Source organism: Oncorhynchus mykiss, chromosome 13 (genome assembly GCF_057628025.1).
Source record: "Oncorhynchus mykiss isolate SJ-2025 chromosome 13, ASM5762802v1, whole genome shotgun sequence".
In the NCBI taxonomy this organism is placed as follows: domain Eukaryota; kingdom Metazoa; phylum Chordata; class Actinopteri; order Salmoniformes; family Salmonidae; genus Oncorhynchus; species Oncorhynchus mykiss.
The window spans coordinates 13449125-13593303 of NC_143034.1; the positions used below are offsets into that span (position 1 = coordinate 13449125).

Sequence of the window (144179 nt, forward strand, 5' to 3'; positions counted from 1 at the left end):
TGGTTGTTTTGTTGATGGTTTGGTAGGTGGAGTCTTGGGTTGTTGTGTTGAGGGTTTGGCAGGTGGAGTCTTGGGCTGTTGTATTGAGGGTTTGGCAGGTCGACTCTTGGGTTGTTGTGTTGAGGGTTTGGTAGGTGGAGTCTTGGGTTGTTTTGTTGAGGGATTGGTAGGTGGAGTCTTGGGTTGTTGTGTTGGGGGTTTGGCAGGTGGAGTCTTTGGTTGTTATATTGAGGGTTTGGTAGGTGGAGTCATTGGTTGTTGTGTTGAGGGTTTGGTAGGTGGAGTGTTGGGTTGTTTTGTAGGTGGAGTCTTGGGTTGTTGTATTATGGATTTGGTAGGTGGAGTCTTGGGTTGTTGTGTTGAGGGTTTGGTAGGGGGAGTCTTGGGTTGTTGTATTGAGCGTTTGGTAGGTGGAGTCTTGGGTTGTTTGTTGAGGGTTTTGTAGGTGGAGTCTTGGGTTGCTGTGTTGAGGGTTTGGTAGGTGGAGACTTGGGTTGTTGTGTTGACGGTTTGGTAGGTGGAGTTTTGGGATGCTATGTTGAGGGTTTGGTAGGTGGAGTCTTGGGTTGTTTTCTAGGTGGAGTCTTGGGTTGTTGCATTGAGGGTTTGGTTGGTGGAATCTTGGGTTGTTGTGTTGAGGGTTTGGTAGGTGGAGTATTGAGTTGTTGTATTGAGGGTCTGGTAGGTAGAGTCTTGGGATGTTGTGTTGAGGGTATGGTAGTTTGAGTCTTGGGTTGTTGTGTTGAATGTTTGGTTGGTGGAGTCTTGGGTTGTTGTATTGAGGGTTTGGTAGGTGGAGTCTTTGTTTGTTGTGTTGAGGGTTTGGTAGGTGGAGTCTTGGGTTGTTGTGTTGAGGGTTTGGCAGGTGGAGTCTTGGGTTGTTTTGTAGGTGGAGTCTTGGGTTGTTGTATTGAGGGTTTGGTAGGTGGAGTCTTGGGTTGTTGTGTTGAGGGTTTGGTAGGTGGAGTCTTGGGTTGTTGTGTCGAGGGTTTGGTAGGTGGAGTCTTGGGTTGTTGTATTATGGATTTGGTAGGTGGAGTCTTGGGTTGTTGTGTTGAGGGTTTGGTAGGGGGAGTCTTGGGTTGTTGTGTTGAGGGTTTGGTAGGTGGAGTCTTGGGTTGTTGTGTTGAGGGTTTGGTAGGTGGAGTCTTGGGTTGCTGTGTTGAGGGTTTGGTAGGTGGAGCCTTGGGATGTTGTGTTGCCGGTTTGGTAGGTGGAGTTTTGGGATGCTATGTTGAGGGTTTGGTAGGTGGAGTCTTGGGTTGTTTTATTGAGGGTTTGGTAGGTGGAGTCTTGGGATGTTGTGTTGAGGGTTTGGTAGGTGGAGTCTTTGGTTGATGTGTCGAGGGTTTGGTAGGTGGAGTCTTTGGTTTTTTTTGAGGGTTTGGTAGGTGAAGTCTTGGGTTGTTGTGTTCAGGGTTTGGCAGGTGGAGTCTTGGGTTGTTGTATTGAGGGTTTGGTAGGCGGAGTCTTGGGTTGTTGTGTTGAGGGTTTGGTAGGTGGAGTCTTGGGTTGTTGTGTTGAGGGTTTGGCAGGTGGAGTCTTGGGTTGTTGTATTGAGGGTTTGGTAGGTAGAGTCTTGGGTTGTTGTGTTGAGGGTTTGGTAGTTTGAGTCTTGGGTTGTTGTGTTGAAAATTTGGTTGGTGGAGTCTTGGGTTGTTGTGTCGAGGGTTTGGCAGTTGGAGTCTTTGGTTGTTGTGTTGAGGGTTTGGTAGGTGGAGTCTTGGGTTGTTGTGTTGAGGGTTTGTCAGGTGGAGTCTTGGGTTGTTTTGTAGGTGGAGTCTTGGGTTGTTGTATTGAGGTTTTGGTAGGTGGAGTCCTGGGTTGTTGTGTTGAGGGTTTGGTAGGTGGAGTCTTGTGTTGTTGTGTCGAGGGTTTAGTAGGTGGAGTCTTTGGTTTTTGTGTTGAGGGTTTGGTAGGTGGAGTCTTGGGTTGTTTTGTAGGTGGAGTCTTGGGTTGTTGTATTATGGATTTGGTAGGTGGAGTCTTGGGTTGTTGTGTTGAGGGTTTGGTAGGGGGAGTCTTGGGTTGTTGTATTGAGGGTTTGGTAGGTGGAGTCTTGGGTTGTTGTGTTGAGGGTTTGGTAGGTGGAGTCTTGGGTTTCTGTGTTGAGGGTTTGGTAGGTGGAGACTTCGGTTGTTGTGTTGAGGGTTTGGTAGGTGGAGTCCTGGGATGCTATGTTGAGGGTTTGGTCGGTGGAGTCTTGGGTTGTTTGTAGGTGGAGTCTTGGGTTCTTGTGTTGAGGGTTTGGTAGGTGGAGTCTTGGGTTGTTGTGTTGAGGGTTTGGTAGGTGGAGTCTTGGGTTGTTGTGTCGAGGGTTTGGTAGGTGGAGTCTTTGGTTGTTTTGTTGATGGTTTGGTAGGTGGAGTCTTGGGTTGTTGTGTTGAGGGTTTGGCAGGTGGAGTCTTGGGCTGTTGTATTGAGGGTTTGGCAGGTCGACTCTTGGGTTGTTGTGTTGAGGGTTTGGTAGGTGGAGTCTTTGGTTGTTGTGTTGAGGGTTTGGTAGGTGGAGTCTTGGGTTGTTGTGTTGAGGGTTTGGGAGGTGGAGTCTTGGGTTGTTGTATTGAGTGTTTGGTAGGTGGAGTCTTGGGTTGTTGTATTGAGATTTGGTAAGTGGAGTCTTGGGTTGTTGTGTTGAGGGTTTGGTAGGGGGAGTCTTGGGTTGTTGTGTTGAGGGTTTGGTAGGTGGAGTCTTGGGTTGCTGTGTTGAGGGTTTGGTAGGTGGAGTCTTGGGTTGTTGTGTTGAGGGTTTGGTAGGTGGAGTCTTGGGTTGCTCTGTTGAGGGTTTGGTAGGTGGAGTCTTGGGTTGTTGTGTTGAGGGTTTGGTAGGTGGAGTCTTGGGTTGCTATGTTGAGGGTTTGGTAGGTGGAGTCTTGGGTTGTTGTGTTGAGGGTTTGGTAGGTGGAGTCTTGGGTTGCTATGTTGAGGGTTTGGTAGGAGGAGTCTTGGGTTGTTGTGTCTGGATTGGTGACTGGCCCTGTGGAACACAACATATAAATCATGTGTGTTTGTACGTGCAGTGGTGTCGTAGTGTAGTAGAGGTGTAGCTGTGTAGTAGTGTAGTGGTGTCGTAGTGTAGTAGAGGTGTAGTGGTGTAGTAGTGTAGTAGTTGTGTAGTGGTTTAGTGGTGTAGTAGTGTAGTAGTGTAGTAGCGTAGTGGTGTAGTAGTGTAGTGGTGTAGTAGCGTAGTAGTGTAGTAGTGTAGTAGTGTAGTAGTGTAGTAGTGTAGTGGTGTAGTAGTGTAGTAGTGTAGTAGTGTAGTGGTGTAGTAGTGTAGTGGTGTAGTAGAGTAGTGGTGTAGTAGCGTAGTAGTGTAGTAGTGTAGTGGTGTAGTAGTGTAGTGGTGTAGTAGTGTAGTGGTGTAGTAGCGTAGTGGTGTAGTAGTGTAGTGGTGTAGTAGTGTAGTAGTGTAGTAGTGTAGTGGTGTAGTAGTGTAGTGGTGTAGTAGCGTAGTGGTGTAGTAGTGTAGTGGTGTAGTAGTGGTGTAGTAGTGGTGTAGTAGTGTTGTAGTAGTGGTGTAGTAGTGGTGTAGTGGTGGTGTAGTAGTGTAGTAGTGTAGTGGTGTAGTAGTGGTGTAGTAGTGTTGTAGTAGTGGTGTGTAGTAGTGGTGTAGTGGTGGTGTAGTAGTGTAGTGGTGTAGTAGTGGTGTAGTAGTGTTGTAGTAGTGGTGTAGTAGTGGTGTAGTGGTGGTGTAGTAGTGTAGTGGTGTAGTAGTGGTGTAATAGTGGTGTAGTAGTGTAGTGGTGTAGTAGTGGTGTAGTAGTGTAGTGGTGTAGTACTTCTACACCTGCATTGCTTGCTGTTTGGGGTTTTAGGCTGGGTTTCTGTACAGCACTTTGAGATATCAGCTGATGTACGAAGGGCTATATAAATAACTGTTATTTTATTTGATTTTTTTTTAGTAGTGGTGTAGTAGTGTAGTAGTGTAGTTGTGCCTGGAGCAGTGGCTATACCCAAAATGTCCCACCTGAATGACCTAAAATTATACATCTTCCACAGTCAGGTAAACCCAAGCTGTACTGTGCTGGCCTGAATATTTTCTTCATGCTAACAGTTCTAGCAGGAGTATCCAGGCCAATCTGGGCTTGGCTTGGCATGGCTGAGTGTCAGCTTAGTTCTGCAGTGTGTAAACCACCATTGTGTTCTTGTGTTCTGAGTTCCTACAGTACCTCTCTTCCCACTACAGAGCCAAGCTGGACTGGGCTGGCCTGGTTAGTCTATCAACTGAAGCCTGGAACTGAACTGACAGTGAAAATGTGAAAATGATCAATCAGATCCAGCAGGGTGAAAAGGGGTCTAATGACAGTACTGCATAATATACTGTAGTCTAATAAACTGTACTAAGAAGTCAGTATACTCCACTACATTGATAAGTATCAGAAGTCAGTATACTCCACTACATTGATAAGTATCAGAAGTCAGTATACTCCACTACGTTGATACATATCAGTGGGGATTAAGAAGTCAGTATACTCCACTACGTTGATATGTATCAGTGGGGATTAAGAAGTCAGTATACTCCACTACGTTGATACATATCAGTGGGGATTAAGAAGTCAGTATACTCCACTATGTTGATACGTATCAGTGGGGATTAAGAAGTCAGTATACTCCACTACGTTGATACATATCAGTGGGTATTAAGAAGTCAGTATACTCCACTACGTTGATACATATCAGTGGGTATTAAGAAGTCAGTATACTCCACTACGTTGATACATATCAGTGGGTATTAAGAAGTCAGTATACTCCACTACGTTGATACATATCAGTGGGGATTAAGAAGTCAGTATACTCCACTACGTTGATACATATCAGTGGGGATTAAGAAGTCAGTATACTCCACTACGTTGATACATATCAGTGGGGATTCAGAAGTCAGTATACTCCACTACGTTGATACATATCAGTGGGGATTAAGAAGTCAGTATACTCCACTACGTTGATACGTATCAGTGGGTATTAAGAAGTCAGTATACTCCACTACGTTGATACATATCAGTGGGGATTAAGAAGTCAGTATACTCCACTACGTTGATACATATCAGTGGGGATTAAGAAGTCAGTATACTCCACTACGTTGATACGTATCAGTGGGGATTAAGAAGTCAGTATACTCCACCATAATTTGCAAATAAATTCATTAAAAATCCTACAATGTGATTTTCTGGATTTTTTTTCTCATTTTGTCTGTCATAGTTGAAGTGTACCTATGATGAAAAGTACAGGCCTCTCTCATATTTTTTAAGTGGGAGAACTTGCACAATTGGTGGCTGACTAAATACTTTTTTGCCCCACTGTACGTACATACATACATACATACATACATACATACATACAGTACGTGCATTCATACAGTTCATACAGTTCACACACATACATTTATACACTGCTCAAAAAAATAAAGGGAACACTAAAATAACACGTCCTAGATCTGAATGAATGAAATATTCTTATTAAATACTTTTTTCTTTACATAGTTGTATGTGCTGACAACAAAATCACACAAAAATTATCAATGGAAATCAAATGTATCAACCCATGGATTTGGAGTCACACTCAAAATTAAAGTGGAAAACCACACTACAGGCTGATCCAACTTTGATGTAATGTCCTTAAAACAAGTCAAAATGAGGCTCAGTAGTGTGTGTGGCCTCCACGTGCCTGTATGACCTCCCTACAACGCCTGGGCATGCTCCTAATGAGGTGGCGGATGGTCATCTCGGTACCTAATGGCAGTCAGGCTACCTCTGGCGAGCACATGGAGGGCTGTGCGGCCCCCCAAAGAAATGCCACCCCACACCATGACTGACCCACCGCCAAACCGGTCATGCTGGAGGATGTTGCAGGCAGCAGAACATTCTCCACGGCGTCTCCAGACTCTGTCACGTCTGTCACGTGCTCATCTGTGAAGAGCACAGGGCGCCAGTGGCGAATTTGCCAAGCTTGGTGTTCTCTGGCAAATGCCAAACGTCCTGCACGGTGTTGGGCTGTAAGCACAACCCCCACCTGTGGACGTCGGGCCCTCATACCACCCTCATGGAGTCTGATTCTGATCGTTTGAGCAGACACATGCACATTCGTGGCCTGCTGGAGGTCATTTTGCAGGGCTCTGGCAGTGCTCCTCCTACCCATCCTTGCACAAAGGCGGAGGTAGCGGTCTTGCTGCTGGGTTGTTGCCCTCCTACGGCCTCCTCCACGTCTCCTGAGTTACTGGCCTGTCTCCTGGTAGCGCCTCCATGCTCTGGACACTATGCTGACAGACACAGCAAACCTTCTTGCCACAGCTCGCATTGATGTGCCATCCTGGATGAGCTGCACTACCTGAGCCACTTGTGTGGGTTGTAGACTCCGTCTCATACTACCACTAGGGTGAAAGCACCGCCAGCATTCAAAAGTGACCAAAACATCAGCCAGGAAGCATAGGAACTGAGAAGTGGTCTGTGGTCAACACCTGCAGAACCACTCCTTTATTGGGGGTGTCTTGCTAATTGCCTGTAATTTCCACCTGTTGTCTATTCCATTTGCACAACAGCATGTGAAATGTATTGTGAATCAGTGTTGCTTCCTAAGTGGACAGTTTGATTTCACAGAAGTGTGATTGACTTGGAGTTACATTGTGTTGTTTAAGTGTTCCCTTTATTTTTTTGAGCAGTGTATATTCATGTGAGGGTTACTCACTTGATGATGTCCTGTCTCTCCTCCATTTGTAGATCAGTAGCAGGATGAGTCCCACCACCAACACAGTCAGACTCACACACACCATGATGACCACTGGGGTAACTGATAGGAACACAGACAGACAGATAGACAGATAGATTTAAATATAGACAGACAGACATATTGTTAAATAGTGATCAGAGTAACTATATGAACCTCAAGAGTTACATGACTTCCTGTTGGCCTCTATATCATCAGCATGACCATTAGTAGAAAACAAACCTCTCACTCTGTCCAGCACTCTCACTCTGTCCAAGGTAGGAGAATCTAGAGATGGAGGGGAGGGGGGCAGAGAGACAGAGAAAGAGAGAGAGAGAGACAGACAGAGAGAGAGACAGAGAGAGACAGAGAGAGAGAGACAGAGCGAGAGAGAGAGATGTGTCCAATGCATGACCAGATATAGTTGATTCTGTCTATATTATCTGATAGCCTGATAACATATTTGTCTGAAGGTGATAGAATGATGGAAGGGACAGGTGCATCATACCTGTTCTCTGTGAAGGACCAACACTGATGTCTCCAGATGCCATAAATGTAGTAGAGAGGTTTGGGAGGGTTGTGGAGAGGTTAGAGGATGTTTTGGAGAGGTTTGGTAAGGTTGTGGAGACATGGGGTCTGGAGGTGAGTGTTGAGGTTTCAGGAGAAGCTGTATGTGAAAAGGAAGTATGGGTTAAAACAAGTACAGTAACCATGTTGATTTAATGTCTGTTGAAATAACTCAGAAAGCCTCTAACAAACAAACAATGTTCAAGACAACTGTGATGGAGTTTTAACTTACCATCTGTAACTGCGAGATTCACCTCTTGGTATGTGTCTAGGCCATATCTCTCCACTCCACACCAGTAGGTACCAGAGTCTGACTTCATCAGGTTCTTGATGGTCACATATAAGACTTCATCTCCCTTGTCTTCTATACTGTATCTACCTTGAGATACAGTCTTGCTCCTCTTAGTTTCAACCAGAATGTCTCTACCAGAACATGTCCCCTTGCAGAAGTATTTGTTGTTGGTTCCTGCCCAAAAGAACGAGCAGCTGAACACGACATGTCCTCCCACCACTTCCTTAGTGCCAGCTGACACCACAACACACAGAGCTGTCAAACAGAAACACACAGTACAGTCACAACTGATGACCTGTGAGATAAACTTTAACCCTGCTCAAATCTAACTTTAACCCTGCTCAAATCTAACTTTAACCCTGCTCAAATCTAACTTTAACCCTGGATAAATCTAACTTTAACCCTGCTCAAATCTAACAATTAACCCTGCTCAAATCTAACTTTAACCCTGCTCAAATCTAACTTCAACCCTGCTCAAATCTAACTTTAACCCTGCTCAAATCTAACTTGAACCCTGCTCAAATCTAACTTGAACCCTGGATAAATCTAACTTTAACCCTGGATAAATCTAACTTTAACCCTGGATAAATCTAACTTTAACCCTGGATAAATCTTATTTTAACCCTGGATAAATCTTATTTTAACCCTGGATAAATCTTATTTTAACCCTGGATAAATCTTATTTTAACCCTGGATAAATCTAACTTTAACCCTGGATAAATCTTACTTTAACCCTGGATAAATCTTACTTTAACCCTGGATAAATCTAACTTTAACCCTGGATAAATCTAACTTTAACCCTGGATACATCTTATTTTAACCCTGGATAAATCTTACTTTAACCCTGGATAAATCTGACTTTAACCCTGGATAAATCTTATTTGAACCCTGGATAAATCTTATTTTAACCCTGGATAAATCTTATTTTAACCCTGGATAAATCTTATTTTAACCCTGGATAAATCTTATTTTAACCCTGGATAAATCTTATTTTAACCCTGGATAAATCTAACTTTAACCCTGGATCAATCTTATTTTAACCCTGGATAAATCTTATTTTAACCCTGGATAAATCTTATTTTAACCCTGGATAAATCTAACTTTAACCCTGGATAAATCTTACTTTAACCCTGGATAAATCTAACTTTAACCCTGGATAAATCTTACTTTAACCCTGGATAAATCTAACTTTAACCCTGGATAAATCTTACTTTAACCCTGGATAAATCTAACTTTAACCCTGGATAAATCTTACTTTAACCCTGGATAAATCTAACTTTAACCCTGGATAAATCTTATTTTAACCCTGGATAAATCTTATTTTAACCCTGGATAAATCTTATTTGAACCCTGGATAAATCTTACTTTAACCCTGGATAAATCTAACTTTAACCCTGGATAAATCTTACTTTAACCCTGGATAAATCTAACTTTAACCCTGGATACATCTTACTTTAACCCTGGATAAATCTAACTTTAACCCTGGATAAATCTTACTTTAACCCTGGATAAATCTATCTTTAACCCTGGATAAATCTAACTTTAACCCTGGATAAATCTTATTTTAACCCTGGATAAACACAGGTAAAAGACCAACATATCAAATCATAGTCTATATGTCACATGCACCGAATACAACAGGTGTAGAACTTACAGTGAAATGCTGAATACAACAGGTGTAGTAGACCTTACAGTGAAATGCTGAATACAACAGGTGTAGTAGACCTTACAGTGAAATGCTGAATACAGGCTCTAACCAATAGTGAAAAATAACAGTAGGGAGGCTATATACAGTAGGGAGGCTACATACAGTAGGGAGGCTACATACAGTAGGGAGGCTACATACAGTAGGGAGGTTATATACAGTAGAGAGGCTACATACAGTAGGGAGGCTACATACAGTAGGGAGGCTATATACAGTAGGGAGGCTATGTACAGTAGGGAGGCTACATACAGTAGAGAGGCTACATACAGTAGGGAGGCTACATACAGTAGGGAGGCTATGTACAGTAGGGAGGCTACATACAGTAGGGAGGCTACATACAGTAGGGAGGCTATGTACAGTAGGGAGGCTACATACAGTAGGGAGGCTATGTACAGTAGGGAGGCTATATACAGTAGGGAGGCTATGTACAGTAGGGAGGCTATATACAGTAGGGAGGCTATGTACAGTAGGGAGGCTACATACAGTAGGGAGGCTACATACAGTAGGGAGGCTACATACAGTAGGGAGGCTATATACAGTAGGGAGGCTACATACAGTAGGGAGGCTACATACAGTAGGGAGGCTACATACAGTAGAGAGGCTATATACAGTAGAGAGGCTATATACAGTAGGGAGGCTACATACAGTAGAGAGGCTATATACAGTAGGGAGGCTACATACAGTAGAGAGGCTACATACAGTAGGGAGGCTACATACAGTAGGGAGGCTACATACAGTAGAGAGGCTACATACAGTAGGGAGGCTACATACAGTAGGGAGGCTATGTACAGTAGGGAGGCTACATACAGTAGGGAGGCTACATACAGTAGGGAGGCTATGTACAGTAGGGAGGCTACATACAGTAGGGAGGCTATGTACAGTAGGGAGGCTATATACAGTAGGGAGGCTATGTACAGTAGGGAGGCTATATACAGTAGGGAGGCTATGTACAGTAGGGAGGCTACATACAGTAGGGAGGCTACATACAGTAGGGAGGCTATATACAGTAGGGAGGCTACATACAGTAGGGAGGCTACATACAGTAGGGAGGCTACATACAGTAGGGAGGCTACATACAGTAGAGAGGCTATATACAGTAGAGAGGCTATATACAGTAGGGAGGCTACATACAGTAGAGAGGCTATATACAGTAGGGAGGCTACATACAGTAGAGAGGCTACATACAGTAGGGAGGCTACATACAGTAGGGAGGCTACATACAGTAGAGAGGCTACATACAGTAGGGAGGCTACATACAGTAGAGAGGCTACATACAGTAGGGAGGCTATATACAGTAGGGAGGCTACATACAGACACCGGTTAGTCGGGCTGATTGAGGTAGTATGTACATGTAGATATGGTTAAAGTGACTATGCATATATGATGAACAGAGAGTAGCAGTAGTGTCAAACATTCTAAGTTCAGTTCATTATCATGAGGTACATGTGGAAAACCAACTTCCTGGCTCCTTATAGATTTATACATATCTTATTCCTTCTGTACTATATCATACAGACAGACAGACAGACAGACAGACAGACAGACAGACAGACAGACAGACAGACAGACAGACAGACAGACAGACAGACAGAACTCACCTGAGAGGAGACAGCAGGAGACAACATGGAGTATCTTCATTCTGTACAGTTACTCCTCAGTTACTATACTGTTAAAGTTACTTTACTACCACAGTTACTATACTGTTAAAGTTACTTTACTACCACAGTTACTATACTGTTAAAGTTACTTCACGATCACAGTTACTATACTGTTAAAGTTACTTTACTATTACAGTTACTATACTGTTAAAGTTACTTTACTATTACAGTTACTATACTGTTAAAGTTACTTTACTACCACAGTTACTATACTGTTAAAGTTACTTTACTATCACAGTTACTATACTGTTAAAGTTACTTTACTACCACAGTAACTATACTGTTACAGTTATTTTACTATACTACCTGCTAGCCCAGTTCCACAACAGAGTCTCTGTCAGCTACACACTTGACAGCAGGGTGTTTCTGAAACACTCTGTCTTCCTTAATTGAAAGCTCCTCCCTCATCTGACACCCCACCCCTCTCCTCTGTCTCTCTCTTTCTCTTTATCTCTCTCTCTGTCTTTTTGTCTCTCTCTGTCTTTAAATTAAATCATCTTTTTAAGTGAGAGAACTTGCTCAATTGGTGTCTGACTAAATACTTTTTTGCCCATGGTATATACAGTGTTGTAACAATGTACAGATGGTTAAAGTACACAAGGGAAAATAAATAAGCATAAATATGGGTTTTATTTACAATGGTGTTTGTTCTTCACTGGTTGCCCTTTTCCTGTGGCAACAGGTCACAAATATTGCTGCTGTGATGGCACACTGTGGAATTTCACCCAGTAGATATGGGAGTTTATCAAAATTGGATTTGTTTTCGAATTATTTGTGGATCTGTGTAATCTGAGGGAAATATGTATCTCTAATATGGTCATACGTTGGACAGGAGGTTAGGAAGTGCAGCTCAGTTTCCACCTCATTTTGTGGGCAGTGTGCACATATCCTGTCTTCTCTTGAGAGCCAGGTCTGTCTATGGCGGCCTTTCTCAATAGCAAGGCTATGCTCACTAAGTCTGTACATAGTCAAAGCTTTCCTTAAGTTTGGGTCAGTCACAGTGGACAGGTATTCTGCCACTGTGTACTCTCTGTTTAGGGCCAAATAGCATTCTAGTATGCTCTGTTTTTTTGTTAATTCTTTCCAATGTGTCAAGTAATTATCTTTTTGTTTTCTCATGATTTGGTTGGGTTTAATTGTGCTGCTGTCCTGGGGCTCTGTGGGATCTGTTTGTGAACAGAGCCCCAGGACCAGCTTGCTTAGGGGACTCTTCTCCAGGTTCATCTCTCTGTAGGTGATGGCTTTGTTATGGAAGGTTTGGGAATCGCTTCCTTTTAGGTGGTTGTAGAATTTAACCGCTCTTTTCTGGATTTTGATAATTAGTGGGTATCGGCCTAATTCTGCTCTGCATGCATTATTTGGTGTTCCAAGTTGTACACAGAGGATATTTTTGCAGAATTCTGCATGCAGAGTCTCAATTTGGTGTTTGTCCCATTTTGTGAAGTCTTGGTTGGTGAGCGGATCCCAGACCTCACAACCATAAAGGGCAATGGGCTCTATGACTGATTCAAGTATTTTTAGCCAGATCCTAATTGGTATGTTGAAATTTATGTTCCTTTTGATGGCATAGAAAGCCCTTCTTGCCTTGTCTCTCAGATCGTTCACAGCTTTGTGGAAGTTACCTGTGGCGCTGATGTTTAGGCCAAGGTATGTATAGTTTTTTGTGTGCTCTAGGGCAACAGTGTCTAGATGGAATTTGTATTCCTGGCGACTGGACCCTCTCTCTATCTCTCTCTCTCTCACATTCTTTGCTGCAGAATGAAACTGGTTCAAACCGGCCGGAGGTTAGACTTCTAAACCACCAGAGATCTCAGCTATCTGTGGTGACTAAGTGTTGAAACTGTCAACTTCTCTGTTCTGAAGTTACCATGTTTGTTTCAGCAGAGGAGGAACACAATGTTGAGATGATGACAATATAGTTAAAGTATACATCAATATATTTTATAACTTTTTTCTGACATTTAATTGATCCGAATACAGTCTTTGTAAGTTATAAACTCAACAGATGAGTTTCTGAACAGAAGAAACATCCCTCCTCTTCAACCCAACTCCCCCTTAATGAATGACGTCATCACATAACAGACAAGCTACTGAGATCTCAGTAAACCAACAGAACGACCTCCACATCGCCCCCTACAGAATGTTATCAGTACTGATGAATAAATCTACTATAATCTCCACCACCAGTCGTCTCTCCATTGATCCTGGGGGACGAGGTTACAGTCTAATAAACTACATGTTTCAACTCGGTCAATTCAGGAAGTGAAGTGACATTCCATTCATGGATTGAAAAGTCCACATGGAAAATGATGGTCATCAAGGATAAATTGAATTGCAATTCATTGTCTGTATTAAAATGGAATTGAGTTAAATTGTACCCCAGCTCTGGTAACAAGAACACTGTCACAACCAGACGATCAGACGACCTCTTCTCAGACCATAGAATTACATATAGGAGCGGAAGGTAGCCTAGTGGTTAGAGCATTGGACTAGTAATTGAAAGGTTGCAAGTTCAAATCCCAGAGCTGACAAGGAACAAATATGTCATTCTACCCTGTTATGTATTTCACAATGATAAATACTCTAACATGAAGAAATTATTATTTCTAAATATCTGACTACGTTTCCCATTTGAGCCTTATGTACCATTTCCAATCATGTTTTTTGTTTATCATAGCAACAGTGCATGACTTCCTGTTGGCCATCGCTACATCATGGCCATCGTTACATCACTAGACATTAAACTTAACAGCACTCTCACTCTGTGTTAGAGGAATTCTAACAATTCCTATATGTTTTATAGCCAAAATCAAATTCGCACTCTCTCTAGTTCATTAATGAGTTGTAAATTCATGAATTATGCATGAAGTAGATCGAGACCAGTCTTAAAAGCCAGGTAACAGTGTTTATTGCAAGAGAGTACTGAAGCAAAATACAAAGAACCAACATTTTAAAGAGACAACATAAAATGACATCATCAGTTTCCCACACCCTCTCCGATCCACACAATTAGCGCAGTGTTTTCAGGTCTGGAGATGTCTTCTACTCCCCTCATAAACCAAACATTCCAATCTGTCTAAAAGATATCTTCTCCTCCACTAATGGAATATCAAGGACCATTCTTATCTGTCAGAAAATATATATCATCCCTCTCCCTTAAACTTCCCGCAAGGTACAGACAATTAATTCGTTTTACTTACATTTTCAGTAACAACTTAACCAAGAACCCATACATTTCATACCATAACATAATAGTATTAGAATAAATGGTTCTAATTGAAATGTATACATTATTAATCATTTCAACTATAATGATAGGATGGAGAATCTACAGAGGAGGGGGGGAATGGGAGAGAGAGGCAACACTAGACACTATGGAACACAAAGCTTTTACTATCTCATCCTGGAATATACAAGGTGTATATTCCACCACACTACCAGGTGTGAATCAGGGAAGAGACTCAGGGGGTAATTTGGTATAGAGCAGACCTAACCCACTCTATTAAATTACCGTAATTGCTGGACTATAAGCCGCTACTTTTTTCCCAAACTTTGAACCTGGCGGTTTATACAATGACGAGGCTAATTTATGGATTTTTCCCGCTTTCACAAGATTCCTGCCGCCAAAAAACTGAGCACCGTCACATAATGTGACGTAAATCGAGCGCGCTCAAACTTCCCATCATTCTGATTACGGTAGTCATTTTGTCACCCTCATCATGGCAAAGACACGGCGAAATGCATATGATGCAGCTTTCAAGTTGAAGGCGCTCGATCTGGCTGTTGGAAAAGGAAATAGAGCTGCTGCACGGGAGCTTGGCCTTAATGAGTCGATGATAAGACGTTGGAAACAGCAGCGTGAGGAACTGACTCAGTGCAAAAAGACAACAAACCTTTCAAGTTGAAGGCGATCGATCTGGCTGTTGGAAAAGGAAATAGAGCTGCTGCACGGGAGCTTGGCCTTAATGAGTCGATAAGATGTTGGAAACAGCAGCGTGAGGAACTGACTCAGTGCAAAAAGACAACAAACCTTTCAGAGGGAAGAAAAGCAGATGGCCCAAAGTATTTGCAGCCACTCGACATCAGTGTAAATTGTTCAGTGGGAGGCTTGGATGACAAGTGGGGAGAAATCCTTCACTAAAACGGGCCGCATGCGAAGAGCAACTTATGGTCAAGTCTGCCAGTGGGTCCTGACAGCGTGGAGCATTGTCAAAAAATCCACTATCATCAACGTGTTTGGAAAGGCTGGACTGCTGCGTGTTGAAGGGGGCAGCATGAGCTCAGCGGGGTATTTGCCTCCGGATGAAAGTGACGAGAGCGACAATGAAAACGATCCAACATCGGATGAAGCAATTCGGAGGCTATTCAACTCCGACACCGAAGGAGATGACTTCAGTGGTTTCAGTGCACAGGAGGAGGAAGATAGTGACCAAGTTCATTTGTTTCAATGTACCGGTAGGCACCTGTGGCTTATAGACATGTGCGGCTTATTTATGTACAAAATACATATTTTTTAATAATTCAGTGGGTGTGGCTTATATTCCGGTGCGCTTAATAGTCCAGCAATTACGGTAGTCTAATTACGGTAGTCTAATTACGGTAGTCTAATTACGGTAGTCAACACCGGAACATTTTACATCTGGCTAGAAATTAACAAGAAAATGATCTCAACAGAGACACGTCCTCATGTGTGCTACCTAAATCCCCCCACTAGAATCCCCATACTTTAACGATGACAGCTTCTCCATCCTGGAGGGAGAGATCAACCATTTCCAGGGCCAGGGACATGTACTCTACTAGTCTGTGGGGACCTAAATCCCAGAACTGGACAAGAACCTGACACTGTCAGCACACTGGGGTACAAACAGCTACCTGGAGATGACAGTATTCCCTCCCAAATATGCCCCCCTAGACACAACTATGACAAAAATGGGCCACAACTACTGCAGCTCTGTCGCATGCTGGGTATGTACATAGTCAATGGTAGGCTTTGATGGGACTCCTATGGTAGGTACACCTATAGCTCATCTCTTGGCTGTAGTACTGTAGACTACTGTATCACTGACCTCAAGCCAGAGTCTCTCAGAGCGTTCACAGTCAGCCCACTAAACACCCGTATCAGATCACAGCAACATCACAGTCTACCTGAACAGAGCAGTACTCAACCATGAGGCATCAAAGCCAAAGGAACAGCCCACTAAACACCCGTATCAGATCACAGCAACATCACAGTCTACCTGAACAGAGCAGTACTCAACCATGAGGCATCAAAGCCAAAGGAACAGCCCACTAAACACCCCTATCAGATCACAGCAACATCACAGTCTACCTGAACAGAGCGGTACTCAACCATGAGGCATCAAAGCCAAAGGAACAGCCCACTAAACACCCGTATCAGATCACAGCAACATCACAGTCTACCTGAACAGAGCAGTACTCAACCATGAGGCATCAAAGCCAAAGGAACTGAACAGTATGAAGAAGACAGTGGAGGTGTAACTTGGCAGTAGAAAGCCTAAACAGTATGAAGACAGCAAAACCCTAAGAAAGAAACTGAGAAACCTATCCAACCAAAAACATAAAGACCCAGACAGAAGGAATTATATCATTTGTGCAAATGATGCCTATAGAAACGCAATTGGGCAATTTGGGCTTATTCTGGACAGATTTTGGCGAGAGTGAGCCCTCTCTCTTCGACCTCTTCCTCTCTGCTGAAATGATGTCACCAGAGTAAGCCTCCGAGTGAGCGAAACAGCGCCCCTCTATATGTAGCCCATGTATCTGATGCTGTGTGGACAGAAATAGTATGACATGCTCTGTTTGTCCAGACAGCATCAGATACACGGTCTACACATACGGAGACAGAGGGGCGCTGTCCAGACAGCATCAGATACACGGTCTACACATACGGAGACAGAGGGGCGCTGTCCAGACAGCATCAGATACATGGTCTACACATACGGAGACAGAGGGGCGCTGTCCAGACAGCATCAGATACACGGTCTACACATACGGAGACAGAGGGGCGCTGTCCAGACAGCATCAGATACATGGTCTACACATACGGAGACAGAGGGGCGCTGTCCAGACAGCATCAGATACACGGTCTACACATACGGAGACAGAGGGGCGCTGTCCAGACAGCATCAGATACATGGTCTACACATACGGAGACAGAGGGGCGCTGTCCAGACAGCATCAGATACACGGTCTACACATACGGAGACAGAGGGGCGCTGTCCAGACAGCATCAGATACATGGTCTACACATACGGAGACAGAGGGGCGCTGTCCAGACAGCATCAGATACACGGTCTACACATACGGAGACAGAGGGGCGCTGTCCAGACAGCATCAGATACACGGTCTACACATACGGAGACAGAGGGGCGCTGTCCAGACAGCATCAGATACACGGTCTACACATACGGAGACAGAGGGGCGCTGTCCAGACAGCATCAGATACACGGTCTACACATACGGAGACAGAGGGGCGCTGTCCAGACAGCATCAGATACATGGTCTACACATACGGAGACAGAGGGGCGCTGTCCAGACAGCATCAGATACACGGTCTACACATACGGAGACAGAGGGGCGCTGTCCAGACAGCATCAGATACACGGTCTACACATACGGAGACAGAGGGGCGCTGTCCAGACAGCATCAGATACATGGTCTACACATACGGAGACAGAGGGGCGCTGTCCAGACAGCATCAGATACACGGTCTACACATACGGAGACAGAGGGGCGCTGTCCAGACAGCATCAGATACACGGTCTACACATACGGAGACAGAGGGGCGCTGTCCAGACAGCATCAGATACATGGTCTACACATACGGAGACAGAGGGGCGCTGTCCAGACAGCATCAGATACACGGTCTACACATACGGAGACAGAGGGGCGCTGTCCAGACAGCATCAGATACACGGTCTACACATACGGAGACAGAGGGGCGCTGTCCAGACAGCATCAGATACACGGTCTACACATACGGAGACAGAGGGGCGCTGTCCAGACAGCATCAGATACACGGTCTACACATACGGAGACAGAGGGGCGCTGTCCAGACAGCATCAGATACACGGTCTACACATACGGAGACAGAGGGGCGCTGTCCAGACAGCATCAGATACATGGTCTACACATACGGAGACAGAGGGGCGCTGTCCAGACAGCATCAGATACACGGTCTACACATACGGAGACAGAGGGGCGCTGTCCAGACAGCATCAGATACACGGTCTACACATACGGAGACAGAGGGGCGCTGTCCAGACAGCATCAGATACACGGTCTACACATACGGAGACAGAGGGGCGCTGTCCAGACAGCATCAGATACATGGTCTACACATACGGAGACAGAGGGGCGCTGTCCAGACAGCATCAGATACACGGTCTACACATACGGAGACAGAGGGGCGCTGTCCAGACAGCATCAGATACACGGTCTACACATACGGAGACAGAGGGGCGCTGTCCAGACAGCATCAGATACACGGTCTACACATACGGAGACAGAGGGGCGCTGTCCAGACAGCATCAGATACATGGTCTACACATACGGAGACAGAGGGGCGCTGTCCAGACAGCATCAGATACATGGTCTACACATACGGAGACAGAGGGGCGCTGTCCAGACAGCATCAGATACATGGTCTACACATACGGAGACAGAGGGGCGCTGTCCAGACAGCATCAGATACATGGTCTACACATACGGAGACAGAGGGGCGCTGTCCAGACAGCATCAGATACATGGTCTACACATACGGAGACAGAGGGGCGCTGTCCAGACAGCATCAGATACATGGTCTACACATACGGAGACAGAGGGGCGCTGTCCAGACAGCATCAGATACACGGTCTACACATACGGAGACAGAGGGGCGCTGTCCAGACAGCATCAGATACACGGTCTACACATACGGAGACAGAGGGGCGCTGTCCAGACAGCATCAGATACATGGTCTACACATACGGAGACAGAGGGGCGCTGTCCAGACAGCATCAGATACACGGTCTACACATACGGAGACAGAGGGGCGCTGTCCAGACAGCATCAGATACACGGTCTACACATACGGAGACAGAGGGGCGCTGTCCAGACAGCATCAGATACACGGTCTACACATACGGAGACAGAGGGGCGCTGTCCAGACAGCATCAGATACACGGTCTACACATACGGAGACAGAGGGGCGCTGTCCAGACAGCATCAGATACACGGTCTACACATACGGAGACAGAGGGGCGCTGTCCAGACAGCATCAGATACACGGTCTACACATACGGAGACAGAGGGGCGCTGTCCAGACAGCATCAGATACACGGTCTACACATACGGAGACAGAGGGGCGCTGTCCAGACAGCATCAGATACACGGTCTACACATACGGAGACAGAGGGGCGCTGTCCAGACAGCATCAGATACACGGTCTACACATACGGAGACAGAGGGGCGCTGTCCAGACAGCATCAGATACATGGTCTACACATACGGAGACAGAGGGGCGCTGTCCAGACAGCATCAGATACACGGTCTACACATACGGAGACAGAGGGGCGCTGTCCAGACAGCATCAGATACACGGTCTACACATACGGAGACAGAGGGGCGCTGTCCAGACAGCATCAGATACACGGTCTACACATACGGAGACAGAGGGGCGCTGTCCAGACAGCATCAGATACACGGTCTACACATACGGAGACAGAGGGGCGCTGTCCAGACAGCATCAGATACACGGTCTACACATACGGAGACAGAGGGGCGCTGTCCAGACAGCATCAGATACACGGTCTACACATACGGAGACAGAGGGGCGCTGTCCAGACAGCATCAGATACACGGTCTACACATACGGAGACAGAGGGGCGCTGTCCAGACAGCATCAGATACACGGTCTACACATACGGAGACAGAGGGGCGCTGTCCAGACAGCATCAGATACACGGTCTACACATACGGAGACAGAGGGGCGCTGTCCAGACAGCATCAGATACACGGTCTACACATACGGAGACAGAGGGGCGCTGTCCAGACAGCATCAGATACACGGTCTACACATACGGAGACAGAGGGGCGCTGTCCAGACAGCATCAGATACACGGTCTACACATACGGAGACAGAGGGGCGCTGTCCAGACAGCATCAGATACACGGTCTACACATACGGAGACAGAGGGGCGCTGTCCAGACAGCATCAGATACACGGTCTACACATACGGAGACAGAGGGGCGCTGTCCAGACAGCATCAGATACACGGTCTACACATACGGAGACAGAGGGGCGCTGTCCAGACAGCATCACATGGTCTACACATACGGAGACAGAGGGGCGCTGTCCAGACAGCATCAGATACACGGTCTACACATACGGAGACAGAGGGGCGCTGTCCAGACAGCATCACATGGTCTACACATACGGAGACAGAGGGGCGCTGTCCAGACAGCATCAGATACATGGTCTACACATACGGAGACAGAGGGGCGCTGTCCAGACAGCATCACATGGTCTACACATACGGAGACAGAGGGGCGCTGTCCAGACAGCATCACATGGTCTACACATACGGAGACAGAGGGGCGCTGTCCAGACAGCATCACACGGTCTACACATACGGAGACAGAGGGGCGCTGTTTCACAGGGATGCGTTAACCCTCCATAATCTAAACCGGGAGGGGGGGGGGGGGGGGGGGGTCATACCGAGGATCATTTAGTTATTTGATTTGGAATTTTAAAACCCATTGAAGTATAAAAATATATATAAACACATCAATTATTTGAATTTGGCCTTAATTCTGTTAGCCCAGCTTTGCACACTCTTGGCATTCTCTCAACCAGCTTCATGAGGTAGTCACCTGGAATACATTTAAATTAACAGGTGTGCCTTCTTAAAAGGTCATTGGTGGAATTTATTTCCTCCTTAATACGTTTGAGCCTATAAGTTGTGTTGTGAAAAGGTAGGGGAGGGGTATACAGAAGACAGCCCTATTTGGTAAAATAGTAAGTCCATATTATGGCAAGAATAGATCAAATGAGCAAAGAGAAATGACAGTCCATCATTACTTTAAGATATGAAGGTCAGTCAAAACGAAACATTTCAAGAACTTTCTTCAAGCGCAGTTGCAAAAACCATCAAGCACTATGATGACTGGCTCTCATGAGGACCGCCACAGGAATGGAAGACCCAGAGTTACCTCTGCTGCAGAGGATAAGTTCATTAGAGTTACCAGACTCAGAAATTGCAACCCAAATAAATGCTTCAGAGAGTTCAAGTAACAGACAGACCTCAACATCAACTGTTCAGAGGAGACTGCATGAATCAGGCCTTCATGGTCGAATTGCTGCAAATGAACCACTACTAAAGGACACCAATAAGAAGAAGAGACTTGCTTGGACCAAGAAACACGAGCAATGGACATTAGACCGGTGGAAATTTTAGCCTGGAGTCCAAATTGGAGATTTTTGGTTCCAACCGGGTGTTGGGGGAACGGATGTTCTCCGCAAGTGTATTTCCCACTGTGAAGCAGTGTTTTTAAAATATACCCTATTTTAAAAACCTGTTATGAAGTTGTTTTTGTAGCATGAACTGTTCATTTTAAGCTGCTGATGTAATGTTTGTATATTTCATTGAACTTTTTTTTCTGTTGATGTTTTTTTACCTGCTGACTTTATCACTGAGCTCCAGAGCTGGTGTGGGACAGGAACTTCCTGTGTGTGTTTGACAGTGGGACAGGAACTTCCTGTGTGTGTTTGACAGTGGGACAGGAACTTCCTATGTGTGTTTGACAGTGGGACAGGAACTTCCTGTGTGTGTTTGACAATGGGACAGGAACTTCCTATGTGTGTTTGACAGTCGGCATGCTCACCTTGTCTGATAGTAACATTGGCTGTTAGTGACCTCTCCATCTTTTTATCTTTCCCTCTTTCCCTCTTTCCCTCTTTCAACTTTTCTCTCCACTCCCCTTCTGTCCACGTTAAAGGGCAACCTATCACGGCCCCAGAGCTAGTGTGTGGGCGGAGCCTGGTACAGGTGAGTCTCCACAGGGCTAACCTGGAGGCTGCTGGTCTGAACGCTTCCTCTTCCTACCTGGCTGACCGCAAGGAGGCTAACGGCAAGGTGTGGTACCAGGTTGGAACACTCTGGAGGTGAGAACAAATTTCCTCAATTTGTGCCAAAAGATTATGCAACACTGGAGGAGTAACTGACTATGTAAATAAAACATCTACCTTACTGCCTTTCGTCTTTTCTCCAGACCAGCACCACCCAGGCTGTCTACTCCAACAGCCTATTGGTTTAGCACCACCCAGGCTGTCTACTCCAACAGCCTATTGGTTTAGCACCACCCAGGCTGTCTACTCCAACAGCCTATTGGTTTAGCACCACCCAGGTTGTCTACTCCAACAGCCTATTGGTTTAGCACCACCCAGGCTGTCTACTCCAACAGCCTATTGGTTTAGCACCACCCAGGCTGTCTACTCCAACAGCCTATTGGTTTAGCACCACCCAGGCTGTCTACTCCAACAGCCTATTGGTTTAGCACCACCCAGGCTGTCTACTCCAACAGCCTATTGGTTTAGCACCACCCAGGTTGTCTACTCCAACAGCCTATTGGTTTAGCACCACCCAGGTTGTCTACTCCAACAGCCTATTGGTTTAGCACCACCCAGGCTGTCTACTCCAACAGCCTATTGGTTTAGCACCACCCAGGCTGTCTACTCCAACAGCCTATTGGTTTAGCACCACCCAGGCTGTCTACTCCAACAGCCTATTGGTTTAGCACCACCCAGGCTGTCTACTCCAACAGCCTATTGGTTTAGCACCACCCAGGTTGTCTACTCCAACAGCCTATTGGTTTAAGAAGCTGCTAGACTCCCTCACTGGACCAGGGAGCCTTCCTTTCTCCTGTGTCTGTCCCCTGGAGAGCAGCCTGGTTGGAGCCGTCAGACCTACCTGGGAGAAATATGACATGTTTACACACTGTGTCTGTCCCCTGGAGAGCAGCCTGGATGGAGCTGTCAGACCTACCTGGGAGAAATATGACATGTTTACACACTGTGTCTATCCCCTGGAGAGCAGCCTGGTTGGAGCCGTCAGACCTACCTGGGAGAAATATGACATGTTTACACACTGTGTCTGTCCCCTGGAGAGCAGCCTGGTTGGAGCCGTCAGACCTACCTGGGAGAAATATGACATGTTTACACACTGTGTCTATCCCCTGGAGAGCAGCCTGGATGGAGCCGTCAGACCTACCTGGGAGAAATATGACATGTTTACACACTGTGTTTACCCAATTACATTTTTCCTGGTTTTCATTTACATTCAAATTGAACCCTGAACTGAGCCAAATCTGACTTAAATTGATACTTCCATTTATTTTGCTAAACAGCATTAGCAAGCGCTAGTTGGCTGTAGATGCAACAAAAGTCCAATATGTTTCATCCTATATCTTGTTCTCCATCTTGTCTTTAAATAGTGAATCAACATGTTTTCAACACTTTTATTTCCATGACTGATCAAAACTCATTTTCTCTGCAGCTGACATATAGTGAGCCATATGTTTGGAACAGCTGACATATAGTGAGCCATATGTTTGGAACAGCTGACATATAGTGAGCCATATGTTTGGAACAGCTGACATATAGTGAGCCATATGTTTGGAACAGCTGACATATAGTGAGCCGTATGTTTGGAACAGCTGACATATAGTGAGCCATATGTTTGGAACAGCTGACATATAGTGAGCCATATGTTCAGAACATCAGACATATAGTGAGCCATATGTTTGGAACAGCTGACATATAGTGAGCCATATGTTTGGAACTGCTGACATATAGTGAGCCATATGTTCAGAACATCAGACATATAGTGAGCCATATGTTTGGAACAGCTGACATATAGTGAGCCATATGTTCAGACCATCAGACATATAGTGAGCCATATGTTTGGAACAGCTGACATATAGTGAGCCATATGTTCAGAACATCAGAATTATAGTGAGCCATATGTTTGGAACAGCTGACATATAGTGAGCCATATGTTTGGAACAGCTGACATATAGTGAGCCATATGTTCAGAACATCACATCACAATAAAATCGCAGTATCGAGTAACAATATTACCTATACAATCGTGAAAATTGTAAGAAATGCAATACATCGTATCGGCACCTAAGTATCGTGATGATATCATATTGTGAGGTCCCTGGCAGTTCCCAACCGTAACACAAACACCTCACTGGTAACCTTGTATTTTCACTGTTTGTCTTCCATGGAACCAAATGGCCAGATTGAACCAAACAGCCTTGCAATGGGACAACAGAGAGCTTCTGCATCTTAACGACTGAGATAATAAAGTGAACTGTACCTTTTTACTATTACATCAGTCTGTTGTGTCATTATATCAATGTCTTGCTGTTGACTTTAGGTGAAGCAGAGTTATGGCTAAGCTGAGGTTCTGATAGAATTTCATCTTGTTCGTGTCATTTATTTTCCTAATTCTTTTTTCGACTTAATGTTTCACAGTTGACGTAACTAAACAGCAGGGCTTAAATCATCAGGAGGCGTTGCTTCCTTCGTCCTCCATTAAAGGGTTCATATATGTTTTGTTGGTCCTAACATGAGAACGGTGGACCCATTTCTTCCAGTATGTACAGACATGACATGACCATATTTGGTCGTAGGCCCGTTGCTAAGGTGTTGAGTAAGTTATTTACTAAGGTGTTCTAATTGATTGATCAGGCTTAATGTTATTTGACTCCCTTGTAAGGGTGAAACCGTTTTTTTAAAAGTATGTGCTAACTTCATAACTGCCTTACCAAGCGGTGATGCAGCCAGCCACCATCCTCTCAGTGGTGCAGCTGTACAACATTTTGAGGATCTGAGGGCCAATACAGCGTCCTGAGGAGAGAGGAAGCGTTGTCAGGCCCTCTTCACGACTGAAAATATAAGGGGGCAACCATTTTTTTAAGTATGTGCTAATGAGATTCATGGATACATGAGTTTCATGGATTCCCATGGGCTCTAAACATTAAATACCAAGCTCTCAAATTGTTCAGGCATGTAGAAGTGACTTAACACTAAAACAAAATAACAAAACTTGCTGTATCGTCTATAAGCCATAGAGAGAGGGATAATGCCTGTGGAACACTATGGCCCCGTTTCAAATGGCACCCTATTCCCTACTTATGGCACCCTATTCCCTACTTATGGTACCCTATTCCCTACTCATGGCACCCTATTCCCTACTTATGGCACCCTATTCCCTACTTATGGCACCCTATTCCCTACTTATGGTACCCTATTCCCTACTTATGGCACCCTATTCCCTACTTATGGCACCCTATTCCCTACTTATGGCACCCTATTCCCTACTTATGGCACCCTATTCCCTACTTATGGTACCCTATTCCCTACTTATGGTACCCTATTCCCTAATTATGGCACCCTATTCCCTACTTATGGCACCCTATTCCCTACTTATGGCACTACTTTTGACCATCTTAGTAAACAAAAGTAGTGCACTATATAGGGAATAGGGTGCCATTTGAGTCTGTGTTTAGACGAGTGGGAACAGTTCACCTTTCCCTCAGCGTGAATAGTTGATATAATGTCATCGTGGTGACAACTGGCTATTGTTGGTCATCTAGAGCAAAGAGAAAAGGGTTTGGAATAAGACAAAGGGAACAGGTCAGATCTTTTGTTGTTATTAATCCACTGATTCAGCGTGACTAAATGGAGAAACAGGCATATCTATAGTACAAACAGAAGACTAAATGGAGATGTATTACGTGAGAGCAACACAGTTGAAACAGGCATATCTATAGTACAAACAGAAGACTAAATGGAGATGTATTATGTGAGAACGACACAGTTGAAACAGGCATATCTATAGTACAGACAGAAGACAAAAACTGAACGATTTAAAGGGAACAAAGACAAGAACACTGGACAGTGAGCTCCAGAAGTATTGGGACAGTGAGCTCCAGAAGTATTGGGACAGTGAGCTCCAGAAGTATTGGGACAGTGAGCTCCAGAAGTATTGGGACAGCGAGCTCCAGAAGTATTGGAACAGTGAGCTCCAGAAGTATTGGAACAGTGAGCTCCAGAAGTATTGGGACAGTGAGCTCCAGAAGTATTGGGACAGTGAGCTCCAGAAGTATTGGGACAGTGAGCTCCAGAAGTATTGGAACAGTGAGCTCCAGAAGTATTGGGACAGTGAGCTCCAGAAGTATTGGGACAGCGAGCTCCAGAAGTATTGGGACAGCGAGCTCCAGAAGTATTGGAACAGTGAGCTCCAGAAGTATTGGGACAGTGAGCTCCAGAAGTATTGGGACAGCGAGCTCCAGAAGTATTGGGACAGTGAGCTCCAGAAGTATTGGGACAGTGAGCTCCAGAAGTATTGGGACAGTGAGCTCCAGAAGTATTGGAACAGTGAGCTCCAGAAGTATTGGGACAGTGAGCTCCAGAAGTATTGGGACAGCGAGCTCCAGAAGTATTGGGACAGCGAGCTCCAGAAGTATTGGAACAGTGAGCTCCAGAAGTATTGGGACAGTGAGCTCCAGAAGTATTGGGACAGTGAGCTCCAGAAGTATTGGGACAGTGAGCTCCAGAAGTATTGGGACAGTGAGCTCCAGAAGTATTGGGACAGCGAGCTCCAGAAGTATTGGAACAGTGAGCTCCAGAAGTATTGGAACAGTGAGCTCCAGAAGTATTGGGACAGTGAGCTCCAGAAGTATTGGGACAGTGAGCTCCAGAAGTATTGGGACAGTGAGCTCCAGAAGTATTGGAACAGTGAGCTCCAGAAGTATTGGGACAGTGAGCTCCAGAAGTATTGGGACAGCGAGCTCCAGAAGTATTGGGACAGCGAGCTCCAGAAGTATTGGAACAGTGAGCTCCAGAAGTATTGGGACAGTGAGCTCCAGAAGTATTGGGACAGTGAGCTCCAGAAGTATTGGGACAGTGAGCTCCAGAAGTATTGGGACAGTGAGCTCCAGAAGTATTGGGACAGTGAGCTCCAGAAGTATCGGGACAGTGAGCTCCGGAAGTATTGGGACAGTGAGCTCCAGAAGTATCGGGACAGTGAGCTCCAGAAGTATTGGGACAGTGAGCTCCAGAAGTATTGGGACAGTGAGCTCCAGAAGTATTGGGACAGTGAGCTCCAGAAGTATTGGGACAGTGAGCTCCAGAAGTATTGGGACAGTGAGCTCCAGAAGTATCGGGACAGTGAGCTCCAGAAGTATTGGGACAGTGAGCTCCAGAAGTATTGGGACAGTGAGCTCCAGAAGTATTGGGACAGGGACACAGATTTAGTGGTTTTGTACTCTGGGACTTTGTATTGGAAACGATTTGCTGACGTTGAGGTTAAAGGGCATCCTGTGTCGTGGAGGATCGTTACAAAATATAACACTTACAAGAACTTGTGAATTCAATATAGGCTTTTAATACAATATATATCTAGAAGCCTAGATGGTCCGCGGAACACACACTTTTCCAGAGCACTTCCTGGCTCTGTTTTTATACACATACAACATATGAGTCCATCCCACATGCAAATGAAGTTATTTCCCTCAGTCTTGAAATGATTTGCTGACGTTGAGGTTAAAGTGCAGCCTGTCAGCTTTAATTTGAGGGTATTTTCATCCATATCGGGTGAAACTGTTTAGAAATTACAGAACCTTTAGTATACAGTCCACCGATTTTAGGAGACCGAAAGTATTGGGACAAATTCACTTATATGGGTATTAAAGTAGTCAAAAGTGGAGTATTTAGTCCCATATTCACAGCACACAATGACTACATACATTAGTTGGATGTGTTTGCTATTTGTTCTTGTTGTGTTTCAGATTATTTTGTGCCCAATAGAAATGTACAGTAAATAATGTGTTGTGTTATTTTGGAGTCACTTTTAACGTAAATAAGAATAGAATATGTTTCTAAACACTTCTACATTAATGTGGATGCTACCATGGTTACAGATAATCCTGAATTAATTGTTAATAATGAGTAAGAAAGTTAAAGGCATAAATTTCACACTCCCCCCAAAAAATGCTAACCTCCCCTGTTATTGGTCATGGTGAGAGGTTAGCATGTCTTGGGGGTATGATATATAATGCTAACCTCCCCTGATATTGTAATGGTGAGAGGTTAGCATGTCTTGGGGGTATGATATATAATGCTAACCTCCCCTGTTATTGTAATGGTGAGAGGTTAGCATGTCTTGGGGGTATGATATATAATGCTAACCTCCCCTGTTATTGTAATGGTGAGAGGTTAGCATGTCTTGGGGGTATGATATATAATGCTAACCTCCCCTGTTATTGTAATGGTGAGAGGTTAGCATGTCTTGGGGGTATGATATATAATGCTAACCTCCCCTGTTATTGTAATGGTGAGAGGTTAGCATGTCTTGGGGGTATGATATATAATGCTAACCTCCCCTGTTATTGCAATGGTGAGAGGTTAGCATGTCTTGGGTGTAAGAAGTCAGCCAAATGTTAAATTGTTCTCTGGGTTATTGTGAGACATGAATCACCTCATATATCACATGGTGTTGACCTAATGCCACCCATCAGCCACCACACCTGTCCTGTTGATTTAAGGTTTTGGAGATTTCTTTTAAGTTTGTTTAATTCGTTTGAAAACATCCAATTTAATCGACATGCCACCCAACAGAGCATATAGACTTTAGCTTAATCACAGCCCAGGTTTCCATGGTGATCAGGCGATTGTTGCATTCCTTGCGTATGAACAGTGATAGTTGTCATTGAACCTCTTCCACACCTATTGTTAGTCTGAAATCCAGTCAGTTTCGACTGACATTTCACTCCATGTCCTCTGTGTCATTGCCAAACAGTTTATCATGACAAGGAGTGGCAAGGAGTGGAATGAGAGCTGAACAGACTGGGACCCAGACTAAGGTATTGTCCCTGGGAATATTGCACAATGTGACCTGCTTCCCCCACTCCCAGATAACCAGTGTATAAATGCCTAGTTTACAGGTGGTTCCAGCAGTCAGCATCAACATTTGGTAAGTCGGTACTTCTCTCAGATCACTATTCATCCTGTCTGGTTAAACAAAGTTATTTTTGGTTTGGTGAAATTAATATATCTGCACTGAGTTTGAAATGTTATAATACCCTTCAGAGAATGTGTGTCCATGCTTAATATCTATTAATGTATTAGATGTGTTGTTATAATATCCTCCAGAGAATGTGTGTCCGTGCTTAATATCTATTATTGTATTAGATGTGTTGTTATAATACCCTCCAGAGAATGTGTGTCCATGTTTAATATCTATTAATGTATTAGATGTTTTCTAATGTGGTTTATTGCAGAATGTGGTTTATTGTGACAGAAAATAAAATGTGTTTTATCACCATAGGATGACCTGTATAGATACAGTCAAATTAAATCAAGTCAAACTTGCATTTAAACGTGCCTGACTTTCGAGTGGATGTAAATTGTGGATAAAGTGTGGATTAATATAATAAGTGTATTTTCCTTCAGGTTGTGTTCCCCGTTTCTGCCCCTGTAGAAGTAACTAGTGTTGATGAGGATGATCCTGGTGGCTCTGCTGGTGCCTCTACTGGTTCTGTTCAGTGCTGGACATACCTCAGGTACACACATATATACTATATATTTAATACATCAACAGCTGGACATACCTCAGGTACACACATATATACTATATATTTAATACATCAACAGCTGGACATACCTCAGGTACACACATATATACTATATATTTAATACATCAACAGCCGGACATACCTCAGGTACACACATATATACTATATATTTAATATATCAACAGCTGGACATACCTCAGGTACACACAAATATACTATACATTTAATACATCAACAGCTGGACATACCTCAGGTACACACAAATATACTATATATTTAATACATCAACAGCTGGACATACCTCAGGTACACACATATATACTATATATTTAATACATCAACAGCTGGACATACCTCAGGTACACACAAATATACTATATATTTAATACATCAACAGCTGGACATACCTCAGGTACACACAAATATACTATATATTTAATACATCAACAGCTGGACATACCTCAGGTACACACATATATACTATATATTTAATACATCAACAGCTGGACATACCTCAGGTACACACAAATATACTATATATTTAATACATCAACAGCTGGACATACCTCAGGTACACACACATATATACTATATATTTAATACATCAACAGCTGGACATACCTCAGGTACACACATATATACTATATATTTAATACATCAACAGCTGGACATACCTCAGGTACACACATATATACTATATATTTAATACATCAACAGCTGGACATACCTCAGGTACACACAAATATACTATATATTTAATACATCAACAGCTGGACATACCTCAGGTACACACATATATACTATATATTTAATACATCAACAGCTGGACATACCTCAGGTACACACATATATACTATATATTTAATACATCAACAGCTGGACATACCTCAGGTACACACATATATACTATATATTTAATACATCAACAGCTGGACATACCTCAGGTACACACATATATACTATATATTTAATACATCAACAGCTGGACATACCTCAGGTACACACATATATACTATATATTTAATACATCAACAGCTGGACATACCTCAGGTACACACAAATATACTATATATTTAATACATCAACAGCTGGACATACCTCAGGTACACACATATATACTATATATTTAATACATCAACAGCTGGACATACCTCAGGTACACACATATATACTATATATTTAATACATCAACAGCTGGACATACCTCAGGTACACACATATATACTATATATTTAATACATCAACAGCTGGACATACCTCAGGTACACACATATATACTATATATTTAATACATCAAAATATTTACAGTACCAGTCCAAAGTTTGAACTCATTCAAGGGTTTTTCTTTATTTTTGCTATTTTCTACATTGTATGATAATAGTGAAGACATCAAAACTATAAAATAACACATATGCAATCATGCATCAACCAAAAAAAAGTGTAACATTTTATACATTTGATTCTTCAAAGTAGCAAGCCTTTGCCTTGATGAGAATTTTGCACACTCTTGGCATTCTCTCAACCAGCTTCATGAGGTAGTCACCTGGAATGCATTTCAATTTCTTTCCTTCTCAATGCGTTTCAGCTGTAATCAGTTGTATTGTGACAAGGTAGGGGCGGTATACAGAAGATAGACCCTTGAATGAGTAGGTGTGTCCATAATATATATTACATAATGAATACTATATATGACAGACAATATATCATTTGTAAAATATATTTTCTCACTGAGTGTCTGCCATATTACGAGATCAAATATATTTGGTTAGACAGTATATGTATTATGTATTAAGGATTGTATTTACGAAGTATTTTAATAGAGTTTAATAGTATTTATAAACTGGGTGGTTCGAGCCCTGAATGCTGATTGGATGAAAGCCGTGGTATATCAGACCATATATTTTTACTCCTCTAATTTAATTGGTAACCAGTTTATAATAGCAATAAGGCAACTGGGGTTTGTGGTATGCATCATGCCTAAGAACAGCCCTTAGCTGTGGTATATTGGCCATGTACATATATTCATGCCTTATTGCTTAAATAACCCACCACACAACTGACTTCTGTATCTTCTCTGCTCTTTAGTCTCAGAACCTTAAAATGGAGGCATCAAAACAATTCAGGTGTATCATGATACCTCAACCTAAAAAGACGATGAACCCATATATTCCCAAATCCCCACAGGTATGATTGTCACCAGCTGCGAGGCGTGTCACGAACAAGCCGTCTGCCGCACCTCCGCCATGGCAGGTGACATCACATGCACCTGTAAGAAGGGCTTCTCCGGAGACGGCCTCATCTGTTTACCTGGCCACACCGCCGCCGCCGACCACCACGCCCCTCGCCGTGTCCGCCGCTCCTACCCCACCTCCAACACCAACCTTGCCCATGTCCGGTTCAGCTGCGGCTTCAACGAGTGCGCCGACGGGGAGGACTGCATCACGGTCGCCGGCATCCAGCAGTGCTCCAACCCCTGTAAGATCTACACGGTCCTGAACGACGCCTGGCGTTCCACCAACAACCACGTGGGCAACAAGCACTGCGACCGCAACGTCCACTGGGACGGCTATTACCGCATGTTCATCGGCAACCAGAGCGTGTCCATGCCGGACAAGTGCGTGGATTCCTTCAAGTGCGGCACCCAGGCTCCCTTGTGGCTGGCGTTTCCTCCCCCCCAGCAGGTGGATGAAATTGTCCAGAGTGCAGTCTGCGCCAGCTTCAATGGGGACTGCTGCTGGGTGCAGTCTCAGCCCATCCACGTCAAGGCATGCCCTGGGAACTACTTTGTGTACAAGTTCGTCATGCCTCCCGGGTGCTACGTCGCCTATTGTGCATGTAAGGTTTTGCCCCCTGCTTTGCCAAGTTCTGAGTGGGGCTTGTTGACGTTGTTCACCAGTTCACCAGTCATTCACCAGCTGGTTATATACACCATGATGTTCTTCTTCTTGATGTTCTTCTTATGGCCCTAGATATCAACAGTACTCAGCATATTCATCCATTCATTCATATTGATTCTGGAAATACCAGCATACTAGTTCTTTCAAAACATGAGTGATGAATGTTCCCTCATAACTGTGTTTCCTGTTTAACTCCTTGTTCCAGATGTGACAGCTCCCACCACAACACCAAAACCAGTCACAACAACAACCACAACAACAACCACCACAACAACAACAACCACAACAACAACAAAAGCCCCTGTAAAGGTCACGAAGACAACAAATGCACCTGTAAAAGACACCACAACAACACAAACACCTGTTAAGATCACCATGACAACACAAACACCTATTAAGATCACCATGACAACACAAACACCTATTAAGATCACCACGACAACACAAACATCCATAAATATCACCACTACGACAAAATCACCAGTAGATGTTGTCACCTCGACAAAAACACCAGTAGACAACAATCGCACCACAACAACAACACAGTCACAGGTTGCCACGACTACGCCAAAAGCAATGTGTGGTACCTGCAGAGAGGGGGAGACCTGCGTGAGCACCGATGGGGTCACTTGGCGGTGTGAGAGGCCAGGTGAGTTCTCAGAAAACACCTGCTTGAGCACCTATGGGGTCACTTGGCGGTGTGAGAGGCCAGGTGAGTCTCAGAAAACACCTGCTTGAGGACCTATGGGGTCACTTGGCGGTGTGAGAGGCCAGGTGAGTTCTCAGAAAACACCTGCTTGAGGACCTATGTACTCTCTTAGAAAAACAGGTGCTCTCTAGAACCTAAAAGGGTTCTTCGGCTGTCCCCATAAGAGAACCCTTTGAAGAACCCTTTTTTGGTTCCAGGTAGAACCCTATTGGGTTCCAAGTTGAACCCCTTCCCTAGAGGGTTCGACCTGGAAACAAAAAGGGTTATCCTATGGAAACAGCCGAAGAACCATTTTGAAATAACTTTTTCTAAGAGTGCATGTGAGAATTTGTAATTCCTTCTTTTCAATTGGGGTTCTTGAATAACACTCTTTCTTTCTTTTCTCATTCCTCTGTCTCTCTCTTCCTCTCTTACAGATCAGCCTGTTTCTCATCCCTCTGTCTCTCTCTTCCTCTCTTACAGATCAGCCTGTTTCTCATCCCTATGTCTCTCTCTTCCTCTCTTACAGATCAGCCTGTTTCTCATTCCTCTGTCTCTCTCTTCCTCTCTTACAGATCAGCCTGTTTCTCATCCCTCTGTCTCTCTCTTCCTCTCTTACAGATCAGCCTGTTTCTCATCCCTATGTCTCTCTCTTCCTCTCTTACACATCAGCCTGTTTCTCATCCCTCTGTCTCTCTCTTCCTCTCTTACAGATCAGCCTGTTTCTCATTCCTCTGTCTCTCTCTTCCTCTCTTACAGATCAGCCTGTTTCTCATCCCTCTGTCTCTCTCTTCCTCTCTTACAGATCAGCCTGTTTCTCATCCCTCTGTCTCTCTCTTCCTCTCTTACAGATCAGCCTGTTTCTCATCCCTCTGTCTCTCTCTTCCTCTTTTACAGATCAGCCTGTTTCCCATCCCTCTTGTCTCTCTCTTCCTCTCTTACAGATCAGCCTGTTTCTCATTCCTCTGTCTCTCTCTTCCTCTCTTACAGATCAGCCTGTTTCTCATCCCTCTGTCTCTCTCTTCCTCTCTTACAGATCAGCCTGTTTCTCATCCCTCTGTCTCTCTCTTCCTCTCTTACAGATCAGCCTGTTTCTCATCCCTCTTGTCTCTCTCTTCCTCTCTTACAGATCAGCCTGTTTCTCATCCCTCTGTCTCTCTCTTCCTCTCTTACAGATCAGCCTGTTTTGCTGCACCCAGAGGTAGTGTGTGGGCGGAGCCTGGTACAGGTGGGTCTCAACAGGACTAGCCTGGAGGCCGCTGGTCTGGACGCCACCACCGCTAACCTGGCCGACCCCCGGTGTGCCGCTCACGAAGAGCGTGGCGGCATGGTATGGTACCAGGTGGAGCGCACGGAGGGCGCCTGCGGAAACACTCTGGTGGTGAGAACAGACCCCGACCCGTTCACCCCGTTCCTCACCAAAATGTTCAACAGAGAACACTTGCTGTGAGACATGTTGCCATCAACAGAGAACACTTGCTGTGAGACATGTTGCCATCAACAGAGAACACTTGCTGTGAGACATGTTGCCATCAACAGAGAACACTTGCTGTGAGACATGTTGCCATCAACAGAGAACACTTGCTGTGAGACATGTTGCCATCAACAGAGAACACTTGCTGTGAGACATGTTGCCATCAACAGAGAACACTTGCTGTGAGACATGTTGCCATCAACAGAGAACACTTGCTGTGAGACATGTTGCCATCAACAGAGAACACTTGCTGTGAGACATGTTGCCATCAACAGAGAACACTTGCTGTGAGACATGTTGCCATCAACAGAGAACACTTGCTGTGAGACATGTTGCCATCAACAGAGAACACTTGCTGTGAGACATGTTGCCATCAACAGAGAACACTTGCTGTGAGACATGTTGCCATCAACAGAGAACACTTGCTGTGAGACATGTTGCCATCAACAGAAAATGATGAACAGATGAACTGAAATACAATAGTCCAAGAATTATATTATTGTGAGAACTGGTGAGAGGTCCTCTCCTGGCTTCTAACCTTCTTCCCTTTTCCCCCTTTCACCAGACAAACGGAACTGACGCCATCTTTTCCAACAGTTTATTCATCTACCACGTTCCCGACGTGTCCTTCAGCCGACCCGTGAGCGTGCCTTTCTCCTGTGCCTACCCTCTGGAATCAGAGACCAGCCTGGATGTGGCCATCAAACCCTACCTGTCGTAAGTGGAGACGTGACGTTACAGTAAACACTGTAAAACATGGACAATGTAACACAACATCTTTGACCAGTTTTATCATTGGAATGTGATACAATACGAGGCAGCGGTGTACTTTAGGACCATGCGGACGCCTCCGAGCCGTCGGGGAGGCTGTTTGGAGTCTTTTTACGACTGGATTTAAAAACGATAATAATTATGCCCCTCCCACTTCTAAATCCAAACCCTGTAACACAATGTAATATAATGTAGCACAATGTAAAACAATGCAGGCGAACACATGTCAGACTGTCAGTATTCTGTTAATGCAGGCTAACACATGTCGGACTGTCAGTATCCTGTTAATGCAGGAGAACACATGTCGGACTGTCAGTATTCTGTTAATGCAGGCTAACACATGTCGGACTGTCAGTATCCTGTTAATGCAGGCTAACACATGTCAGACTGTCAGTATTCTGTTAATGCAGGCTAACACATGTCGGACTGTCAGTATCCTGTTAATGCAGGCGAACACATGTCGGACTGTCAGTATCCTGTTAATGCAGGCTAACACATGTCGGACTGTCAGTATCCTGTTAATGCAGGCGAACACATGTCGGACTGTCAGTATTCTGTTAATGCAGGCGAACACATGTCAGACTGTCAGTATCCTGTTAATGCAGGCGAACACATGTCAGACTGTCAGTATTCTGTTAATGCAGGCGAACACATGTCGGACTGTCAGTATCCTGTTAATGCAGGCTAACACATGTCGGACTGTCAGTATCCTGTTAATGCAGGCGAACACATGTCAGACTGTCAGTATCCTGTTAATGCAGGCTAACACATGTCGGACTGTCAGTATCCTGTTAATGCAGGCTAACACATGTCGGACTGTCAGTATCCTGTTAATGCAGGCTAACACATGTCGGACTGTCAGTATCCTGTTAATGCAGGCTAACACATGTCAAGCTGTCAGTATTCTGTTAATGCAGGCTAACACATGTCAAGCTGTCAGTATTCTGTTAATGCAGGCTAACACATGTCGGACTGTCAGTATTCTGTTAATGCAGGCTAACACATGTCAAGCTGTCAGTATTCTGTTAATGCAGGCGAACACATGTCGGACTGTCAGTATTCTGTTAATGCAGGCTAACACATGTCGGACTGTCAGTATCCTGTTAATGCAGGCTAACACATGTCGGACTGTCAGTATCCTGTTAATGCAGGCTAACACATGTCGGACTGTCAGTATTCTGTTAATGCAGGCTAACACATGTCGGACTGTCAGTATCCTGTTAATGCAGGCTAACACATGTCGGACTGTCAGTATTCTGTTAATGCAGGCTAACACATGTCGGACTGTCAGTATTCTGTTAATGCAGGCTAACACATGTCGGACTGTCAGTATCCTGTTAATGCAGGCGAACACATGTCGGACTGTCAGTATCCTGTTAATGCAGGCGAACACATGTCGGACTGTCAGTATCCTGTTAATGCAGGCGAACACATGTCGGACTGTCAGTATTCTGTTAATGCAGGCGAACACATGTCGGACTGTCAGTATCCTGTTAATGCAGGCGAACACATGTCGGACTGTCAGTATCCTGTTAATGCAGGCGAACACATGTCGGACTGTCAGTATTCTGTTAATGCAGGCGAACACATGTCGGACTGTCAGTATCCTGTTAATGCAGGCGAACACATGTCGGACTGTCAGTATCCTGTTAATGCAGGCTAACACATGTCGGACTGTCAGTATCCTGTTAATGCAGGCGAACACATGTCGGACTGTCAGTATCCTGTTAATGCAGGCGAACACATGTCGGACTGTCAGTATTCTGTTAATGCAGGCGAACACATGTCGGACTGTCAGTATCCTGTTAATGCAGGCGAACACATGTCGGACTGTCAGTATCCTGTTAATGCAGGCTAACACATGTCGGACTGTCAGTATCCTGTTAATGCAGGCTAACACATGTCGGACTGTCAGTATCCTGTTAATGCAGGCGAACACATGTCGGACTGTCAGTATTCTGTTAATGCAGGCGAACACATGTCGGACTGTCAGTATCCTGTTAATGCAGGCGAACACATGTCGGACTGTCAGTATTCTGTTAATGCAGGCGAACACATGTCGGACTGTCAGTATCCTGTTAATGCAGGCTAGCACATGTCGGACTGTCAGTATTCTGTTAATGCAGGCGAACACATGTCGGACTGTCAGTATTCTGTTAATGCAGGCGAACACATGTCGGACTGTCAGTATCCTGTTAATGCAGGCGAACACATGTCGGACTGTCAGTATCCTGTTAATGCAGGCTAGCACATGTCGGACTGTCAGTATCCTGTTAATGCAGGCTAACACATGTCGGACTGTCAGTATCCTGTTAATGCAGGCTAACACATGTCGGACTGTCAGTATCCTGTTAATGCAGGCTAGCACATGTCGGACTGTCAGTATCCTGTTAATGCAGGCTAACACATGTCGGACTGTCAGTATCCTGTTAATGCAGGCTAACACATGTCGGACTGTCAGTATTCTGTTAATGCAGGCTAACACATGTCGGACTGTCAGTATCCTGTTAATGCAGGCTAGCACATGTCGGACTGTCAGTATCCTGTTAATGCAGGCGAACACATGTCGGACTGTCAGTATTCTGTTAATGCAGGCGAACACATGTCGGACTGTCAGTATCCTGTTAATGCAGGCGAACACATGTCGGACTGTCAGTATTCTGTTAATGCAGGCGAACACATGTCGGACTGTCAGTATCCTGTTAATGCAGGCGAACACATGTCGGACTGTCAGTATCCTGTTAATGCAGGCGAACACATGTCGGACTGTCAGTATCCTGTTAATGCAGGCTAACACATGTCGGACTGTCAGTATTCTGTTAATGCAGGCGAACACATGTCGGACTGTCAGTATTCTGTTAATGCAGGCGAACACATGTCGGACTGTCAGTATCCTGTTAATGCAGGCGAACACATGTCGGACTGTCAGTATTCTGTTAATGCAGGCTAACACATGTCGGACTGTCAGTATCCTGTTAATGCAGGCTAACACATGTCGGACTGTCAGTATTCTGTTAATGCAGGCGAACACATGTCGGACTGTCAGTATTCTGTTAATGCAGGCGAACACATGTCGGACTGTCAGTATCCTGTTAATGCAGGCGAACACATGTCGGACTGTCAGTATTCTGTTAATGCAGGCGAACACATGTCGGACTGTCAGTATTCTGTTAATGCAGGCGAACACATGTCGGACTGTCAGTATTCTGTTAATGCAGGCGAACACATGTCGGACTGTCAGTATCCTGTTAATGCAGGCGAACACATGTCGGACTGTCAGTATTCTGTTAATGCAGGCGAACACATGTCGGACTGTCAGTATCCTGTTAATGCAGGCTAACACATGTCGGACTGTCAGTATTCTGTTAATGCAGGCGAACACATGTCGGACTGTCAGTATCCTGTTAATGCAGGCGAACACATGTCGGACTGTCAGTATCCTGTTAATGCAGGCGAACACATGTCGGACTGTCAGTATCCTGTTAATGCAGGCTAACACATGTCGGACTGTCAGTATCCTGTTAATGCAGGCTAACACATGTCGGACTGTCAGTATTCTGTTAATGCAGGCTAACACATGTCGGACTGTCAGTATCCTGTTAATGCAGGCTAACACATGTCGGACTGTCAGTATTCTGTTAATGCAGGCGAACACATGTCGGACTGTCAGTATCCTGTTAATGCAGGCGAACACATGTCGGACTGTCAGTATCCTGTTAATGCAGGCTAGCACATGTCGGACTGTCAGTATCCTGTTAATGCAGGCGAACACATGTCGGACTGTCAGTATCCTGTTAATGCAGGCGAACACATGTCGGACTGTCAGTATCCTGTTAATGCAGGCGAACACATGTCGGACTGTCAGTATCCTGTTAATGCAGGCGAACACATGTCGGACTGTCAGTATCCTGTTAATGCAGGCGAACACATGTCGGACTGTCAGTATTCTGTTAATGCAGGCTAACACATGTCGGACTGTCAGTATCCTGTTAATGCAGGCTAACACATGTCGGACTGTCAGTATCCTGTTAATGCAGGCTAACACATGTCGGACTGTCAGTATTCTGTTAATGCAGGCGAACACATGTCGGACTGTCAGTATCCTGTTAATGCAGGCGAACACATGTCGGACTGTCAGTATCCTGTTAATGCAGGCGAACACATGTCGGACTGTCAGTATCCTGTTAATGCAGGCGAACACATGTCGGACTGTCAGTATCCTGTTAATGCAGGCTAACACATGTCGGACTGTCAGTATTCTGTTAATGCAGGCGAACACATGTCGGACTGTCAGTATCCTGTTAATGCAGGCGAACACATGTCGGACTGTCAGTATTCTGTTAATGCAGGCGAACACATGTCGGACTGTCAGTATCCTGTTAATGCAGGCGAACACATGTCGGACTGTCAGTATCCTGTTAATGCAGGCGAACACATGTCGGACTGTCAGTATCCTGTTAATGCAGGCGAACACATGTCGGACTGTCAGTATTCTGTTAATGCAGGCGAACACATGTCGGACTGTCAGTATCCTGTTAATGCAGGCTAACACATGTCGGACTGTCAGTATTCTGTTAATGCAGGCGAACACATGTCGGACTGTCAGTATTCTGTTAATGCAGGCGAACACATGTCGGACTGTCAGTATCCTGTTAATGCAGGCGAACACATGTCGGACTGTCAGTATCCTGTTAATGCAGGCGAACACATGTCGGACTGTCAGTATTCTGTTAATGCAGGCGAACACATGTCGGACTGTCAGTATCCTGTTAATGCAGGCTAACACATGTCGGACTGTCAGTATTCTGTTAATGCAGGCGAACACATGTCGGACTGTCAGTATTCTGTTAATGCAGGCGAACACATGTCGGACTGTCAGTATCCTGTTAATGCAGGCGAACACATGTCGGACTGTCAGTATTCTGTTAATGCAGGCGAACACATGTCGGACTGTCAGTATTCTGTTAATGCAGGCGAACACATGTCGGACTGTCAGTATCCTGTTAATGCAGGCGAACACATGTCGGACTGTCAGTATTCTGTTAATGCAGGCGAACACATGTCGGACTGTCAGTATCCTGTTAATGCAGGCTAACACATGTCGGACTGTCAGTATTCTGTTAATGCAGGCTAACACATGTCGGACTGTCAGTATTCTGTTAATGCAGGCGAACACATGTCGGACTGTCAGTATCCTGTTAATGCAGGCTAACACATGTCGGACTGTCAGTATCCTGTTAATGCAGGCTAACACATGTCGGACTGTCAGTATCCTGTTAATGCAGGCTAACACATGTCGGACTGTCAGTATTCTGTTAATGCAGGCGAACACATGTCGGACTGTCAGTATCCTGTTAATGCAGGCGAACACATGTCGGACTGTCAGTATCCTGTTAATGCAGGCGAACACATGTCGGACTGTCAGTATCCTGTTAATGCAGGCGAACACATGTCGGACTGTCAGTATCCTGTTAATGCAGGCGAACACATGTCGGACTGTCAGTATCCTGTTAATGCAGGCGAACACATGTCGGACTGTCAGTATCCTGTTAATGCAGGCGAACACATGTCGGACTGTCAGTATCCTGTTAATGCAGGCGAACACATGTCGGACTGTCAGTATCCTGTTAATGCAGGCGAACACATGTCGGACTGTCAGTATCCTGTTAATGCAGGCGAACACATGTCGGACTGTCAGTATCCTGTTAATGCAGGCGAACACATGTCGGACTGTCAGTATCCTGTTAATGCAGGCGAACACATGTCGGACTGTCAGTATCCTGTTAATGCAGGCGAACACATGTCGGACTGTCAGTATCCTGTTAATGCAGGCGAACACATGTCGGACTGTCAGTATCCTGTTAATGCAGGCGAACACATGTCGGACTGTCAGTATCCTGTTAATGCAGGCGAACACATGTCGGACTGTCAGTATCCTGTTAATGCAGGCTAGCACATGTCGGACTGTCAGTATCCTGTTAATGCAGGCGAACACATGTCGGACTGTCAGTATCCTGTTAATGCAGGCGAACACATGTCGGACTGTCAGTATTCTGTTAATGCAGGCGAACACATGTCGGACTGTCAGTATCCTGTTAATGCAGGCGAACACATGTCGGACTGTCAGTATTCTGTTAATGCAGGCGAACACATGTCGGACTGTCAGTATCCTGTTAATGCAGGCTAACACATGTCGGACTGTCAGTATCCTGTTAATGCAGGCGAACACATGTCGGACTGTCAGTATCCTGTTAATGCAGGCGAACACATGTCGGACTGTCAGTATCCTGTTAATGCAGGCGAACACATGTCGGACTGTCAGTATCCTGTTAATGCAGGCGAACACATGTCGGACTGTCAGTATTCTGTTAATGCAGGCGAACACATGTCGGACTGTCAGTATTCTGTTAATGCAGGCGAACACATGTCGGACTGTCAGTATCCTGTTAATGCAGGCTAACACATGTCGGACTGTCAGTATTCTGTTAATGCAGGCTAACACATGTCGGACTGTCAGTATTCTGTTAATGCAGGCGAACACATGTCGGACTGTCAGTATTCTGTTAATGCAGGCGAACACATGTCGGACTGTCAGTATCCTGTTAATGCAGGCTAACACATGTCGGACTGTCAGTATCCTGTTAATGCAGGCTAACACATGTCGGACTGTCAGTATCCTGTTAATGCAGGCTAACACATGTCGGACTGTCAGTATCCTGTTAATGCAGGCGAACACATGTCGGACTGTCAGTATCCTGTTAATGCAGGCGAACACATGTCGGACTGTCAGTATCCTGTTAATGCAGGCGAACACATGTCGGACTGTCAGTATCCTGTTAATGCAGGCGAACACATGTCGGACTGTCAGTATTCTGTTAATGCAGGCGAACACATGTCGGACTGTCAGTATTCTGTTAATGCAGGCGAACACATGTCGGACTGTCAGTATTCTGTTAATGCAGGCGAACACATGTCGGACTGTCAGTATTCTGTTAATGCAGGCGAACACATGTCGGACTGTCAGTATTCTGTTAATGCAGGCGAACACGTCGGACTGTCAGTATCCTGTTAATGCAGGCGAACACGTCGGACTGTCAGTATCCTGTTAATGCGTAGACAGTTTATACTCCAAACCTGTGGTTCTTGATGATCCTTTAGGTAACTAGTTAAGAGTTTATCTCCTCCTCTGTCCACTCATCACACTACTGGTTGTTCTGGTTGTTCCACCAAGATATGTAGTTGAAACTGGCTGTGTAATAGTGCTAAAACTATAATAATAATCATTTCTTATCTTGCCTATCTAAAGTGACTTTTGGTGTCTTGAAAAGTGCTTCAACAATAATGTGCATTTATTATTTTTATTAGAACTAATTTAATTATAATTCATTATAAATAATAATAATATTAACTAATAATATTAACGATTCATTTTACTGAGCCTGTAAAGTTAAAAATTGTAAAATTTCTCACCCAAGGCACTTTGTTTGTCCTTCACCATCTCTGACTGCATCTCTTAACTGATGGGCTCTGACTCCTAAACTTGAAATATTGAATACCATAGTCTGGTTTCTACACCAGATGGTAATGGTTATCTGGAGGAGGAATGTTTGTGGTGGAGGCAGTTAAGCTTGGAATGTATTGAGTAAAGGAAAGGCAATCACATGGTTGCAGGAACTGATAAGGATGGAGAGATGTGGGTTAGTGAGGAATGGAGGTCAGGTCATGTTAAGGGAGAAGGAACAGTTTATTGCCTGCATCACTTAACTTCCTGCCCAGCAATAAACATGTCATGTTTAGAGGGAAGGAGGATGCTCCACCCACTTTGGGGTCTATATATATACTACCACTAGTGGAAACATGTCTTTGTCATGCTGCTGTATGACCCAGTGGTGAATAAACTTGGTTTCAGCTTTACTAAACATCCGTGAGTTTTCTACTCTGTTTATTTGGAATCTAACAAAACCAAACCTCCCATTGGCCCATTTGACAGGCTGAAAGGTTCCAGAGTCGGTAAGGGCTCCAGAGTGGGCTCCAACATGACTCTGTACCACAGCGACGACTTCACAAAGGCTTACCCAGCGGGCGGAGTCACCTTGCCGGTGGGTTCCGTGCTGCACGTGGGCGTGTCCGTAGAGGAGTCCGAGACGGAGCGTTTCGTGGTTGTTCTGGAGGACTGCTATGCCACGCAATCCCCCGACCCTAAAGACATCATGCGATACTACATCATTCAGAACAAGTATGTGTGCAGGTGTCTTGGTTTATACTCAGGGAACATATGGAGGAGGTTTTCCCAGACACAGATTTAGTCTGGTTCTGGACTAACAACACTTTACATGTAGCTTCTCCATTGAGAATGCTTTTTACTCCAGGATCAGGATTATTCTGTCTGGGAAACGAACCCTAATGTTTGTGTATTTTTTGTTGCGTTATCTAACCTAAACCCATGATCCTCCCTGTTTCCTAGATGTCCGACTGAATTCCGTCAGGTGAGGGTGGAGGAGAGCGGCTCGTCTCTCAGGGCTCGCTTCTCTGTTCTGCTGTTCCTGTACCAGGGGGACTACCGGGACGTCTTCCTGCACTGCAGACTCAGCCTGTGTGACCAGAGGAGCTCCTCCTGCACTCCAGTGAGTCCTGCATCTTTCCCGCTGACTCATCCACTCTGTCTCTGGTCTCTCTCTGGTCTCAATCAGTCTGTGGTCTCTCACGGGTCTTACTCAGTTTGTGGTCTCTCTCTGGTCTCACTCAGTCTGTGGTCTCTCTCTGGTCTCACTCAGTTTGTGGTCTCTCTCTGGTCTCACACAGTTTGTGTGTGGTGGTTTCTGACTCTCCTGAGTCTCTCTGTCTCAGTATCTGGTCTCTCTGACTCCGTCCCGTCTCTCTGTCTCAGTGTCTGGTCTCTCTGACTCCTCGTCTCTCTGTCTCAGTGTCTGGTCTCTCTGACTCCTTCTCGTCTCTCTGTCTCAGTATCTGGTCTCTCTGACTCCTCGTCTCTCTGTCTCAGTGTCTGATCTCTCTGACTCTCTCTGGCCTCTCGGTCTCAGTGTCTGGTCTCTCTGACTCCTTCCCGTCTCTCTGTCTCAGTGTCTGGTCTCTCTGTCTCAGTGTTTGGTCTCTCTGACTCGCTCTGGTCTCTCTGTCTCAGTATCTGATCTCTATGACTCCTTCTCGTCTCTCTGTCTCAGTATCTGGTCTCTCTGACTCCTCGTCTCTCTGTCTCAGTGTCTGATCTCTCTGACTCTCTCTGGCCTCTCGGTCTCAGTGTCTGGTCTCTCTGACTCCTTCCCGTCTCTCTGTCTCAGTGTCTGGTCTCTCTGTCTCAGTATCTGATCTCTCTGACTCCCTCTCGTCTCTCTCCTCAGATGTGCACCAAAAGGAAATACCGCTCTGTCACCCCCTCTGTCCCCCTCGAACCCCTCACCATCGGACCAATCACCTGTGAGTACGACCTCTTATCAATCAAAACCAATAATAGATGTCAATCAAACAAATGATGTTGATGTCAGTGATGGACACTCAGGTAACTAAGTAACTAAATAACAGTGTATTTGTTTTTGACTTTCAGGGTCCCAAAATGAAGATTGAACTTGTCATGCTTCCTGTATCCTAAACAATGAATCCAGTTATCTAAATGATTCATGTAAAGTTCATAAACCTATCTCACCTATACATCATTTATGTCCTAAACCAAGCCATTTCATATTTAATATCTTACATACATCCAGTTACAAATAATTATATTTTTCTTACGACTAGGATAATTGGGAAAGCATTTCTATTTGAACCAACACAATTTAATTGTTGAACCTTTAACTAAGGCTTGAGGCCAGAAAGTGTATGTGCTGGTCACTAATGTTTGTAACGTTAAAATAAATGGACATCTAGTTGTGATTATATCAACACAAACATCTCCCTTTCTGGTTTAAGCTGCAGCTATAATATCATTTCATCCTATTGCTCTAAAATGCTTTGTATGTGCAGTCATTTAATAGTGTTAATAAAATATAAAGGATAAATATATGTATACATGTATTAATGTATGAATAATGTACTGGGCATGTAGTGTACTATTGCTATGGCTTAGTTCTTTCTCTTTGGGATCAGTCAAGACAATGATGAACCAGTAGGTGTCAGTATTACCCCAGAAACACTGTTAGAAGTCTGCATCATCACGACACAACAACAGCAGACTTACAAATACTTTTTTATTAATTCAATAATTAACGGGCAAGTCCACCAATTTTCGACCTAATTTTCATTATCTCCAGAACAAATAAGTTATTCGGACATCTTGTAATCAAACTCAGCTCCACGTCGTCCCGCTGCGTCATCCATTATTCCGATGGTAATATACAGAACGTCTGCGTTAATCCCTTACATAATTTCCCCCCGCATATAGCATACACATCATTCCCCCCAAATATAGCATACAATATAGCACAGTATTGGAATTATTTATTTTATACAGTCATAATTGATCATCTTTTATCAAGGGTAATAATCTCGTTCCACACTGTACATCGATAATGACATCGTGCTGGAGATAATGAATATGAGGTTGAAAAGTGGAGTAATTGTCCTTTTAATAATCTTTCTTCATGTGTTGAATCTCAAATCTAATGACTTTCTCCCGGATGGCACAGCGGTCTATTTTGTAAATAAGGTATTGTGTTCTCACTTTGTCGTTATGCGATATTCTTTGCAGATTGACGAGGAAAACATTTAATTTTATCAACTTTAGAATAAGGCTGTAACGTATCAAAATGTGGAATAGGGGAAGGGGTCTGAATACTTACCGAATGCACTGTAAGTATTCAACCACCTAAGCCAACACGTGTTAGAATCACCTTTGGCAGCGATTACAGCTGTGAGCCTTTCTGGGTAAATCTCGAAGAGCTTTGCACACTTGGATTGTACAATATTTGCATATTGTTATTTAAAAAGTCTTCAAGCTCTGTCAAGTTGGTTGTTGATCATTTCTAGACAGCCATTTTCAAGTGTTGCCATAGATTTTCAAGCCAATTTAAGTCAAAACTGTAACTGGGCCTCTCAAGAACATTCAATCTCGTCTTGGTATGCAACTTCGGTGTAGATTTGGCCTTGTGTTTTAGGTTATTGTCCTGCTGAAGGTGAATTTGTCACCCAGTGTCTGTTGGAAAGCAGATTGAACCAGGTTTTCCTCTAGGATTCTGCCTGTGCTTATAGCTATATTCCGTTTATTTTTATCCTTAATTCTTGCCGATGACAAGCATACCACCATGCTTTGAAATATGAAGTGATGTGTTGGATTTTTCCAAAAGATAAAGCTTTGTATTCAGGACATAAGGTTAATTTCTTTATTAACATGTTTTGCAGTTTTACTTCAGTGCCTCAGGAATGTATATTTTTATTCTATACAGGCTTCCTTCTTTTCACTCTGTCACTTACACTGAGTGTACTAAACATTAGGAACACCTGCTCTTTCCAAGACTGACTGACCAGGTAAATCCAGGTGAAAGCTACGATCCCTTATTGATGTCTCTTGTTAAATCCACTTCAGATCAGTGTAGATGAAGGGGAGGAGACAGATTAAAGATGAAGGGGAGGAGACAGGTTAAAAATGAAGGGGAGGAGACAGGTTAAAGATGAAGGGGAGGAGACAGGTTAAAGGTGAAGGGGAGGAGACAGGTTAAAGGTGAAGGGGAGGAGACAGGTTAAAGGTGAAGGGGAGGAGACAGGTTAAAGGTGAAGGGGAGGAGACAGGTTAAAGGTGAAGGGGAGGAGACAGGTTAAAGGTGAAGGGGAGGAGACAGGTTAAAGGTGAAGGGGAGGAGACAGGTTAAAGGTGAAGGGGAGGAGACAGGTTCATTCCTAAGAGTCTAAGCCGTTGGGGGGTTCTGAGCTGACATATGGAACGGTTTTAACATGTTCATACCATAGATCATTTAGCTCTTTGATTTGTAATTTTAGGACCCCTTTAGATATCCCGAAAAAAGAATAACAAATATTTAATAAAATATTTAATTTGGCCTTTACTACCATAGAAACGCATTGAATAACACATTAATAAATAGCAAAAAAAAGACAGTATAAAAAAAATCATAATGAAAACAATTTTGAATTGTCTGTCCTTTATCTAGTAGAAATAAGAATGCTCAGCAAATATGTGTTTAACATTTTTTTGGATAGGTACAAAACTACCTCCATACTTCCATTCATTATTTTGGATAGGTACAGAACTACCTCCATTCATTATTTTGGATAGGTACAGAACTACCTCCATTCATTATGTTGGATAGGTACAGAACTACCTCCATACTTCCATTCATTATGTTGGACAGGTACAGAACTACCTCCATTCATTATTTTGGATAGGTACAGAACTACCTCCATTCATTATGTTGGATAGGTACAGAACTACCTCCATACTTCCATTCATTATTTTGGATAGGTACAGAACTACCTCCATTCATTATTTTGGATAGGTACAGAACTACCTCCATTCATTATTTTTACCATTATCGGTGGCCTTCAGACGAGACCCATGACACCTGTGGGGGTCATAGAGCAAAATGGAGCCCACCATCGTGTCGCGAGAGTCTCCCCTTTCAATAGAGTGGTCGGCCAAACGGTTTGGACGCTACAGACGTTTCATGAGAAGACCGAAGTTCCAACGAAACCTGAGTTGATGTGTGTGTATGCTGGGATTTGATGATGTCAATAAATAACTCTGTATGAGGATGGTCATTGTCTAACGATTGTCTATTTGCGCTGCAGTACACAGTTTACGCCAGCAGGGGTTAATGTAGGCTAATAGACAGACCAGCCGTGTCAAATGGACACCATGCGAGTTTCCCGTCACTTCAATAAACAAACACATTTGACTTCAAACAGTAGCCTATTTATTCAGGTATTTATTCATGTCGGCTATGAAGGGGCCATCTGCAGTTGCTACAACAATTTCTTATTTTAAAAAAATTCACATACATTTTTATTCTTTCAATTCATACATGTTCATACACACACACGTTGTATTTATTTTTCTATTTAACTAGGCAAGTCAGTTAAGGACAAATTCCTATTGACAATGACAGCCTACTCCGGCCAAACCCGGACGACCAGGGACAATTGTGCACCGCCCTATGAGACTCCCAACCACGGCCGGTTGTGATACAGCCTGGAATCAAACCAGGGTCTTGTAGGGATGCCTCTAGCACTGAGATGCAGTGCCTTAGACCGCTGCACCGATTGGCATTTAGGGCCATTTAAGTTTAAATACATCTCTAACAAGAAGTAAATGACTTGAAGTGTAAAACGAGGTAGAAGAATGGCTTCTTCCAACAAGTCCTCGCTCCTAGCCCAATAATGGACTAAAGGAGACTAACGTTACCCCCTGTTCTGTTTAAGTTAATCACTTTTTTTTAAAGCAATCACTTTTGCATTGGAACACACAATAGTACTCATCAATCCACGGGCTTAATTAAGTCATCTGTTTTCACCCGACTTCGCCATTGGCCAGGGAGGCAGCCAGGTTCCAAATCGAATGCGATCAACTCTCAGCTGGTGTAAAACGGGCCAGATTAATCGAACCTACTCACTGTTGTGAAGCCTAACCTGCCACGTTAGTTATCCTAACCTATATATATAAACAAATTATTTGTGTCGAGAAACGGCCAGTCTCATTATCATCGGAACTGACCAAAGACAAGCACCAATGGGCGTTTCCTGATGTCAAGAAACGATCACATGAAGAAACAACCCGAATTGCGTTCTGCAATTACACCATATCAGAGACTGCGTAGACTACAAAGTGGTTACATGCACACAATAATATTATGGATAGTCAGATTAATAAAATAGCGATTAATAACGATTTCCCTAATAAGCCAGTTTATATGGCCACATCAGGCTACTGATGGGCCTTTTGATAAATGCAGAAAATCGCCAATCAAAATAAACGTTCTACCACAGTGACCATATTATCTTTGCGAAGACTATTTGATTCTGAGTTAGGACATATAATGACAAAGTTTGTATGTGAAAATTACTTCTAAAATGAATACTTTCAGTTTTTCCGAACTCATCTCATTCGCGTCTAGAGCGAAGCTTGCGCTACCGGGTGCTACGGCGATTATGCTGTTTACGTGTCCTAATATATTTTTTTCAATTGCTCCGAAACCCAGGTGTTTTAATCAACTTATGCTTACTTCGATCATGACCTTACGCCGATTTACGATAAGAAGAGCAAGGTGTTTACATGACTATTGCCATACTCGGCCTTCACCCATAATCAGTTTTAATATCAAATAGTTAGTGTGAATGTAAACGTGGTAGGTGATCGATTGACCGACAACCAATTAGAATGTGGTTGAGGAAACATTGTGTCGAGTGGGCGGGGAGAGAACGACAGACGGACTGCTTTCACAAACTCTTGACACTTTCTCTCACAGTCGCCCTAGTAAGGATTAACCTACTTTCACTCTTCTGACCCTCGACATGTCAAACAACAACGCCAGCAGCAACTTGGTCGTCGCTCAGAGAGTAGTGAAACAGCTGCGGCTGGAGGCCAGTGTCCGTAGGATCAAGGTAAACGGGATCGTAGCAGCAACACTAACACGGAAGAGCTGTTAACGACACTCCTGTCGCTGGGACAGCGTAGCCGCTTGGAGTAGGCTAGTGACGTGAAACAAAGTAGCAAACACAAAGTTACAATGATGCAAATGTGGCTTTATGAAGTTGTCATGTTAGGTATAATACAGTTGTACATGTTGCTACCTTGTATCAATGTTGTCATGTTACAAATGTCTATTGAACAGTAGGCTAGTCTACATCGTCGCCTACTGTCCGTAGGCTAGTAATTGTTGACAGCCAAAATAATAACGTCGATCAAATAGGAAAGTAATTCATAATTCAATCAACTTTTGCCTGCTATCGAGACAGTCCTAGGACCATGGTCCTGCATCGGTGGCCTAGTGAAATAGATTGAAAGTCGGGTCTGAGTGTTGGCCTATCTTGGATGAGTCAGTTCACTGACATTCCCACGGGTTAGTAATATTCCGAAGCCATTTTTTCTTTCTCTAAGTAAACTTGCCATATAACTGCCTCTCTCTACTGTAGCTAGGCTACTTCTAGCTCCCGAAAACCCTTTTCCGCATGTAGGGTTTTCAGCCATTACATTCGCCCACATTTGGCTCTGTGTATGTAAACTACAATTCTGAAGCTGTGTTTTAACGTCAATCATCATCGCATCTATGCTAATATGCCCAATGTCTTTTCTCAAAATATTTTAAATAATAGCATATACAGTTACTGTAGCCATAGACAGTGGGTGGGGAGGGGCTATGTCTACAGTAGGTGTATATTTTTTTATTTGAAAGATTATTTCTATCTGACATTAAAGACTAGGGGCATATCAGCATAGGTTGCGAAAGCCGTTTCAGGAAATCGATGATTGACGTGTGTATCTTATTGTAGCCATAGGGGGCGGCATTTCTCCCCGCTCTGCTGACCAGTATTTCCTCAGCCCATACACGAGTAGCCTAAAAGGCCTAGTGCACTAATTTGATGGGGCGTAACGCACAGTTGTTTGGAGCAGCTAGATAGGCCGCCACCTGTTAGCTAATTAGCTATGTCTTCCTCAAACAAAGCTGTAACATGGACATATGGCCATGTAGGAACACTAACCGTAACTCTATTATGGTGTCTAATCATTTGCATGTTGTTTTGGACATTTATTTCTCGCTGAAATTAGATGTTTTTATTTAACCTTTATTTAACCAGGCGAGTCAGTTTAAGAACAAATTCTTATTTACAATGCCAGCCTACCCCGGCCAAACCCACACGATGCTGGGCAAATTGTACGCCGCACTATGGGACACCCAATGACGGCCAAATGTGATACAGCCTGGAATCGAACCAGGGACTGTAGTGACGCCTCTTGATGCGTTCCTTATGTTTCCAGAACGGTACCACAAGCGATGTGTTTTCGTGTTAATAGCATCAGGGCTCCGAACAAAGATCCCCTGGTCAGAAGACACTTATTGTCAATAAGCACTAAAGTAGTTAGCATCTATGAATGGGGCAGGCTACTTCCTGTACAGGGCATGAAGTACTCTCTTCTTTGCATTGGAAATCCAGCTGTAGCCTAACGGTCGTTTAGTCACTAGAAAATGTATTCAAAACTTCTGTGTTGACATCTGTTACTATGGAAATGAGGCTGTGTAGTAACACCAGTGCAGTACAGGTTTTAATGTCACAAGCACAAAGAACAGTGAAATGCCTTTTTTGTAAACTCAAAACCCGACAATGCAATAATCAATAACAATGTATTACTAGAAAAAAAACATGTGAAATAAGAAATATGAAGTACAGGATAAAGTACAGTATGTAGGTCAGCATTCTATATACAGGAAATATAATAAGTCAGTTCCAATAACATATTTACATGTGCAGGGATACTGGAGTGATGCAGGTAGATACAGTGCCTTGCGAAAGTATTCGGCCCCCTTGAACTTTGCGACCTTCTGCCACATTTCAGGCTTCAAACATAAAGATATAAAACTGTATTTTTTTGTGAAGAATCAACAACAAGTGGAACAACATTTATTGGATATTTCATACTTTTTTAACAAATCAAAAACTGAAAAATTGGGCGTGCAAAATTATTTTTGTGGAAGAAGGTGCTCTGGTCAGATGAAACCAAAATTGAACTTTTTGGCAACAATGCAAAACGTTATGTTTGGCGTAAAAGCAACACAGCTGAACACACCATCCCCACTGTCATGCATCATGGTTTGGGCCAGCTTTTCTTCAGCAGGGACAGGGAAGATGGTTAAAATTGATAGGAAGATGGATGGAGCCAAATACAGGAGCATTCTGGAAGAAAACCTGATGGAGTCTGCAAAAGACCTGAGACTGGGACGGAGATTTGTCTTCCAACAAGACAATGATCCAAAACATAAAGCAAAATCTACAATGGAATGGTTCAAAAATAAACATATCCAGGTGTTTGGCTGGCCAAGTCAAAGTCCAGACCTGAATCCAATTGAGAATCTGTGGAAAGAACTGAAAACTGCTGTTCACAAATGCTCTCCATCCAACCTCACTGAGCTCGAGCTGTTTTGCAAGGAGGAATGGGAAAAAATGTCAGTCTCTCGATGTGCAAAACTGATAGAGACATACCCCAAGCGACTTACAGCTGTAATCGCAGCAAAAGGTGGCGCTACAAAGTATTAACTTAAGGGGGCTGAATAATTTTGCACGCCCAATTTTTCAGTTTTTGATTTGTTAAAAAAGTTTGAAATATCCAATAAATGTCGTTCCACTTCATGATTGTGTCCCACTTGTTGTTGATTCTTCACAAAAAAATACAGTTTTATATCTTTATGTTTGAAGCCTGAAATGTGGCAAAAGGTCGCAAAGTTCAAGGGGGCCGAATACTTTCGCAAGGCACTGTATATAGTATCTAGGGGCCGTTTCCCGGACACAGATTCAGCCTGGTCCTCGACTAATAACAGCTTTTAATAGACATTCTCCATTGAGATCACTGTCTAGTTCAGGACTAGGTTTAATCTGTGTCTGGGAAGCCGCCCCATAATGCATCAGTCCCAGTCATATATCTTTTTGTATTCTGTAATTAATAATTATTATAATGAACCCCCAGGTGTCTCAGGCTGCAGTGGACCTGAAGAACTACTGTCTGCAGAACGCTCACCAGGACCCTCTCCTGATGGGGGTCCCCTCCAGTGACAACCCCTTCAGACCCCCCAAGTCCTGCAGCCTGTTCTGAGGTAGCCTAGAACACCTTTGTCCTCTCTCCTCTTCTTCCTCTTCTTCTCTGCAGGTCGCCTCGAGGTTAGAGCATTGGACCAGTAACCAAAAGGTCACTGGTTCGGACACCGGAGCCGACAAGGTGACAAATCTGCCGCTGTACCCTTGAGCAAGGCACTTAACCCGAATTACTCCAGGGGTGCTGTACAATGGTGACCCTGGTTGTGACCCCACAGGGGGAGTTGGGATATGCAAGAAACACATTTACATCACACACGTGTGTAACAGGACAAATATTAACCCCCCCAAAAAATATATTATTACCTCTTTCTGCCAAGTCCTACAGCCTGGTCTGAGGTAACCTAGTACACAGTCTCCTATCCTCTTCTTCTCCTTCTCTCTGCCAAGTCCTGCAGCCTGGTCTGAGGTAACCTAGTACACAGTCTCCTATCCTCTTCTCCTTCTCTCTGTCAAGTCCTGCAGTCTGGTCTGAGGTAACCTAGTACACAGTCTCCTATCCTCTTCTTCTCCTTCTCTCTGCCAAGTCCTGCAGTCTGGTCTGAGGTAACCTAGTACACAGTATCCTATCCTCTTCCTTTCTCACCCCACTAAGTCCTGCAGCCTGTTCTGAGGTAGTCTAGGACACCTTCATCCACTCTCCTCCTCTTCTCCTTCTCTCTCCAGAGTCCTGCAGCCTGTTCTAAGGATGTACACCTTTGTCTCCTCTTATCCCTCCCTCTCTCTTCTCCACTCTCTCACCTGTTCCAGTCTCCTCATCCTCCTCTCTTCTCCAGTCGCTCACCTGTTGCAGTCTCCTGTCTGGGTTTTGGATGAGATAGATGCTGGTGAATTGGCAATATGTCAGATGCTCCTAATTATAATAATTATGTGTGTATTTACCATCTCTCTCTCTCTCTCTCTCTTTGTCTCTCTCTCTCTCTCTTTGTCTCTCTCTCTCTCTCTTTCTCTCTCTCTCTCATACTCACTCTCTCTCTCTTTGTCTCTCTCTCTCTCTCTTTCTCTCTCTCTCTCTCATACTCTCTCTCTCTCTCTCTCTCTCTCTCTGTGTCTCTCTCTTTCTCTCTCTCTCTCTCTCATACTCTCTTTCTCTCTCTCTCTCTCTCTCATTCTCTCTCTCTCTCTCTCTCTCTCATACTCTCTCTCTCTCTCTCTCTCTCTGTCTGTTTCTCTCTCTCTCCCCACCCCCTCTCTCTGTGTCTCTCTCCCCACCCCCTCTCTCTGTCTCTCTCCCCCCACCCCCTCTGTCTGTCTCTCTCTGCAGCAGCAGGCAGTGTATGGAGGAGGAGTTGTTGCTGTATGTCCTATGAGGGACCCTTCCTCTTCTCTCTCTACTGCTGGTCCATTTGTGTGTTGCAGCTATCCCTCTAGCCTGATCCCAGATCTGGCATGCCAAGGCACGACAATGACCAAAGATGTTGGCAAGACCGCACAAACAGATCTGGGACCAGGCTAGACAGTCTGTGTATTAAGATAAAGCCTAGTAGTGCCATTATACATGTATGTTCAGGATGTTGATGTGATATCCTATTTGTTATGATGATCATGATGATGACATTGTATTAGGGTTGTAACTTCCTGAAAATTCCCCAGTTTTCCAGAAATTCCTGTTGTAAGATTCCTGGAATCGGGAGGGAATAAGCAGAAAACCCAGGAATCTTCTACTGGAATTTCTGGAAAAATCTGTCAAGTTTTGGAAAGTTACTGTAGTTCTCCAACCCTACATTGTATCTATGCACTGTACTTTCCACCAGTATGATATCAGCCTCTGACAGGCAGGCAGCCAGTGAATGTGCCTTTGAGGTTGTCTCCCAAATAGCACCCTATTCCCTATATAGTGCACTACTTTAGACCAGAGCCCTATAGTGCAGTATATAGAGAATAGAGTGTTATTTGGGATGCAACTTATGTGTCCGACGACATGTTCCGCACAATAAGGAAGTGACCAACCGTTGAATGTTTTAACCAGGGTACGTATTGACATTTAGCCTACAGTTCTAGCCTATTGGCCTACATGCTGTCCTGTCACCTTCTATTGCTTGTGTTCCACGTGCAGTATACTTCCTGGTACAAACTACCACATGGTACAGGTTGACATTCTCAACCCAGGGATCCAGAACCATAGAATTAGAATCTAGAATTAATGCGGAACACTAACCACATCTCCCCAGTTGTACTCTATACAAGAGACTGGCAGTTACATGTTTATTTTAAACTTTGGTCAACCTATTTTATTTAAGATTTTATGAAATAATCTGCCTTTTTATCGAAGGGTTCGTTCATTCGGTTGTGATGATACTGATGTGATCTTAAATGTTACATTGTTGTGCCCTCCTGTACCTTTTTTTTAGGAAGACACTCCTGTCCTTGGCCTTTTTCCCTGGAAATACTCATGTCCTTCTCACGTTTTTTCCACTAGCCTACATTCAGTCACAGATAACACTATAGCATGGTTTTACACTAGCCTACATTCAGTCACAGATAACACTATAGCATGGTTTAACACTAGCCTACATTCAGTCACAGATAACACTATAGCATGGTTTAACACTAGCCTACATTCAGTCACAGATAACACTATAGCATGGTTTTCCACTAGCCTACATTCAGTCACAGATAACACTATAGCATGGTTTTACACTAGCCTACATTCAGTCACAGATAACACTATAGCATGGTTTTCCATTAGCCTACATTCAGTCACAGATAACACTATAGCATGGTTTTCCACTAGCCTACATTCAGTCACAGATAACACTATAGCATGGTTTTCCACTAGCCTACATTCAGTCACAGATAACACTATAGCATGGTTTTCCACTAGCCGACATTCAGTCACAGATAACACTATAGCATGGTTTTCCACTAGCCTACATTCAGTCACAGATAACACTATAGCATGGTTTTCCACTAGCCTACATTCAGTCACAGATAACACTATAGCATGGTTTTCCACCAGCCTACATTCAGTCACAGATAACACTATAGCATGGTTTTACACTAGCCTACATTCAGTCACAGATAACACTATAGCATGGTATTCCACTAGCCTACATTCAGTCACAGATAACACTATAGCATGGTTTTACACTAGCCTACATTCAGTCACAGATAACACTATAGCATGGTATTCCACTAGCCTACATTCAGTCACAGATAACACTATAGCATGGTTTTACACTAGCCTACATTCAGTCACAGATAACACTATAGCATGGTTTTACACTAGCCTACATTCAGTCACAGATAACACTATAGCATGGTTTTCCACTAGCCTACATTCAGTCACAGATAACACTATAGCATGGTATTCCACTAGCCTACATTCAGTCACAGATAACACTATAGCATGGTTTTCCACTAGCCTACATTCAGTCACAGATAACACTATAGCATGGTTTTCCACTAGCCTACATTCAGTCACAGATAACACTATAGCATGGTATTCCACTAGCCTACATTCAGTCACAGATAACACTATAGCATGGTATTCCACTAGCCTACATTCAGTCACAGATAACACTATAGCATGGTTTTCCACTAGCCTACATTCAGTCACAGATAACACTATAGCATCTTTTTACACTAGCCTACATTGTCACAGATAACACAATAGCAAATGGGAACGTATTTAACTAAGACAAACACTCATTTCCATATGCCACAGCTGGTGCTTCGGCTTGTTTCAGGTTACTGATTAGCCACATCACCATGACTACCATTTTTATGATTCCATCAGCCTACATCGCAGTTTGTTTTTATCGTTGAACTGTGAGCGTGGAACTGTCTAGCCTCGCTACCGGCCTTGAATGAGGAGTTTTAATTTGATACCTGATATACTGTCCATCCTCTGTGCCTGAACTTTGTAACTGTGTTATACTGTCCATCCTCTGTGCCTGAACTTTGTAACTGTGTTATACTGTCCATCCTCTGTGCCTGAACTTTGTAACTGTGTTATACTGTCCATCCTCTGTGCCTGAACTTTGTAACTGTGTCATACTGTCTATCCTCTGTGCCTTAACTTTGTAACTGTGTTATACTGTCCATCCTCTGTGCCTGAACTTTGTAACTGTGTCATACTGTCGATCCTCTGTGCCTTAACTTTGTAACTGTGTTATACTGTCCATCCTCTGTGCCTGAACTTTGTAACTGTGTTATACTGTCCATCCTCTGTGCCTGAACTTTGTAACTGTGTTATACTGTCCATCCTCTGTGCCTGAACTTTGTAACTGTGTTATACTGTCTATCCTCTGTTTCTGAACTTTGTAACTGTGTTATACTGTCCATCCTCTGTGCCTGAACTTTGTAACTGTGTTATACTGTCCATCCTCTGTGCCTGAACTTTGTAACTGTGTTTCCAACCTAGTAAATCACATTTACCACTATGTGTGTGTGACTACTTTATGTATGTGGGTGGTTCTTTGGATAGATTGTTGATGCCTAAACATTTTTGAAAGGCATACTTCCAATGTGCCAACAGAGCAACAAAACAAATGCTATTGCTCCAGATACTCAACTAGTCTAAAGAAGGCCAGTTGTAATTGCTTCTTTAGTCAGCACAACCGTTTTCAGCTGTTCTAACATAATTGCAAAAGTGTTTTCTAATGATCAACTAGCCTTTTAAAATCATCAACTTGGATTAGCTAACACAACGTGCCATTGGAACACAGGAGTGATGGTTGCTGATAATGGGCCTCTGTACGCCTGTGTAGATATTCCATAAAAAATTAGTAGTTTCTAGCTGCAATGGTCACAACATTAACCATGTCTACACTGTATTTCTGATCAATTCATGTTATTTTAATGGGCAAAAAAAATGCTTCTAAGTGACCGCAAACTTTTTAATGGAGATATATATATATATATATATATATATATATATATATATATATATATATATATATATATATATATATATATATATATATACATACACACACACACACACACACATTATTGGACTACCCTCTGTCCCCCAGGTTTCAGAAACAAAGACAGATAGCCTTGGTATTTCACAAGATGCAGCTTCTGTTATGCCCCGACTGACTGTGGGTGGCAGTAGCGAGCAGCACCGTAGTTTGCGTGATCGTGAAGTCTGAGCCGACGAAGCAAAGTCAAGTAGCAAAGATGGCGGTATCGGTGTTTCCCTGTGTGCGGTTGCGGTCCATCGGGGACGCGAACGGAGAGATCCAGCGACACTCCGAGCAACAGCCCCTGAGGTTGGAGGTTAAAAGCACCCCAGACACGGCTCTCCTAAATCTCTCCAATAGTAAGTAGCTGCTATAACCAGCTCCCGGCGTATTGATTAGATTATCCGCTAGTTAGCTAGCGCTTCCTGCCTTGTGGCAGCCGGACAACCCTTCACGATGCTATGAAGAATCAATCAGTAAAGCGGCGGCTAACTGACTTTAGCATCTTGCTAACCAGGTAGCATTTCACTGTGATGGGCCGGTGCGTTGGGATAGCACAAGTTCAGCCCAAATGTGTTTTTCCAAAATGAACTGATGTTGTAGAAATCGGGTGGTTATTACCAGAATATTGATACAGTACATATACAATAGCATCTTTATTAACGTTATGAGATGGCTAGGTAACTAGCATGCTAAGTTTGAGGCTTGGTGTGCCTTATACATCTTGGTGGCTTTGTCCTGTAGCTTCACATCTTTCATTGTAGAGTAACGTCAGTTAGCCTGGAAACCCGACGTTGAATCTCATTGAATTTGATGTTGGGCGATAATTGAATCGTTGTAATCAGGAAAGTTAACTCTCTCGACCTCTGCAAGTCAGAATGTTGAATAAAAAAAAATATTTGAACTTACTTTACCCGTGCGTGTAGAAATGAGACAATACAAAAAAGTGTAATTAAATCAACTTTTCAAAGTACTATTGTGTTAAAATGTCTCACCTGAAGCAAGATGAAAAGAGAAGCATGCGTGCTTGCCAAGCTCTTGCTCCTGTTTACATGCTTCTGCGGATGCTTCAGGTGAAGCACTGATAGAGACATTTTAACTCCTACCAGTGCTTTGAAAAGTTGGTTTAATTCTACTTTGGAAATATTGTGTGTGTGTGTGTGGCTTTATCTTACCTGTCTCTGGTGGTTTGTCAACAGGCGATGAGACATCAGTCTTCAAGTGTTCGTTGTCCAGGGAAACGGAATGCAGTCGCGTGGGGAAACAGTCATTCATCATCACACTGGGCTGCAACAGTGTCCTGCTACAGTTCTCCACACCTGCAGGTAGGCTGTGTGAATGTTTTACAAAAGTTGTGCAGTGATTGCCTCATCGGTGGTGATGTAAAGTCTGTTTCTAAGTGTGTGTGTGTGTGTGTGTGTGTAGAGTTTACTTCCTTCTATAACATTCTGAAGAGTTGCCGGGGCCACAATGCAGAACACTCCGTCTTCAGTGACAGGACAGAAGAGTCCTCTGCCGTGCAATACTTTCAGGTGGGACACACACACACACACATATGCACATATACACACGCACACATATACACACACACACACAGAGAGACACACACACACACATATACACATATACACACGCACACATATACACACACACACAGAGAGACACACACACACACACAGAGACACACACACACACACAGAGACACGCACACGCACACACAGAGAGACACGCACACACACACAGAGAGACACACACACACACACACACACACACAGAGACACACACACACACACAGAGACACAGAGAGACACACACACAGAGACACACACACACACACACAGACACACACATACAGAGACACACACACACACAGAGACACACACACAGACACACACAGCGTTATCAAGTCTAAAAGACATTGGAGAGAACTGCTGAACTTTGACTGATTGGCCTCTGAATGACCTTTGCCTTCTGCCCTTTGCCCCTCCTCTCCCTCCAGTTCTATGGCTATCTCTCTCAGCAGCAGAACATGATGCAGGACTATGTTCGGACCGGAACCTACCAACGTGCCATCCTTCAGAACCACGCTGACTTTAAGGACAAGGTACCACACACACACACACACGCACAGTGACTGATTTATGTGTGCTGCCAGTCCAATGATCTGTGATCTCTCTTCCTCTTCCTCCCTCCCCTTCTCTCTAGGTGGTGTTAGATGTGGGCTGTGGTTCAGGTATTCTGTCGTTCTTTGCGGCGCAGGCCGGAGCCAGGAAGGTCTACGCTGTGGAGGCTAGCACCATGGCCCAGCACGCAGAGGTAACACACACTGACCACCTACCACACTGACCGCCTACCACACTGACCACCACCACACTGACCACCACCACACTGACCGCCTACCACACTGACCACCACCACACTGACCACCACCACACTGACCACCACCACACTGACCGCCCACCACACTGACCGCCACCACACTGACCACCACCACACTGACAGTATGAGTGTGGGTTAGTTTCTTTTGCTGTGATATATTATTGTGGTGATTCTTAGTGATGTAGTTGTTGTTAATTAGACTACACTGAGAGCGCGTGGTCGAGGAGGCCTCTATATCACATACACACCCTAACCCCGTGTGTGTGTGTGTGTAGGTGCTGGTAAACTCCAACGGAATGGGGGATCGTGTGGTGGTGATAGCAGGGAAGGTGGAGGAGATCTCTCTACCAGAGCAGGTGGACATCATCATCTCTGAACCCATGGGATACATGCTCTTCAACGAGAGAATGCTGGAGAGTTACCTACACGCCAAGAAGTTCCTCAAACCCAACGGTGAGGAGGGATGGAAGGAAGGAGACAGGAAGTTAGAGAGAATGCTGGGGAGCTTCCTACATTCCAAGAAGCTGAGAAAGAGAGGGAGGAGGTGGTGATGGATGAGGGAGGAGGTGGTGATGGATGAGGGAGGAGGTGGTGATGGATGAGGGAGGAGGTGGTGATGGATGAGGGAGGAGGTGGTGATGGATGAGAGAGGAGGGAGTGATGGACGAGAGAGGTTGGGAGGGATAGCGGACGTGATGGATGAGGGAGGGATAGAGGAAGTGATGGATGAGGGAGGGAGGATGAGGGAGGAATGGATGAAGTGGTGGATGACAGAGGGAGGGAGAGAGAGGAAGTGATGGAGGGATACAGGAAGTGATGGAGGGGATGAGAGAGGGAGGGGGTGATGGATGAGAGAGGGAGGGATACAGGAAGTGATGGATGAGAGAAGGAGGGATACAGCCCAACGGTAAGATGGAGAATAGGAGAAATAGCGGGATGAGGAAATGAAATGTAAACAGGTGTATAGAGGTGTTGCCGACAGCCCTAACCCTCTCTCCTCTCGTAGGTAACATGTTCCCCACTCTAGGTGACGTCCACCTGGCTCCCTTCACAGACCAACAGTAAACAGGTGTATAGAGGTGTTGCCGACAGCCCTAACCCTCTCTCCTCTCCTAGGTAACATGTTCCCCACTCTAGGTGACGTCCACCTGGCTCCCTTCACAGACCAACAGTAAACAGGTGTATAGAGGTGTTGCCGACAGCCCTAACCCTCTCTCCTCTCCTAGGTAACATGTTCCCCACTCTAGGTGACGTCCACCTGGCTCCCTTCACAGACCAACAGTAAACAGGTGTATAGAGGTGTTGCCGACAGCCCTAACCCTCTCTCCTCTCCTAGGTAACATGTTCCCCACTCTAGGTGACGTCCACCTGGCTCCCTTCACAGACCAACAGTAAACAGGTGTATAGAGGTGTTGCCGACAGCCCTAACCCTCTCTCCTCTCCTAGGTAACATGTTCCCCACTCTAGGTGACGTCCACCTGGCTCCCTTCACAGACCAACAGTAAACAGGTGTATAGAGGTGTTGCCGACAGCCCTAACCCTCTCTCCTCTCCTAGGTAACATGTTCCCCACTCTAGGTGACGTCCACCTGGCTCCCTTCACAGACCAACAGTAAACAGGTGTATAGAGGTGTTGCCGACAGCCCTAACCCTCTCTCCTCTCCTAGGTAACATGTTCCCCACTCTAGGTGACGTCCACCTGGCTCCCTTCACAGACCAACAGTAAACAGGTGTATAGAGGTGTTGCCGACAGCCCTAACCCTCTCTCCTCTCCTAGGTAACATGTTCCCCACTCTAGGTGACGTCCACCTGGCTCCCTTCACAGACCAACAGTAAACAGGTGTATAGAGGTGTTGCCGACAGCCCTAACCCTCTCTCCTCTCCTAGGTAACATGTTCCCCACTCTAGGTGACGTCCACCTGGCTCCCTTCACAGACGAACAGTTATACATGGAACAGTTCACCAAGGCCAACTTCTGGTGAATCTCCTTTCACTTTACTTACTACCTTCATTTAACAAGCTACAGTCTAACTCTCACTTATGCAACTTCTGGTGAATCTCCTTTCACTTTATTTACTATATTATTAAAGCTTCATTTTCACCTGGAAAGTGTTGGGGGGGTGTGGGGTGGGGGGGGGGGAATTCACCAGACCTTAGTTACAACTATACACAAATGTTTAATTGTCACTACGTCAACTAACTAAAGCCACTTCCCACGGTCTCTCTCTCTCTGTTTGTCAGGTATCAGCCATCGTTCCATGGTGTTGATCTGTCATCACTGAGAGAAGCTGCAGTAGACGAGTATTTCAGACAACCCATTGTGGTGAGACTCTTCCCCCCCAATATGGTTCTCATCCTCAGTTTCTCTATTCTATTAGGTTCTCATCCTCCCCTCCTCTCTCTATTCTATTAGGTTCTCATCCTCCCCTCCTCTCTCTCTCCTCCTCTCTCTCTATTCTATTAGGTTCTCATCCTCCCCTCCTCTCTCTATTCTATTAGGTTTTCATCCTCCCCTCCTCTCTCTCCCCTCCTCTCTCTCTATTCTATTAGGTTCTCTCTCCCTTCCTCTCTCTCTATTCTATTAGGTGCTCATCCTCAGTTCTCTCTCTCTCTCTTCTAGTAGGTTCTCATCCTCCCCTCTCTCTATTCTAGTAGGTTCTCATCCTCCCCTCCTCTCTCTATTCTATTAGGTTCTCATCCTCAGTTCTCTCTCCCCTCCTCTCTCTATTCTGTTAGGTTCTCATCCTCAGTTCTCTCTCTCTAATTCAGTATGCTTTAATGGCATGATTGACAAGGTGAATGTTGCTGAAGCCAAGTCACTCAGAACAACTATCAAAATAAAAAAAAACTATATACATACAGTTGAAGTCGGAAGTTTACATACACCTTAGCCAAATACATGTAATCTCAGTTTTTCACAACACCTGACATTTAATCCTAGTAAAAATACCCTGTCTTAGGTCAGTTAGGATCACCACTTTATTTTAAGAATGTGAAATGTTAGAATAATAGCAGAGAGAATTATTTCAGCTTTTATTTCTTTCATCACAATCCCAGTGGGTCAGAAGTGTACATACACTCAATTAGTACTTGGTAGCATTAGTACTTGGTAGCATTAGTACTTGGTAGCATTAGTACTTGGTAGCATTGGTACGTGGTAGCATTAGTACGTGGTAGCATTAGTACGTGGTAGCATTAGTACTTGGTAGCATTGGTACTTGGTAGCATTGGTACGTGGTAGCATTGGTACGTGGTAGCATTGGTACGTGGTAGCATTGGTACTTGGTAGCATTGGTACTTGGTAGCATTGCCTTTAAATGGTTTAACTTGGGTCAAACGTTTTGGCCCATTCTTCCTGACAGAGCTGGTGTAACTGAGTCAGGTTTGTAGACCTCCTTGCTCGCACACACTTTTTCATCTTTGCCCACAAATGTTCTGTAGTATTGAAATCAGGGCTTTGTGATGGCCACTCCAATACCTTGACTTTGTTGTCCTTCAGCTATTTTGCCACAACCTTGGAAGTATGCTTGGGGTCATTGTCCATTTGGAAGAGCCATTTACGACCAAGTTTTGACTTCCTGACTGATTTCTTGAGATGTTGCTTCAATATATCCACCTAATTGTCCATCCTCATGATGTCATCTATTTTGTGAAGTGCACCAGTCTCTCCTGCAGCAAAGCACCCCCACAACATGATGCTGCCACCCCTGTGCTTCACGGTTGGGATGGTGTTCTTCGGCTTGCAAGCCTCCCCCTTTTAACTCCAAATATAACGATGGTCATTATGGCCAAACAGTTCTATTTTTGTTTCATCAGACCAGAGGACATTTCTCCAAAAAGTACGATCTTTGTCCCCATGTGCAGTTGGCTACCGTAGTCTGGCTTTTTTATGGTGGTTTTGGATCAGTGGCTTCTTCCTTGCTGAGCGGCCTTTCAGGTTATGTTGATATAGGGCTCGTTTTACTGTGGATATAGATACTTTTGTACCTGTTTCCTCCAGCATCTTCACAAGGTCCATTGCTGTTGTTCTGGGATTGATTTGCACTTTTCGCACCAAAGTACGTTCATCTCTAGGAGACAGAACGTACTTGCGTACTATTACTTGCGTACTATTGTTTGTACAGATGAACGTGGTACCTTCAGGTGTTTGGAAATAGCTCCCAAGGATGAACCAGACATGTGCAGGTCTACATATTGTTTTCTGTGGTGTTGGCTGATTTCTTTTGATTTTCCCATGATGTCAAGCGAAGAGGAATTTAGTTTGAAGGTAGGTCTTGAAATACATCCACAGGTGCACCTCCAATTGACTCAAATTATGTCAATTAGCCTATCAGAGGCTTCTAAAGCCATGACATCATTTTCTGGAATTTTCCAAGCTGTTTAAAGGCACAGTCAACTTAGTGTTTGTAAACTTCTGACCCACTGGAATTGTGATACAGTGAATTATAAGGGAAATAATCTGTCTGTAAACAATTGTTGGAAAAATGACTTGTGTCATGCACAAAGTATATGTCCTAATCGACTTGACAAAACTATAGTTTGTTAAACAATACATTTGCGGAGTGGTCGAAAAACTAGTTTTAATGACTCCAACCTAAGTGTATGTAAACTTCCGACTGTATATCTCTATCAATCTAATACATAAATGTAATGATCTCTGTCTCTCTCTGTCTCTCTGTCTGTCTGTCTGTCTCTCTCTCTCTGTCTCTCTCTCTGTCTCTCTCTGTCTCTCTGTCTCTCTCTGTCTCTCTGTCTCTCTCTGTCTCTCTCTGTCTCTCTCTGTCTCTCTCTGTCTCTCTCTGTCTCTCTCTGTCTGTCTGTCTGTCTCTGTCTCTCTGTCTCTCTCTGTCTCTCTCTGTCTGTCTCTGTCTGTCTCTGTCTCTCTGTCTCTCTCTGTCTCTCTGTCTCTCTCTCTCTCTGTCTCTCTCTCTCTGTCTGTCTCTCTGTCTCTCTCTCTCTGTCTGTCTCTCTCTCTCTGTCTCTCTCTCTCTGTCTGTCTCTGTCTCTCTCTCTCTCTCTCTCAGGACACCTTTGATATCCGTATCCTCATGTCCAAGTCTGTCAAATACACCGTCAACTTCCTGGACGCGAAGGAGGGGGATCTGCACAGGTGAGTCCATCGCCTCCTCTCTCCTTCTGGGGCCTGTAGTATTTAGAGAGCTCTCCTTCTGGGGCCTGTAGTATTTAGAGAGCTCTCCTTCTGGGGCCTGTAGTATTTAGAGAGCTCTCCTTCTGGGGCCTGTAGTATTTAGAGAGCTCTCCTTCTGGGGCCTGTAGTATTTAGAGAGCTCTCCTTCTGGGGCCTGTAGTATTTAGAGAGCTCTCCTTCTGGGGCCTGTAGTATTTAGAGAGCTCTCCTTCTGGGGCCTGTAGTATTTAGAGAGCTCTCCTTCTGGGGCCTGTAGTATTTAGAGAGCTCTCTTCTTCAGAAAGAGACTTGGAGTAGGAATGCTGATCCAGGATCAATTTAGCCTATTTTTAGATGATAATGAATGGACAGGGGAGCTGATCCTAGATCAGCACTCTGAGACTGGTTATGAATCCAGGGCCTGATGTTGTGTTTAGTCTGAGGGTTCTGGTGACTGAGGTTACTGCTGAGAGTTTAGTCCACTTAGACCTCTCTCCTCTTTCTCACCCCCCTCTCTCCTCTTTCTCGCTCTCCTCTTTCTCGCCCCCCTCTCTCCTCTTTCTCGCTCCTCTTTCTCGCTCTCCTCTTTCTCGCTCCTCTTTCTCGCTCTCCTCTTTCTCGCCCCCCTCTCTCCTCTTTCTCGCCCCCCTCTCTCCCTCTCCTCTCCCCTCCCCTCTCTCTTCTCTCTCTCTCTCTCAGGATGGAGATTCCCTTTAAGTTCCACATGATGACATCAGGTCTGGTCCACGGTCTGGCCTTCTGGTTTGACGTGGCTTTCATCGGCTCAGCGTGAGTCCCCTGTGTGTGTTGTGTAAACTCTTGTCAGTCTTGATTGACCTGCTTTCCTTAATCTTTTCTGTGTGTGTGTGTGTGTGTGTGGGTCCATCTGACTGTGTGTGGGTCCATCTACAGTGGGGCAAAAAAGTATTTAGTCAGCCACCAATTGTGAAAGTTCTCCCACTTAAAAAGATGAGAGGCCTGTAGTTTTCATCATAGGTACACTTCAACTATGACAGACAAAATGAGGGGGGAAAAAATCCAGAAAATCACATTGTAGGATTTTTAATGAATTTATTTGCAAATTATGGTGGAAAATAAGTATTTGGTCACCTACAAACAAGCAAGATTTCTGGCTCTCACAGACCTGTAACTTCTTATTTAAGAGGCTCCTCTGTCCTCCACTCGTTACCTGTATTAATGGCACCTGTTTGAACTTGTTATCAGTATAAAAGACACCTGTCCACAACCTCAAACAGTCACACTCCAAACTCCACTATGGCCAAGACCAAAGAGTTGTCAAAGGACACCAGAAACAAAATTGTAGGCTGGGAAGACTGAATCTGCAATAGGTAAGCAGCTTGGTTTGAAGAAATCAACTGTGGGAGCAATTATTAGGAAATGGAAGACATACAAGACCACTGATGATCTCCCTCGATCTGGGGCTCCACATGACAATGACAATGATCCCAAACACACTGCCCGGGCAATGAAGGAGTGGCTTCGTAAGAAGCATTTCAAGGTCCTGGAGTGGCCTAGCCAGTCTCCAGATGTCAACCCTATAGAAAATCTTTGAAGGGAGTTGAAAGTCTGTGTTGCCCAGCAACAGCCCCAAAACATCACTGCTCTAGAGGAGATCTGCATGGAGGAATGGGTCAAAATACCAGCAACAGTGTGTGAAAACCTTGTGAAGACTTACAGCAAACGTTTGACCTCTGTCATTGCCAACAAAGGGTATATAACAAAGTATTGAGTTAAACTTTTGTTATTGACCAAATACTTATTTTCCACCATAATTTGCAAATAAATTCATTAAAAATCCTACAATGTGATTTTCTGGATTTTTTTTCTCATTTTGTCTGTCATAGTTGAAGTGTACCTATGATGAAAATTACAGGCCTCATCTTTTTAAGTGGGAGAACTTGCACAATTGGTGGCTGACTAAATACTTTTTTGCCCCACTGTAACTGTGTGTGTGTGTGTGTTTATCTAACTGTGTGTGTGTGGGTCCATCTAACTGTGTGTCCAGGGTAACAGTGTGGCTCTCCACCTCTCCTACGGAGCCTCTGACCCACTGGTACCAGGTCCGCTGTCTGCTCCAGTCCCCTCTCTTCACCAAGGCAGGAGACACCCTGTCTGGCACTGCAACGCTCATCGCTAACAAGAGGTGAGACACACACACACACACACACCCCCGGGTGTGACACACACACACACCCCCAGGTAACTTTACCACTCACACACCTAAACAGGTCACACACACCTGCACACCTAAACAGGTCACTCCCACCCCCGGGTAACTTTACCACTCACACACCTAAACAGGTCACACCCACCTGCACACCTAAACAGGTCACACACACCCCCAGGTAACTTTACCACTCACACACCTAAACAGGTCACACCCACCTGCACACCTAAACAGGTCACACACACCTGCACACCTAAACAGGTCACACACACCTGCACACCTAAACAGGTCACACACACCTGCACACCTAAACAGGTCACACACACCTGCACACCTAAACAGGTCACACACACCTGCACACCTAAACAGGTCACACACACCTGCACACCTAAACAGGTCACACACACCTGCACACCTAAACAGGTCACACACACCTGCACACCTAAACAGGTCACACACACCTGCACACCTAAACAGGTCACACACACCTGCACACCTAAACAGGTCACACACACCTGCACACCTAAACAGGTCACTCCCACCTGCACACCTAAACAGGTCACGCACACCTAAACAGGTCACGCACACCTAAACAGGTCACGCACACCTAAACAGGTCACACACACCTACACACCTAAACAGGTCACACACACCTGCACACCTAAACAGGTCACACACCTAAACAGGTGACTACCACACTGCACACCTAAACAGGTGACTACCACACTGCACACCTAAACAGGTCACTACCACACTGAACACCTAAACAGGTGACTACCACACTGCACACCTAAACAGGTGACTACCACACTGCACACCTAAACAGGTGACTACCACACTGAACACCTAAACAGGTGACTACCACACTGCACACCTAAACAGGTGACTACCACACTGAACACCTAAACAGGTGACTACCACACTGCACACCTAAACAGGTCACACACACCTGCACACCTAAACAGGTCACTACCACACTGAACACACACACCTGCCAAGGTACCCCCTTAAAGGATTCATCTGACCTGTGCTCCCAGACAGAGCTATGACATCAGTATGGTGGCCCAGGTGGACCAGACAGGAAGCAAGTCTAGCAACCTGCTGGATCTCAAGAACCCCTTCTTCAGGTCAGAGGCACTCTATACCCCTCTTCTCTACCCCTCTTCTCTACCCCTCTTCTCTACCCCTCTTCTCTACCTTCTCTCTCTCTCCAAGTCAACAACACTATACCGTCTCTCTCTCTCTCTCTCTCTCTCCAAGTCAACAACACTATACCGTCTCTCTCTCTCTCTCCAAGTCAACAACACTATACCGTCTCTCTCTCTCTCTCCAAGTCGTCAACACTATACCGTCTCTCTCTCTCTCTCCAAGTCGTCAACACTATACCGTCTCTCTCTCTCTCTCTCCAAGTCAACAACACTATACCGTCTCTCTCTCTCTCTCTCCAAGTCAACAACACTATACCGTCTCTCTCTCTCTCTCCAAGTCAACAACACTATACCGTCTCTCTCTCTCTCTCCAAGTCAACAACACTATACCGTCTCTCTCTCTCTCTCCAAGTCAACAACACTATACCGTCTCTCTCTCTCTCTCTCTCTCTCTCTCTCTCTCCAAGTCAACAACACTATACCGTCTCTCTCTCTCTCTCTCCAAGTCAACAACACTATACCGTCTCTCTCTCTCTCTCCAAGTCAACAACACTATACCGTCTCTCTCTCTCTCTCCAAGTCAACAACACTATACCGTCTCTCTCTCTCTCTCTCTCTCTCTCTCCAAGTCAACAACACTATACCGTCTCTCTCTCTCTCTCCAAGTCAACAACACTATACCGTCTCTCTCTCTCTCTCTCTCTCTCTCTCTCCAAGTCAACAACACTATACCGTCTCTCTCTCTCTCTCCAAGTCGTCAACACTATACCGTCTCTCTCTCTCCAAGTCAACAACACTATACCGTCTCTCTCTCTCTCTCTCTCTCTCTCTCTCCAAGTCAACAACACTATACCGTCTCTCTCTCTCTCTCTCTCTCTCTCTCCAAGTCAACAACACTATACCGTCTCTCTCTCTCTCTCTCTCTCTCTCTCTCCAAGTCAACAACACTATACCGTCTCTCTCTCTCTCTCCAAGTCGTCAACACTATACCGTCTCTCTCTCTCCAAGTCAACAACACTATACCGTCTCTCTCTCTCTCTCTCTCTCTCTCTCTCTCTCCAAGTCAACAACACTATACCGTCTCTCTCTCTCTCTCTCTCTCTCTCTCCAAGTCAACAACACTATACCGTCTCTCTCTCTCTCTCTCTCCAAGTCAACAACACTATACCGTCTCTCTCTCTCTCTCTCTCTCTCCAAGTCGTCAACACTATACCGTCTCTCTCTCTCTCTCTCTCCAAGTCAACAACACTATACCGTCTCTCTCTCTCTCTCTCCAAGTCAACAACACTATACCCTCTCTCTCTCTCTCTCCAAGTCGTCAACACTATACCGTCTCTCTCTCTCTCTCCAAGTCAACAACACTATACCGTCTCTCTCTCTCTCTCCAAGTCGTCAACACTATACCGTCTCTCTCTCTCTCTCCAAGTCGTCAACACTATACCGTCTCTCTCTCTCTCTCTCTCTCTCCAAGTCAACAACACTATACCGTCTCTCTCTCTCTCTCTCTCTCTCCAAGTCGTCAACACTATACCGTCTCTCTCTCTCTCTCCAAGTCGTCAACACTATACCGTCTCTCTCTCTCTCTCTCTCCAAGTCAACAACACTATACCGTCTCTCTCTCTCTCTCCAAGTCAACAACACTATACCGTCTCTCTCTCTCTCTCTCTCTCCAAGTCAACAACACTATACCGTCTCTCTCTCTCTCTCCAAGTCAACAACACTATACCGTCTCTCTCTCTCTCTCCAAGTCAACAACACTATACCGTCTCTCTCTCTCTCTCTCTCTCTCCAAGTCAACAACACTATACCGTCTCTCTCTCTCTCTCCAAGTCGTCAACACTATACCGTCTCTCTCTCTCTCTCTCTCTCTCTCCAAGTCAACAACACTATACCGTCTCTCTCTCTCCAAGTCAACAACACTATACCGTCTCTCTCTCTCTCTCTCCAAGTCAACAACACTATACCGTCTCTCTCTCTCTCTCTCTCTCTCTCTCCAAGTCAACAACACTATACCGTCTCTCTCTCTCCAAGTCAACAACACTATACCGTCTCTCTCTCTCTCTCTCTCTCCAAGTCAACAACACTATACCGTCTCTCTCTCTCTCTCTCTCTCTCTCCAAGTCGTCAACACTATACCGTCTCTCTCTCTCTCTCCAAGTCAACAACACTATACCGTCTCTCTCTCTCTCTCCAAGTCAACAACACTATACCGTCTCTCTCTCTCTCTCTCCAAGTCAACAACACTATACCGTCTCTCTCTCTCTCTCCAAGTCAACAACACTATACCGTCTCTCTCTCTCTCTCTCCAAGTCAACAACACTATACCGTCTCTCTCTCTCCAAGTCAACAACACTATACCGTCTCTCTCTCTCTCTCTCCAAGTCAACAACACTATACCGTCTCTCTCTCTCTCTCTCCAAGTCAACAACACTATACCGTCTCTCTCTCTCTCTCTCTCTCCAAGTCAACAACACTATACCGTCTCTCTCTCTCTCTCTCTCTCTCTCTCTCTCTCTCCAAGTCAACAACACTATACCGTCTCTCTCTCTCTCTCTCTCTCTCTCTCCAAGTCAACAACACTATACCGTCTCTCTCTCTCTCTCTCCAAGTCAACAACACTATACCGTCTCTCTCTCTCTCTCTCTCTCTCCAAGTCGTCAACACTATACCGTCTCTCTCTCTCTCTCTCTCCAAGTCAACAACACTATACCGTCTCTCTCTCTCTCTCTCCAAGTCAACAACACTATACCCTCTCTCTCTCTCTCTCCAAGTCGTCAACACTATACCGTCTCTCTCTCTCTCTCCAAGTCAACAACACTATACCGTCTCTCTCTCTCTCTCCAAGTCGTCAACACTATACCGTCTCTCTCTCTCTCTCCAAGTCGTCAACACTATACCGTCTCTCTCTCTCTCTCTCTCTCTCCAAGTCAACAACACTATACCGTCTCTCTCTCTCTCTCTCTCTCTCCAAGTCGTCAACACTATACCGTCTCTCTCTCTCTCTCCAAGTCGTCAACACTATACCGTCTCTCTCTCTCTCTCTCTCCAAGTCAACAACACTATACCGTCTCTCTCTCTCTCTCCAAGTCAACAACACTATACCGTCTCTCTCTCTCTCTCTCTCTCTCCAAGTCAACAACACTATACCGTCTCTCTCTCTCTCTCCAAGTCAACAACACTATACCGTCTCTCTCTCTCTCTCCAAGTCAACAACACTATACCGTCTCTCTCTCTCTCTCTCTCTCTCCAAGTCAACAACACTATACCGTCTCTCTCTCTCTCTCCAAGTCGTCAACACTATACCGTCTCTCTCTCTCTCTCTCTCCAAGTCAACAACACTATACCGTCTCTCTCTCTCCAAGTCAACAACACTATACCGTCTCTCTCTCTCTCTCTCCAAGTCAACAACACTATACCGTCTCTCTCTCTCTCTCTCTCCAAGTCAACAACACTATACCGTCTCTCTCTCTCCAAGTCAACAACACTATACCGTCTCTCTCTCTCTCTCTCTCTCCAAGTCAACAACACTATACCGTCTCTCTCTCTCTCTCTCTCTCTCCAAGTCGTCAACACTATACCGTCTCTCTCTCTCTCTCCAAGTCAACAACACTATACCGTCTCTCTCTCTCTCTCCAAGTCAACAACACTATACCGTCTCTCTCTCTCTCTCTCCAAGTCAACAACACTATACCGTCTCTCTCTCTCTCTCCAAGTCAACAACACTATACCGTCTCTCTCTCTCTCTCTCCAAGTCAACAACACTATACCGTCTCTCTCTCTCCAAGTCAACAACACTATACCGTCTCTCTCTCTCTCTCTCCAAGTCAACAACACTATACCGTCTCTCTCTCTCTCTCCAAGTCAACAACACTATACCGTCTCTCTCTCTCTCTCTCTCTCCAAGTCAACAACACTATACCGTCTCTCTCTCTCTCTCTCTCTCTCCAAGTCAACAACACTATACCGTCTCTCTCTCTCTCTCCAAGTCGTCAACACTATACCTTCTCTCTCTCTCTCTCTCTCTCCAAGTCAACAACACTATACCGTCTCTCTCTCTCTCTCCAAGTCGTCAACACTATACCGTCTCTCTCTCTCTCTCCAAGTCAACAACACTAATACCGTCTCTCTCTCTCTCTCCCCTCTCCCCCTCCAAGTCGTCAACACTATACCGTCTCTCTCTCTCTCTCTCTCTCTCTCCAAGTCAACAACACTATACCGTCTCTCTCTCTCTCTCTCCCTCTCCCTCTCTCCAAGTCGTCAAACACTATACCGTCTCTCTCTCTCTCCTCCAAGTCAACAACACTATACCGTCTCTCTCTCTCTCTCTCTCTCCCCCTCTCCCTCTCTCCAAGTCGTGAACACTAGACCCCGTCTCTCTCTCTCTCCAAGTCGTCAACACTATACGCTCTCTCTCTCTCTCTCTCTCTCCAAGTCGTGAACACTATACGCTCTCTCTCTCTCTCTCTCCAAGTCACAGACACTACAACCGCTCTCTCTCTCTCTCTCTCCAAGTCAACAACACTATACCGTCTCTCTCTCTCTCTCTCTCTCTCCAAGTCAACAACACTATACCGTCTCTCTCCAAGTCAACAACACTATACCGTCTCTCTCTCTCTCCAAGTCAACAACACTATACCGTCTCTCTCTCTCTCTCTCTCTCCAAGTCAACAACACTATACCGTCTCTCTCTCTCTCCAAGTCAACAACACTATACCGTCTCTCTCTCTCCAAGTCAACAACACTATACCGTCTCTCTCTCTCTCTCTCTCTCTCTCTCTCTCTCTCTCCAGTCAACAACACTATACCGTCTCTCTCTCTCTCCAAGTCAACAACACTATACCCTCTCTCTCTCTCTCTCTCTCTCTCTCTCTCTCCAAGTCAACAACACGTACAACCGTCTCTCTCTCTCTCTCTCTCCAAGTCAACAACACTATACCGTCTCTCTCAAGTCAACAACACTATACCGTCTCTCTCTCTCTCTCTCTCTCTCTCTCTCTCTCTCTCTCTCTCTCTCTCTCTCTCTCTCTCTCTCTCTCTCTCTCTCTCTCTCTCTCTCTCTCTCTCTCTCTCTCTCCAAGTCAACAACACTATACCGCTCTCTCTCTCTCTCTCTCTCTCTCTCTCTCTCTCTCTCTCTCTCTCTCTCTCTCTCTCTCTCTCCAAGTCCAACAACACTATACCGTCTCTCTCCAAGTCAACAACACTATACCGTCTCTCTCTCTCTCTCTCTCTCTCCAAGTCAACAACACTATACGCTCTCTCTCTCTCTCTCTCTCTCTCTCTCCAAGTCAACAACACTATACGCTCTCTCTCTCTCCAAAGTCAACAACACTATACCGCTCTCTCTCTCTCTCTCTCTCTCTCTCTCTCTCTCTCTCTCTCCAAGTCAACAACACTATACCGTCTCTCTCTCTCTCTCTCTCCAAGTCAACAACACTATACCCTCTCTCTCTCTCTCTCTCTCTCTCTCCAAGTCAACAACACTATACCGTCTCTCTCTCTCTCCAAGTCAACAACACTATACCGCTCTCTCTCTCTCTCTCTCTCTCTCTCTCTCTCTCTCTCTCTCTCTCTCTCTCCAAGTCAACAACACTATACCGTCTCTCTCTCTCTCTCCAAGTCAACAACACTATACCGCTCTCTCTCTCTCTCTCTCTCTCTCTCTCTCTCTCTCTCCAAGTCACACACGATACGCTCTCTCTCTCTCTCTCTCTCTCCAAGTCAACAACACTATACCGTCTCTCTCTCTCTCTCTCTCTCTCTCTCTCCAAGTCAACAACACTATACCGTCTCTCTCTCTCCAGTCAACAACACTATACCGTCTCTCTCTCTCTCTCTCTCTCTCTCTCTCTCTCTCTCTCTCTCTCCAGTCAACAACACTATACCGTCTCTCTCTCTCTCTCCAAGTCAACAACACTATACCGTCTCTCTCTCTCTCTCTCTCTTCCAAGTCAGATACACTATACGCTCTCTCTCTCTCCAAGTCAACAACACTATACCGTCTTCCAGTCAACAACACTACAACGCTCTCTCTCTCTCCAGTCAACAACACTATACCGCTCTCTCTCTCTCTCTCTCCAATGAATAACACTATACCGCTCTCTCTCTCTCCAAGTCAGACACTATACGCTCTCTCTCTCTCTCTCCAAGTCAGGAACACTATACGCTCTCTCTCCAAGTCACAGACACTATACCGTCTCTCTCTCCAAGTCAACAACACTATACCGTCTCTCTCTCTCTCTCTCTCTCTCTCTCTCTAAGTCAACAACACTATACCGTCTCTCTCTCTCTCTCTCTCTCTCTCTCTCTCTCTCTCCAAGTCAACAACACTATACCGTCTCTCTCTCTCTCTCTCTCTCTCTCTCTCTCTCTCTCTCCAAGTCAACAACACTATACCGTCTCTCTCTCTCTCTCTCTCTCTCTCTCTCTCTCTCTCCAAGTCAACAACACTATACCGTCTCTCTCTCTCTCTCTCCTCTCTCTCTCTCTCTCCAAGTCAACAACACTATACCGTCTCTCTCTCTCTCTCTCTCTCTCTCTAAGTCAACAACACTATACCGTCTCTCTCTCTCTCTCTCTCTCTCTCTCTCTCCAAGTCAACAACACTATACCGTCTCTCTCTCTCTCTCTCTCTCCAAGTCAACAACACTATACCGTCTCTCTCTCTCTCTCTCTCTCTCTCTCTCTCCAAGTCAACAACACTATACCGTCTCTCTCTCTCTCTCTCTCTCCAAGTCAACAACACTATACCGTCTCTCTCTCTCTCTCTCTCTAAGTCAACAACACTATACCGTCTCTCTCTCTCTCTCTCTCTCTCTCTCTCTCCAAGTCAACAACACTATACCGTCTCTCTCTCTCTCTCCAAGTCAACAACACTATACCGTCTCTCTCTCTCTCTCTCTCTCCAAGTCAACAACACTATACCGTCTCTCTCTCTCTCTCTCTCTCTCCAAGTCAACAACACTATACCGTCTCTCTCTCTCTCTCTCTCTCCAAGTCAACAACACTATACCCGTCTCTCTCTCTCTCTCTCTCTCCAAGTCAACAACACTATACCGTCTCTCTCTCTCTCTCCAAGTCGTCAACACTATACCGTCTCTCTCTCTCTCTCTCTCTCTCCAAGTCGTCAACACTATACCGTCTCTCTCTCTCTCTCTCTCTCTCTCTCTCTCTCTCCAAGTCAACAACACTATACCGTCTCTCTCTCTCTCTCTCTCCAAGTCGTCAACACTATACCGTCTCTCTCTCTCTCTCTCCAAGTCGTCAACACTATACCGTCTCTCTCTCTCTCTCCAAGTCGTCAACACTATACCGTCTCTCTCTCTCTCTCCAAGTCGTCAACACTATACCGTCTCTCTCTCTCTCTCTCTCTCTCTCTCTCTCTCTCCAAGTCGTCAACACTACCGTCTCTCTCCTTCCTTCTCTTTCACTTTCTGTCCCTTCTGTTGTTCCTAAAGCTGTTATTTATCTGCTATCTATCCTCCTCTTTATCGTGGTCTCAAACCTCTTTCCCTGCTAGACACGTTAAAGTCCTCTGTATATGACCCTACTGTCCCTGAGCTTGCCTCCCTCTGATTGGTTGATTGTGTGTTCCGCAGGTACACAGGCAGCACGTCAGCCCCGCCCCCAGGCTCTCACTACTCCTCCCCCTCAGAGAACATGTGGAGCAATGGAGGAGTCTACAACATGAACCAGGGTACGCACACACACACACACACACACGGCATTAATCAGGTACTACACACACCATACACATATAGATCTATACACACACACACGGCATTAATCAGGTACTACACACACCACACACACACGGCATTAATCAGGTACTACACACACCACACACACATAGATCAAACACACACACACGGCATTAATCAGGTACTACACACACCATACACATATAGATCTATACACACACACACACACGGCATTAATCAGGTACTACACACACCACACACACATAGATCTATACACACACATACCATACACATATAGATCTATACGCACACACACACACGGCAGTAATCAGGTACTACACACATATAGATCTATACACACACACACGGCATTAATAAGGTACTACACACACATATAAATCTATACGCACACACACGGCATTAATCAGGTACTACACACATATAGATCTATACACACACACACGGCATTAATAAGGTACTACACACACATATAAATCTATACGCACACACACGGCATTAATCAGGTACTACACACATATAGATCTATACACACACACACGGCATTAATCAGGTACCACACACATATAGATCTATACACACACACACGGCATTAATAAGGTACTACACACACATATAGATCTATACACACGGCATTAATCAGGTACTACACACATATAGATCTATACACACGGCATTAATCAGGTACTACACACATATAGATCTATACACACGGCATTAATCAGGTACCACACACATATAGATCTATACACACGGCATTAATCAGATACCACACACATATAGATCTATACACACACAGACAGGTGAATACTGAAGTGTCTCTCTGTTGTTAATGTGTCTCTCTGTCTATCAGGAGGGATGCCTGCTGTGTATGACCTCAGTACGGTCATTGGTGGCGGGGGCTCCACCGTGTCTCACAACAATCTCATCCCTCTTGGTACGCTGTGTGTGTGTGACTGACCAACCCCTAACCCTCCTTACTGTTCTGTATAGCCCTCAAATTCAAATCTGAATCTCCTAAGCCAGTTTCACTGTTTTTTAAAAATGAATCCCTTCTAATCAGGGACTGATTTCCACCTGGGAGACCAGGTGGGTGTGTAATGAATAATCAGGTAGAAAACCAGCAGTAGTCTAGACGTTCCAGGGACTGATTTCTACCTGGGAGACCAGGTGGGTGTGTAATGAATAATCAGGTAGAAAACCAGCAGTAGTCTAGATGTTCCAGGGACTGATTTCCACCTGGGAGACCAGGTGGGTGTGTAATGAATAATCAGGTAGAAAACCAGCAGTAGTCTAGACGTTCCAGTGGAATAACTCTGCTGTATCGGGTTACAACATACTGGAAATGTTCCCCAAGTTTTCCAGAAATTCCAGTTAGAATATTCCTGGAAATCCGTTATTCGTCCTACCAGGATTTGTGGAGAGGTTGTGAAAGTTACTGGGATGTTGTAACCCTGACTGTGTGTAATGTCAGTTGTGTATCTGTGTGTTGGACTCCGGCTGTATCTGTAACTGACCTTTTGTATACTAGTTTTGCTGTGTTTTCTTGTTCCAAATAAAATTTGCCAATTTGTAAATTATCTCCTCTCTGTGTGTGTGTGTGTGTGTGTGTGTGTGTGTGTGTGCGCGCTTGCACGTGTGTGTGTGTGTGGGCAGTGAACACAGGGGTAGTGAACCATACATCTTCTAGAGTTGGGTCTATCATGAGTACAGGCGTGGGCCAGGGTGAGTGAGTGTGTCGCCATGGTTACAGAGCTACAGCTGTTTACTGTTGCTAATGTTGTAGTCTTGTCCACAGTTCAGTTAGTGTGTGGTCTGACATTTTAGTTGTTTTAATGTTTGATTTATTTTAGATATAGCGTGCTTCCTAGTCCAGCACTAGGTTTTATCTGGGTCTGGGAAACTGTCCCGAGCTGCTCTTTGAAGACCGCAATTCACTTCCTGTTTTCTCTCTTCCTCAGGAGTGACAACTGGACAATCGGGGCCCGGCAACAGTCCTCAATACCCAATCAACAACAGCCAGTTCACCATGGGCGGGCCTTCCATCTCCATGTCGTCTCCCATGGCGATGCCTAGCAACACTATGCACTATGGGAGCTAAGACCTACCAACCGTCCGTAGCTCCCCCTCTTCCCTCCCATCCCCCTCTTCTCTCTCTCCCTCCCACCCCCCCTCCTGGAAGGAAACCAAACTGGACTGATAATATGGGCGTGCCTCTCCTCCCTTCACCCCTCCGTTCTCTGGTTCCTGATGTCTCCGGCCCAGTCCAGAAACATCTGACAGGGCTGTCAAATGTCCAGGTTCTCCATTCTGGTTGGAGGATTTCTGATGTCCTACTTGTTCTGTCTGGGTTGCAACCCGTTGATGGTTTTAGTAGTTGCCTAAACACATCCCCTTGATCTCAACACATTCTGAGGCAGAGTGAAAGGTGTGTGCTCGTAACCATTCTGTTTTATGTATTCACAACCCACATAGAAACATTTAGAAGGATCTTATGTACTTACTGTGGCTATGGGGGTTTAGAAACGTACACACACAGTTGTATTATACACACACACACACAGTTGTATTATACACACACACACACACACACACACACAGTTGTATTATACACACACACACACACAGTTGTATTATATACACACACACACAGTTGTATTATACACACACACACACACACACACAGTTGTATTATACACACACACACACAGTTGTATTATATACACACACACACACACACACACAGTTGTATTATACACACACACACACAGTTGTATTATATACACACACACACAGTTGTATTATACACACACACACACACACACACAGTTGTATTATACACACACACACACAGTTGTATTATATACACACACACACACACACACGTACGTTGTATTATACACACAGAGCCTCCTGCAGGACAGAAATGACTTTGAGCTTCTGTGAAGTTTTATCAGTCACTCCCATCTTCCCCAGCCCGTCGCTTGTGACCCAACGTCCCGATCAATAAATTCCTGAATCCTAACCTTTCACCCAAGGTTACCTTATTCAACCGACCAATCAAAGCAAACCGTCTGAGTGTCTGACCAAACCGGCAGCTACGAGGAAGAGAGGGTGATCCAGGTTATAGCCAATCGGGACAGGACTCTGTCTCTGTAGGGCGGGGTTTGTAGCCGCTGTAGACTAGCCAGGGGTTCAGTTCTGTAGGGTGGAGTCTGTAGACTAGCCAGGGGTTCAGTTCTGTAGGGTGGAGTCTGTAGACTAGCCAGGGGTTCAGTTCTGTAGGGTGGAGTCTGTAGACTAGCCAGGGGTTCTGTTCTGTTCTGTAGGGTGGAGTCTGTAGACTAGCCAGGGGTTCTGTTCTGTAGGGTGGAGTCTGTAGACTAGCCAGGGGTTCGGTTCTGTAGGGTGGGGTCTGTCGACTAGCCAGGGGTTCTGTTCTGTAGGGTGGGGTCTGTAGACTAGCCAGGGATTCTGTAGGGTGGGGTCTGTAGACTAGCCAGGGGTTCTGTTGTGTGGGGTCTGTAGACTAGCCAGGGGTTCTGTAGGGTGGAGTCTATAGACTAGCCAGGGGGTCTGTAGGGTGGGGTCTGTAGACTAGCCAGGGGTTCTGTAGGGTGGAGTCTGTAGACTAGCCAGGGGTTCTGTAGGGTGGGGTCTGTAGACTAGCCAGGGGTTCTGTAGGGTGGGGTCTGTAGACTAGCCAGGGGTTCTGTAGGGTGGGGTCTGTAGACTAGCCAGGGGTTCTGTAGGGTGGGGTCTGTAGACTAGCCAGGGGTTCTGTTGGGTGGGGTCTGTAGACTAGCCAGGGGTTCTGTAGGGTGGAGTCTGTAGACTAGCCAGGGGTTTTGTAGGTTGGGGTCTGTAGACTAGCCAGGGGTTCTGTAGGGTGGAGTCTATAGACTAGCCAGGGGGTCTGTAGCGTGGGGTCTGTAGACTAGCCAGGGGTTCTGTAGGGTGGGGTCTATAGACTAGCCAGGGGTTCAGTTCTGTAGGGTGGGGTCTGTAGACTAGCCAGGGGTTCTGTAGGGTGGGGTCTGTAGACTAGCTTGGGGTTCTGTTCTGTAGGGTGGGTTCTGTAGACTAGCCAGGGGTTCTGTAGGGTGGAGTCTGTAGACTAGCCAGGGGTTCTGTAGGGTGGAGTCTGTAGACTAGCCAGGGGTTCTGTAGGGTGGGGTCTGTAGACTAGCCAGGGGTTCTGTAGGGTGGGGTCTGTAGACTAGCCAGGGGTTCTGTAGGGTGGGGTCTGTAGACTAGCCAGGGGGTCTGTAGGGTGGGGTCTGTAGACTAGCCAGGGGGTCTGTAGGGTGGAGTCTGTAGACTAGCCAGGGGAGTCCTGGCACCTTACTGAATATGGCCCCTGTTGTTTAGGGTGTAATGTTTTCGCTGTTTAACAAGTGTTTATTGGGAACTGTGAGACACGTCATGCAACCTCCTAGGAAATCCCAAATGGCTCCATATTCCCCAGTGGACTCCTTTGATGAAGGTCCCTTGGGGCTCTGGTCTACAGATGTATGCTATATAGGGCGCCGTTTGGGACACTGACAGACACATCATGTAGAGTGTTGGTCCCATGTTTCATCAGCTGAAATAAAAGATCCCAGACATTTTCCATACGCACAAACATTATTTCAAATTTTGTGCACAAATTTGTTTACATCCCTGTTAGTGAGCATTTCTCATTTGCTAATCTACCTGACAAGTTAAGGAATATCGAGAAGCTGATTTAAACAGCATGATTGTTACACAGGTGCACCTTGTGCTGGGGACAATTTTAAAAGGCAGCTCAAAAATATGCTGTTTTTTTTTTTTCACACAACACAACGCCACAGATGTCTCAAGTTGATGGAGCGTGCAATTGACATGCTGACTGCAGGAATGTCCACCAGAGCTGTTGCCAGATAATGTAATGTTAATTTCTCTACCGTAATCCAACATAATTTTATAGAATTTGGCAGTACGTCTAACCGGCCTCGCAACCACAGACCACGTGTAACCACGCCAGCCCAGGACATCCACATCTGACTTCACTACCACAGACCACGTGTAACCATGCCAACCCAGGTCCTCCACATCTGGCATCTTCACCTGCAGGATCGTCTGTGGAGGAGGGGTGGTGCTGAGGAGTATTTCTGTCTGTAATAAAGCCATTTTGTGGGGCGAAACTCATTCTGATTTGCTTGGCCTGGCTCCCAAGTGTGGGCCTATACCTCACCCATTGCCTGGTCATGTGAAATCCATAGATTAGGGCCTAATTAATTTATTTAAATTGACTGATTTCCTTCTATGAACTGTAACTCAGGAAAATCTTTGAAATTGTGTCATGTTGTGTTTATATAATTGCATTCCAACCTGAAGATCAGGATTGGTTGATTGATTGAGGCGGGTGTAGTAACGAGCTGGAGGAAAAGTGTGACATTAATCAGGCCCCAGAGGACTGGAGTTACCCATCCCTGAGATAGACTCAGTCCCCCCCTACATCTTCTGTTAGGGAGATGGGAGTTACCCATCCCTGAGATAGACTCAGTCCCCCCCCTACATCTTCTGGTTGGAAGTTACCCATCCCTGAGATAGACTCAGTCCCCCCTACATCTTCTGTTAGGGAGATACCCATCCCTGAGATAAAGACTCAGTCCCCCCCTACATCTTCTGTTAGGGAGATACCCATCCCTGAGATAAAGACTCAGTCCCCCCCTACATCTTCTGTTAGGGAGATACCCATCCCTGAGATAAAGACTCAGTCCCCCCTACATCATCTGTTAGGGAGATACCCATCCCTGAGATAAAGACTCAGTCCCCCCTACATCATCTGTTAGGGAGATACCCATCCCTGAGATAAAGACTCAGTCCCCCCCTACATCTTCTGTTAGGGAGATACCCATCCCTGAGATAAAGACTCAGTCCCCCCTACATCATCTGTAAGGGAGATACCCATCCCTGAGATAAAGACTCAGTCCCCCCTACATCATCTGTTAGGGAGATACCCATCCCTGAGATAAAGACTCAGTCCCCCCTACATCTTATGTTAGGGAGATACCCATCCCTGAGATAAAGACTCAGTCCCCCCTACATCATCTGTTAGGGAGATACCCATCCCTGAGATAAAGACTCAGTCCCCCCTACATCTTCTGTTAGGGAGATACCCATCCCTGAGATAAAGACTCAGTCCCCCCCCCCTACATCATCTGTTTGGGAGATACCCATCCCTGAGATAAAGACTCAGTCCCCCCTACATCTTCTGTTAGGGAGATACCCATCCCTGAGATAAAGACTCAGTCCCCCCTACATCATCTGTTAGGGAGATACCCATCCCTGAGATAAAGACTCAGTCCCCCCTACATCATCTGTTAGGGAGATACCCATCCCTGAGATAAAGACTCAGTCCCCCCCTACATCTTCTGTTAGGGAGATACCCATCCCTGAGATAAAGACTCAGTCCCCCCCTACATCTTCTGTTAGGGAGATACCCATCCCTGAGATAAAGACTCAGTCCCCCCTACATCATCTGTTAGGGAGATACCCATCCCTGAGATAAAGACTCAGTCCCCCCTACATCATCTGTTAGGGAGATACCCATCCCTGAGATAAAGACTCAGTCCCCCCTACATCATCTGTTAGGGAGATACCCATCCCTGAGATAAAGACTCAGTCCCCCCCTACATCTTCTGTTAGGGAGATACCCATCCCTGAGATAAAGACTCAGTCCCCCCTACATCATCTGTTAGGGAGATACCCATCCCTGAGATAAAGACTCAGTCCCCCCTACATCATCTGTTAGGGAGATACCCATCCCTGAGATAAAGACTCAGTCCCCCCTACATCTTATGTTAGGGAGATACCCATCCCTGAGATAAAGACTCAGTCCCCCCTACATCATCTGTTAGGGAGATACCCATCCCTGAGATAAAGACTCAGTCCCCCCTACATCTTCTGTTAGGGAGATACCCATCCCTGAGATAAAGACTCAGTCCCCCCCCCCCTACATCATCTGTTTGGGAGATACCCATCCCTGAGATAAAGACTCAGTCCCCCCTACATCTTCTGTTAGGGAGATACCCATCCCTGAGATAAAGACTCAGTCCCCCCTACATCATCTGTTAGGGAGATACCCATCCCTGAGATAAAGACTCAGTCCCCCCTACATCATCTGTTAGGGAGATACCCATCCCTGAGATAAAGACTCAGTCCCCCCTACATCATCTGTTTGGGAGATACCCATCCCTGAGATAAAGACTCAGTCCCCCCTACATCATCTGTTAGGGAGATACCCATCCCTGAGATAAAGACTCAGTCCCCCCCTACATCTTATGTTAGGGAGATACCCATCCCTGAGATAAAGACTCAGTCCCCCCCTACATCATCTGTTAGGGAGATACCCATCCCTGAGATAAAGACTCAGTCCCCCCTACATCTTCTGTTAGGGAGATACCCATCCCTGAGATAAAGACTCAGTCCCCCCCCCCCTACATCATCTGTTTGGGAGATACCCATCCCTGAGATAAAGACTCAGTCCCCCCTACATCTTCTGTTAGGGAGATACCCATCCCTGAGATAAAGACTCAGTCCCCCCTACATCATCTGTTAGGGAGATACCCATCCCTGAGATAAAGACTCAGTCCCCCCTACATCATCTGTTAGGGAGATACCCATCCCTGAGATAAAGACTCAGTCCCCCCTACATCATCTGTTTGGGAGATACCCATCCCTGAGATAAAGACTCAGTCCCCCCTACATCATCTGTTAGGGAGATACCCATCCCTGAGATAAAGACTCAGTCCCCCCCTACATCTTATGTTAGGGAGATACCCATCCCTGAGATAAAGACTCAGTCCCCCCCTACATCATCTGTTTGGGAGATACCCATCCCTGAGATAAAGACTCAGTCCCCCCCTACATCTTCTGTTAGGGAGATACCCATCCCTGAGATAAAGACTCAGTCCCCCCCCCCCTACATCATCTGTTTGGGAGATACCCATCCCTGAGATAAAGACTCAGTCCCCCCTACATCTTCTGTTAGGGAGATACCCATCCCTGAGATAAAGACTCAGTCCCCCCTACATCATCTGTTAGGGAGATACCCATCCCTGAGATAAAGACTCAGTCCCCCCTACATCATCTGTTAGGGAGATACCCATCCCTGAGATAAAGACTCAGTCCCCCCTACATCATCTGTTTAGGAGATACCCATCCCTGAGATAAAGACTCAGTCCCCCCTACATCATCTGTTAGGGAGATACCCATCCCTGAGATAAAGACTCAGTCCCCCCCTACATCTTATGTTAGGGAGATACCCATCCCTGAGATAAAGACTCAGTCCCCCCCTACATCATCTGTTAGGGAGATACCCATCCCTGAGATAAAGACTCAGTCCCCCCCTACATCTTCTGTTAGGGAGATACCCATCCCTGAGATAAAGACTCAGTCCCCCCTACATCATCTGTTAGGGAGATACCCATCCCTGAGATAAAGACTCAGTCCCCCCTACATCTTCTGTTAGGGAGATACCCATCCCTGAGATAAAGACTCAGTCCCCCCCCCCCTACATCATCTGTTTGGGAGATACCCATCCCTGAGATAAAGACTCAGTCCCCCCTACATCTTCTGTTAGGGAGATACCCATCCCTGAGATAAAGACTCAGTCCCCCCTACATCATCTGTTAGGGAGATACCCATCCCTGAGATAAAGACTCAGTCCCCCCTACATCATCTGTTAGGGAGATACCCATCCCTGAGATAAAGACTCAGTCCCCCCTACATCATCTGTTTGGGAGATACCCATCCCTGAGATAAAGACTCAGTCCCCCCTACATCATCTGTTAGGGAGATACCCATCCCTGAGATAAAGACTCAGTCCCCCCCTACATCTTATGTTAGGGAGATACCCATCCCTGAGATAAAGACTCAGTCCCCCCCTACATCATCTGTTTGGGAGATACCCATCCCTGAGATAAAGACTCAGTCCCCCCCTACATCTTCTGTTAGGGAGATACCCATCCCTGAGATAAAGACTCAGTCCCCCCCCCCCTACATCATCTGTTTGGGAGATACCCATCCCTGAGATAAAGACTCAGTCCCCCCTACATCTTCTGTTAGGGAGATACCCATCCCTGAGATAAAGACTCAGTCCCCCCTACATCATCTGTTAGGGAGATACCCATCCCTGAGATAAAGACTCAGTCCCCCCTACATCATCTGTTAGGGAGATACCCATCCCTGAGATAAAGACTCAGTCCCCCCTACATCATCTGTTTAGGAGATACCCATCCCTGAGATAAAGACTCAGTCCCCCCTACATCATCTGTTAGGGAGATACCCATCCCTGAGATAAAGACTCAGTCCCCCCCTACATCTTATGTTAGGGAGATACCCATCCCTGAGATAAAGACTCAGTCCCCCCCTACATCATCTGTTTGGGAGATACCCATCCCTGAGATAAAGACTCAGTCCCCCCCTACATCTTCTGTTAGGGAGATACCCATCCCTGAGATAAAGACTCAGTCCCCCCCTACATCTTCTGTTAGGGAGATACCCATCCCTGAGATAAAGACTCAGTCCCCCCTACATCTTCTGTTAGGGAGATACCCATCCCTGAGATAAAGACTCAGTCCCCCCCCCCTACATCTTCTGTTAGGGAGATACCCATCCCTGAGATAAAGACTCAGTCCCCCCTACATCTTCTGTTAGGGAGATACCCATCCCTGAGATAAAGACTCAGTCCCCCCTACATCTTCTGTTTGGTCAAACGGTCTAAAATGTTCGTGGTTTTGTTTTCATCTCTTTGTTTTCTTCCTTTTCCCCATAAATAAAAAGTTAAAACAGAAATACCCTCCAAAGAGGCAAATTAAACATTGCTGGAGAACAAGTCAGCTTTCTAATTTATATATATTGTATGGATTCTTCCTAATATACAGTTGTGTGCATTCTCAGATTTCTAATGTATGTGGACTGTCTCATGGCAATATTAAGTATTTAATGAGCCCCATCCATTTTATAGGGAGAATGTGATACTTTACTGTAGAACCCTCAGACTCCACTCTGAACCTGGAAGTCAGTTCCACTGCATTCTTTCTGTGGTTCCCCTCTAATCAGGGACTGAGTTAGCCCTGGGACACCATGTGGGTGGTTCCCCTCTAATCAGGGACTGAGTTAGACCTGGGACACCATGTGGGTGGTTCCCCTCTAATCAGGGACTGAGTTAGACCTGGGACACCATGTGGGTGGTTCCCCTCTAATCAGGGACTGAGTTAGACCTGGGACACCCTGTGGGTGGTTCCCCTCTAATCAGGGACTGAGTTAGACCTGGGACACCATGTGGGTGGTTCCCCTCTAATCAGGGACTGAGTTAGACCTGGGACACCCCGTGGGTGGTTCCCCTCTAATCAGGGACTGAGTTAGACCTGGGACACCATGTGGGTGGTTCCCCTCTAATCAGGGACTGAGTTAGACCTGGGACACCCTGTGGGTGGTTCCCCTCTAATCAGGGACTGAGTTAGACCTGGGACACCATGTGGGTGGTTCCCCTCTAATCAGGGACTGAGTTAGACCTGGGACACCATGTGGGTGGTTCCCCTCTAATCAGGGACTGAGTTAGACCTGGGACACCCCGTGGGTGGTTCCCTTCTAATCAGGGACTGAGTTAGACCTGGGACACCATGTGGGTGGTTCCCCTCTAATCAGGGACTGAAGTAGCCCTGGGACACCATGTGGGTGGTTCCCCTCTAATCAGGGACTGAGTTAGACCTGGGACACCATGTGGGTGGTTCCCCTCTAATCAGGGACTGAGTTAGCCCTGGACACCATGTGGGTGGTTCCCCTCTAATCAGGGACTGAATTAGACCTGGGACACCATGTGGGTGGTTCCCCACTAATCAGGGACCTTGTTAGACCTGGGACACCATGTGGGTGGTTCCCCTCTAATCAGGGACTGAGTTAGACCTGGGACACCCTGTGGGTGGTTACCCTCTAATCAGGGACTGAGTTGAACCTGGGACACCCCGTGGGTGGTTCCCCTCTAATCAGGGACTGAGTTGGACCTGGGACAAAATGTGGGTGGTTCCCCTCTAATCAGGGACTGAGTTAGACCTGGGACACCCCGTGGGTGGTTCCCCTCTAATCAGGGACTGAGTTAGACCTGGGACACCCTGTGGGTGGTTCCCCTCTAATCAGGGACTGAGTTAGCCCTGGACACCATGTGGGTGGTTCCCCTCTAATCAGGGACTGAGTTAGCCCTGGGACACCGTGTTGGTGGGTCCCTCTAATCAGGGACTGAGTTGAACCTGGGACACCCCGTGGGTGGTTCCCCTCTAATCAGGGACTGAGTTAGCCCTGGGACACCATGTGGGTGGTTCCCCTCTAATCAGGGACTGAGTTAGCCCTGGGACACCATGTGGGCGCAATTCATTATTAGGTAGAACAGAAAACCAGCAGGCTCCCCGTAGGGTCAGAGTTGAATACGTCTGCCCTAGAATATAAAGCAGGGTGCCGAACTCAATTCCTGGAGGGCCGAGTGTCTGCTGCTTTTCACTCCTCTCTTGTACTTTACTGCCCTCCAGGATTTGAGTTTTGACACCCTTGATATAGATAATCAACATTTACATTACACACTATTATAGGCCTACATTTTAAGCCATTTTAAATGGATTGTCAATAATCAAAATGGCTTACATTTCTCCAATCCTTTTACACATATAGGTCGTGTTCCCCTGCTCAAATGTTGCATGCATCAACCAATGGTTGCGGGCTATGTCATCAACTGCTCGGGTACCAGATTGCTATAACGTGGTTAGCTGATACTCATTGTATTCTGTAGTGTTAAGAATTCCCTTCACTGCAACGAAGGGGCATAGCTCAAACCATGAAAAACAGCCCCAGACTATTATTCCTCTTCCACCAAACTTTACAGTTGTCACTCTGCATTCAGGCAGGTAGCGTTCTCCTGGCATCCGGCAAACCCAGGTTTGACCTGAGAGAGTCCAATGGCGGAGAGCTTTACACCTCTCCAGCCGACGCTTGGCATTGTGTACTCATTTCATGAAGCTCCCGACGAACAGATTGTGCTGACGATGCTTCCAGGGGCAGCTTGGAACTCGTTAGCGTTGCAACCAAGGACAGACGATTTCAACACTCAGGGGTCTCGTTCTGTGAGCTTGTGTGGCCTACCACTTCGTGGCTGAGTCGCTGTTGCTCCTAGACGTTTCCACTTCACAATAACAGCACATGCAGCTCTAGCAGAGCAGAAATTTGATGAACTGACTTGTTGCAAAAGAGGCATCCTGTGTGGAAAGTCACTGAGCTCTTCGGTAAAGGCCATTCTACTGCCAATGTTTTCCTATGGAGATTGCATGGCTGTGTGCTCAATTGTATACACCGGTCAGCAACTGGTGTGGCTGAAATAGCCAAATCCACTAATTTGGGTGTCCACATACTTTTGTATAGTGTACGTAAAATACCTATCCAGGCATTGTAAGATCTGTTATGGTCAGCAATGTCTGAGCAGAGGAACGTGACCAAACAGTATGAAAAAATAGTGGTGTGAGCATGTCAATCAATGAGGTTATTGATTAGCTGAAATGCTAGCACCTGGTTGCACTTGCCAGCTGGTAATTAAAGATGGCTGCCAAGTGAAGTAGCAAACCTCTGCTCAGGTAGATCGGCCAACACAACACACACACCTGAATACCCGTTAAGCTCGTTACCATTCGTAAACGTTAACACAGATGGCTTCTAGATGTGGGCAGGGACGGGCAGCAGGGTCCCAGAAGAGACGACAGGAGAGCTCAGGTAAATCTTTATATTAACTCACACCTGCTGTTCCTCTTCTAGAATATTAGCTCAGAAGTATTGTGGAGCTCCTGCACCTACATATAAACAGTACTGTCACCCATAATGAGTACCGGAACCTATTTCAGTCCAAGTCCACTGTATATACCGCTCCCTCATCTCACTGGAAATGATTGGGAGTCCCACAGGGCGGTGCTCAACTGGCCCAGCGTCGTCTGGGTTTGGCAGGTGGAGGCCGTCATTGTAAATAATTGTTTGTTCTTAACTGACTTGCCTAGTTAAATAAAAATAATCTCTTACCACCTCTGCCCCTCCCTCTCTCTACTCATACCACCCCCTCCCTCTCTCTACTCATACCACCCCCTCTCTCTCTCTACTCATACCACCCCCTCCCTCTCTCTACTCATACCTGCCCCCTCCCTCTCTCTACTCATACCACCCCCCTCCCTCTCTCTACTCATACCACCCCCCTCCCTCTCTCTACTCATACCACCCCCCCTCCCTCTCTCTACTCATACCACCCCCCCCCTCTCTCTACTCATACCACCCCCCCTCCCTCTCTCTACTCATACCACCCCTCCCTCTCTCTACTCATACCACCCCCTCCCTCTCTCTACTCATACCACCCCCTCCCTCTCTCTACTCATACCACCCCCTCCCTCTCTCTACTCATACCACCCCCTCCCTCTCTCTACTCATACCACCCCCTCCCTCTCTCTACTCATACCACCCCCTCCCTCTCTCTACTCATACCACCCCCTCCCTCTCTCTACTCATACCACCCCCTTCCCCTCTCTACTCATACCACCCCCTCTCTACTCATACCACCCCCTCCCTCTCTCTACTCATACCACCCCCTCTCTACTCATACCACCCCCTCCCTCTCTCTACTAATACCACCCCCTCCCTCTCTCTACTAATACCACCCCCTCCCTCTCTCTACTAATACCACCCCCTCCCTCTCTCTACTCATACCACCCCCTCCCTCTCTCTACTCATACCACCCCTCCCTCTCTCTACTCATACCACCCCCTCCCTCTCTCTACTCATACCACCCCCTCCCTCTCTCTACTCATACCACCCCCTCCCTCTCTCTACTCATACCACCCCCTCCCTCTCTCTACTCATACCACCCCCTCCCTCTCTCTACTCATACCACCCCCTTCCCCTCTCTACTCATACCACCCCCTCTCTACTCATACCACCCCCTCCCTCTCTCTACTAATACCACCCCCTCCCTCTCTCTACTCATACCACCCCCTCCCTCTCTCTACTCATACCACCCCCTCCCTCTCTCTACTCATACCACCCCCTCCCTCTCTCTACTCATACCACCCCCTCCCTCTCTCTACTCATACCACCCCCTCCCTCTCTCTACTCATACCACCCCCTCCCTCTCTCTACTCATACCACCCCCTTCCCCTCTCTACTCATACCACCCCCTCTCTACTCATACCACCCCCTCCCTCTCTCTACTAATACCACCCCCTCCCTCTCTCTACTAATACCACCCCCTCCCTCTCTCTACTCATACCACCCCCTTCCCCTCTCTACTCATACCACCCCCTCTCTACTCATACCACCCCCTACCTCTCTCTACTCATACCACCCCCTTCCCCTCTCTACTCATACCACCCCCTCTCTACTCATACCACCCCCTCCCTCTCTCTACTAATACCACCCCCTCCCTCTCTCTACTAATACCACCCCCTCCCTCTCTCTACTAATACCACCCCCTCCCTCTCTCTACTCATACCACCCCCTCCCTCTCTCTACTCATACCACCCCCTCCCTCTCTCTACTCATACCACCCCCTCCCTCTCTCTACTAATACCACCCCCTCCCTCTCTCTACTCATACCACCCCCTCCCCCTCTCTACTCATACCACCCCCTCCCCCTCTCTACTCATACCTCCCCCTCTCTACTCATACCACCCCCTCTCTACTCATACCACCCCCTCTCTACTCATACCACCCCCTCCCTCTCTCTACTCATACCACCCCCTCCCTCTCTCAACTCATACCACCCCTTCCCTCTCTCAACTCATACCACCCCCTCCCCCTCTCTACTCATACCACCCCCTCCCCTCTCTACTCATACCACCCCCTCTCTACTCATACCTCCCCCTCCTCCTCTCTACTCATACCACCATCCAACCCCCTCCCCCTTTCCACTCATACCACCATCCAACCCACTCCACCTCTCTACTCATACCACCATCCAACCCACTCCCCCCCTCTACTCATACCACCATCCAACCCCCTCCCTCTCTCTACTCATACCACCCCCTCCCTCTCTCTACTCATACCACCATCCAACCCCCTCCCTCTCCTCTCTCACTGTCTCCAGACCTCCAGGACACATACCTCCTCCATGGGGAGCCTAGCCCCCCTCTCAGTAACCTGTCTCTCCATGCCTCCTGGTGGTCTGGCAGGGACGAGCACAGAGAGACAGGGCCCTCTCTTGGCAGAGACGAGCACAGAGAGACAGGACCCTCCCTTGGGGTAAGCTTGTGCGTGTGGTGTGTACTTAACAAATGAATATTGTGGGTTTGAGAGTCAGTCAGGTGAGAATGCGAGTGACAGAATAGTGTGTTTTACTGTGTTAACAACTCATGCCAGCAGCATAGCACCCTGCATCCCTGCATCCCTGGCTTCTCAAGCATCTGGTCCCTGGATGGGAGACCAGATGCTGCTGAAGTGGTGTTGGAGGACCAATAGGTCCCACTCTTTCCTCTGGTCTAAAGAAATATCCCAATGCCCCAGGGCAGTGATAGGGGACATTGCCCTGTGCTGTCTTTCGGATGGGATGTATGTACCTCGGCCTAAACATCAGCGCCACAGGTAACTTCCACAAAGCTGTGAACGATCTGAGAGACAAGGCAAGAAGATCCCATGGGACTCATCGTAAGAGTAAAGGTGTTAACTCTGGTGTCCTGGCTAAATTCCCAATCTGGCCCTCATACCATCATGGCCCCCTAATCATCCCCAGTTTAGAAAGGGCTCCTCCATTCCCCAGGTCATTGCTGTAAATGAGAATGTGATCTCCGTTAACTTACCTGGTAAAATATGGGTTGATTAAAAAATAAAATGTTTTGTTCACAGGAGCAACTGGTTGAGAGAAATCAGCACGTTGCCAGACTACAGGATGCACTGAGACGCGAGAGAGAGAAGGTGTGTCTCATGTGTCGTGAGTTTGATGGAAAATATCAAACATGTTGATGAATAACCATTTCCCTCTTATCTATTTCACACACACACACACTCTAAAGGGTTCCAGCCTGCAGTGTCGGTGTAATCAGCAGGGGTCAGAGTTGAGGCGTAGAAAGCAGCACAGCGCCAGACTGAAGGAGAGGCTAACCCAACTTGCAGAGAGACACAGAGAGAGGGGCGCCTGTAAGGATCTCTGTCTAACCATCTCTCTCACACTTAATGTGCCCTCTCATATTCTATCCCACTCCATCTTTCTCTCTAAATGTCTCCTAATCTTAAACCCACACACCATTCTGCCACTCTCCTTCTACCTACCTATTGTAATGACCTCTGCACAGAGGGAGAGGGCTTCAAGGGCCTTTGCATTTGGGTGGGGGAAGCTGTGAAACTCTCCTGCTGTTGTTGGGCTCATGAGCTTTGACACCTCACATCCCACTTCAGTGCTAATTGAAGTTGCTAGCAACCAAGGTAACCTTAGCATTCAGTCCTTATAAATAAATTACAGTAATATATTTAACTTTTTCTTATTGGCTTGAAGGATCTTCCACTTTTTTTCTTAAATTTTTGCCTAAAATGACCCAAGTGTAACTGGCTGTAGCTCAGGTCCTGAAGCAAGGATATGCATATTCCTGACCATCTGAAAGGAAACACTTTGTGGACATGTGAAATGACTGTAGGAGAATAAAACACATTCGATCTGGTAAAAGGTAATACAATGGAGAAAAAATGTTTGTTAAAAAAACTATCTATGAAATGCAAGAGAAAGGCCATAATGTATTATTCCAGCCCAGGTGCAATTTAGATTATGGCAACTAGATGGCAGCAGTGTATGTAAAGTTTGACTGATCCAATGAATCATTGAATTTCTGTTCAAAATGTTGTATCAAGACTGCCCAAATGTGCCTAATTTGTTTAACAACTTTTCCAGTTCATAACTGTGCACTCTTCTCAAACAAAACATTGCCATGGTATTCTTTCACTGTCATAGCAACTGTAAAGTGGACAGTGCAGTTAGATTAACAAGAATTTAAGCGTTCAGACAATATCAGATATGTCCTGGGAAATGTTCTTGTTACTTACAACCTCATGCTAATCGTATTAGCCTACGTTAGCTCAACTGTCCTGCGGGGGACCCACCAATCCTGTAGAGGTTAATTAAGAGGTTTTTAAAGTAACTTCAGACTAAACATGATTAGCTCTCTCTCAATTCAATTTCAATTGAAGGGGCTTTATTGGCATGGAAAACAAGTTCACATGTGAAATAGATAAACAATACAATAATGTACAGTAAACATTACACTCACAAGTTAGACATTTCAAAAGGGAAAATAAACATCTCTTATGAATTTTGATCATTAGCGGGTATCAACCTAATTCTGCTCTGCATACATTATCTGGTGTTTGACGTTGTACACAGAGGGTAATTTTGCAGAATTCTGCGTGCAGAATCTCAATTTGGTGTTTGTCCCATTTTGTGAATTCTTGGTTGGCGAGCGGACCCCAGACCTCACAAGCATAAAAGGCAATGGGTTTTATAACTGAATCCAGTATTTTTAGCGAATTGAGTTTCTTTTGATGGCATAGAAGGCCCTTGCCCTGTCTGTCAGATCGTTCACAGCTTTGTGGAAGTTACCTGTGGCGCTGATGTTTAGGCCGAGGTATGTATAGTTTTTTGTGTGCTCCAGGGCAACGGGGTCTAGATGGAATTTATATTTGTGGGCCTGGCAACTGGACTTTTTTTTTGGAACACCATTATTTTTGTCTTACTGAGATTTTGTCAGGGCCCAGGTCAGTCAGGGCCCAGGGTCTGTCAGGGCCCAGGGTCTGTCAGGGCCCAGGTCTGTCAGAATCTGTGCAGAAGATCTAGGTGCTGCTGTAGGCCCTCCTTGGTTGGTGACAGAAGCACCAGGTCATCAGCAAACAGTTGACGTTTGACTTTGGATTCTAGTATGGTGAGGCCGGGTGCTACAGACTGTTCTAGTGCCCTCGTTAATTTGTTGATGGATAAGTTGATGAGGGCGGGGCTTAACTGCATCCTTGTCTCTCTCCCTCGCTCTGTAGCCATGGAGCTGTTGAACCCGGTGCCCAGAGGTCAGGTGAAGAGGGACAGACCAGCCAGGACCAACGGAAGGTAGAGAGAGTCCAAAATGGCACCCTATTCCCTTTATAGTGCACTACTGTTGACTACTGGGGCTGTGGACTCCGGTTGGAACCCCGGAGATCACCTATTCTGATCCAGGAAATTGAGACGCAGGCTTCTGTTCCAGCCCAGCACTAATGCACCCCCCCCCCCCCCCCCCCCCCCCCACACACACACACACACAGGAAGGAGGAGGCAGCGCTACGTGTGATGCTGGAGCGGCGAGAGGCGGAGATAAGGGAGGCCATGAAGCTCCGACACAAACTCACCACGCTACTGCACGCGCTCAGAGCAGACATGGAACGGGTTAGACGGCTCCTATAGCTCAGAGCAGGGTGACGGTGGCCCTAGACACTGTTTTGCATTTCCTCCACTAATGATTTAAGGTTATGATTGGGGGAGGGGATGCTGGTCCTAGACCTGTACCTTTCCTGGTCCTGGGGAGAGGTCTCCACCAAAGGGGTGCCTTAGTACTAACACATCCTGGTTCCCAGGACCAGGTGGGGCGGGGCGGGGTCTTGGGGTGGAGGAAGGGGCGGGGTCTTGGGGTGGAGGAAGGGGCGGGGTCTTTTGGTGAAGGAAGGGGTGTTCCCAGGACCAGGTGGGGCGGGGCGGGGTCTTGGGGTGTAGGAAGGGGCTATGGAAGGGGCAGGGTCTTGGGGTGGGAGGAAGGGGATACAGATGGAGCAGGGTCTTGGGGTGGAGGAAGGGGCAGGGTCTTGGGGTGGGAGGAAGGGGATACAGATGGAGCAGGGTCTTGGGGTGGAGGAAGGGGCTATGGAAGGGGCAGGGTCTTGGGGTGGGAGGAAGGGGATACAGATGGAGCAGGGTCTTGGGGTGGAGGACGGGGCGGGGTCTTGGGGTGGGAGGACGGGGCGGGGTCTTGGGGTGGGAGGACGGGGCGGGGTCTTGGGGTGGGAGGACGGGGCGGGGTCTTGGGGTGGGAGGAAGGGGCGGGGTCTTGCGGTGGGAGGAAGGGGCGGGGTCTTGGGGTGGGAGGAAGGGGCGGGGTCTTGGGGTGGGAGGAAGGGGCGGGGTCTTGGGGTGGGAGGAAGGGGCACGGTCTTGGGGCGGGAGGAAGGGGCTACAGATGGGAACTGAAACTTGTGCACGGTCAGCAGGGGAGAACATTTTGGAACATTCAGCTATAAACATGTTATGTAGAACTAACATGCCTCTCGATGCATGGAATCATGTCAGCTCTATTCATGGCATTTCTATCTGCAATATTTGGCAACTGAACCCAACCCTGGGAATGGTGAGAGGATTGAGCTGATTGGCCGAAAGCTACTACTTTGTCACTTTTCCCACAGACCCTATTGGACACTGTGGGTGACCAGGAAGAGGACCCAGACAGCGCCAATATGCTGGTCCAGTCAGAGGAGTCCCTGGGCGAACATGTGACAGGGGGTGTGGTCCAGGGATGGAAGAGTGTGCAGAGGAGACTAGGGGACCTCCTGAGTCAGGGTGAGAGGGGATGAAGCGGCACCGTGTTCCCTACGTAGTGCACCACTTATGAACACAGGGCCATTTTGGACGCACACAGCGACTTGTAGGAGATAAACATGAATTTGTTTATGACTAAAGAAATATTCAGTGGTTTTTGTGTGTATAGGTCACGTGGCTGTGGGGACCGACCAGGATAAGCTCTTGGCCCAGCTAGAGACAGAGTTGGATCAGAGTCAACAGTTGGTCAAACTGCAGCAGCATCTACTACAGGTGGACTATACCCGCTAAAATGTTACAGCTAGTTATTAAATAAACCGACACGCTCTACAATGTTACGGCTAGTTACTAAAGAAACCGACACACGCTAAAATGTTACGGCTAATTACTATAGAAACCGACACACGCTAAAATGTTATGGCTAGTTACTAAAGAAACCGACACGCGCTAAAATGTTACGGCTAATTACTATAGAAACCGACACACGCTAAAATGTTATGGCTAGTTACTAAAGAAACCGACACGCGCTAAAATGTTATGTCATCCCCCTTCCTCATATCATCCCCCTTCCTCATGTCATCCCCCTTCTCCATGTCATCCCCCTTCTCCATGTCATCCCCCTTCTCCATGTCATCCCCCTTTTCCATGTCATCCCCTTTCCATGCCCTCTCTCTCTCCTCTCCTCTCCTCCATCTCTACCTACCTCCCCTCCCCATTTCCCCATGTAATCTCCCCCTCCCCAGGACAGTGTGATCACTCCGGTCCCGGCCGCTCTGACAGACTGCTACTTCCTGGAAGAGTGGGAGCGGCTTCAGGACAGCTGGGCGGAGCTAGAACACCAGAAGCGGAGCTTCCATAGGGAGCGACGGGCCTTCACCGACGCGGCCATCCGATTGGGCCATGAGGTGAGGGACTGGAGAGACAGGAAGGGGGAGGGAGGGATTGAAAGAAAGTTTAGAGGGATGGGTGGTTAGGGAAAGAGGGAAACCAAGTCAGTTGTACAACTGAATGCAGTCACCTGAAATGTGTCTTCCGCATTTAACCCAAACCCTCTTAGTGAAGTGTTTGACTCTGATTATTTTATTACGTACTTAGTGTCTCAAATCAATTCAAATTTGTATTGGTCACATACATGGTTAGCAGATGTTATTGCAAGTGTAGCGAAATGCTTGTAATACATTAGAAAAAAGATGTGTGTGTGTGTGTGTGTGTAGAGACGTGAGTTTGAGCAACAGAGGGCCTGTGTGGTGAAGCAGCAGTATCTGTTTGACTCTCCGTTGGGGAGGACGTTGCAGCGTCACAACAGGAGAGAGAGCACCGTCCTCAGTGAGTCAGCATAAATCTTGTTCTATGCATCTACTGTATATACATGACATAACCAGAAGTATGTGAACACCTGTTGGTCAAACATCTCATTCCAAAATCATGGGCATTAATATGGAGTTGGTCCCCCTCCACTCTTCTGGGAAGGATTTCCACTAGATGTTGGAACATTGCTGCAGGGACTTACTTCCATTCAGCCATGAGCATTAGTGAGGTCGGGCTCTGTTGGACAATTAGGCCTGGCTCATAGTCGGCGTTCTAAATTTTCCCTAAGGTGTTCGATGGGGTTGAGGTCAGGGCTCTGAGCAGGCCAGTCAAGTTCTTCCACACCGATCTCGGCAAACCATTTCTGTATGGACCTTACTTTGTGCACAGGGGCATTGTCATGCTGAAACAGGAAAGGGCCTTCCGCAAACTGTTGCCACAAAGTTGGAAGCGCAGAATCGTCTAGAATGTAATTGTATGCTGTAGCATTAAGATTTCCCTTCACTGGAACTAAGGTGCCTAGCCCGAACCATGAAAAACAGCCCCAGAACATTATTCCTCCACCACCAAACTTTACAGTTGGCCCTATACATTGGGGCTGGTAGCGTTCTCCTGGCATCCTCCAAACCCAGATTTGTCCGTCGGACTGCCAGATGGTGAAGCGTGATTCATCACTCTAGAGAACCCGTTTCCACTGCTCCAGAGTCTAATGGCAGTGAGCTTTACACCTCTGTGTATGGAGGTCCTAAGCTTGTGTGCGGCTGCTCGGCCATGGAAACCCACTTCATGAAGCTCCCAACGAACAGTTATTGTGTCGATGTTGCTTCTAGAGGCAGTTCGGAACTGACTGTTGCAACCGAGGACAGACTATTTTTACTCGCTACGTGCCTCAGCACTCGGTGGTCCCGTTCTGTGAGCCTGCGTGGCCTACCACTTTGCGGCTGAGCCGTTGTTGCTCCTAGATGTTTCCACGTCACAATAATGGCACTTAGTTGACAGGAGCAGCTCTAGCTCCTATCACTGTGCCATGTTGAAAATCAGTTAGGCCATTCTACTGCCAATGTTTGTCTATGAAGATTGCATGGCTGTGTGCTGGATTTTATACAGCTGTCAGCGACGAACGTGGCTGAAAAAGCCGACGCTACTAATTTGAAGGGGTGTCCACATACTTTTGTAATGTAGTGTATATTCGGTATTCCCGAGTGGCGCAGCGGTCTAAGGCACTGCATCTCAGGGCTGATGCGTCACAGCAGACACCCTGGTTTGATTCCAGGCTGTATCACAACCGGGCCGTGATTGGGAGTCCCATAGGATGGCGCACAATTGTCCCAGCGTTGTCCGGGTTTGGCCACGGTAGGCCGTCCATTGTAAATAAGAATTTGTTCTTATCTGACTTGCCTAGTTAAATTTAAAATATTGGCCATATACCACAAACCCCTGAGGTGCCTTATTGCTGTTGTAAACTGGTCACCAATGTACATTTTTACTTTGTTTTTGTCATACCCATGGTACATGTCTGATATACCATGGCTTTCAGCCAATCAGTATTTAGGCTCCAACTACCCAGTTTATAATCAACAATGAACACTACATACTGCTAGATATTTGCAAAAGCGTTACTAGTTTGGTTTCGACTATAGTTATTGCTTTACTAACGGGTTTTACTGTAGCATCGTATTTTAGTCACTTCAGGGGATTCCTGTGTGCACTCGCAGATCTCTCAGATTCTGATCACATGATCTTGTCCGGCTGCCGGCCGGCCACGCCCTCCTCTGCCGAGTCTGGGATCATACCCTGGTTAGGGTCATCGGTGTCTCTGCAGGTTCATGGCAAAGTCAAAGTTCACACGCCCAGCACCCCGGAGCTCTACTCTGCCCTCCAACTGCCCTACAGCTGCAGGTCAGGCCCAGACATGTCCTGGCTCAGTTCCAAATGGCCCCCTATTCCCTATTTGGTGCTCTGTTATTGACCAGGGCCTGGTCAGAAGTAGGCCACTATATAGGGAATGGGATGTCATTTAAGATGTGGACCTAGTTACTAAACTGTTAAATCCATCCAGTCTCATCATTCTTTAGTAAGATGTTTTATTAATCACCCCCAAAGGGAAAATCATTATTAGTGATTGAGGTAATGACAAATCTATATAAATAAATTCTGCCATTACCCCACCCTGTCCCTCCAATTCTGCAGGTCCAGTGAGAGTGATAACCAGTCAGAGTGCTGGGATGTGGGGGCAGAGAGGCTCCAGTTCGCCCCCCCTGGTCCTCACCTGGACGGGTCATTTCAGTAGTATTGCTGTTTTATATGTCGTTTCCATTGTATGTTTTATAATTTTGTCTGTTTCAGTTGTTTGTCGTTTCTATTGTGTTTTATGAAATCGTTTTTTAATGTGATTAATAAAGATTAATTGTTTGACAGGTTCCTTCTCTACTAATGTTTACTGGAATGACTCGATGAGCCAGGAGAAATGCTACAATAACTTAATGGTGGTAGTAGTGAACAGCGAGGAAGTCTTGAAGTTTTGAATTTTAACAGAGAAAGAAGGCGACCCGCTAAGTGATATTTTATTAAAATAGGCTATTATAAAACATTCTTATAACTAAGAATTATAATCTAAGTCCTAACAATTTAGACCCTAGAATAGATTAAACAGTTATATTTGAAGTGTTTTAATATTGTTGAGGTGTAAAATTGTATCCCAAATAGTTGATCTTCTAAAATGACCAATTTAGCAGTTGTCAGTTTAAAACCATTTGATTGGCTGTTGTCGCGTGCCACGGACTCTCCACTGCTGGCGCACGACACCATCTGATTGGCTGCTTTCCAAAACACGGAAAAGCCCAAAGATGCATGTTGTCAAGCTTGCCTTCAGTCGAGTTCTCAATTAATTGAACCCATCGCATTGTTCAGAAGTTTAGACACCGCTTTCTTTATTCTGGCACATTCTGATTGTCAGACACAAGTCTGTTGGGAATATGAACGCAATGATTTGTCAACTCCAACACCTACCGCGTTACATGGAGTCCGAAAACAGGAGATTCCAACCGTGGCGGGACTACATGAAGCTAGCGGACGCAGTGCGGGAGATGCAGTTAGGGAACTTCACCCCAGAACCGTCAACCGTTGAGGGTCATGACTCCGGGATATGGTCGACCATGGTGGAATTTGAGGAGTTTCCGCCGCGAGCCTTGCTGTCACCGATAACACCTGTGCCGACACCACCCCTAGGGCACGAAATGAAACCCCTGGATTCCGAAATCGTCCCCTTGCATAAACACGCTGCTTTACGTCCGAGCAGCACCAAGGGTCCCGAGCCCCCTACAGCAGCGTCCAGATCCTCCGCGGGCACCCGGGGCCAGAAGGAGAGAATGAAGGCGACCCGCTCTAAGACGCCGGAGGTGGTGTCATCACCTGAGCGCAAGATCTGCAGCTTCTGCAAACACAACGGGGAGTCTGAGTCTGTGTTTGGGTCCCACAGTCTCAAGAACCAGGATGGGGACGTGGTATGCCCGTACCTGCGGCAATATATCTGCCCTCTCTGTGGGGCCACCAAGGCCAAAGCCCACACCAAGCGCTTCTGTCCCCAAGTCGAAACCACCTACAGCTCGGTCTATGTCAAATCATAGAAGCGCTAGCTCTGGTCCAGGCCGTTACTGCGCTACCCTCTAGACCTACTAACATAGTCAACTTGTTGTTGCGAGATGGGTGGAACCAGAGCTAGAGAAGCGCTGGAGAGACTTCAGGCTGTTGTTTTGCAGACTTTCTTGAGCGTCTCTAGCGCACTGTATGCGGACAATTGTAAGAGGATTTACGAGTGGATATTTAGCTTAGACGCAGTTTGGAACAGGCTGACAAGTTTGTAGACTGTGTAATTTCCTGTTAGTCGTGTGATTTTTTTATTATTTATTTCCTTGACTTTTTCTCGTGTGTTTTCAACCATTGTCGCGTATTTCTATGTATTTATGACGTGTGATTATTTGCGTGCCCGTGCATTTATTTTCAACACATTTTGGGTTTGAGTTTGTTTTTTTTTCCTTTAAAGTGTAAATGTCTCTGTCTGTCTGTGACCAAACTAACTGTGTCTTTACATGTTGGTGTGAGATTTTGTAAAACCTCAACCTCTTAATGTGTCGCCTACTGTGTCGCCCTTACCAACAAACTCTCACTGCAGAATTAAACGTTTATCCCACGTTTCTCCCTGCTACTTTGGGGAGGAAAAAACGGAAGTGTTGTCTTGTTTTGAGACTTGTTTTCCTGGCTTTAAAACGACATGCTCTAATCTAACTGTACATATGCAAGTCTACAGCCTAAAATAACTATTAAAATAACATTACCATTGACACCAAGACAACTTCTGTTTTATGACGTGGTGTGCTGAGCTACTTTGTATTTCTCATTTACCATGCTAGCTACTATTAAGAACTGTTATACTTTAATATATCTAGAAGTGTTTTTTTTATTTTAAATTTGACTTTTCAACTTCGATGCATCTTACCTTGGCTGTACAGGACTTTAATGTTAAGTCTAATCTCACTTTAAAGAACTGCGCTACCCCATGTTGAATAGTATGTTTGTTTATTATGATACATGTCTTCTATAATAATAATAATAATAATAATAATAACAATAATATCTGCATTGGCTACTCCTGTGTGTCTTAATTATCAGCGAGGTGTCCCTGTCTGCACATCATGTTGGTGTCCCAAATGGCATTGTATTTCCTAAATAGTGCCCTACTTTTGATCAGGAGCCATAGGGCTGTGGTGAAAAGTAGTGCACTATATAGGGCTGTGGTGAAAAGTAGTGCACTATATTGGGCTGTGGTGAAAAGTAAGTGCACTATATAGGGCTGTGATCTAAAGTAGTGCACTATATAGGGCTGTGGTCTGAAGTAGTGTACTATATAGGGCTGTGGTCTGAAGTAGTGCACTATATAGGGCTGTGGTCTGAAGTAGTGTACTATATAGGGCTGTGGTCTGAAGTAGTGCACTAAATAGGGCTGTGGTCTGAAGTAGTGCACTATATAGGGCTGTGGTCTAAAGTAGTGTACTATATAGGGCTGTGGTCTGAAGTAGTGCACTATATAGGGCTGTGGTCTGAAGTAGTGCACTATATAGGGCTGTGGTCTGAAGTAGTGTACTATATAGGGCTGTGGTCTGAAGTAGTGCACTAAATAGGGCTGTGGTCTGAAGTAGTGCACTATATAGGGCTGTGGTCTAAAGTAGTGCACTATATAGGGCTGTGGTCTGAAGTAGTGCACTATATAGGGCTGTGGTCTGAAGTAGTGTACTATATAGGGCTGTGGTCTGAAGTAGTGCACTATATAGGGCTGTGGTCTGAAGTAGTGCACTATATAGGGCTGTGGTCTGAAGTAGTGCACTATATAGGGCTGTGGTCTGAAGTAGTGTACTATTGTCTACAGGTAGACTTTAGATCTTAGTGGTAAAGGTGATATTTATGCTGGGAATCTTTAGACTTATTAGTTATTCAAAAGGCAATCGCACATGTGAGCTGTCTTTGTTGCAGATGCCTGGTAACAGTTGAATAAAATGAGAAAACATAATAAACCTGCCACTGCTCTTCATTAAGCTTTAAGCCTCGAGGCCTTGCTCAGAGCTGTTTTTAATTTGCACCCTTATTTAGACATTGCTCTGCCCACATCCGTTCAATGCATCAAATGGGGTTGGGGTAGAGGGAACACAAGCATATGTTACCACATATAACAATGTGCATTTCATAAGTATTCTAATAAAGTGTGTATATAAAGTATTAAACGATACTGTAAAACCACAACGATGACATGACCCGTCAAGTACATTTTTATAAATCATCGCGTACTGTGCAGGATAAACCGTCAGAGTAATATGAAGTGGAGGTATTAAAGTTCACATTTACAGCATCATATGCCCGGGCAGTTAATTATTAAGACAATAATTAACAGTAATTAATTAATTAATTAATAGTTAATTATTTCAGAGCTGGTCATGGGTGCACCTCAGCCACGCTCAAGGTCCTAAACGATATCTTAACCGCCATCGATAAGAAACATTACTGTGCAGCAGTATTCATCGACCTGGCCAAGGCTTTCGACTCTGTCAATCACCACATCCTCATCGGCAGACTCAACAGCCTTGGTTTCTCAAATGATTGCCTCGCCTGGTTCACCAACTACTTCTCTGATAGAGTTCAGTGTGTCAAATCGGAGGGTCTGTTGTCCGGACCTCTGGCAGTCTCTATGGGGGTGCCACAGGGTTCAATTCTTGGACCGACTCTCTTCTCTGTATACATCAATGAGGTCGCTCTTGCTGCTGGTGAGTCTCTGATCCACCTCTACGCAGACGACACCATTCTGTATACTTCCGGCCCTTCTTTGGACACTGTGTTAACAACCCTCCAGGCAAGCTTCAATGCCATACAACTCTCCTTCCGTGGCCTCCAATTGCTCTTAAATACAAGTAAAACTAAATGCATGCTCTTCAACCGATCGCTACCTGCACCTACCCGCCTGTCCAACATCACTACTCTGGACGGCTCTGACTTAGAATACGTGGACAACTACAAATACTTAGGTGTCTGGTTAGACTGTAAACTCTCCTTCCAGACCCATATCAAACATCTCCAATCCAAAGTTAAATCTAGAATTGGCTTCCTATTTCGCAACAAAGCATCCTTCACTCATGCTGCCAAACATACCCTTGTAAAACTGACCATCCTACCAATCCTCGACTTTGGCGATGTCATTTACAAAATAGCCTCCAATACCCTACTCAACAAATTGGATGCAGTCTATCACAGTGCAATCCGTTTTGTCACCAAAGCCCCATATACTACCCACCATTGCGACCTGTACACTCTCGTTGGCTGGCCCTCGCTTCATACTCGTCGCCAAACCCACTGGCCCCATGTCATCTACAAGACCCTGCTAGGTAAAGTCCCCCCTTATCTCAGCTCGCTGGTCACCATAGCATCTCCCACCTGTAGCACACGCTCCAGCAGGTATATCTCTCTAGTCACCCCCAAAACCAATTCTTTCTTTGGCCGCCTCTCTTTCCAGTTCTCTGCTGCCAATGACTGGAACGAACTACAAAAATCTCTGAAACTGGAAACACTTATCTCCCTCACTAGCTTTAAGCACCAACTGTCAGAGCAGCTCACAGATTACTGCACCTGTACATAGCCCACCTATAATTTAGCCCTAACAACTACCTCTTTCCCTACTGTATTTAATTTATTTATTTATTTTGCTCCTTTGCACCCCATTATTTTTATTTCTACTTTGCACATTCTTCCATTGCAAAACTACCATTCCAGTGTTTTACTTGCTATATTGTATTTACCTTGCCACCATGGCCTTTTATGCCTTTACCTCCCTTCTCACCTCATTTGCTCACATTGTATATAGACTTGTTTATACTATATTATTGACTGTATGTTTGTTTTACTCCATGTGTAACTCTGTGTCGTTGTATCTGTCGAACTGCTTTGCTTTATCTTGGCCAGGTCGCAATTGTAAATGAGAACTTGTTCTCAACTTGCCTACCTGGTTAAATAAAGGTAAAATAAATAAATAAGTAAAAAGACCTTTAGGCAATATTGTCTGGAGGATGAAAATCCCAAAACATTCTCTTTTACAAAGAGTATTATTTATATGCCAGCCACAAAATAAAGTGAGCCAGGCGCTTTTACGCCCTCTTCCGAATGGTAGCTATAAATGCAGAGGCTGCGCACTGTGCAACAGTGCCACGTACCTAGTGGTTCGAGCGTTCGGCTACTAACCGAAAGGTTGCAAGTTCGAATCCCTGAGTTGACAAGGTACAAATCTGTCGTTCTGCCCCTGAACAGGCAGTTAACCCACTGTTCCTAGACCAGTTAACCCACTGTTCCTAGACCAGTTAACCCACTGTTCCTAGACCAGTTAACCCACTGTTCCTAGACCAGTTAACCCACTGTTCCTAGACCAGTTAACCCACTGTTCCTAGACCAGTTAACCCACTGTTCCTAGACCAGTTAACCCACTGTTCCTAGACCAGTTAACCCACTGTTCCTAGACCAGTTAACCCACTGTTCCTAGACCAGTTAACCCACTGTTCCTAGACCAGTTAACCCGCTGTTCCTAGACCAGTTAACCCACTGTTCCTAGACCAGTTAACCCGCTGTTCCTAGACCAGTTAACCCGCTGTTCCTAGACCAGTTAACCCACTGTTCCTAGACCAGTTAACCCACTGTTCCTAGACCAGTTAACCCGCTGTTCCTAGACCAGTTAACCCGCTGTTCCTAGGCCAGTTAACCCACTGTTCCTAGACCAGTTAACCCGCTGTTCCTAGACCAGTTAACCCACTGTTCCTAGACCAGTTAACCCACTGTTCCTAGACCAGTTAACCCACTGTTCCTAGACCAGTTAACCCGCTGTTCCTAGACCAGTTAACCCACTGTTCCTAGACCAGTTAACCCACTGTTCCTAGGCTGTCATTGAACATTTGAATTTGTTCTTAACTGACATGCCAAGTTAAATAAAATAAATAAATGCACGTTCATGTTATGTTGAAAAGGTCAAATGACTCTGATGCTTTTTTTTGCACTCTACCCGACGATTTATGAAAACTGACTTCCACGTCCTGGTTGTGGTTTTACAGTCATGTTTAATACCTTTACCGTCCTCTACAGTCATGTTTAATACCCTTAACGTCCTCGTTGTGGTTTTACAGTCATGTTTAATACCCTTAACGTCCTCGTTGTGGTTTTACAGTCATGTTTAATACCTTTAACGTCCTGGTTGTGGTTCTACAGTCATGTTTAATACCTTTTACGTCCTCGTTGTGGTTTTACAGTCATGTGATGAAATGCACATTGTTATGTTTGGTAACATACGCCTGTGTTCCCTGTACTCCAACCCCATTCGATGCATTGAACGGATGTGGGCGGGGCAATGTCTAAATAAGGATGCAAATTATAAACAGCTCTGACGAAGGCCTGGAAGAGCAGTGATACTTTCGAGCGGTGTGAGGGTTTCTTCTGTCTTCTTCATCTCAGACTGGTTAGTTATTAAAGCCACATGTTTCATAGAGACACGACTGAGATGAGGAGATGTACAATAACCAAAGATTCACCTTAGTGATCATTTATTTTATAACACATTCTACAAAACACAGTAACTACATACTGTTCCAAACTGATGTCCTCAGCATTAGGAAAGGCAGAGGAGAAGAAAATAACCCTTAAGTTATACTCTTAAACCGGGTGGTAGCTTTTTTATGCCAATTCAACTGCACGTTAGAGGCTGCTGCCCTATATACACAGACATGGAATCACTGGCCACTTTAATAATGGAACATGAATCACTTTAATAATGGGACATGAATCACTTTAATAATGGAACATGAATCACTTTAATAATGGAACATGAATCACTTTAATAATGGAACTCTAGTCACTTTAATAATGGAACATAAATCACTTTAATAATGGAACATAAATCACTTTAATAATGGAACATAAATCACTTTAATAATGGAACATGAATCACTTTAATAATGGAACATTAATCACTTTAATAATGGAACATGAATCACTTTAATAATGGAACTCTAGTCACTTTAATAATGGAACATTAATCACTTCAATAATGGAACATGAATCACTTTAATAATGGAACATGAATCACTTTAATAATGGAACATTAATCACTTTAATAATGTTTACATACTGCTTTACTCATATCATATGTATATACTGTATTCTATTCTACTGTATTCTATTCTACTGTATTCTATTCTACTGTATTCTATTCTACTGTATTCTATTCTACTGTATTTTAGTCAATGCCACTCTGACATTGCTCATCCCAATATTTATATATTTCTTCATTATATTATTTTACTTTTAGATTTGTGTGTTTTGTTGTGAATTGTTAGATACTACCGCACTGCTGGAACTAGGAACACAAGCATTTCACTACACCCACAATAACATCTGCTAAATATGTAAATGTGACACAATAAAACTTGATTTGATTTATAGACCGTCTTTATTATTATAACGTTGTGTCCATATAACTAAACAAACATTCAGTTCTCATCTGGGTTGATACTTTGGATCATTGTTCTCAAACTGATCTTGAGTATTCAAGTCAAAACATAAATATAAATTAACTTCAAGTGAGCCTCCGCTATGTAAAGACTATTACCCATGAGCCTTTGGGGGCGTTGGGATGATGGATCGGTGTGTTTCCCCAATTTAATTTCCCTTTTGTAGTTGAACTATTTGCACATCATTACAACACTGTATATATACATAATATGACATTTGAAAAGTATTTATTCTTTTGAAATGTTGTGTAATGTTTACTGTTCATTTTTTATTTCACTTGAAACATTGAATTGAGAGAGAGAAGAGATGGAGGAGGGCTTGTTCTCCTCCTCTCCTGTGTTAACTAAGGAGAGTTTCTTATCTATGTGTCCATCTGAGCAGACAGCCATCTAGCCAATCAGAGCTCAGAGATCTGTGGGGTGGATCAGGCTGACTTCTAAAGTTCATTAGGTCAAAGGGCATCACTAGGAGAAAGTGGTGAAGCAGTAGAAGGATGGAGGGAGAGGAGGGAAAAGAGACGAAGACTCACTTTAGGTAGGAGAGTTCTCTGATCAGGCCACAGACCAGTTCTGTAGCGTCTTCATGCCCTTCCTCTTTCTCCTCTTCCTCTTTGTCACTAGTTAAGGGGGAGAGAGAGACAGAGAATGGCACCATTCCCTATATAATGCACTACTTTCGACCAGGGCCACATGTGCACTATATGGGGAATAAGGGTTCATCGTAGGCTTCAAAACAAGCCAATACAAAGTTATAAAATAGTGTACTGGTTCTAGGAAGATGGATAAATGTATCTGACCAGTAATGTTACTGAAACCAGATGAAATATCTAGATCAGTGGTTATCGCTGGGTACTGCAGGTGGTCCGCAAAAACAACAATCTTCCACAAATAACAACAGTTGAGGTTACTGAGCTCTTCAGTAAGGCCATTCTTTATTTTGTTTTACTTTTTACCCCTTTTTCTTCCAAATTTCGTGACATCCAATTGGTAGTTACAGTCTTACCCCAACTGCTGCAACTCCAGTATTGACTCCGGGAACCATGCCTCCTCCGAAACATTACCCGCCAACCTCTCCTTCACCCCCATTCCCTCCACCCATCCCTCCAACTCCGCAGTACCAATACTATTACTGGAATGACTCGATGAGCCAGGATAAATGCTACAATAACTTAATGGTGGTAGTAGTGAACAGCGAGGAAGTCGAAGCAGTTTTGAATTTTAACAGAGAAAGAAGGCGACCCGCTAAGTGATATTTTATTAAAATGGGCTATTATAAAACATATTCTTATAACTAAGAATTATAATCTAAGTCCTATCAATTTAGACCCTAGAATAGATTAAACCGTTTTTTAATATTGTTGAGATGTAAAATTGTATCCCAAATAGTTGATCTTCTAAAATGACCAATTTCGCAGTTGTCCGTTTGAAATCATTTGATTGGCTGTTGTCACCTCCCACCGCCTCCGCACAACACCATTTGATTGGCTGCTTTCCAAAACGCAGACAGGTCAAAGCGTGCGTATTGTCCAACTTGCATTCAGTTTAGTTCTCAATTCATTGAACCATGGCATCGTTTAGTTATCAACTCCAACACCTACCGAAAATGGAGTCCGAAAATAAGAGTTTCCAACTGTGGCGGGACTACATGAAGCTAGCGGACGCAGTGCGGGAGATGAAGAAAGGGAACTTCACATCAGAACCGTCAACCGTTGACGGTCATCACTCCAGTATATGCTCGACCATGGTGGAATTTGAACAGTTCCCGTCGCGAGCCTTGCTGTCACCGATAGCACCGGTGGCGACACCACCTCTACGGCACGAAAAGGAACCCCTGGATTCCAAAATTGGCCCCTTGCGTAAAGACGCTCCTTTACATCCGAGCAGCAACGAGGGTCCCACGACTCCTACAGCAGCGTCCAGACCCTCCGTGGGGACCCGGGTCCAGAGGGAGAGAAAGAAGGCGACCCGCTCCAAGATACCGGAGGGAGTGCCATCACCTGAGTGCCAGTCCTGCAGCTTCTGCAAACACAACGGGGAGTCTGAGTCTGTGTTTGGGTCCCACAGTCTAAAGGACCAGGATGGGGGCGTGGTGTGCCCGTACCTGCGGCAGTATGTCTGTCCTCTATGCGGGGCCACCGGGGCCCAAGCCCACACCAAGCGCTTCTGTCCCCGGGTTGAAACCACCTACAACTCTGTCTATGTCAAGTGATAGAAGCGCTAACTCTGGTCCAGGCCGTTACTGCGCTACCCTCTAGACCTACTAACATAGTCAACTTGTTGTTGCGGGATGGGTGGGACCAGAGCTAGAGAAGCGCTGGAGAGACTTCAGGCTGTTGTTTTGCAGACTTTCTTGAGCGTCTCTAGCGCACTGTATGCGGACAATTGTAAGAGGATTTACGAGTGGATATTTAGTTTAGACGTCTTTTGGAATAGCCTGACTAGTCTGTAGACTGTGTAATAGCCTGTTTATCGTGTGATTTGTTTTAACTTTACTTTTTCTCGTGTGTTTTCAACTTTTTTCACTTATTTCAATGTATTTATGACGTGTGGGTTTTCATTATTTGCATGCCCGTGCACTTGTTCTTTTCAACACATGTTGGGTTTGTCTGTCTGTCTGACCAAACTAACTGCGTATTTATATGTTGCTGTGAGATTTTGTAAAACCTCCCAACCTCTAATACTGTGTCTACTAATAAACCGCCCTTATCAACAAACTCTCACTGCAGAATTAGACGTATATCCACGTTTCTCCCTGCTACTTTGAGGAGGGAAAAAAAACCTGGTTTCCAAAATTGTCCCCTTGCGTAAAGACGCTCCTTTACATCCGAGCAGCAGCAAGGGTCCCAAGACCCCTACAGCTGCATCCAGACCCTCCGTGGGCACCTGGGTCCAGAAGGAGAGAAAGAAGGCGACCCGCTTCAAGACACCGGAGGGAGCGCCAGTCCTGCAGCTTCTGCAAACACAACAGGCAAAACTCAACGTTTCTCCCTGCTACTTTGGGGAGGAAAAACGGAATGGTTGTCTTGTTTTGAGACTTGTTTTTCTGACTATTATTTTAAAACTATATGCTCTAATCTAACTGTACATCTGCAGGTCTACAGGCCTAAAATAACTATTATAAGAACATTGCTATTGACATCAAGACAACTTCTGTTTTATGACGTGGTGTGCAGAGCTACTTTTGTGTAATTGTAATTTACCATGCTAGCTACTATTTTAGTGTTATACTTGTTTTTTTAAAGATCTAGAAGTGTGGTTTCTTGTTTGTTTTTTTACTTGTTTTTTTACTTTTCAACGTGTATGCTACTTAGATTAGAGAAGAAGGCCGAACAAATGATTGAATACTCCAGTCATCCAAATCATAGACTGTCCTCTCTGCGGGGCCACCGGGGCTCAAGCCCACACCAAGCGCTTCTGTCCCCGGGTGGAAACCACCTACAACTCGGTCTATGTCAAGTCATAGCAGCGCTAGCTCTGGTCCAGGCCGTTACTGCGCTACCCTCTAGACCTACTAACATAGTCAACTTGTTGTTGCGGGATGGGTGGGACCAGAGCTAGAGAAGCGCTGGAGAGACTTCAGGCTGTTGTTTTGCAGACTTTCTTTAGCGTCTCTAGCACTGTATGCGGACAATTGTAAGAAGATTTAGGTGTGGATATTTAGCTTAAAAGTCGTTTGGAATAGCCTGACTAGTTTGTAGTCTGTGTAATAGCCTGTTTATCGTGTGATTTGTTTTAACTTTACTTTTTCTCGTGTGGTTAACATTTTTTTCCACTTATTTCTATGTATTTATGACGTGTGGTTTTTGATTATTTGCATATCCGTTCAGTTGTTCTTTTCAACACATGTTGGGTTTGAGTTTTCTGTTTTAACTTTAAAGTGTAAATGTCTCTGTCTGTCTGTGACCAAACTAACTGCGTCTTTACATGTTGGTGTGAGATTTTGTAAAACATCCCAACCTCTAATACTGTGTCTACTAATAAACCGCCCTTATCAACAAACTCTCACTGCAGAATTAGACGTATTTCCACGTTTCTCCCTGCTACTTTGGGGAGGAAAAAACGGAAGTGTTGTCTTGTTTTGAGACTTGTTTTCCTGACTTTAAAACGACATGCTCTAATCTAACTGTACATATGCAAGTCTACGGGCCTAAATTAACTATTATAAGAACATTACCATTGACACCAAGACAACTTCTGTTTTATGACGTGGTGTGCAGAGCTACTTTTGTGTCATTGTAATTTACCATGCTAGCTACTATTTTAGTGTTATACTTGTTTTTTAATAGATCTAGACGTGTGGTTTCTTGTTTGTTTTTTAAAACTTTTATAACTAACCAGTCTAAAAAGATTCTCAGCATAAAGATCACCTTTACCACTAAGACCCAAAGTCCACCTGTAGACAATGCCCTATATAGTGCACTACTTTAGACCACAGTCCTATATAGTGCACTACTTTAGACCACAGCCCTATATAGCGCACTACTTTAGACCACAGCCCTATATAGTGCACTACTTCAGACCACAGCCCTATATAGTGCACTACTTTAGACCACAGCCCTATATAGTGCACTACTTTTCACCACAGCCCTATGGCCCCTGATCAAAAGTAGGGCACTATTTAAGAAATACAATGCCATTTGGGACACAAACATGATGCGCAGACAGGGACACCTTTTTAGGGACACCTCGCTGATAATTAAGACACACAGGAGTAGCCAATGCAGATATTATTGTTATTATTATAGAATACATGTATAATAATAAACAAACATACTATTTAAACAAAGTTCTGTGAGATTAGATTTAACATTAAAGTCGTATACAGCCAATCAAATGACATCACATTTTATTCGTCACATGCGCCAAATACAACAGGTGTAGGTAGATCTTACCGTGAATTAATTACTTACAAGCCCATAACTAAATAGGCCGTTTAAGAAATACAGTTAAGAAAATATTTACTAAATAAAATAAACAATAAAATAAAAAGTAACAGAGTACAACAACAATAAATGAGGCTATACACAAGGGGTACCGGTACCGAGTCAATGTGCAGTGTGCAATGTACAGGTTAGTTGAGGTCATTTGTACATGTAGGTAGGGGTGAAGTGTCTATGCATTGATAATAAACAGCGAGTAGCAGAAGTGTAAAAACAAAGGGCGGAGGGTGTGTGACTGTAAATAGTCCGGGTGGCCACGTGATTAATTGTTCAGCAGTCTTATGACTCGGGTGTCGGAGCTGTTAAGGAACCTTTTGGACCTAGACTTGGCGCTCTGGTATCGCTTGCAGTGGCATGATTTGGATGCTTCAACCATTTGTTGGGTCTTCCTCTCCAATCTAAGTATCATACACTGTTTCATAGAGACACGACTGAGATGAGGAGATGTACAATAACCAAAGATTCACCTTAGTGATCATTTATTTTATAACACATTCTACAAAACACAGTAACTACATACTGTTCCAAACTGATGTCCTCACCATTTGGAAAGGCAGAGGAGAAGAAAATATCCCTTAAGTTAAACTCTTAAACCGGGTGGTAGATTTTTTATGCCAATTCAACTGCACGTTAGAGGCTGCTGCACTATATACACAGACATGGAATCACTGGCCACTTTAATAATGGAACATGAATCACTTTAATAATGGAACATGAATCACTTTAATAATGGAACATGAATCACTTTAATAATGGAACATGAATCACTTTAATAATGGAACATGAATCACTTTAATAATGGAACATGAATCACTTTAATAATGGAACATTAATCACTTTAATAATGGAACATGAATCACTTTAATAATGGAACATTAATCACTTTAATAATGGAACATTAATCACTTTAATAATGGAACATGAATCACTTTAATAATGGAACATGAATCACTTTAATAATGGAACATGAATCACTTTAATAATGGAACATGAATCACTTTAATAATGGAACATGAATCACTTTAATAATGGAACACTAGTCACTTTAATAATGGAACTCTAGTCACTTTAATAATGGAACTCTAGTCACTTTAATAATGGAACATGAATCACTTTAATAATGGAACTCTAGTCACTTTAATAATGGAACATGAATCACTTTAATAATGGAACTCTAGTCACTTTAATAATGGAACTCTAGTCACTTTAATAATGGAACTCTAGTCACTTTAATAATGGAACATTAATCACTTTAATAATGGAACATGAATCACTTTAATAATGGAACATGAATCACTTTAATAATGGAACTCTAGCCACTTTAATAATGGAACCTGAATCACTTTAATAATGGAACATGAATCACTTTAATAATGGAACATTCATCACTTTAATAATGGAACATTAATCACTTTAATAATGGAACATGAATCACTTTAATAATGGAACATGAATCACTTTAATAATGGAACATTAATCACTTTAATAATGGAACATGAATCGCTTTAATAATGGAACATGAATCACTTTAATAATGGAACATTAATCACTTTAATAATGGAACATTAATCACTTTAATAATGGAACATGAATCGCTTTAATAATGGAACATGAATCACTTTAATAATGGAACATTAATCACTTTAATAATGGAACATGAATCACTTTAATAATGGAACATGAATCACTTTAATAATGGAACATGAATCACTTTAATAATGGAACATGAATCACTTTAATAATGGAACATGAATCACTTTAATAATGGAACATGAATCACTTTAATAATGGAACATTAATCACTTTAATAATGGAACTCTAGTCACTTTAATAATGGAACATTAATCACTTTAATAATGGAACTCTAGTCACTTTAATAATGGAACTCTAGTCACTTTAATAATGGAACTCTAGTCACTTTAATAATGGAACATTAATCACTTTAATAATGGAACTCTAGCCACTTTAATAATGGAACTCTAGCCACTTTAATAATGGAACTCTAGTCACTTTAATAATGGAACATTAATCACTTTAATAATGGAACTCTAGTCACTTTAATAATGGAACATTAATCACTTTAATAATGGAACATGAATCACTTTAATAATGGAACATTAATCACTTTAATAATGGAACTCTAGTCACTTTAATAATGGAACATGAATCACTTTAATAATGGAACATGAATCACTTTAATAATGGAACATTAATCACTTTAATAATGGAACTCTAGTCACTTTAATAATGGAACATGAATCACTTTAATAATGTTTTCATGCTGCTTTACTCATCTCATGTATATACTATATTATATTCTACTGTATTTAAGTCAATGCCACTCTGACATTGCTCATCATAATATTTATATATTTCTTATATATTTCTTCATTCCATTATTTTAATTGTAGATTTGTGTGTATTGTTGTGAAAAGTTAGATACTACTGCACTGTTGCAGCTAGGAACACAGGCATTTCGCTACACCCACAATAACATCTGCTTAAATATGTGTATGTGACAAAATAAAATGTGATATACAGACCTGCATTATATTTATAATGTTGGGCCCATATAACTTCACATACTTTCAGTTCACATCTGGGTTGATACTTTGGATGGGAATGTGGTGTCATTTAACACGCAGACCTAGTTACTAAACTGTTTAAATCCTTCCTTCTTTGTCATCTTTCTTCAATTCGATTGATTTCAACGTAACTTTATTAATCATCCCCAAAGGGAACATCGTTATTGGTGATTGAGGGAATCATTGATCTTATATGATAACAGAAGGACTTTTGTGTAGATTGTTGCGTGTGTATTTATTTGACTGTAACTAAATTCCTCCATCTCCCCATTCTTCTGATCCCGGTATTCCCCTCCGTCCCCCATCCCTCTCTCCAAACCCCGATTACCCCAACTCCCGTCCCCGTCCCTGCCTGGACGGGTCATTTCAGTAGGATGCCTGTTTATGTCGTTTCCATTGTATGTTTTATAATATTGTCTGTTTCAGTTGTTGTTCCTTTGTCATTTCCAATGTGTTATAACATCGTTTTGGCAGTAGTGAACAGCAAGGACGTCGAAGCATAGTAAACAGCAAGGAAGTTCACTGTAAATATACTTTATATTGTGTTATTGACTGTATGTTTGTTTTACTCCATGTGTAACTCTGTGTTGTTGTTTGTGTCGCACTGCTTTGCTTTATCTTGGCCAGGTCACAGTTGTAAATGAGAACTTGTTCTCAACTGGCCAATCTGGTTAAATAAAGATGAAATAAAATAATATTAAAAAATAAAAAAAGCAGTTTTGAATTTTAACGGTTATTTTACTGATATTTTCTTGTTAAAATAGGCTATTATCAAACAGCTTCCTATAACTAAGAATTAGAAGTCCTATCAATTTAGACCCTAGAATAGATTAAACAGTTATATTTGACGTTTTTAATATTGTTGAGGTGTACAATTGTATCCAAAATAGTTGACCAATTTATCAGTTGTCAGTTTGAAACCATTTGATTGGCTGTTGTCAGGTTCCATGGACTCAGCACAACGCCATCTGATTGGCTGATTAACAAAACACTGACAGTTTAAAAACGTGAACGTCGTCAAATTTGCCTTTTGTTGAGTTGTCAGTTCAGACCCAACGTTCTTTATTCTGGTACATTCTGATCGTTATCAGACACTATTGGGACTCTGTTGGGCTATAAAAAATACAAGCGGGAGTATGAACGCTATGATTTGTCAACTCCAAGACCTACTGCCTTACGAAAACATGAGTTTCGAACCGTGGCGTGACTACATGAAGTTAGCTGACCTAGTGCGGGAGATGCAGTTAGGCAAGTTCACCCCAGAACCGTCAACCGTTGAGGGTCATGACTCCGGGATATGGTCGACCATGGTGGAATTTGAAGAGTTTCTGCCGCGAGCCTTGCTGTCACCGATAACACCTGTGCCGACACCACCCCTAGGGCACGAAATGGAACCCCTGGAATCCGAAATCTACCTCTTGCATGAAGACGCTCCTTTATGGCCGAGCAGCACCGGTCCCGAGCCCCCTACAGCACCGTCCAGATCCCCCGCTGGCACTTGGGGCCAGAGTGGGAGAAACACGCCGGAGGAGGTGCCATCACTTGAGCGCAAGTTCTGCAGCTTCTGTAAACACAACGGGGAGTCTGAGTCGGTGTTTGTGTCCCACAGCCTCAAGAACCAGGATGGGGACATGATGTGCCCGTACCTGCGGCTGTGTGTCTGCCCTCTCTGCGGGGCCACCGGGGCCCAAGCCGCCACCAAGCACAATTGTCCCCTGGTCGACACCACCTACAGCTCTGTCTATGTCACGTCCAGTGGTGTAAAGTACTTTAGTGAAATACTACTTAAGTATTAAGTAGTTTTTGGGGTATATGTACTTTACTTGGGCGTACGAGTGGCGCAGCGGTGTAAGGCGCTTGAGGCGTCACCACAGACACCTTGGTTCGAATCCAGGCTGTACCTCAACCGGTCGTGATTGGGAGTCCCATAGGGTATCGCACAATTGGCCCATTGTCGTCCGGGTTTGGCCGTCATTGTAAATACGAATTTGTTCTTAATTGACATCCCTAATTAAATGACGGTTATTACTTTTACTTCACTACATTCCTAAAGAAAATGATGTACTTTTTACTCCGTACATTTTCCCCGAAACCCAAAACTATTATTCAGATGTTTTATGCTCATCGGGACACGACAATTGTGTAATTCACACACTTATCAAGAGAACATCCCTACTGCATCTGATCTGGCCGACTCACTAAACACAAGCTTCGTTTGTAAATGATGTCTGAGTATTGGAGTGTCAAATCAAATGTTATTTGTCACATGCAGATGTTAATGCGACTGTAGCGACATGCTTGTAGTGTGTTCCTGGCTTTCTGTGAATTAATAAAGAACAACAAAAAGGTGACACCTGGTTTGCTTTTCTTTTGATACCTAAGTATATTTTAGCATTTACATTTACTTTAGATACTTAAGTATATGTTAAACCATTTACTATTAGACTTTTACTCAAGTGGTATTTTACCGGGTGACATTCACTTATACTTGAGTCATTTTATATTAAGGTATCTTTACTTTTACTCAAGTATGAGGTGGGTACTTTTTCCACCACTGGTTCAATTCGGAGAAGCCTAACTCTGGTCCAGGCCGTTGGTACACTACCCCAGGCCTGAGGATACTTGTTGTTGCGAGATGGGTGGGACCAGAGCTAGAGACGCGCTGAAGAGACTGTTCAGGCTGTTGTATTGGCGACTTCCTTTAGCGTCTCTAACATACTGTATGCGGACAATTGTAAGAGGGTTTAGGAGTGGATATTTAGCTTAGAAGTCGTTTGGAACAGGCTGACTAGTTTTGAAGACTATGATGTGGTGGCAGTTAATCATCAAGCCCTCAATGAGTTGAATCAGCTGAGTTTGTCCGGAGCTTCAACAACAATATGTGCTGTTGGGGGACTGGAGTTGGGAAACACTGATGTGAAGAAACAGACGCCGTTTCAATGTTGTCAACAGGCAATCTTTTACTCCCAAATGAACAAACTAAGTAGGGCAGCACAAGACACACAACCAGCTTTCTGGATCAGCCCAGTCCTTCTAGAATGCTCCACAGATGGACAATCATCAAACCATTGTTGTTTAGGCTCCAATCACCATATGAGTCTAGGACCCTGATATGGGCCATTAATCAGCATTATTCTGTAAATCAAGGTTAGTGACCCAACCCTGGCCGTCTCCCGTGAATTGATGTGTGCTCAATTGACTTGAGTGGTTTGCTATTATTCTGTAAATTGATTGTAAATCAATTGTAAATGGTCACTCAAAACCGGTTCAGGCCAATTTGACAACACAATCTCACATTCAATTCGTGCATGTACATAATGTATTTCAGCAGATATCGTGCGTTTTTTGTGGCTTAATTCGAGAGAAAATACAATATTTTAAACACGATAGCCTATATATATTTTTCTGCATTATTGAACGTTATGAATATACCTTAATGTTGTATTTATTTAATCCCGTTTTATAAATGGTGTTTTATATTGCTATATATACTGTTTTCGATTTTTCTGAGCAGACATTCTGATCAGAATTTCTGAAAAAACACAAATTTATGTGCGACTTAATCCGTGGGGGAACCATTTGTATTAATGTCACTGCTGTTTTCTATGTTTGATTTCGTTTAATACTTTGGGATACTGGTGCACTTGTAGCCAGAAAGGCCCATTTTTTCGTGAAGGCAACAGTACACGATATTCTTCATAACGCATTTCATATTTCGTGGAGCCTAATTCACACAATGTTCTTCATAATGCATTTAATACAAGTTAAACAGGTTAATGTAAAATAATGACTTATGTTGGTTGACACTTATGGCTCTTACAAAGGCCGTATCATTAAGATTATTACGGTGTCAATCATGTTAGCGAGTCAGAAGTGTCCGTTTCCTAGCACCGACTAGCACTTGACTGCTGTATTATGCTGGCTTCATATTCTCCTGGGACACTAGAAAATTGGAAGCCGTAACTCCGACATGATTGTGTTCAAGTTATTTTCAAGTTGGAACAATTAATAAACCAATAGATTGCCAACAACATTTTCTCTGTTTCCCACTTGTAATTCCAATTTTGAGGGTCATTCAAGTTTAACTTCCCAGTCGGAACTAGGGATTTCCGATAACTCCGATTGCACGTGAACGTGGCATTAGTATGTGTGATCGACAACAGGGGTTGGTTCGCGGTGTGTCCAGCCCCAAAACACATTCCCGATTGCGGACTGAGTTTCAGTATCCTGCTATGTGTCCGTTCAGTCAACTAGTAGAATTATTGTCTGTGACGTAGGTGTGATGATTATTATTAAGGTTCTGGTCGTCTGAGATACCAGCAAATAGGCTATACAATAAACAAGATAACTTTAGAACTAAGAAACTAAAGTCATAATAATTAAACAATAACACAATATATATATTATATACAATTATCATATGTTTGGTTGCTTTGAGACTGAGTCGAGCGTTTCCAATCATTTTCAAGTAGACTAAATCTGTCTGTAGTTTTATGTTATGGGTGATCTTTTCCATTAAATACAGTTCTTTCAGTCTACCACTCCACTCTTCCGTAGTATGAATGTCCTCCTTTAACCAATGCTCTATAATTAACAATATCTACACTGTATTTCTGATCAATTTGATGTTATTTTAATGGACAAAAAAAAATGTTTTTCTTTCAAAAGCAAGGACATTTCTAAATGACCTTAAACTTTTGAATGGTAGTGTAGTAACTTATCTAGGATCAGCTTTCTCTCCCCAAGCCGACCAGAAAAGAATGGAAAACTGACCCACGATCAGTGCTGTACATGGGCAACTTTCAACCCAACGTAATGCAGCTCCAATGCAGCTCCAGTTCCAGCTCGTCAACACAATCGGCTGCAGGGGAAGTAACTTTCTGCCTTGTTCTGCATATCAAATAAATCACATTTTATTGGTCACATACACACACATATTTTACAGATGTTATTGCGGGTGTAGCGAAATGCTTGTGTTCCTAGCTCCAACAGTGCGGTAGTATCTAACAATTCACAACAAAACACACAAATTGAAGTAAAATAACGTAATTAAGAAATATGTACACATTAGATCGAACAATGTCGGGAGTGACATTTTTTAAAAATACTGTAGAATAGAATACAGCATATACATATGAGATGAGTAAAGCAGCATGTAAACATTATTAACGTGACTAGTGGTCCATTATTAAAGTGGCCAGTGATTCTAAGTCTGTATATGGGGCAGCAGCCTCTAAGGTGCAGGGTTGCGTAATCGGGTGCGAGCCGACTAGTGATGGCTATTTACCAGTCTGATGGCCTTGAGATAGAAGCTGTTTTTCAGTCTCTCGGTCCCAGCTTTGATGCACCTGTACTGACCTCGCCTTCTGGATGATTGCGGGGTGAACAGGCAGTGGTTGATGTCCTTGATGATCTTTATGGCCCTCCTGTGACATCGGGTGCTGTAGGTGTCCTGGAGGGCAGGTAGTTTGCCCCTTGGTGATGTGTTGGGCAGACAACACTACCCTCTGGAGAGTCCTTGTGGTTGAGGGAAGTGCACTTGCCTAATCAGGTGGTGATACAGCCCGACAGGATGCTCTCAGGGCGGGGTTCAGACACAGGGCCACGAGCTTAATGATGAGCTTGGAGGGTACTATGGTGTTGAATGCTGAGCTATAGTCAATGAACAGCATTTTTACATAGGTATTTCTCTTGTCCAGATGGGAGAGGGCAGTGTGCAGTGTGATTGGCGATTGCATCGTCTGTGGATCTATTGGGGTGGTATGCAAAATGAAGTGGGTCTAGGGTGTCAGGTAAGGTAGAGGTGATATGATCCTTAACTAGCCTTTCAAAGCAAAGTGAGTGCTATGGGCCGATAGTCATTTAGTTCAGTTACCTTTGCTTTCTTGAGTACAGGAGCAATGGTGGACAACTTGAAACAAGTGGGAACAGCAGACTGGGATAGGGAGAGATTGAATATGTCCATAAACACTCCAGCTAGCTTGTCGAGGGTTAACATGCTTAGATGTCTTACTCAAGTCGGCCACGGAGGAGGAGAGCACACAGTCCTTGTTAGCGGCCACGTTGGTGGCACTGTGTTATCCTCAAAGCGGAGGTCCCTGTCTGCACATCATGTTTGTGTCCCAAATGGCATTGTATTTCATAAATAGTGCCCTACTTTTGATCAGGGGCCATAGGGCTGTGGTGAAAAGTAGTGCACTATATAGGGTTGTGGTCTAAAGTAGTGCACTATATAGGCCTGTGGTCTAAAGTAGTGCACTATATAGGGCTGTGGTCTAAAGTAGTGCACTATATAGGGCATTGTCTACAGGTGGACTTTAGGTCTTAGTGGTAAAGGTGATCTTTATGCTGGGAATCTTTAGACTGGTTAGTTATTAAAGCCACATGTTTCATAGAGACACGACTGAGATGAGGAGATGTACAATAACCAAAGATTCACCTTAGTGATCATTTATTTTATAACACATTCTACAAAACATAGTAACTACATACTGTTCCAAACTGATGTCCTCAGCATTAGGAAAGGCAGAGGAGAAGAAAATAACCCTTAAGTTATACCCTTAAACCGGGTGGTAGCTTTTTTATGCCAATTCAACTGCACGTTAGAGGCTGCTGCACTATATACACAGACATGGAATCACTGGCCACTTTAATAATGGAACATGAATCACTTTAATAATGGAACATGAATCACTTTAATAATGGAACATGAATCACTTTAATAATGGAACATGAATCACTTTAATAATGGAACATGAATCACTTTAATAATGGAACATTAATCACTGTAATAATGGAACTCTAGTCACTTTAATAATGGAACATGAATCACTTTAATAATGGAACTCTAGTCACTTTAATAATGGAACATGAATCACTTTAATAATGGAACATGAATCACTTTAATAATGGAACTCTAGTCACTTTATTAATGGAACATTAATCACTTTAATAATGGAACTCTAGTCACTTTAATAATGGAACTCTAGTCACTTTAATAATGGAACCTGAATCACTTTAATAATGGAACTCTAGTCACTTTAATAATGGAACATGAATCACTTTAATAATGGAACAGTAGTCACTTTAATAATGGAACATGAATCACTTTAATAATGGAACATGAATCACTTTAATAATGGAACATGAATCACTTTAATAATGGAACACTAGTCACTTTAATAATGGAACATTAATCGCTTTAATAATGGAACATGAATCACTTTAATAATGGAACTCTAGTCACTTTAATAATGGAACATGAATCACTTTAATAATGGAACATGAATCACTTTAATAATGGAACATGAATCACTTTAATAATGGAACATGAATCACTTTAATAATGGAACATTAATCACTTTAATAATGGAACTCTAGTCACTTTAATAATGGAACATGAATCACTTTAATAATGGAACTCTAGTCACTTTAATAATGGAACATGAATCACTTTAATAATGGAACATGAATCACTTTAATAATGGAACTCTAGTCACTTTAATAATGGAACCTGAATCACTTTAATAATGGAACTCTAGTCACTTTATTAATGGAACATTAATCACTTTAATAATGGAACTCTAGTCACTTTAATAATGGAACTCTAGTCACTTTAATAATGGAACCTGAATCACTTTAATAATGGAACTCTAGTCACTTTAATAATGGAACATGAATCACTTTAATAATGGAACATGAATCACTTTAATAATGGAACATGAATCACTTTAATAATGGAACACTAGTCACTTTAATAATGGAACATTAATCGCTTTAATAATGGAACATGAATCACTTTAATAATGGAACTCTAGTCACTTTAATAATGGAACATGAATCACTTTAATAATGGAACATGAATCACTTTAATAATGGAACATGAATCACTTTAATAATGGAACATGAATCACTTTAATAATGGAACATGAATCACTTTAATAATGGAACACTAGTCACTTTAATAATGGAACATTAATCGCTTTAATAATGGAACTCTAGTCACTTTAATAATGGAACATTAATCACTTTAATAATGGAACTCTAGTCACTTTAATAATGGAACATTAATCACTTTAATAATGGAACTCTAGTCACTTTAATAATGGAACATTAATCACTTTAATAATGGAACTCTAGTCACTTTAATAATGGAACATTAATCGCTTTAATAATGGAACATGAATCACTTTAATAATGGAACATGAATCACTTTAATAATGGAACTCTAGTCACTTTAATAATGGAACATTAGTCACTTTAATAATGGAACATGAATCACTTTAATAATGGAACTCTAGTCACTTTAATAATGGAACATTAATCACTTTAATAATGGAACATTAATCACTTTAATAATGGAACATGAATCACTTTAATAATGGAACATTAATCACTTTAATAATGGAACATTAATCACTTTAATAATGGAACATGAATCACTTTAATAATGGAACATTAATCACTTTAATAATGGAACACTAATCACTTTAATAATGGAACATTAATCACTTTAATAATGGAACATTAATCACTTTAATAATGGAACATGAATCACTTTAATAATGGAACACTAATCACTTTAATAATGGAACACTAATCACTTTAATAATGGAACACTAATCACTTTAATAATGGAACATTAATCACTTTAATAATGGAACATTAATCACTTTAATAATGGAACATGAATCACTTTAATAATGGAACGTTAATCACTTTAATAATGGAACATTAATCACTTTAATAATGGAACATGAATCACTTTAATAATGGAACATTAATCACTTTAATAATGGAACATTAATCACTTTAATAATGGAACATGAATCACTTTAATAATGGAACATGAATCACTTTAATAATGGAACATTAATCACTTTAATAATGGAACATGAATCACTTTAATAATGTTTTCATGCTGCTTTATTCATCTCATGTATATACTATACAGCGTAGCCTAGTGGTTAGAGCTGGTACAAATCTGTCGTTTCTGCCCCTGAACAAGGCAGTTCCACTGTTCCTAGGCCGTCATTGAAAATAAGAATTGGTTCTTAACTGACTTGCCTAGATTAATAAAATTTAAAATTATATTCTACTGTATGTAAGTCAATGCCTAATATTTATATTTTCATAATTTCATACTTTTAGATTTGTGTGTATTGTTGTGAATAGTTAGATACTACTGCACTGTTGGAGCTAGGAACACAAGCATTTCGCTACACCCACAATGTGATATACAGACCTGCATTATATTTATAATGTTGGGCCCATATAACTTCACATACTTTCAGTTCACATCTGGGTTGATACTTTGGATGGGAATGTGGTGTCATTTATCACGCAGACCTAGTTACTAAACTGTTTAAATCCTTCCTTCTTTGTCATCTTTCTTCAATTCGATTGATTTCAACGTAACTTTATTAATCATCCCCAAAGGGAACATCGTTATTGGTGATTGAGGGAATCATTGATCTTATATGATAACAGAAGGACTTTTGTGTAGATTGTTGCGTGTGTATTTATTTGACTGTAACTAAATTCCTCCATCTCCCCATTCTTCTGATCCCGGTATTCCCCTCCGTCCCCCATCCCTCTCTCCAAACCCCGATTACCCCAACTCCCGTCCCCGTCCCTGCCTGGACGGGTCATTTCAGTAGGATGCCTGTTTATGTCGTTTCCATTGTATGTTTTATAATATTGTCTGTTTCAGTTGTTGTTCCTTTGTCATTTCCAATGTGTTATAACATCGTTTTGGCAGTAGTGAACAGCAAGGACGTCGAAGCATAGTAAACAGCAAGGAAGTTCACTGTAAATATACTTTTTTCTATTGTGTTATTGACTGTATGTTTGTTTTACTCCATGTGTAACTCTGTGTTGTTGTTTGTGTCGCACTGCTTTGCTTTATCTTGGCCAGGTCACAGTTGTAAATGAGAACTTGTTCTCAACTGGCCAATCTGGTTAAATAAAGATGAAATAAAATAATATTAAAAAATAAAAAAAGCAGTTTTGAATTTTAACGGTTATTTTACTGATATTTTCTTGTTAAAATAGGCTATTATCAAACAGCTTCCTATAACTAAGAATTAGAAGTCCTATCAATTTAGACCCTAGAATAGATTAAACAGTTATATTTGACGTTTTTAATATTGTTGAGGTGTAAAATTGTATCCCAAATAGTTGATCTTCTAAAATGACCAATTCAGCAGTTGTCAGTTTGAAACCATTTGATTGGCTGTTGTCAAGTTCCACGGACTCCGCACAACGCCATGTGGTTGGCTGGTAAACAAAACACGGACAGGTTAAAAGGTGAACGTTGTCAAATTTGCCTTCAGTTGAGTTGTCAGTTCAGACCCAGCGTTCTTTATTCTGGGACATTCTGATCGTTATCAGACACTAGTCTGTTGGGCTATAAAAAATACAAGTGGGAATATGAACGCTATGATTTGTCAACTCCAAGACCTACCGCCTTACATGGAGTCCGAAAACAAGAGTTTCGAACCGTGGCGTGACTACATGAAGTTAGCTGACCTAGTGCGTGAGATGCAGTTAGGCAAGTTCACCCCAGAACCGTCAACCATTGAGGGTCATGACTCCGGGATATGGTCGACCATGGTGGAATTTGAGGAGTTTCCGCCGCGAGCCTTGCTGTCACCGATAACACCCGTGGCGACACCACCCCTATGGCACGAAATGGAACCCCTGGATTCCGAAATCGTCCTCTTGCATGAAGACGCTCCTTTATCGCCGAGCAGCACCAAGGGTTCCGAGCCCCCTACAGCACCGTCCAGATCCCCCGCTGGCACCTGGGACCAGAGTGGGAGAAACACGCCGGAGGAGGTGCCATCACCCGAGCGCACCTGGGACCAGAGTGGGAGAAACACGCCGGAGGAGGTGCCATCACCCGAGCGCACCTGGGACCGGAGTGGGAGAAACACGCCGGAGGAGGTGCCATCACCCGAGCGCACCTGGTATCAGAGTGGGAGAAACACGCCGGAGGAGGTGCAATCACCCGAGCGCACCTGGGGCCAGAGTGGGAGAAACACGCCGGAGGAGGTGCCATCACCCGAGCGCACCTGGTACCAGAGTGGGAGAAACACGCCGGAGGAGGTGCCATCACCCGAGCGCACCTGGTACCAGAGTGGGAGAAACACGCCGGAGGAGGTGCCATCACCCGAGCGCAAGTTCTGCAGCTTCTGCAAATACAACGGGCAGCCTGAGTCGGTGTTTCTGTCCCACAGCATCAAGAACCAAGATGGGGACATGATGTGCCGGTACCTGCAGCTAAGTCTTTGCCCTCTCTGCGGGGTCACCGGGGCCCAAGCCGCCACCAAGCACAATTGTCCACCATTGGTGTAAGGTACTTTAGTGAAGTACTTGAAATTACTTCTTAAGTAGTTTTTGGGGTATCTGTCCTTTACTTGGGCATCATAATGGCGCAGCGGTCTAAAGGCACTGCAACTCAGTGTTTGAGGCGTCACTACAGACAGGGTATCGCACAGCGTCGTCCGGGTTTGGCCGTCATTGTAAATACGAATTTGTTCTTAATTGACATCCCTAATTAAATGACGGTTATTACTTTTACTTCACTACATTCCTAAAGAAAATGATGTACTTTTTACTCCGTACATTTTCCCCGATACCCAAAACTATTATTCAGATGTTTTATGCTCATCGGGACACGACAATTGTGTAATTCACACACTTATCAAGAGAACATCCCTACTGCATCTGATCTGGCCGACTCACTAAACACATGCTTCGTTTGTAAATGATGTCTGAGTATTGGAGTGTCAAATCAAATTTTATTTGTCACATACAAATGGGTAGCAGATGTTAATGCGACTGTAGCGACATGCTTGTAGTGTGTTCCTGGCTTTCTGTGAATTAATAAAGAACAACAAAAAGGTGCCACCTGGTTTGCTTTACTTTTGATACCTAAGTATATTTTAGCATTTACATTTCTGGTCCAGGCCGTTGGTACACTACCCCAGGCCTGAGGATACTTGTTGTTGCGAGATGGGTGGGACCGGAGCTAGAGACGCGCTGAAGAGACTGTTCAGGCTGTTGTGTTGGCGACTTCCTTTAGCGTCTCTAACATACTGTATGCGGGCTATTGTAAGAGGATTTAGGAGTGGATATTTAGCTTAGAAGTCGTTTGGAACAGGCTGACTAGTTTTGTAGACTATGATGTGGTGGCAGATAATCATCAAGCCCTCAGTTAGTTGAATCAGCTGAGTTTGTCCGGGGCTTCAACAACAATATGTGCTGTTGGGGGACTGGAGTTGGGAAACACTGATGTAAAGAAACAGACACCGTTTCAATGTTGTCAACATGTAATCTTTTACTCCCAAATGAACAAACTAAGTAGGGCAGCACAAGACACACAACCAGCTTTCTGGATCAGCCCAGTCCTTCTAGAATGCTCCACAGATGGACAATCCTCAAACCATTGTTGTTTAGGCCCCAATGACAATATGAGTCTCGGATCCTGAAATGGGCCATTAATCATCATTATTCTGTAAATCAAGGTTAGCGACCCAACCCTGGCCGTCTCCCGTGAATTGATGTGTGCCCAATTGACTTGAGTGGTTTGCTATTATTCTGTAAATTGATTGTAAATCAATTGTAAATGGTCACTCAAAACCGGTTCAGGCCAATTTGACAACACAATCTCACATTCAATTCGTGCATGTACATAATGCATTTCAGCAGATTTCGTGCGTTGTTTTGTGGCTTAATTCGTGAGAAAACACAATTTTAAACACCATAGCCTATATATATATATTTCTGCATTGTTGAACGTTATGAATATACCGTAATGTTGTATTTATTTAATCCCGTTTAATAAATGGTGTTTGTATTGCTATATATACTGTTGTTGATTTTTCTGAGCAGACATGTCAGTATCCTGCTTTGTGTCCAGCCCTAAAACGCATTCCCGACCATTGCGGACTGAGTTTCAGTATCCTGCTAGGTGTCCGTTCAGTCAACTCGTAGAATTATTGTCTGTGACGTAAGTGTGATGATTATTATGAAGGTTCTGGTCGTCTGAGATACCAGCAAATAGGCTATACAATAAACAAGATAACTTTAGTACTAAGAAACTAAAGTCATAATTATTAAACAATAACATCATATATATATACAATTATCATATGTTTGGTTGCTTTGAGACTGAGTCCTGTCTACACAATATTATTTACAACGAGCGGTTCCAATCCTTTTCAAGTAGACTAAATCTGTCTGTAGTTTTATGTTATGGGTGATCTTTTCCATTAAATACAGTTCTTTCAGTCTACCACTACACTCTTCCGTAGTATGAATGTCCGCATTTAACCAATGCTCTATAATATCTTTCTTGGCTGCAGACGAGGATATTCAACAGGTAGGCATTTTGAAACCGTTCAGGATTTACTCCAAGTAATGGTCCTCTTTGGGCTCTCTGCCAGGGAACATTTATATACATATATGTGAATATATATTTATTTTTTAATCAATGGCAATACTGTTTAATAAGCTTGATTTCACGTAATTTTTGTGAGTATTGTTGCGCTCATTGCAGTCATAAAACATATGTTGGCCGACCAAAACCCTTGCCGGTGATATGCAGTCATAAAACATATGTTGGCCAACCAAAACCCTTGCCGGTGATATGCAATCATAAAACATATGTTGGCCAACCAAAACCCTTGCCGGTGATATGCAATCATAAAACATATGTTGGCCAACCAAAACCCTTGCCGGTGATATGCAATCATAAAACATATGTTGGCCAACCAAAACCCTTGCCGGTGATTTGCAATCATAAAACATATGTTGGCCAACCAAAACCCTTGCCGGTGATATGCAATCATAAAACATATGTTGGCCAACCAAAACCCTTGCCGGTGATATGCAATCATAAAACATATGTTGGCCAACCAAAACCCTTGCCGGTGATATGCAGTCATAAAACATATGTTGGCCAACTAAAACCCTTGCCGGTGATATGCAGTCATAAAACACATGTTGGCCAACCAAAACCCTTGCCGGTGATATGCAGTCATAAAACATATGTTGGCCAACTAAAACCCTTGCCGGTGATATGCAATCATAAAACATATGTTGGCCAACCAAAACCCTTCCCGGTGATATGCAGTCATAAAACACATGTTGGCCAACCAAAACCGTTCAAAAGTTTGGGGTCACTTAGAAATGTCCTTTTGTCCATTAAAATAACACCAGTGCTCGTAAATACAGTGTAGGCATGGTTAATGTTGTAATGTTGTGCCATTGGAACACAGGAGTGATGGTTGCTGATAATGGGCCTCTGTACGCCTCTGTAGATATTCCATAAAAAATCAGCCGTTTCCAGCTACAACAGTCATATACAACATTAACAACGTAATTCTCTCTCATTAGAGAATTAGACGTTTAGCCACGTTTCTCCCTGCTACTTTGGGGAGGAAAAAACAGAACTGTTGTTCCCCTTTACCCCTACCTACACCAACAAATGACCTCAACTAACCTGTACCCCCGCACATTGACTCTATATCGGTACCCACAGCCTCCTGTTATTTTACTATGCTACTATTTATTTTATTGGTGGTATGAAGTAGTGCACTATATAGGACTGTGGTCTAAAGTAGTGCACTATATAGGCCTGTGGTCTAAAGTAGTGCACTATATAGGACTGTGGTCTAAAGTAGTGCACTATATAGGGCTCTGGTCTAAAGTAGTGCACTATATAGGGCTGCGGTCTAAAGTAGTGCACTATATAGGGCTGTGGTCTAAAGTAGTGCACCATATAGGGCTGTGGTCTAAAGTAGTGCACCATATAGGGCTGTGGTCTAAAGTAGTGCACTATATAGGACTGTGGTCTAAAGTAGTGCACTATATAGGACTGTGGTCTAAAGTAGTGCACTATATAGGGCTGTGGTCTGAAGTAGTGCACTATATAGGACTGTGGTCTAAAGTAGTGCACTATATAGGGCTGTGGTCTAAAGTAGTGCACTATATAGGACTGTGGTCTAAAGTAGTGCACTATATAGGGCTGTGGTCTAAAGTAGTGCACTATATAGGACTGTGGTCTAAAGTAGTGCACTATATAGGCCTGTGGTCTAAAGTAGTGCACTATATAGGACTGTGGTCAAAAGTAGTGCACTATATAGGCCTGTGGTCTAAAGTAGTGCACTATATAGGACTGTGGTCTGAAGTAGTGCACTATATAGGGCTTTGGTCTAAAGTAGTGCGCTATATAGGGTTGTGGTCTAAAGTAGTGCACTATATAGGGCTGTGGTCTAAAGTAGTGCACTATATAGGGCTGTGGTCTAAAGTAGTGCACTATATAGGACTGTGGTCTAAAGTAGTGCACTATATAGGATTGTGGTCTAAAGTAGTGCACTATATAGGGCTGTGGTCTAAAGTAGTGCACTATATAGGGCTGTGGTCTAAAGTAGTGCACTATATAGGCCTGTGGTCTAAAGTAGTGCACTATATAGGACTGTGGTCTAAAGTAGTGCACTATATAGGGCTGTGGTCTAAAGTAGTGCACTATATAGGACTGTGGTTTAAAGTAGTGCACTATATAGGACTGTGGTCTAAAGTAGTGCACTATATAGGACTGTGGTCTAAAGTAGTGCACTATATAGGGCTGTGGTCTGAAGTAGTGCACTATATAGGACTGTGGTCTAAAGTAGTGCACTATATAGGACTGTGGTCTAAAGTAGTGCACTATATAGGGCTGTGGTCTGAAGTAGTGCACTATATAGGGTTGTGGTCTGAAGTAGTGCACTATATAGGACTGTGGTCTGAAGTAGTGCACTATATAGGGCTGTGGTCTGAAGTAGTGCACTATATAGGACTGTGGTCTAAAGTAGTGCACTATATAGGACTGTGGTCTAAAGTAGTGCACTATTTATTTATTTTTTTTATTTTTATTTTACCTTTATTTAACCAGGCAAGTCAGTTAAGAACAAATTCTTATTTTCAATGACGGCCTGGGAACAGTGGGTTAACTGCCTGTTCAGGGGCAGAACGACAGATTTGTACCTTGTCAGCTCGGGGGTTTGAACTCGCAACCTTCCGGTTACTAGTCCAACGCTCTAACCACTAGGCTACCCTGCCGCCCCAAAACTATATAGGGCTGTGGTCTAAAGTAGTGCACTATATAGGGCTGTGGTCTAAAGTAGTGCACTATATAGGGCTGTGGTCTGAAGTAGTGCACTATATAGGGCTGTGGTCTAAAGTAGTGCACTATATAGGGCTGTGGTCTAAAGTAGTGCACTATATAGGGCTGTGGTCTAAAGTAGTGCACTATATAGGGCTGTGGTCTAAAGTAGTGCACTATATAGGGCTGTGGTCTGAAGTAGTGCACTATATAGGGCTGTGGTCTAAAGTAGTGCACTATATAGGGCTGTGGTCTAAAGTAGTGCACTATATAGGGCTGTGGTCTAAAGTAGTGCACTATATAGGGCTGTGGTCTGAAGTAGTGCACTATATAGGGCTCTGGTCTAAAGTAGTGCACTATATAGGACTGTGGTCTAAAGTAGTGCACTATATAGGACTGTGGTTTGAAGTAGTGCACTATATAGGACTGTGGTCTAAAGTAGTGCACTATATAGGGCTGTGGTCTAAAGTAGTGCACTATATAGGACTGTGGTCTAAAGTAGTGCACTATATAGGGCTGTGGTCTAAAGTAGTGCACTATATAGGGCTGTGGTCTGAAGTAGTGCACTATATAGGGCTTTGGTCTAAAGTAGTGCACTATATAGGGCTGTGGTCTAAAGTAGTGCACTATATAGGGCTGTGGTCTGAAGTAGTGCACTATATAGGGCATTGTCTACAGGTGGACTTTAGGTCTTAGTGGTAAAGGTGATCTTTATGCTGGGAATCTTTAGACTGGTTAGTTATTAAAGCCACATGTTTCATAGAGACACGACTGAGATGAGGAGATGTACAATAACCAAAGATTCACCTTAGTGATCGTTCATTTTATAACACATTCTACAAAACACAGTAACTACATACTGTTCCAAACTGATGTCCTCAGCATTAGGAAAGGCAGAGGAGAAGAAAATAACCCTTAAGTTATACCCTTAAACCGGGTGGTAGCTTTTTTATGCCAATTCAACTGCACGTTAGAGGCTGCTGCCCTATATACACAGACAAACTTGATTTGATTTATAGACCGTCTTCATTATTATAACGTTGTGTCCATATAACTAAACAAACATTCAGTTCTCATCTGGGTTGATACTTTGGGTCATTGTTCTCAAACTGATCTTGAGTATTCAAGTCAAAACATAAATACAAATTAACTTTCAAGTGAGCCTCCGCTATGTGAAGACTATTACCCATGAGCCTTTGGGGGCGTTGGGATGATGGTTCGCTGTAGGTCCCAAATGGCACCTTATTCCCTATATAGTGTACCACTGTTGACCAGAGCCTTATTCCCTATATAGTGTCTATGGGCCCAGGTCAAAAGTAGGGCACTATATAGGGAATAGGGTGCTATTTGGGAGGCATTCTAGATCTCAGAGCGTCGTGGGGGGAAGACGCGGCGTGGGGGAGGCCTCGCGGTCTTGTTGCCACGGCGAAGAGACTCTAGCTCCCGATGGGTAGCCATCACTACCCGACTGAAAGAGAGGGATGAAGGAGGGAGAGATAGAGATGGAGGGAGGAACGGACGGACGGACAGAGGGAGGGACAGAGGGATGAAGGAGGGAGAGATAGAGATGGAGGGAGGAAAGAAAAGAGGGAGAGAAAAGGAGAAGAGAGAAGGATAGGGTAGGAATAGATGCATTGGGAGAGAGTGATATTATTTTCAGTTGCTATTTGTCTGTTTTTACTACTACTTACAAAACATCTGATCACCACTGTCATGCAGCTAACAGTAGTGAAGGAGGAGGGATACAAAACATCTGATCACCACTGTCATACAGCTAACAGTAGTGAAGGAGGAGGGATACAGAACATCTGATCACCACTGTCATGCAGCTAACAGTAGTGAAGGAGGAGGTATACAGAACATCTGATCACCACTGTCATGCAGCTAACAGTAGTGAAGGAGGAGGGATACAGAACATCTGATCACCACTGTCATGCAGCTAACAGTAGTGAAGGAGGAGGGATACAGAACATCTGATCACCACTGTCATGCAGCTAACAGTAGTGAAGGAGGAGGGATACAGAACATCTGATCACCACTGTCATGCAGCTAACAGTAGTGAAGGAGGAGGGATACAGAACATCTGATCACCACTGTCATGCAGCTAACAGTAGTGAAGGAGGAGGGATACAGAACATCTGATCACCACTGTCATGCAGCTAACAGTAGTGAAGGAGGAGGGATACAGAACATCTGATCACCACTGTCATGCAGCTAACAGTAGTGAAGGGGAGGGATACAGAACATCTGATCACCACTGTCATGCAGTGTAGTCTGGCCCAGGAGTGTAGTCTGGCCCAGGAGTGGGAAGGTGAACGGAAAGGCTCTGGAGCAACGAACCGCCCTTGCTGTCTCTGCCTGGCCGGTTCCCCTCTTTCCACTGGGATTCTCTGCCTCTAACCCTATTACAGGGGCTGAGTCACTGGCTTACTGGGGCTCTCTCATGCCGTCCCTGGAAGGGGTGCGTCACCTGAGTGGGTTGATTCATTGATGTGGTCATCCTGTCTGGGTTGGCGCCCCCCCTTGGGTTGTGCCATGGCGGAGATCTTTGTGGGCTATACTCAGCCTTGTCTCAGGATGGTAAGTTGGTGGTTGAAGATATCCCTCTAGTGGTGTGGGGGCTGTGCTTTGGCAAAGTGGGTAGGGTTATATCCTTCCTGTTTGGCCCTGTCCGGGGGTGTCCTCGGATGGGGCCACAGTGTCTCCTGACCCCTCCTGTCTCAGCCTCCAGTATTTATGCTGCAGTAGTTTATGTGTCGGGGGGCTAGGGTCAGTTTGTTATATCTGGAGTACTTCTCCTGTCCTATTCGGTGTCCTGTGTGAATCTAAGTGTGCGTTCTCTAATTCTCTCCTTCTCTCTTTCTTTCTCTCTCTCAGAGGACCTGAGCCCTAGGACCATGCCCCAGGACTACCTGACATGATGACTCCTTGCTGTCCCCAGTCCACCTGGCCGTGCTGCTGCTCCAGTTTCAACTGACCTGAGCCCTAGGACCATGCCCCAGGACTACCTGACATGATGACTCCTTGCTGTCCCCAGTCCACCTGGCCGTGCTGCTGCTCCAGTTTCAACTGTTCTGCCTTATTATTATTCGACCATGCTGGTCATTTATGAACATTTGAACATCTTGGCCATGTTCTGTTATAATCTCCACCCGGCACAGCCAGAAGAGGACTGGCCACCCCACATAGCCTGGTTCCTCTCTAGGTTTCTTCCTAGGTTTTGGCCTTTCTAGGGAGTTTTTCCTAGCCACCGTGCTTCTACACCTGCATTGCTTGCTGTTTGGGGTTTTAGGCTGGGTTTCTGTACAGCACTTTGAGATATCAGCTGATGTACGAAGGGCTATATAAATAAATTTGATTTGATGCAGCTAACAGTAGTGAAGGAGGAGAGAGAGGAACACATTACACAGCTAACAGTAGTGAAGGAGGAGAGAGAGGAACACATTACACAGCTAACAGTAGTGAAGGAAGAGAGAGAGGAACACATTACACAGCTAACAGTAGTGAAGGAGGAGGGAGAGGAACACATGGCACAGCTAACAGTAGTGAAGGAGGAGGGAGAGGAACACATGTGGTACAGCTAACAGTAGTGAAGGAGGAGGGAGAGGAACACATGACACAGCTAACAGCAGAATTTAGAACCTCATCCCCTGTTCTCCTCCTCTCCTGTGTTAACTAAGGAGGTGAGATCCTAATCTATGTCCATCTGAGCAGACAGCCATCTAGCCAATCAGAGCTCAGAGATCTGTGGGGTGGATCAGGCTGACTTCTAAAGTTCATTAGGTCAAAGGTCATCACTAGGAGAAAGTGGTGAAGCAGTAGAAGGATGGAGGGAGAGGAGAGAAAAGAGACGAAGACTCACTTTAGGTAGGAGAGTTCTCTGATCAGGCCACAGACCAGTTCTGTAGCGTCTTCATGCCCTTCCTCTTCCTCTTTCTCACTAGTTAAGGGGAAGAGAGAGACAGAGAATGGGACCATTCCCTATATAATGCACTACTTTCGACCAGGGCCACATGTGCACTATATGGGGAATAAGGGTTCATCGTAGGCTTCAAAACAAGCCAATACAAAGTTAGAAAATAGTGTACTGGTTCTAGGAAGATGGATAAATGTATCTGACCAGTAATGTTACTGAAACCAGATGAAATATCTAGATCAGTGGTTATCGCTGGGTACTGCAGGTGGTATATCTAGAGCAGTAGTTATCGCTGGGTACTGCAGGTGGTATATCTAGATCAGTAGTTATCGCTGGGTACTGCAGGTGGTATATCTAGATCAGTGGTTATCGCTGGGTACTGCAGGTGGTATATCTAGATCAGTGGTTATCGCTGGGTACTGCAGGTGGTATATCTAGATCAGTGGTTATCGCTGGGTACTGCAGGTGGTATATCTAGATCAGTGGTTATCGTTGGGTACTGCAGGTGGTATATCTAGATCAGTGGTTATCGTTGGGTACTGCAGGTGGTATATCTAGATCAGTAGTTATCGCTGGGTACTGCAGGTGGTATATCTAGATCAGTAGTTATCGCTGGGTACTGCAGGTGGTATATCTAGATCAGTGGTTATCGTTGGGTACTGCAGGTGGTATATCTAGATCAGTAGTTATCGCTGGGTACTGCAGGTGGTATATCTAGATCAGTAGTTATCGCTGGGTACTGCAGGTGGTATATCTAGATCAGTGGTTATCGCTGGGTACTGCAGGTGGTATATCTAGATCAGTGGTTATCGCTGGGTACTGCAGGTGGTATATCTAGATCAGTGGTTATCGCTGGGTACTGCAGATGGTATATCTAGATCAGTGGTTATCGCTGGGTACTGCAGGTGGTATATCCCCCCATGCCTGTGTCTACCTCCTATACCCCCCTCCTTCCTCCCCCCCATGCCTGCGTCTACCTCCTATACCCCCCTCCTTCCTCCCCCCATGCCTGTGTCTACCTCCTATACCCCCTCCTTCCTCCCCCCATGCCTGCGTCTACCTCCTATACCCCCCTCCTTCCTCCCCCCATGCCTGTGTCTACCTCCTATACCCCCCTCCTTCCTCCCCCCATGCCTGCGTCTACCTCCTATACCCCCTCCTTCCTCCCCCCATGCCTGCGTCTACCTCCTATACCAAACTCCTTCCTCCCCCATGCCTGTGTCTACCTCCTATACCCCCCTCCTTCCTCCCCCCATGCCTGCGTCTACCTCCTATACCCCCTCCTTCCTCCCCCTCTCTCACGTCAGAGTGATGGTGTTGAGTTGAGAGTCAGACACGTCGTCCAGAGGCAGCACTCCAAACGGATCAACGACAGCAGCATCATCGTTGTCTCTGGTCAGGTCCGGGGTGGTGGACTGAAATACACAAACAATCAGGACTCAAACAAACAAACAAAGTAACAAACAAAGACGTCAACAAAAACACTCACGTGGTTGTTCTCCTCCGAGCCACCAGGTGTCACTGGAGCCTGGTTGTGCCCCTCCCTTCCAGGACCTGGCTTTGTGGGGGGAGGCATGGTGGACTCTCCTCTGTCAGCCGGGGCCAGAATGAGTGCCCGGGGGTCGGCCACAGTCCCTGCCCCATCTTCAGCCCCCCCCTCTCTCTGGGTAGATGAGCTCTGAACCTCTCCGTGATGCTCCCTCTCTGCCCCAGCCTCCAGAGGGATAGAGGTAAGGGTGGTGGTGGAGGATGGTGTAGGGGCCCTAGGGGGGCTCTCCTCTGGCTCATTAGACCCACAGCCCCCCCTGTCCCCCTCCTGGTTCTTCTCCACAACCCCCTCTGTGTCTAGCTCTTCTTCCACTAACACCACAGGCTGCTCACTCAGTGGGTCCACCTCCAGGCCGGTCCGGAGACCCTCTCCTGTGACCTGCTCTGTCCCAGAATAAGCCACTTCGCAGGGTTCTGCATAGCTGGCCTCTCCCCCTGACTGAAGCTGCTCCTCATCTAACTTCTCCCCCTCTTCCTTCCTCTGTTCAGTGGTACTCCCCAGAGGAGCGGATGGAGGGAAGAATGAAAGGAGGGACGGATCAGAGGATGATGCTGCTGTAGTTCCCTCTACAGCCACCAGGTTGGCACAACCACCACCACTATCACCACTCTGCCCGATGTCCTCCTCTCTCTCTTTCTCCACTTTCTCCTCCTCCGCTTTCCTCACCAGCACCATCTCTTCTCCCTCCCTCCCTCCTTCCGTCACACTCTTTCGTTCCTTCTGCCACTCTATTCCCCTCCTCTCCCTCTCTCCCAGACCACACATCCCCATTCTCCTTCTCCTCTTCTTCACTGGTTCCTCCACAGATCTGTCCTCCTCCACTGGTGGCCCCTCCCTCCCACCACCAAGACAAACACCTCTGTCATCTATAGCCTCCTGCTGTTCACTGTCGAGCTCCTTCATATTGGGCTTTGGGTTCTTCTCTCCACACTGCTCCTCTTTCTTGTCGGTTTGACTGTCCCCGTCCCCAACGTTGACCTCCTTGGAGGGAAGCAGGGAGGGCTGGGGTTGGGGCTGTGCTACAGTCAGTGGGTGTGGGGGGAAGCTGAGGAAACTCTGTGTCTTGATGTCTTCTTCTTCTCTACCCTTGTCATCTTTGACAGAGGACTCCACACTATGGTCTTCGTGTGGACTATTTCCACCATCCTGATTGGTTGGAACTGACTCCTCTGTGCCCGCCCGCTCCACAGCCCCTCCAATGGCCTGTTCTCCCTCGAAGCCAGTCACAACCGGACTTTCCTCCACTGGATCCCCCTCTTGCTTGGGTGCAGTGGTATCTCCCGCTTTGTTAGCCTGCTGAGATGGATGAGTAGTACAGGCGGTCAGAGGGCAGTGGGGATCTTTAGGAGGAGAGGTGGTGTTTAACACTGTTCCCTCAGTGTCCTGCTGCACACAGCAGAGGAGGAGGAATCAGTTAGAACATAGCAACATTTGAATTGTAACTGACAAACGCTCAACCAGCAAATGGAACTTCTGGTGGCTACCTGTTCAAGGTGTGAGGGCTGTGCTTCCACTGTCTCTCCAGAGGGGGAGCTCTCCTCTGACTCATCACTGCACTTTCTCTTCCTTGACCTGAGTGACCTAGGCTGGGGAGGTGTGAAACCTGGAGAGAAAACATCCACTTCATGCTAAGGAACTGTCCTTTCTTTCACACATACATTAGCAAGCAAACGGGTGGACTGGCAACCTTTCACTTTGTTTTTCAGTATCTTGCCAGCAGCATACCACCCTGCATCCCACTGCTGGTTGGCTTCTGAAGATAAGCAGGGTTGGTCCTGGATGGGAGACCAGATGCTGCTGGAAGTAGTGTTGGAGGGTCAGTAGGAGGCACTCTTTCCTCTTGTCAAAACAAATATTGGTCAGTGATTGGGGTCATTGCCCTGTGTATGCTGTCTTTTGGATGGGTCGTTAAATGGGGGTTCTGACTCTCTGTGGTCACTAAAAGATCCCATGGCACTTATTGTAAGAGTAAGGGTGTTAATAAAGGTGTCTGGGGTAAATTCCCCATCTGGCCCTCGTACCATCCTGGTCACCTAATCATCCCCAGCTTCCAATTGGCTCATTCATCCCTGTAACTATTTCCCAGGTTGTTGCTGTAACTGAGAATGTGTTCTCAGTCGACTTACCTGGTTAAATTAAAATCTCAGATAAATTAAACTACGTTGGATGAACGTTTTATGTCCAGGTATTCACTTTAGGAATGAATGATTTCAGCCAATGAAAGTATTGGAGATCGTTTTAAGCCCCAATATACAGTTGATGTGAATTTAACGGGGGTTATTTCAGTCTTACTTGTGGTTTGCTTTTGTTTTTTGGTCATCCTCCCAAGCTAGCTCTTCCAATGCTATGCAAAAATAAAACAGAGACAACGTGTCAGTTGGCTAAGTTAGCTAACAATGATTTGCCAATAATATCAGATATCACGACACTGACAAAACATCTCATTCAAAACAAAGACAACTAGCCAATAACATCTATCTAGCTAATACTTTTGAATTTTGATGGGAGATCTTAGTTTCTCCTCAAGCTCTTGGTTTGGTCACAACTGTAGGTAGCTAGCCTACCTGGCAGTGCAGATCAAGACGGATTGTGAGTGGTCTCTCTTGCTTGCTAGCTATCAAACGTTTAACACTCTCACTGAAACATATAGCTACAGTGCATACCAAGCACAACTGTCTTGCTAAGATTTAAACAAATCTAATGTTCGGTGACGAATATAAGATTTTTTACATATAACTTTGACTGGACCTTACAGCTAGACAGACACTTGTTAGAATATTTTTCAGCGATTTCTGGGCGTGTCCTTCAAACGCCGTAAAGCGAGATAGTCGCGTTGCCAATGGTTACCCAATGCAGGAAGTAGGAAGTAGCCAATGTACACACCTTTTCGTGTTTTTAATAGCTCTCTAACTAGCAATACTTTATACGTGACTAGGGTTCTCTCGTATGTTTTCGAAATGATCAGTCGTCGTATGGACTAAGAAAGCGCTCACCATATGGTCCGTCGATAACGTATGACAAGGTAAAACAAAGCTTTTAGTGGCAATGTTTACAAATGACATGGCAGCTTATCACAAGCTAACGTTACCTTGTTAACAAGCTAACTACTACAAGTCAGAGCTGCTCAACATCGAATGAGGATAAACAACATTTGTGCCATGGATGATACTATGAATTTGCTGTTGATAGCTAGCTAATTGCTAACGTCACTGTACTCATTTGTTGCTAAGCGTTGTCAGAGACTGACACAAAACGTGAGCAGTCAACGAATGTGTTATTAGCAGCCATGATATCAATGAAACGTATCCAACTAGCTAAATGCAGTGTAAATTCAACAGAGTCCTGTAGCTAGCTGTCCATTTTTTGTCTGTCAACACGTGTACGATAAAAGCTGAATGTAGCTATCTACTGGAACTATTTGCCACATGTTACAATAGGTCTCTTTGGTTCCTCTGTGTTGTTGTAGTTGTGCCACAGGTCCGTTGACAAGGTTCTCTCCATGAGTCACAGTCGGAACCCCCCGCCCAGGGGACAGGGGGCAGCGCGAGCCAAACAGGTAACGTCATTTTGATCATTGATTTGATAACTGTAAGTCAAGTGGTCATTGATAACACCAGTCATTTGTGTTTTAAATTCTCTTTCTTTCTCCCTCTCTTTGTCTCTCTAAGATGGGGCTGCTCCTGGATCTGTCTCCGGATGGAGGGATGGATGGAGGAGGAAATGAAAAAGAGCTGGAGGCGGAGCTACTGGCTCTGATGGGCGGGTCCCAGGGGAAGAAAGGGACAGGAAAAGGTGAGGATCATCCTATTCTTCACCATCATCATCATCCTCACCCATTATCTTCTCCCAATCTTGTATGAAATAACTTCCACAGACCCTACCACTAGAACCGGGTTGAAACCGTGTGTGTGTGTCTGACCTGCCTGCCTCTCCACAGCTCCAGTTCCCATGGCTGATATCGAGCGTATGGCGGCTCTGTGTATGAAGGACCTTGATGAGGATGATGATGATGGGGATGATGATCTGGAGGATGATGATGATCTCCTGGTATCCACCATGTTTACACTCCTCTTCACACTTCTCTTGTCCTTTATCTTCCTCCTATCTGTTGTTGTTTCATTCCCAATGGCAACACTTTTCCTGAAGTGTGTGTGTGTGTGTGTGTGTGTGTGTCTCTCTTTCTCTCTCTCTCCCTATCTGTGTGTGTGTGTGTGTGTGTGTGTCTCTTTCTCTCTCTCTCCCTATCTGTGTGTGTGTGTGTCTCTCTCTTTCTCTCTCTCCCTATCTGTGTGTGTTTTATGCATTTATGTGTCTTTATCCATCCCCAGGCTGAGCTGAATGAGGTGTTGGAGAACGATGATGATGAAGAGGTTCAGAAACCTGCCACCACTCCAAGCTCTAACTCCACCCCCCGCTCCACCCCCAGCACTCCTAGTGGTGCAACCGGGCTGGAGGCCTGCCTGGCTGAACGCATTGACATGTACCAGACAGCCATCTCCAATGCTAATGCAGAGGGGGAGACCAGCAAGGCTCGCAGATACGACCGCGGATTGAAGGTGAGCCAGAGACCATGGGCTGGTTGTATGATGATGTGTCTCAGAGTAGGAGTGCTGATCTATGACCAGTTTTTCCCTTAAGATTATAATGAACAAGATTACTGGACAGGATGGACCTGATCCTAGATCAGCAATCCTATGAGACGCTTGATACATGCGGCTCCAGGAACATGAATTACCCCAGATTCATCTAGCCATATGTGAAGGTCTACTTTTCCAGTCAGCTGAATTGTATGTTTGCTTGCTTGTTGTCTCCCCCTAGACGTTGCAGTCCATGATGACGTCAGCCAAGAAAGGAAAACCGGTCAACGAAGAGGAAATCCCGCCTCCTGTCTCCACAGGTGGAAAGTCTGCCCCAGCCCCCGTGCAGCAGCCTAAACCAATCAAAGAGCGGGAGCTGCCAACCCCAGTGCTGACGCCCTCCCCGTTCACCAATCAGAAGCCTCTGAGGGAGGCTCCGCCTGTTGCCCTGCCTCCTAAGCCCCGCCTCCTGGTCCCCCCTCAGAAACACACTGCCGTTACCCCGGATACACCTGCTATCTCCCCCCTCACCCCCATTCAACCAGACGCACGACACTCAGGTAGACCACACATACACCTTTTTGAAGACGGATACCAGCCTGTAAATGTCAACGCAGTCCCCTAAGCACTGGAACATTCTGGTTGTTATATCACTCTCTCTCTCCCTCCTCTCTCTCTCCCTCCTCTCTCCCTCCTCCCTCTCTCCCTCCTCTCTCCTTCCTCTCTCCTTCCTCTCTCCCTCCTCTCTCTCTCCCTCCTCTCTCTCTCCCTCCTCTCTCCCTCCTCCCTCTCTCCCTCCTCTCTCCTTCCTCTCTCCTTCCTCTCTCCCTCCTCTCTCCCTCCTCTCTCCTTCCTCTCTCCCTCCTCTCCTCTCTCTCTCTGTAGAGTTGAAGCAGTGTGTTCTAAACAGACAGAGGGAGTATAAGCTGGCAGCCCTCCACGCCAAGCAGGGAGGAGAGTCAGAGCTGGCCAGACAACACTACCACATCGCCAAGGTACCCCACACACTAGGGGTTAAAGGACCTCCACTAGGGGTTAAAGGACCTCCACTAGGGGTTAAAGGACCTCCCCTAGGGGTTAAAGAACCTCCACTAGGGGTTAAAGGACCTCCACTAGGGGTTAAAGGACCTCCACTAGGGGTTAAAGGACCTCCACTAGGGGTTAAAGGACCTCCACTAGGGGTTAAAGGACCTCCACTAGGGGTTAAAGGACCTCCACTAGGGGTTAAATGACCTCCACTAGGGGTTAAAGGACCGACCTCCACTAGGGGTTAAAGGACCGATCTCCACTAGGGGTTAAAGGACCGACCTCCACTAGGGGTTAATGGACCTCCCCTAGGGGTTAAAGGACCTCCCCTAGGGGTTAAAGGACCTCCACTAGGGGTTAAAGGACCTCCACTAGGGGTTAAAGGACCGATCTCCACTAGGGGTTAAAGGACCGACCTCCACTAGGGGTTAATGGACCTCCACTAGGGGTTAAAGGACCTCCACTAGGGGTTAAAGGACCTCCCCTAGGGGTTAAAGGACCTCCACTAGGGTTAATGGACCTCCACTAGGGGTTAAATGACCTCCCCTAGGGGTTAAAGGACCTCCACTAGGGGTTAATGGACCTCCACTAGGGGTTAAATGACCTCCCCTAGGGGTTAAAGGACCTCCATGGACCTCCACTAGGGGTTAAAGGATCTGACCTGCCTATACTGTGCCCCCTCTCTCTCTCTCTCTGTCCCTCGCTAGCTCGCTATGAAAGATTTGAGTGTTTGTGTACGGTAATCAATCATTCTCCCCCTATCTAAAAAATACTGAATCGTAGGAGTTGATTCCTAGCGAAATCGAATCGTGACACTCAGAAATGGAAGTTGACACCGGGAGTCGAGGAATCAATTATTTTGAAGTCGACTCTCCACCACTACGTCGTCATCGTTAACAGTGTCAGAAATGGCAGAGAAAGACGAGGCAGCAGTGAGGTCCTGTAAAACCTGTAGGAGTTAAATGAGAAGGACATGCACACTTTCCCAGGTGGAATGTTCTGGTGGGGAAAGTGCCCAACTGTCATACTTGAGTTAAAGTAAAGATACTTTAACTGAAAATATCTCAAGTCACTCTGCAAAATACTACTTGAGTACTATCAAAAGTAAACGTAAAAATAATTTCAAATTCCTTATATTTAGCAAAAAAATGTCATGTTTTTTTAAATGTACAGATAGCCAGGGGCACAGTCTGACATAATTTACAAAAGATGCCTGTGTGTTTAGAGAGTCCGCCAGATCAGAGGCAGTAGGGATGAGATGTTCTCTTGATAAGTGTGTGAATTGGACCATATTCCTGTCCTGCTAAGCATTCAAAGTGTAACAAGTACTTTTAGGAGTCAGGGAAAATGGAGTAAAAAGTCCATAATTGTCTTTAGGAATGTAGTGTTGTAAAAGTAAACAAGGTGGTGTTCCTGTCTGACTAGATGCCAGCTGCTGCATTGCATCAACCAATAGCTGCGTGCCACGTCATCGACTGCTCAGTCTGACATCAAGTTGCTGTGTCACATGATGTGCTTAGCTGATATGTTCAACACCTATCCCAGTGGAGGCTGGTGAGGGGAGGACGGCTCATAATAATGGCCTGAACGGAGCAAATGGAATGTCACCAAACACATGGAAACCATGGAAACCATGTGTCTGATGTATTTGATACCATTCCACTAGTTCTGCTCCAGTCATTACCACGAGCCCCATCCTCCCCAGTTAAGGTGCCACCAACCTCCTGTGACCTATCCAGCCAGTGTGAGATCTGGCATGTTGGCAATGTACAGGAACACACCCACCTGACTACACCTCTCCACCTCCTCTCCCTCTCCACCACCTCTTCACCTCT

At 44.8% G+C, this 144179-nt stretch overlaps 10 protein-coding genes across 18 annotated transcripts in view; 8 read left to right on the forward strand and 2 right to left on the reverse strand.

Moving 5' to 3' along the window:
* Positions 1–1370: 1370 nt before the first annotated feature.
* On the reverse strand, positions 1371–11021 carry LOC149978711 (uncharacterized). The gene is made up of 5 exons (XM_090194592.1): positions 10862–11021; positions 7499–7813; positions 7208–7366; positions 6682–6783; positions 1371–2977 (listed from the first exon to the last, which is right to left on the reverse strand). Exons 1-5 carry the CDS (start codon positions 10899–10901, stop codon positions 1965–1967), a joined length of 1629 nt encoding a protein of 542 aa, XP_090050718.1. The 5' UTR covers positions 10902–11021; the 3' UTR covers positions 1371–1964.
* Positions 11022–28824: 17803 nt separating this feature from the next.
* On the forward strand, positions 28825–45409 carry LOC110519427 (pancreatic secretory granule membrane major glycoprotein GP2). The gene is made up of 10 exons (XM_090195241.1): positions 28825–28965; positions 29445–29554; positions 31751–32401; positions 32669–33112; positions 34327–34532; positions 35191–35342; positions 43387–43632; positions 43861–44020; positions 44756–44831; positions 44959–45409. Exons 2-10 carry the CDS (start codon positions 29488–29490, stop codon positions 44976–44978), a joined length of 2022 nt encoding a protein of 673 aa, XP_090051367.1. The 5' UTR covers positions 28825–28965; positions 29445–29487; the 3' UTR covers positions 44979–45409.
* Positions 45410–49736: 4327 nt separating this feature from the next.
* LOC118938151 (guanine nucleotide-binding protein G(I)/G(S)/G(O) subunit gamma-5) lies at positions 49737–57544 on the forward strand. Of its 2 annotated transcripts, none has more exons than XM_036939904.2 (3): positions 49737–49958; positions 53035–53161; positions 54424–57544. In XM_036939904.2, exons 1-2 carry the CDS (start codon positions 49869–49871, stop codon positions 53158–53160), a joined length of 216 nt encoding a protein of 71 aa, XP_036795799.1. In that variant the 5' UTR covers positions 49737–49868; the 3' UTR covers position 53161; positions 54424–57544. The 2 variants fall into 2 exon arrangements, with proteins under 2 accessions (XP_036795799.1, XP_036795801.1); XM_036939906.2 differs by having other exon boundaries at positions 49742–49958; positions 54427–57544.
* Positions 57545–58138: 594 nt separating this feature from the next.
* Positions 58139–79654, forward strand: LOC110485404 (histone-arginine methyltransferase CARM1). Of its 2 annotated transcripts, XM_090195224.1 has the most exons (16): positions 58139–58428; positions 59269–59394; positions 59495–59601; positions 60069–60173; positions 60275–60385; positions 60724–60901; positions 62335–62425; positions 62689–62770; positions 65472–65557; positions 66275–66364; positions 67602–67739; positions 68801–68890; positions 76510–76607; positions 77483–77566; positions 78286–78354; positions 78591–79654. In XM_090195224.1, the coding sequence occupies exons 1-16, from the start codon at positions 58287–58289 to the stop codon at positions 78728–78730; spliced, it is 1737 nt and encodes a 578-aa protein (XP_090051350.1). In that variant the 5' UTR covers positions 58139–58286; the 3' UTR covers positions 78731–79654. The 2 variants fall into 2 exon arrangements, with proteins under 2 accessions (XP_090051350.1, XP_090051351.1); XM_090195225.1 differs by lacking the exon at positions 78286–78354.
* Positions 79655–89247: 9593 nt separating this feature from the next.
* LOC110493382 (afadin- and alpha-actinin-binding protein) lies at positions 89248–99937 on the forward strand. Its single transcript, XM_036939899.2, has 12 exons — positions 89248–89409; positions 91760–91914; positions 92515–92583; positions 92682–92805; positions 94684–94753; positions 94948–95068; positions 96076–96229; positions 96378–96481; positions 96952–97113; positions 97423–97534; positions 99232–99415; positions 99707–99937. Exons 1-12 carry the CDS (start codon positions 89346–89348, stop codon positions 99804–99806), a joined length of 1419 nt encoding a protein of 472 aa, XP_036795794.2. The 5' UTR covers positions 89248–89345; the 3' UTR covers positions 99807–99937.
* A 554-nt stretch (positions 99938–100491) lies between these two features.
* On the forward strand, positions 100492–103078 carry nanos3 (nanos homolog 3). The gene has a single exon (XM_021567646.3). It carries the CDS (start codon positions 100492–100494, stop codon positions 101140–101142), a length of 651 nt encoding a protein of 216 aa, XP_021423321.3. The 3' UTR covers positions 101143–103078.
* Positions 103079–107526: 4448 nt separating this feature from the next.
* Positions 107527–139582, reverse strand: LOC118936517 (uncharacterized). 5 transcript variants are annotated; one of them, XM_036939895.2, is made up of 7 exons: positions 139306–139582; positions 139034–139085; positions 138226–138344; positions 136682–138127; positions 136495–136607; positions 135139–135216; positions 132064–132744 (listed from the first exon to the last, which is right to left on the reverse strand). In XM_036939895.2, the coding sequence occupies exons 2-7, from the start codon at positions 139059–139061 to the stop codon at positions 132636–132638; spliced, it is 1893 nt and encodes a 630-aa protein (XP_036795790.2). In that variant the 5' UTR covers positions 139062–139085; positions 139306–139582; the 3' UTR covers positions 132064–132635. The 5 variants fall into 5 exon arrangements, with proteins under 5 accessions (XP_090051348.1, XP_036795790.2, XP_036795792.2 ...); XM_036939897.2 differs by having other exon boundaries at positions 136682–138037; positions 139306–139557; XM_090195221.1 differs by having other exon boundaries at positions 136682–138124; positions 139306–139557.
* LOC110495140 (nanos homolog 3-like) lies at positions 109159–111600 on the forward strand. Its single transcript, XM_036942602.2, has one exon. It carries the CDS (start codon positions 109166–109168, stop codon positions 109808–109810), a length of 645 nt encoding a protein of 214 aa, XP_036798497.2. The 5' UTR covers positions 109159–109165; the 3' UTR covers positions 109811–111600.
* LOC110495042 (nanos homolog 3-like) lies at positions 116160–116922 on the forward strand. The gene has a single exon (XM_036942601.2). The coding sequence runs from the start codon at positions 116263–116265 to the stop codon at positions 116920–116922; it is 660 nt and encodes a 219-aa protein (XP_036798496.2). The 5' UTR covers positions 116160–116262.
* cc2d1a (coiled-coil and C2 domain containing 1A) overlaps positions 139534–144179 on the forward strand; it is a 36192-nt gene continuing 31546 nt past the window's right edge. For 2 of the 3 annotated variants that reach the window (XM_090195215.1, XM_090195216.1), the window contains exons 1-7: positions 139534–139763; positions 140208–140297; positions 140410–140533; positions 140679–140788; positions 141070–141297; positions 141560–141878; positions 142204–142313. In XM_090195215.1, coding sequence (XP_090051341.1) covers positions 140241–140297; positions 140410–140533; positions 140679–140788; positions 141070–141297; positions 141560–141878; positions 142204–142313 — 948 coding nt within the window. In that variant the 5' untranslated portion in view covers positions 139534–139763; positions 140208–140240. The remainder of the gene's footprint in view (positions 139764–140207; positions 140298–140409; positions 140534–140678; positions 140789–141069; positions 141298–141559; positions 141879–142203; positions 142314–144179) is intronic. The other variant, XM_090195217.1, reaches the window with a different exon arrangement.

Coding starts and splice junctions, on each gene's coding strand:
- LOC110519427 (XM_090195241.1), top strand. CDS start 29,488: ATGAGGATGATCCTGGTGGCTCTGCTGGTGCCTCTACTGGTTCTGTTC. Junction 34,533..35,190: donor CCTGCGGAAACACTCTGGTG/GTGAGAACAGAC, acceptor CCCTTTCACCAG/ACAAACGGAACTGACGCCAT. Junction 44,832..44,958: donor CACCATCGGACCAATCACCT/GTGAGTACGACC, acceptor TTTGACTTTCAG/GGTCCCAAAATGAAGATTGA.
- nanos3 (XM_021567646.3), top strand. CDS start 100,492: ATGAACGCAATGATTTGTCAACTCCAACACCTACCGCGTTACATGGAG.
- LOC110493382 (XM_036939899.2), top strand. CDS start 89,346: ATGGCTTCTAGATGTGGGCAGGGACGGGCAGCAGGGTCCCAGAAGAGA. Junction 95,069..96,075: donor TCAGAGCAGACATGGAACGG/GTTAGACGGCTC, acceptor CTTTTCCCACAG/ACCCTATTGGACACTGTGGG. Junction 99,416..99,706: donor CAACTGCCCTACAGCTGCAG/GTCAGGCCCAGA, acceptor CCAATTCTGCAG/GTCCAGTGAGAGTGATAACC.
- LOC110495140 (XM_036942602.2), top strand. CDS start 109,166: ATGGCATCGTTTAGTTATCAACTCCAACACCTACCGAAAATGGAGTCC.
- LOC118936517 (XM_036939895.2), bottom strand. CDS start 139,061: ATGACCAAAAAACAAAAGCAAACCACAA. Junction 138,345..139,033: donor AAAACAAAAGCAAACCACAA/GTAAGACTGAAA, acceptor TTTTCTCTCCAG/GTTTCACACCTCCCCAGCCT. Junction 135,217..136,494: donor CTCAACACCATCACTCTGAC/GTGAGAGAGGGG, acceptor CCCCTTAACTAG/TGAGAAAGAGGAAGAGGAAG.
- LOC149978711 (XM_090194592.1), bottom strand. CDS start 10,901: ATGAAGATACTCCATGTTGTCTCCTGCTGTCTCCTCTCAG. Junction 7,367..7,498: donor GAATCTCGCAGTTACAGATG/GTAAGTTAAAAC, acceptor TTTCACATACAG/CTTCTCCTGAAACCTCAACA. Junction 6,784..7,207: donor TGGTCCTTCACAGAGAACAG/GTATGATGCACC, acceptor TGTTCCTATCAG/TTACCCCAGTGGTCATCATG.
- LOC110495042 (XM_036942601.2), top strand. CDS start 116,263: ATGAACGCTATGATTTGTCAACTCCAAGACCTACTGCCTTACGAAAAC.
- LOC118938151 (XM_036939904.2), top strand. CDS start 49,869: ATGTCAAACAACAACGCCAGCAGCAACTTGGTCGTCGCTCAGAGAGTA. Junction 49,959..53,034: donor CCAGTGTCCGTAGGATCAAG/GTAAACGGGATC, acceptor ATGAACCCCCAG/GTGTCTCAGGCTGCAGTGGA.
- LOC110485404 (XM_090195224.1), top strand. CDS start 58,287: ATGGCGGTATCGGTGTTTCCCTGTGTGCGGTTGCGGTCCATCGGGGAC. Junction 65,558..66,274: donor AAGGAGGGGGATCTGCACAG/GTGAGTCCATCG, acceptor TCTCTCTCTCAG/GATGGAGATTCCCTTTAAGT. Junction 76,608..77,482: donor AGTCTACAACATGAACCAGG/GTACGCACACAC, acceptor TCTGTCTATCAG/GAGGGATGCCTGCTGTGTAT.